At 31.6% G+C, this 132,307-nt stretch overlaps 12 protein-coding genes and 1 non-coding gene across 19 annotated transcripts; 7 read left to right on the forward strand and 6 right to left on the reverse strand.

Annotated features, from left to right (window-relative positions):
- The first annotated feature begins 21,001 nt into the window (after window positions 1-21,001).
- On the forward strand, window positions 21,002-27,947 carry LOC129916596 (6-pyruvoyl tetrahydrobiopterin synthase). The gene is made up of 5 exons (XM_055996624.1): window positions 21,002-21,133; window positions 21,325-21,415; window positions 21,474-21,553; window positions 27,182-27,327; window positions 27,391-27,947. The coding sequence occupies exons 2-5, from the start codon at window positions 21,351-21,353 to the stop codon at window positions 27,598-27,600; spliced, it is 501 nt and encodes a 166-aa protein (XP_055852599.1). The 5' UTR covers window positions 21,002-21,133; window positions 21,325-21,350; the 3' UTR covers window positions 27,601-27,947.
- A 2,706-nt stretch (window positions 27,948-30,653) lies between these two features.
- Window positions 30,654-54,381, reverse strand: LOC129916592 (alkaline ceramidase). The gene is made up of 4 exons (XM_055996620.1): window positions 53,445-54,381; window positions 41,792-42,048; window positions 40,232-40,369; window positions 30,654-31,370 (listed from the first exon to the last, which is right to left on the reverse strand). The coding sequence occupies exons 1-4, from the start codon at window positions 53,538-53,540 to the stop codon at window positions 31,052-31,054; spliced, it is 810 nt and encodes a 269-aa protein (XP_055852595.1). The 5' UTR covers window positions 53,541-54,381; the 3' UTR covers window positions 30,654-31,051.
- Window positions 54,382-57,163: 2,782 nt separating this feature from the next.
- On the forward strand, window positions 57,164-57,236 carry Trnav-cac (transfer RNA valine (anticodon CAC)). The gene has a single exon. It is a non-coding gene; the product is annotated as a tRNA-Val (tRNA).
- Window positions 57,237-57,779: 543 nt separating this feature from the next.
- On the reverse strand, window positions 57,780-62,155 carry LOC129916590 (inhibitor of growth protein 5). 7 transcript variants are annotated; one of them, XM_055996618.1, is made up of 7 exons: window positions 62,037-62,155; window positions 61,942-61,956; window positions 61,456-61,815; window positions 58,758-58,918; window positions 58,532-58,549; window positions 58,030-58,182; window positions 57,780-57,959 (listed from the first exon to the last, which is right to left on the reverse strand). In XM_055996618.1, the coding sequence occupies exons 3-7, from the start codon at window positions 61,769-61,771 to the stop codon at window positions 57,858-57,860; spliced, it is 750 nt and encodes a 249-aa protein (XP_055852593.1). In that variant the 5' UTR covers window positions 61,772-61,815; window positions 61,942-61,956; window positions 62,037-62,155; the 3' UTR covers window positions 57,780-57,857. The 7 variants fall into 7 exon arrangements, with proteins under 7 accessions (XP_055852593.1, XP_055852594.1, XP_055852588.1 ...); XM_055996619.1 differs by lacking the exon at window positions 61,942-61,956 and having other exon boundaries at window positions 62,037-62,054; XM_055996613.1 differs by having other exon boundaries at window positions 58,030-58,179; window positions 61,942-62,053.
- A 1,433-nt stretch (window positions 62,156-63,588) lies between these two features.
- LOC129916595 (ankyrin repeat domain-containing protein 49) lies at window positions 63,589-67,360 on the forward strand. Its single transcript, XM_055996623.1, has 3 exons — window positions 63,589-63,833; window positions 63,906-64,032; window positions 66,929-67,360. Exons 1-3 carry the CDS (start codon window positions 63,701-63,703, stop codon window positions 67,311-67,313), a joined length of 645 nt encoding a protein of 214 aa, XP_055852598.1. The 5' UTR covers window positions 63,589-63,700; the 3' UTR covers window positions 67,314-67,360.
- A 1,006-nt stretch (window positions 67,361-68,366) lies between these two features.
- On the reverse strand, window positions 68,367-74,553 carry LOC129916586 (uncharacterized). The gene is made up of 5 exons (XM_055996608.1): window positions 74,316-74,553; window positions 71,036-71,230; window positions 70,810-70,978; window positions 70,147-70,751; window positions 68,367-70,083 (listed from the first exon to the last, which is right to left on the reverse strand). The coding sequence occupies exons 1-5, from the start codon at window positions 74,381-74,383 to the stop codon at window positions 68,433-68,435; spliced, it is 2,688 nt and encodes an 895-aa protein (XP_055852583.1). The 5' UTR covers window positions 74,384-74,553; the 3' UTR covers window positions 68,367-68,432.
- A 2,794-nt stretch (window positions 74,554-77,347) lies between these two features.
- LOC129916585 (guanylate kinase-associated protein mars-like) lies at window positions 77,348-81,648 on the forward strand. The gene is made up of 3 exons (XM_055996607.1): window positions 77,348-77,443; window positions 77,499-78,967; window positions 80,201-81,648. Exons 2-3 carry the CDS (start codon window positions 77,506-77,508, stop codon window positions 81,472-81,474), a joined length of 2,736 nt encoding a protein of 911 aa, XP_055852582.1. The 5' UTR covers window positions 77,348-77,443; window positions 77,499-77,505; the 3' UTR covers window positions 81,475-81,648.
- A 2,951-nt stretch (window positions 81,649-84,599) lies between these two features.
- Window positions 84,600-89,135, reverse strand: LOC129916587 (guanylate kinase-associated protein mars-like). Its single transcript, XM_055996609.1, has 4 exons — window positions 89,061-89,135; window positions 88,194-89,005; window positions 87,537-88,103; window positions 84,600-86,054 (listed from the first exon to the last, which is right to left on the reverse strand). The coding sequence occupies exons 2-4, from the start codon at window positions 88,996-88,998 to the stop codon at window positions 84,781-84,783; spliced, it is 2,646 nt and encodes an 881-aa protein (XP_055852584.1). The 5' UTR covers window positions 88,999-89,005; window positions 89,061-89,135; the 3' UTR covers window positions 84,600-84,780.
- A 3,020-nt stretch (window positions 89,136-92,155) lies between these two features.
- Window positions 92,156-93,145, forward strand: LOC129916594 (exosome complex component RRP41). Its single transcript, XM_055996622.1, has 2 exons — window positions 92,156-92,440; window positions 92,501-93,145. Exons 1-2 carry the CDS (start codon window positions 92,270-92,272, stop codon window positions 93,077-93,079), a joined length of 750 nt encoding a protein of 249 aa, XP_055852597.1. The 5' UTR covers window positions 92,156-92,269; the 3' UTR covers window positions 93,080-93,145.
- On the reverse strand, window positions 93,064-97,466 carry LOC129916589 (peptide chain release factor 1-like, mitochondrial). The gene is made up of 3 exons (XM_055996611.1): window positions 97,029-97,466; window positions 96,747-96,972; window positions 93,064-93,745 (listed from the first exon to the last, which is right to left on the reverse strand). Exons 1-3 carry the CDS (start codon window positions 97,359-97,361, stop codon window positions 93,087-93,089), a joined length of 1,218 nt encoding a protein of 405 aa, XP_055852586.1. The 5' UTR covers window positions 97,362-97,466; the 3' UTR covers window positions 93,064-93,086.
- Window positions 97,467-98,998: 1,532 nt separating this feature from the next.
- Window positions 98,999-105,785, forward strand: LOC129916588 (uncharacterized protein C19orf47 homolog). The gene is made up of 5 exons (XM_055996610.1): window positions 98,999-99,255; window positions 99,315-99,486; window positions 99,559-99,692; window positions 104,396-105,118; window positions 105,192-105,785. Exons 1-5 carry the CDS (start codon window positions 99,237-99,239, stop codon window positions 105,521-105,523), a joined length of 1,380 nt encoding a protein of 459 aa, XP_055852585.1. The 5' UTR covers window positions 98,999-99,236; the 3' UTR covers window positions 105,524-105,785.
- A 3,386-nt stretch (window positions 105,786-109,171) lies between these two features.
- Window positions 109,172-110,030, forward strand: LOC129915214 (uncharacterized). The gene has a single exon (XM_055994694.1). The coding sequence runs from the start codon at window positions 109,194-109,196 to the stop codon at window positions 110,028-110,030; it is 837 nt and encodes a 278-aa protein (XP_055850669.1). The 5' UTR covers window positions 109,172-109,193.
- An 8,886-nt stretch (window positions 110,031-118,916) lies between these two features.
- Window positions 118,917-119,870, reverse strand: LOC129915215 (uncharacterized). Its single transcript, XM_055994695.1, has 2 exons — window positions 119,782-119,870; window positions 118,917-119,722 (listed from the first exon to the last, which is right to left on the reverse strand). The coding sequence occupies exon 2, from the start codon at window positions 119,661-119,663 to the stop codon at window positions 118,917-118,919; it is 747 nt and encodes a 248-aa protein (XP_055850670.1). The 5' UTR covers window positions 119,664-119,722; window positions 119,782-119,870.
- Between the last annotated feature and the right edge of the window lie 12,437 nt (window positions 119,871-132,307).

Raw genomic sequence — 132,307 nt, forward strand, 5'->3', positions numbered from 1 at the left:
AATGAGTGAGCAGACATTATTGTGGGTATGATTGCGCGGTCATTTAATAGTAATTGGCTGAAAAATATATATATCAATAAGTATGACTTCTCGGGACATGTCCGGGACATGACCGGGCCATGTCCGGGACATGACCGGGACATGACCGGGCCATGTCAGGGACATGTCCGGTTGTCGGTTCGTCAATTTTTCTATGAAATACGGTTTGTTGCGTATTTTAAACTAGTGATTCGAACGATATTTGGGAAGACAAGTTTCAGTGAATTTCACAGCAAACAGCTATCATTATCTAGAGCCAACATAAATTGTTCTACTAGTCTAAGATTGCTGAAATTAACGTGAGTTTTCAATTTGCAAATTTAAAAAAAAGGGCGAGCGAAATTTTGACAATGTGGAAGGAAATGTCGACTTGCAATGCAAAATGCTTGCAAAAAAATGCAATTTGGCGCTATTAGATTTTCGGTAAAAAGGATGTTATGCACATGTATAGAATCCCTTCCTAGCATATCTACAATTTCGACATCATCAGATTTGAATCCATATTAATAAGCATTTATATATTTTATGAGATAGCGAGCGTGCAGTTACTTCAACCAGCTTAAAATTATTTTGAAAATCTTTTAAAATTTAATTAAACAGACAAAACCAAATCTTTTCAAAATCTTTTCATTCTTGTTTTCTCAAAAATCTCCTTAAAATCAACATAGGATTAGCATTACAAAAATGGTAATTCCCAAACAGCAATTCTCGACATTATCACATTAAATAAAACAAACAGAAAACATATCCACTAAAAAGTCTCTTCCCTAAGTACAATCTTTCTAATTTTAATGCTAAAAGATGCTTAAAATGTGATTCTTAAATGTCTGTCTGTAGACAGTAGATATAAATAAATCTACCCAAAAAGGATTCTCGTATTTTCCTCAAAATAAAGTAAAGTAGGTACCCCTCTAGTCTCTATAGATACGTATATATATTGTTCATTTCTGAGTCCTGAACCTGAACCATTGTAGGTACCAGTTCCAAGTGGCAGAACGAACCAGATTCGGCAGCAAGAGCACGTCACGTCGTCGTCAACGTCATCGTAGTCGTTGGTATGTAGTAGTCGAGGAGTCGTCCTTATTTCTACATTTTAAGCTTTGCCACAAAGTTGTGTGGTATGTGGCACACTGTTACTACCACACAATGGCAAAGGCAAATTACGATTACCACATTCTATATATTACAACTATACGAGTATATATTATTTAGCTGTGCTGCTGTACCATTTCAATTCAATGGAGAAATGGCAGTGGCAATGAAACTCCTGCCTGCGTGCAATCGAATCGTTCCATAGAATTGAAAGAGAGAGAGAGTATCCTTTAGTAGAGCAAAGCGTTTTACTGTGGCTCTTGGCTTAGGACTTAGTTTGCATTTGAATTAGATAAAAACCAATGAAACTTACGAAGTCACTCAACTAAAAAGTAAAAGAATAAAAAAAAGAGAAGAATTAAAATTGTTTTTTTTTTGTGGAAAATCGACAGAGATAGAGATGTAAAGGACAAATGAAATCTTTGGAATGCCAATGCCAAAGTGTAGTTACAGAAAAGCGAGTTACCTAATGCAGTACTCAATCAATAGTCTCAGTTTGAATTTTAAATTCAGGACATTAACTTTGTGAAGGGAATTGAAACTTAGAGATTCCTTTTATGCTTTTTCGAATCACTGTTCGAATAGAATTGGAGGTGAATAGAAAAAGAAGCAAAGAGGAATCTTTTGTTGCTTTTCTCATCCATAAACCACAAAAAAATTCAATTCTTCTTTTGATTGTGTTTTTTTTTTTTTTTTTTTTGGAAAACTTTGACACTTGAAAGAAATACTCATCAGTTTTTTTTTTGGAATTTTAAAAACAGTTTAAAAAAAAAAAACCAATGCAAATTAAATATTTAGAATCATTGTTGAATGTAAATACATTTGTTTTAACGGTCAGAAAATATACATAATTGGTTTAAGAGTCAAAAATCGCTAATTTAGACTTAAGAAAGGATGTACACGAACAGTACAAGTCCCCAATAACTAATTTTGTTTCTGTAAGGCCTTAAAGAAGCTACAATACTATCGTTAAGGCTTTAAGGCTTGACCACACTGGAGGGTATGCGGTAGCGGTACGGGTAGCGAAGAGGGTACTTGTATGAAAAAAATTTCAAACTGACACATCAACGTTCAGGTGTGGAATTTTTTTAGTACAAATATCGTTACCGCCAGTGCCGGATTAGCCTCAAGGCAAACTAGGCAGCTGCCTAGGGGCCCCACTTCAGCTAGGGGCCCCTCGCCCCGACTACGAACAAACAAAATTTCTTGGAGTTGTACCTTCAATAAAAAACAGCATTACATTTGTATTTGTAAAAATAAGAAAAAAGAAGAATAAAAAAACGTTTGCAAAACATTAAACATTAGCCCCGTTCCATTGGAGGTGGTAGTTTACTCATGAGTTGATCTAGTACTATAATTACCACATGATCTTCTACTTCTACCACTGATCTTCTATTTTTTTTTTTTTTTTTTTTTGAAGTTATACTTCTTATGGGAGGGTGGGTATGAAAATTTACTTTTTGACAAGAATGTCAAAGGGATTATGACGCGATCACCCTGGGTAGCAGGGCTGTCGTTTCACCTTTAGAGTAGGCAGTACTTTAGTATTTAAAAATGTAGTACGCCGCAGTACGGCAAACATAAAACACACAACACGTTGCAAGTTACATGTTTCATGTGGCAAGTTGCATGTGGCAATTCGTATGTGGCAAGTTGTATGTGGCAAGTTGCGTGTAGCAAGTTGCATGTGGCAAGTTGCGTGTGGCAAGTTACATGTGGCAAGTTGCATGTGGCAAGTTGCATGTGGTAATTTCCATGTGGCAAGTTGCCAGGGTTGCAAAAAGCTCACATTTCAGCTCAGCTCACAGCTCAGCTCAAATTTGAGCTAGGTACCATAGCTTAGCTCATTTGAGCTGAGCTGAAAGTGAGCGCCCCAACTTCCAACGCCTATATCTCGGAATTTTGAAAAAAATGAAAAAAAATTTTTTGATGCCAAAAGGTAGCGGGGACTCTAACCTACATTTGGGTACAACTTCCATCCCTGTAGGTACACGCGTTCTCAAACCAGGAGAACTTAAAGGTAAAAAAAAAAATACTCACGATTCTGAAAAAATAGGCATGATGTGGCGGTTTAACATGGAAGGCGATTTTTTAAAAATCTGATAATGTGCAAAGCGTAGGCCCATGACACAAGCTATCATTTGGCATCACTCCCAAAAATTGCTCTAAAGCAGTTTAGCTTCCAGGAGCGTTTAAAGATTCGGGGATTTTTCGAAAAAAAAATGTACCCCAACTTTCAAACGCGATTTTCTCGGAATTTTGAAAAAAATCGAAAAACCGGATTATACCACTATCGGCTAGCTGAGAATATAAGCTTTCATATGGCACCACTCCCCTGTCTCTAGATCAAAGCGTTCCAACGACTATATCGCGGAATTTTGAAGAAAATGAAAATAAAATTTTTTGATGCCAAAAGGTAGCGGGGACTTTAACCTACATTTGGGTACAATTCCCATCCCTGTAGGTCCAGGCGTTCTCAAACCGGGAGAACTTAAAAGTAAAAAAAATAGGCGCGATTCTGAAAAAAAAGGCATGGTGTGGTGGTTTAACATGGAAGGCGATTTTTTAAAAATCTGATAATGTGCAAAGCGTAGGCCCATGACACAAGCTATCATTTGGCATCACTCCCAAAAATTGCTCTAAAGCGGTTTAGCTTCCAGGAGCGTTTAAAGATTCGGGGATTTTTCGAAAAAAAAATGTACCCCAACTTTCAAAACCGATTTTCTCGGAATTTTGAAAAAAGTCGTTAAGCGTATACCGTACGTTCTGAACCGCACAACATGTGTAAATTTCACAGAATAAATTGAAAACTACATGGACGCAATTAGGATGAAAGAATTAATTTATTGTTCACTTGATAAAAATGTAAAAAAAATAAGTGGGGATTAATTACTTAATAATAGAAATTAAAAATATCAAATGAAATTCATTTACATAAAACTGAATGAGAAGTATAACTTCAGTCGCGTGTACATGTGTACACACACTCTTTTTTTTTTATAATGAGCGCGCACTAAAGGGGTTTTGGGTACCCTTAATATACATGTGTTTATAATGAATTATGACTCCCATCCCATCCTGAAGGGCCCAACCCAGCGATGCCAGATTGAGGGATTTTTTCCTGTTTTTTTCCGGTATTTTTGATTAGGGAAAAATGGAAAATCAACCCAGAACAGTCAGCTCAAAATATATCACGTTTTAATACCAAGACAAATACTGGTCTATTCGAATATTGTTCCAACGACATCGAACCAGAGTTTAGTAACGAGATGGTGCCATTAAAGCTCTTCATGTTGCAATCAGATAATATGTCAGAAAAATCTGAGATTGCGCATGCAGAGAAGTTAGAAGTTAATATAGGCACCGTTACAAATTTATTCATAATGAATTACCCCAAATAAAAACATAACTTCGAAAACAGCCAAAATGACGTTTTTTGGCATTTTCTAACGGTAATATTTCAAAAACGGATGCCAATAAAATTTTGACTTCAGATTCGAGTTCAACACATCCAACACTACTAGGAAAGTATATTTTGGTTCTTGTGGCAAAAACCTTGTTGACCAGTGTTATCAATTAAAAAAAAAACTAAACCACCCACAAACGTTTTGGATGCGTTTTGGACGCGTTTCGGACGCGTTTCAGATGTGTTTTCCCAGCAAACGCAGAACTACAGAAAAAACCGGTGAAATATGTACGTAAAAGAAGTACTTCTTTTCCACTGAAAAAAGATAGGAGCTCGGGAAAAAACTCAGTTATATACTTTCTGTATATAAGAATACGTGAAGCAGCTATCTCTTTCTTGCATGCAAGATGAAATAAATTTCCCCTCCATTAATAGTACAGACAAATGTACTTCAAAAGTGCATCAGCGAAGCACTTCTGGAAGTGGTTCTGATGTACATTTTCCAGTACTTTTTTAACCTACAGAAAAAGCACTGAAACTTGTACTTTTAAAGTACTTATTTGGAGCACTTTCATGGGTTTATATCCGTACTGCTAAAATCCATATTTTAATTTCATCTGAAAATAAAAAAATCTTCAAAACAAACAAACAATTCTTTTAAACTATTATTTAATATTTTATTGGAAAAACACAAAATAGTTTTTTTTTTTGAAAACAAAATACATAAAAAAAGATCATTGGCCTGGCCAGTTGAAAAAAATGAAAAAGAAAAAAATACTCTGCGTCTACAGTCTGCACTTTGGTGGTAGTTTTTGTATCTTGTTTTGATTTTTTTTTTCTAAATGCTCAAGGCTGAAGCTGCTGTAAACTCAGTCAACGATGTCTGGAATTGATCGCCACTAAAAGACAGAAAAATCAACAACTTTATAATTCATCAATTTTATAATCAGCATACCTTTATTTTCCAAATCAATTGGTGGTTGTTTTTGTATCATTTTTGTATTACTTTTTTTTCTAAATGCACAAGGCTGAGGCTGTGCATTTTGATGGTGGAAATAAATTTTTGTGGCGTGCCGAAGAATTTGTGTGGTAGATATTGTTTAGAGAGAATAGTTTTCACAAATAACAAATAGCGTTTCGGACGCGTTTCGGACGCGTTTCAGATGTGTTTTGCAAGCGTTTCGGACGAGTTTCAGACGCGTTTTGGACGCGTTTCGGACGCGTTTTATACGCGTTTCAGACGCGTTTTGGACGCGTTTCGGACGCGTTTCAGACGCGTTTTGGACGCGTTTCGGACCCGTTTCAGACGCGTTTTGGAAGCGTTTCAGTTGCGTTTTGGACGCGTTTCAGATGCGTTTTGGGCGCGTTTCAGATGCGTTTTGGACGCGTTTCAGGCGCATTTTGGACGCGTTTCGGATGCGTTTCAGACGCGTTTTGGACGCGTTTTGGACGCGTTTCAGACCCGTTTCAGATGCGTTTTGGAGGCGTTTCAGATGCGTTTTCGACGCGTTTCAGATGCGTTTTGGACGCGTTTCGGACCCGTTTCAGACGCGTTTTGGACGCGTTTCAGTTGCGTTTTGGACGCGTTTCAGATGCGTTTTGGGCGCGCTTTGGATGCGTTTTGGACGCGTTTCAGACGCGTTTTGGACGCGTTTGAGACGTGTTTCAGACGCGTTTCAAACGCGATTTGGACGCGTTTTGGACGCGTTTCAGACGCGTTTTGGACGCGTTTCAGACGCGTTTTGGACGCGTTTCAGACGCGTTTTAGACGCGTTTCGGACGCGATTCACACGCGTTTTGGACGCGTTTTGGGCGCGTTTAAGATGCGTTTCAGACGCGTTTCGGACGCGTTTCAGACGCGTTTCGTACGCGTTTCAGATGCGTTTCGGACGCGTTTTGAATGCGTTTCAGACGCGTTTTGGATGCGTTTATGACGCGTTTTGGACGCGTTTTAGACGCGTTTCAGACGCGTTTCGGACGCGTTTCAGACGCGTTTCAGATGCGTTTCGGACGCGTTTCAAACGCGTTTCAGATGCGTTTCGGACGCGTTTCAGACGCGTTTTGGACGCGTTTTGAATGCGTTTCAGACGCGTTTTGGACGCGTTTCAGACGCGTTTCAGACGCGTTTCGGACGCGTTTCGGACGCGTTTCAGATGCGTTTCGGACGCGTTTCAGACGCGTTTTGGACGCGTTTCAGACGCGTTTTGGACGCGTTTCGGACGCGTTTTGGACGCGTTTCGGACGCGTTTCAGATGCGTTTCGAACGCGTTTTGGACGCGTTTCAGACGCGTTTCGGACGCGTTTCAGACGCGTTTCAGATGCGTTTCGGACGCGTTTCAAACGCGTTTTGGACGCGTTTTGAATGCGTTTCAGACGCGTTTTGGACGCGTTTTGGACGCGTTTCAGACGCGTTTCGGACGCGTTTCAGATGCGTTTCAGACGCGTTTTGGACGCGTTTCGGACGCGTTTCAGACGCGTTTTGGACGCGTTTTGAATGCGTTTCAGACGCGTTTCAGACGCGTTTTGGACGTGTTTCAGATGCGTTTTTGACGTGTTTTGGACGCGTTTTGGACGCGTTTCAGACGCTTTTGGAAGCGTTTCAGATGCGTTTTGGACGCGTTTCAGACACGTTTTGGACGCGTTTCAGACACGTTTTGGACGCGTTTCAGACACGTTTTGGACGCGTTTTTGGCGCGTTTCAGATGCGTTTTGGGCGCGTTTCAGACGCGTTTTGGGCTCATTTCAGACGCGTTTTGGACGATTTTCGGACGCGTTTCGGACGCGTTTCAGATGCGTTTCAGACACGTTTTGGACGCGTTTCAGACACGTTTTGGACGCGTTTCAGACACGTTTTGGACGCGTTTTGGGCGCGTTTCTGATACGTTTTGGACGCGTTTCAGACGCGTTTTGGACGCGTTTCAGACGCGTTTCAGATGCGTTTTGAATGCGTTTCAGACGCGTTTTGGACGCGTTTTGGACGCGTTTCGGACGCGTTTCAGACGCGTTTCAGACGCGTTTCGGACGCGTTTTGGACGCGTTTATGACGCGTTTCAGACGCGTTTCGGACGCGTTTCAGATGCGTTTCGGACGCGTTTTGAATGCGTTTATGACGCGTTTTGGACGCGTTTTAGACGCGTTTCAGACGCGTTTCGGACGCGTTTCAGACGCGTTTCAGATGCGTTTCGGACGCGTTTCAGATGCGTTTCGGACGCGTTTTGGACGCGTTTATGACGCGTTTCAGACGCGTTTCGGACGCGTTTCAGATGCGTTTCGGACGCGTTTTGAATGCGTTTATGACGCGTTTTGGACGCGTTTTAGACGCGTTTCAGACGCGTTTCGGACGCGTTTCGGACGCGTTTCAGATGCGTTTCAGACGCGTTTTGGACGCGTTTCAGACGCGTTTCAGACGCGTTTTGGACGCGTTTTGAATGCGTTTCAGACGCGTTTTGGACGCGTTTCAGACGCGTTTTGGACGTGTTTCAGATGCGTTTTTGACGCGTTTTGGACGCGTTTTGGACGCGTTTTGGACGCGTTTCAGACGCTTTTGGAAGCGTTTCAGATGCGTTTCAGATGCGTTTTGGACGCGTTTCAGACACGTTTTGGACGCGTTTCAGACACGTTTTGGACGCGTTTTTGGCGCGTTTCAGATGCGTTTTGGGCTCATTTCAGACGCGTTTTGGACGATTTTCGGACGCGTTTCAGACGCGTTGTGGACGCGTTTTGGACGCGTTGTTAACGCGTTTCAGACGAGTTTCGGACGCGTTTTGGACAAGTTTCAGACGCGTGTTGGACGCGGACGCGATTCACACGCGTTTTGGACGCGTTTTGGGCGCGTTTCTGATACGTTTTGGACGCGTTTCAGACGCGTTTTGGACGCGTTTCAGACGCGTTTCAGATGCGTTTTGGACGCGTTTCAGACGCGTTTTGGACGCGTTGCAGATGCGTTATGGACGCGTTTCAGATGCGTTTTGGAAGCGTTTCAGATGCGTTTTGGACGCGTTTCAGACGCGCTTTTGGCTCGTTTCAGGCTTGTTTTAGGCTTGTTTCAAATGCGTTTTGGAAGCGTCACACTGGGGAAATTTGTATGGGGGTGCGGAAAAAATTAAATAAAAACTGAACCACTGAATAGATTTGGATGAAATTTTCAGGGATGACAGTTTTCGTCGTAAGAAATTATTATTATTCATTTCCGCCCACTGCCACGCCCTTTTAAAAAAATTTGTGAGAGTAATAAAGAATTCCGATTCTCAATTTACTTGTACTTAGGTATAGCATTTTTTTTTTAATTTTTTTGTTTTATTGGAACCACCTCACCGATTTTAAATACATTAAATGGAAAAGAATAACTCATAGTAGGTACTGTTGTCGAGGTCCACGTCCACGCAAAATAAAAAACCCAAACTATAGTTAAAAATTATTAAAAAAAAACACTTTCTTCATTTTTTATACAAATTTTTCAAAAGTTTATTCTTTTAAGAGAGCCATTTTTTCCTCAATTAAATGACTCTGATTCTTCTTAATAAAGGAATGGGTCAGATGATCTGTATTTTTCAATAATAATTTCAATTTAAATCTTGAGACATTCCATTAGATTTCTGCTTAGATCTTCGCATGAAATGCTTAAAATTCCCATTATTAATAAAATGTATAATAATAAGACGCATAATCCCTTTTCACTGGTTTTTAATTTGAATAGTTTTCAATATATTATGTACATACATTTCAGTTACATATAACGAAAATTAATTTTTCTGAGCCAAGTTCAAAAAATCAAATGTAATTTTATTGTAGTAGATTTGTAAAAAAATGTGTTACGAATTAATTTTATTTTCTCTATTTGTCTTTTCGGATAAGAATTTCAAGCTTGCAGCCAAAAAAACAAAAATCTGACAAAAAGGAGATTTTTTACTTTTCAATTTTCTCCAAAACTAGAAGGCATAGAAACATATGGTTTTCAGTGTTTGGTAAGGAATTAATTAAGGCAGTGTTCTTCATTATTCAAATTGAATTCAAATTACCAGCCTTGTCAAAAATAGTATTGGATATGTTTTTTTAAATTTTTTTTTCAAAATTTTGACTTTGAAATCGATTATTTCAAAAACAATTCTCTTAAAGAACTTAATTTAAAAGCTCAAATTAAGCCTAATATTTTGGCTTTTAAAAAATATGTCATTTATAACTGTAAGTGTTACCATTGATTTTTAATATTTTTTTGTTATTTTAAGTAATTTTTAAGAAAATGATTTTTGCGACCAAATTAAGTTTTCAATTACCAATAAAAAACGCAGTGGCACCTGGTGGCACCCAAATTTGGCCTTCATCGAAAGGGAATTTCATAAGGAAAAAGTTTTTAATAGTCTCTAACTGTAGGCAAGTGTAGCTAAAATTATATATACAAAAATATGAAAAAATCAAGCCATTTTTTTCTCTTTTCTTTAAATAATTATATAAAATAATTAACATCTTTAAAATTAATAATTTCTTCGATTTACAATAGGCAAACGATGGCTTCTTTACGGAAAAATAAAAATGTATGAGTCGGCTCAAGCTAAACAAAATTACACAGCTTTAATTTGAGTGTATTTTCACTTCGTTTTTTATACTTTCAACAACTTGTCCCTTTACCAAGCTCTAAAAAGTAAACTACAAGTCCGATTTTAGTAATTCTTTCTGATTTTGATTCAGATTTTATTCTAGAATCTAGAAATACTATTGAAATATTCTCCGAGGAACTTTAAATTTTGGACTTTTTTCCGCAAAATCCCCAGTGTGCGCGTTTAGACGCGTTTCAAACGCGTTTCGGACGCGTTTCAGACGCGTTTTGGACGCGTTTCAGACGCGTTTCAGACTAGTGATGGATAGTTCCGGAGCCAAATAGTTCCTGGAACTAGTTCCTCACTCGGAACTCGTTCCACTAGTTCCCCAAAATTAATTTAAACAGTTCCATCGTTCAGACACAGCCACACACAAAAGAAAGAAAGAAAGAAGAAGAGGAACAAGAAACAAAACGAATGCGAATATATCTCTGTCTCTGTTTGAAATACACAATACACACACGCATGTCATAGAATTCTCATCCAAAGCCAACACACATGGATGCGAACGAGTTGAGCGCGTTTTGAATGCGTTTATGACGCGTTTTGGACGCGTTTTAGACGCGTTTCAGACGCGTTTCGGACGCGTTTCAGACGCGTTTCAGATGCGTTTCGGACGCGTTTCAGATGCGTTTCGGACGCGTTTTGGACGCGTTTATGACGCGTTTCAGACGCGTTTCGGACGCGTTTCAGATGCGTTTCGGACGCGTTTTGAATGCGTTTATGACGCGTTTTGGACGCGTTTTAGACGCGTTTCAGACGCGTTTCGGACGCGTTTCGGACGCGTTTCAGATGCGTTTCAGACGCGTTTTGGACGCGTTTCAGACGCGTTTCAGACGCGTTTTGGACGCGTTTTGAATGCGTTTCAGACGCGTTTTGGACGCGTTTCAGACGCGTTTTGGACGTGTTTCAGATGCGTTTTTGACGCGTTTTGGACGCGTTTTGGACGCGTTTTGGACGCGTTTTGGACGCGTTTCAGACGCTTTTGGAAGCGTTTCAGATGCGTTTCAGATGCGTTTTGGACGCGTTTCAGACACGTTTTGGACGCGTTTCAAACGCGTTTCGGACGCGTTTCAGACGCGTTTTGGACGCGTTTCAGACGCGTTTCAGACTAGTGATGGATAGTTCCGGAGCCAAATAGTTCCTGGAACTAGTTCCTCACTCGGAACTCGTTCCACTAGTTCCCCAAAATTAATTTAAACAGTTCCATCGTTCAGACACAGCCACACACAAAAGAAAGAAAGAAAGAAGAAGAGGAACAAGAAACAAAACGAATGCGAATATATCTCTGTCTCTGTTTGAAATACACAATACACACACGCATGTCATAGAATTCTCATCCAAAGCCAACACACATGGATGCGAACGAGTTGAGCGCGTTTTGAATGCGTTTATGACGCGTTTTGGACGCGTTTTAGACGCGTTTCAGACGCGTTTCGGACGCGTTTCAGACGCGTTTCAGATGCGTTTCGGACGCGTTTCAGATGCGTTTCGGACGCGTTTTGGACGCGTTTATGACGCGTTTCAGACGCGTTTCGGACGCGTTTCAGATGCGTTTCGGACGCGTTTTGAATGCGTTTATGACGCGTTTTGGACGCGTTTTAGACGCGTTTCAGACGCGTTTCGGACGCGTTTCGGACGCGTTTCAGATGCGTTTCAGACGCGTTTTGGACGCGTTTCAGACGCGTTTCAGACGCGTTTTGGACGCGTTTTGAATGCGTTTCAGACGCGTTTTGGACGCGTTTCAGACGCGTTTTGGACGTGTTTCAGATGCGTTTTTGACGCGTTTTGGACGCGTTTTGGACGCGTTTTGGACGCGTTTTGGACGCGTTTCAGACGCTTTTGGAAGCGTTTCAGATGCGTTTCAGATGCGTTTTGGACGCGTTTCAGACACGTTTTGGACGCGTTTCAGACACGTTTTGGACGCGTTTCAGACACGTTTTGGACGCGTTTTTGGCGCGTTTCAGATGCGTTTTGGGCTCATTTCAGACGCGTTTTGGACGATTTTCGGACGCGTTTCAGACGCGTTGTGGACGCGTTTTGGACGCGTTGTTAACGCGTTTCAGACGAGTTTCGGACGCGTTTTGGACAAGTTTCAGACGCGTGTTGGACGCGGACGCGATTCACACGCGTTTTGGACGCGTTTTGGGCGCGTTTCTGATACGTTTTGGACGCGTTTCAGGCGCGTTTTGGACGCGTTTCAGACGCGTTTCAGATGCGTTTTGGACGCGTTTCAGACGCGTTTTGGACGCGTTTCAGATGCGTTATGGACGCGTTTCAGATGCGTTTTGGAAGCGTTTCAGATGCGTTTTGGACGCGTTTCAGACGCGCTTTTGGCTCGTTTCAGGCTTGTTTTAGGCTTGTTTCAAATGCGTTTTGGAAGCGTCACACTGGGGAAATTTGTATGGGGGTGCGGAAAAAATTAAATAAAAACTGAACCACTGAATAGATTTGGATGAAATTTTCAGGGATGACAGTTTTCGTCGTAAGAAATTATTATTATTCATTTCCGCCCACTGCCACGCCCTTTTAAAAAAATTTGTGAGAGTAATAAAGAATTCCGATTCTCAATTTACTTGTACTTAGGTATAGCATTTTTTTTTTAATTTTTTTGTTTTATTGGAACCACCTCACCGATTTTAAATACATTAAATGGAAAAGAATAACTCATAGTAGGTACTGTTGTCGAGGTCCACGTCCACGCAAAATAAAAAACCCAAACTATAGTTAAAAATTATTAAAAAAAAACACTTTCTTCATTTTTTATACAAATTTTTCAAAAGTTTATTCTTTTAAGAGAGCCATTTTTTCCTCAATTAAATGACTCTGATTCTTCTTAATAAAGGAATGGGTCAGATGATCTGTATTTTTCAATAATAATTTCAATTTAAATCTTGAGACATTCCATTAGATTTCTGCTTAGATCTTCGCATGAAATGCTTAAAATTCCCATTATTAATAAAATGTATAATAATAAGACGCATAATCCCTTTTCACTGGTTTTTAATTTGAATAGTTTTCAATATATTATGTACATACATTTCAGTTACATATAACGAAAATTAATTTTTCTGAGCCAAGTTCAAAAAATCAAATGTAATTTTATTGTAGTAGATTTGTGAAAAAATGTGTTACGAATTAATTTTATTTTCTCTATTTGTCTTTTCGGATAAGAATTTCAAGCTTGCAGCCAAAAAAACAAAAATCTGACAAAAAGGAGATTTTTTACTTTTCAATTTTCTCCAAAACTAGAAGGCATAGAAACATATGGTTTTCAGTGTTTGGTAAGGAATTAATTAAGGCAGTGTTCTTCATTATTCAAATTGAATTCAAATTACCAGCCTTGTCAAAAATAGTATTGGATATGTTTTTTTAAATTTTTTTTTCAAAATTTTGACTTTGAAATCGATTATTTCAAAAACAATTCTCTTAAAGAACTTAATTTAAAAGCTCAAATTAAGCCTAATATTTTGGCTTTTAAAAAATATGTCATTTATAACTGTAAGTGTTACCATTGATTTTTAATATTTTTTTGTTATTTTAAGTAATTTTTAAGAAAATGATTTTTGCGACCAAATTAAGTTTTCAATTACCAATAAAAAACGCAGTGGCACCTGGTGGCACCCAAATTTGGCCTTCATCGAAAGGGAATTTCATAAGGAAAAAGTTTTTAATAGTCTCTAACTGTAGGCAAGTGTAGCTAAAATTATATATACAAAAATATGAAAAAATCAAGCCATTTTTTTCTCTTTTCTTTAAATAATTATATAAAATAATTAACATCTTTAAAATTAATAATTTCTTCGATTTACAATAGGCAAACGATGGCTTCTTTACGGAAAAATAAAAATGTATGAGTCGGCTCAAGCTAAACAAAATTACACAGCTTTAATTTGAGTGTATTTTCACTTCGTTTTTTATACTTTCAACAACTTGTCCCTTTACCAAGCTCTAAAAAGTAAACTACAAGTCCGATTTTAGTAATTCTTTCTGATTTTGATTCAGATTTTATTCTAGAATCTAGAAATACTATTGAAATATTCTCCGAGGAACTTTAAATTTTGGACTTTTTTCCGCAAAATCCCCAGTGTGCGCGTTTAGACGCGTTTCAAACGCGTTTCGGACGCGTTTCAGACGCGTTTTGGACGCGTTTCAGACGCGTTTCAGACTAGTGATGGATAGTTCCGGAGCCAAATAGTTCCTGGAACTAGTTCCTCACTCGGAACTCGTTCCACTAGTTCCCCAAAATTAATTTAAACAGTTCCATCGTTCAGACACAGCCACACACAAAAGAAAGAAAGAAAGAAGAAGAGGAACAAGAAACAAAACGAATGCGAATATATCTCTGTCTCTGTTTGAAATACACAATACACACACGCATGTCATAGAATTCTCATCCAAAGCCAACACACATGGATGCGAACGAGTTGAGCGCCAAAAATTCACAAACCAAAACCACAACTACTTTCTTATGAATCATGCTCACGGACATGGAACTACATTAATAGTTCCAGTTCCAGGATCAGGAAAAAATATTAAAATTCATACTATTTCTTATTTTGATGCATTTTATTGAAAAAAAAAACTTAAATTCTAGATAGTTCCGCGGAACTAGTTCCAGGAACTTGTTCCGACCGAAAAAAGAACCGTTCCATGTTCGTTCCGGCTTTGGAACTGTTTTGCGGATCTCTGTTTTGAGTAATTTGCCTTGTCTAAAATAATAATAAAATCAAAATTGAAACTTTTTCGTATGATTTCTCTTTCCAGTTTTATAATGAAACCGTAATGCCGACTTATAACGAGTCGATTTTCGCCGTGCGGCGAAGCTTTTGGGCGTAAAGTGACAATCCCCATACAAGAGTCCTAGTCGACTTAAGCCGTGAGACATATCATGTGGTTAAAATCGACTCGTGAAAAGTCGGGATAGGTATACCTACTTATACCTTTTGAATCTAATATATTTTCTAATAACTTATCGTTAATAAAAATTATCTGTGAACCATCAAGTTGCTTAAATTTTTTTGTTGAGATATCACTACAATTCTTATTATAGTTATTTCAAAACTTTTAGTTTACATTTATAAAATGACATGATAGGACACCAGATTATATCCGATTAGTCTCTAGTAAGTTACCTGCACAAATTTCTAACCTAACTTAAAAATAGCTTATGATATTGAAAAAGCATCGGAAAAGGGCCCAAGAATTATTTTGCCTAGAGGTCCATGACATGGTTAATCCGGCACTGTTGCTGTTGTCAAATTAACTGTCAAATTTTTACTCGTTTAAATGGGGCATTAATATTTACGTACGATTGATAGTTATCCAAAGTGACAAGAAAACTGTCAAATTTATGTATACACCGCTTTGCACAGCCAAAGTAAAAAATTTCACCTGTCAAATACTAATCAGATGGTTATTTTAAACCACTGGCGCCATCTACATGATTTATCCGCATTTAGCATCAATAGATTATAATCAATAATAATTATTACTGATCGCAATTTTTTCGCTGTTAAAACAAACTTTTAATCTGTCAGTCAAGTTTTATTTACGAATACCTGTTCCTCTTTAGCCGGCGCGACGGCATCTATTCCATGCGTCATAGTAAAACTTTGTCCCATGAAATTTCCTTCTTTCTTTTTACAAAACCACTTTTTTAACGAATAAAGTTTTTCTGCGACACTAATTAAATGGAAACACCTTAACATCCTTAATGCCAGAATTGTGTTTGTCTAAAGGTAGCTATTATAATCAACCCAGTATAGCAATTATGTGGATGGTAAATTCACTTTCACATCTTCTATTTGCCGTCACAACTACCGTACCGCACCGCCTACAACGTTACTGTCACGAAGGTTTCAATTAATGCCATCCGGAAGATCTTGAAGGAAATTGCCAACTAATAAAAGGGATAAGCCCTTTTTGGTTTTGAAATTATCTAGTCTCTAGTCTATATCAACTTATAAAACCTATGCTAAAGTTGTCTAGAGGATGTTATAAGGACACCCAAGTTGTTAACTACCTATGCTTTCTTTAGGGTACGTTTATAGGAGTATAAGAATTAATTTTGAAACTTAAATGAAGGGTTATCATCTCTCTGTGTGTTTATTTAAGTGGGCGGTTAGTGCAATTTTAGAAACTTATACGATGATTGAAGTCAACTTTGTTTGTTGGTTTGGATTTGTTTGTGAGAAAGTTACAAGCTACATGGACGATTGTATGAATGTGTAATGTGTCATTTGAATATTTTGTAGGTTAAGTTGAATTTATGTACAGAATATAAATTTTTTGAGAGATGGAATTTTTAGGATAAATGTCGTTTTTTTAAAGAATTGTATTTTTTTTTTTTTTGGAATCTCAAACCTGTAAAAAACTATGTGTCAAACACACATTGTCATAATTTGAAATGGTTATCTCTTACTGGCTTTTAAAAGTTAGCCACAAGTAGTTTCATTTCGTCAACTTATGGTTACTATACTTTTGACCAAAATTTGTTTTTGATGCCGTGAGCCATCAACGTATTTAACATTTTGCATTTTAACGTTTAGAGGTAAATAGCAATATTTTTGAAGCTATTGGTACCTTCTTTTTTTGGCGCTTTTTATACTAGTAGGGGCCAAACCCAAGGGCGTAGCTAACGCTGAATCAGCTGTATCCACGAAACAAGGACCCGGAATATAGGGGCCTCCAAAGATACAGGATTCGAGTTCGGTTTTCCTTCGGTCGCTGGCTACGGTTAACCACACCATTCACTTAAATATTGACTTTGGTAACCTTTCCATTAAAAACGATTATTTTAGACACATCACCATAACATGTTTTTTATGGCCCAACAAATAGATATATAAAAGGAACTCTTTTGTAAAGTTTCATAAATACTATTCCGGTATGTTGACAGGCAGAATGTATAAAATTTGTTTCTCTATATCTAGATACAAAACATGAATAGAAAGTATGTCCATTTTTCCCATTTCTATTTTGTTAGCAATCAGTTATATTGGTGATGATAGCAGTGACAAACATTAGAATTTGGTGCATCAGGTCTCGATAAAAAACCTTTGCATGTTTCAAACCATCACATTTATCCTTCTTCCCAAAAAAAACATGCACCCAATAAATCATATTTTACTAAGCCAAAAGAGGATATTTCAGCGAAATATTCTGCCAACAAAAATGTATTAGAAAAATAAAAATAAAATTAAAAAAAAAAAACTTTATAAATTGCTTTTGTTTTTTATATACCTTTTCTATCCTGAATGTTATAAGCATTCAACTGTAAAATACAACGAAGTTTTTCTATATTTTGTTCCAATGTCGATAGCTTACTGGTGCGCATACCTACATACCCCTTCAAAAAAAGGATTCACTTTTATCACCAAAAATGTTTTAGTCAAAAGACTTTTTGTGAGTTTCAATTGTTTTTATGTTACACAATTTCAAAAGGAGATTATATGCAATGCACACCACTTTGTTTATGAAACAGTATTTAAAAAAAATATCGTAAGAGAGGATTATTATAGGTAGTCGATTCGCAGCTTTGAGATAGTCCGCAGAGATATGGGCTATAGTCAACTATTCTGAAAGAGCTTTGTCGATTTGTCAAAACCTAAACAAAGGACTAAAATCCATCAAGAAAAAATGAATAAAATAAAACTGGGAAGGATATTTTTCGGATAATACAGAAAAATTGATACAAAATCTGGCTTAGGTATGCCCAGTAAAAGTAATTGAGTTCATGTTTCATGAGAAATGTTGAATGGTACACAGACACACAACAACACAAAATGCCTCAAGGAAGAATGTCTTATGGAACATGGTTCGACAATTTAACGGTATTTATGCCACGCGGCTGACTGTAAGATCAGCCGCGAAAAAAGGAAGTGTGGCATTTCACATGGGACATTTCTTAATAGTTTTATGACTCCATTTGGGGGATATTCATGAAACGGTGTAAACTCTGGGTAAACATGGTGAAGGTGGTAAAACTGTCAAAATTGTGTATGGATTTGACAGTTCACTTACCACATTTACCATTTTACCACGTTCACCCAGAGTTTAGACCGTTTCATGAATACACCTCTATTACCTTAGCTGCGTTCTTTTTCTAACATTAGTCAACTACCTATGTTTGTTATGTCAAAAAATATTGTTGATGTGTCATTGTTAGAAATTGTTAGGTTCTTTACAAATCATTTAGGAACGATTTATTTTTAGATATTGTTAAACTGTCAAACCATACAAAAAATTTTTTTTTGAGAATACTTTTATTTGCATAATTGTAACAAAAAATCATGTTTTTTTAATCAAAATAAATTCTCTCACATCATAAAATTATCATAAAAATCTCTTTTTATTTTCATTTTTTCCGCTCATTTCAAAAGAAAAAAAATCTTTGTGTTCGTTTTGTAAACAAAACATCCACTTTGACACATCAACAATCGCATGAATGTTCAATTCATATCTCGGAGGTGAGTTGGAAATAGTTACGATTTGTAACTATTTGACACTTCAAAACGAGTTTAGGAACGATGTTCATCTGTCAAATAGTTACAAATCGTAGCTATTTTGTAGTTTAGGAACGATAAAAGTTAACGATAGTTAACAATAGTTAACTGTTGTTAGAAAAAGAACGCACCTCTTGTCTCTTTACCCTGGGCATCCACTAGAAATTAATGATTGCAAGAAATATGTCATGTACCAAATAATTCTTGTGGAGTCCCCTTATGTCTAGATTTTTTTTATTTTCAGACATAAATTTCTGTATTTATTTATGTCTTCTGAGAAGAGAAAAATACAGAAATAAATTTTTATGTTTCATGACACCCCCTCAAGACTTCGAGGTTGTATACTAAGAAGTACATTTTTATGTTACAATTTCATTAATAAACTACCATTTCCAAAGGAACGGGGCTTCAGTCTTCGAATACTAATTCATAGTTCACAGAGCTGTAAACAAAATAGAAATATAAAAAATTAAAAACAAACAACCAATTCTTACATTTTCAATTTTTCAAGATGAATAATAATTTTAGGAAGTACCTACTTTTTATTAATACTTTTAAATGTCTTAAAATAAAAATAATAATAAATAACGTTTCTTGCTTGATCTTTCTGTCTTGAGTAACGTCAAATATTAACCACTAATGTCAAATTTCAGCCTGCTCCGCTGCTGGATAAATTTGAACCCATTTTATTCACCGCGCTAGTGTCAAAATTTAACCAAGCGTCAAATTTTAACCAACATTTTAACGCAATTCGCACACTGCCTTATAGCCGGTTTTTACTAGAGCCCAAATGAGATAATTACGCAAATTATCTCATTTCGAATATCAAATTCTATATATAAAAAAAAATTGAATTTGAAACCTGAACTGACATCATTTGCGAAATTATCTCATTTTTGGGCTCTAGTTAGTAAAAGCCCTGTTCCTTTGGGAGGTGACAAAGTACTACTAGTAGTTTACTAGCGATTTTCAATGGAATGCACTTTCAACGAATTCAATACAAATCGTATCTACTCTGGAAGAAGAGCATGAGTAGATATGATAGTACTAGATTAACCAAAACATCTACTATTAGTAGACCACCACTACCACCTCCAATGGAACTATGGGCTATTATTGACATCCATTAAAATAGTTTTAAGTTCAAATGGGAGCAATTTTAAGTGAATTAATTAATTCTTCCAGCTCATATCTTCGAATAAAAAATATCAACGGTCGAATCAATATTTGACAGCTGCGATCCAACTAACATTTCAGCTTCGGTTAAGGTATTACAAAAGCTACATTTCAGCTTCTTTTAAACTTTAGTAAGGTTGTTGGTCATGGAAAAAGGAGAACGTTGTACAAGTTTGACCCTCTATAAGGATCTTAAACGAAACTTTACCGAAGCTCTACCGAAGCTTTGAGATTTGACAGATAGCTTCGGAAGAGCTTGTATAGCTCTTTATTACATGTCTCATCGAAATTAAAAAAAAAAAAAACTATAAAAACAAAAAAGAATTCTTTTTTAACTAGTTTTAAATCATGAATTTTATCTTTTGATCTGATATTATATATAAGAATATAACATTCCATTAGTTTTTAGTATATCTATTAATAATAATTTTAAAAGTATATAATTTTTTTACCACACCCAGGAATCGAACTTCGTAGCTGCTCTTGGTGGTAGTCCACCACTCTACCAACTCGGCCATCCTAGTATATTTATTAATGAAATCAAAAACTTAATCAGTTCAAATAGCAAAAAAATGTCCGAGCTAAATTATTATTCAATGTCAAAACCAAAAAGTGTCCGAGCTAGATTATTTTATATCAAAACCAAAAATCGTATAGAAAACTTGGTAATTTCTGTAAAGATTCTATAAACTCTTTAAACTAGCTTATAAGAAAAACAAGCTTTCTTCGTTTAAGTTTCTTTAATAGTATTTAAACAACTTTTTAGAAGTTGTAAAACACTCCGAACTTCTATAAGCACTTAAATTCTGAAGCAAGTTCAATACAAGCTGTATAAAAAGTAGAACCTGCGGGATTTCAATTTACAGAAGCTGTTGTGCTAGTTGGGTCGATCGATCTTTCTGGTTCACAAACACAAATACACACCAATACCAATGTAGCAAATAAAAATCAATCTGAAAATCCGTCGTGTAAGTCCGGCATTATGCCGGATTCGTAACGATACAAATTACAAATCAATTTATTGATCAAAATATAAATTTATCAAACGAAAAACCCAAAAAAAAATGAAACACCCTTTTTAAAAAGCTGTTTCATCATACAGCTTTCTTCTTGCTCTCATTAGCGCCATCTACATCTTAATTCTACAAAACAAATGTCAAAGTTTCATATATATATACGTCAAAATTGAACTTAAAAAATCCGAAAAGAAAAACAAATAAAATCAACAAGCTCTCTCCACTCGTCGCCACATTAAATTGAAATTTACATTAATTAAATTCGACAGCATTTTTTTTAATAATAATTATTTCCAATTTAAGGTAAATATCTTTCTTAAAATTCAATAAAAAAAACATCAATCTTAATTGTGAATCTCAAATAGATTCATTTTGTTTATTTCCTTCTTCTCTTTTTTTTGGAATTAATAAATTTTAATCCAAAAATATCTCAGATTAGAGTGTGTATAGAATTTATGTATATTTAATTTATGTTTAATTTTTATTATTCGCAGCATCACTTCAAATCAAACACATCATCATGTCTCAACCGGTTGCATTTTTAACTCGCAAAGAAATTTTCAGTGCTTGTCATCGTTTGAACAGGTACAAATTCCCCAAAATCTTTATGATTTATATTTTTATTATTTTTTTGTTTCGATAGTAATCAACTTACTACTGCAGAAAATCTAGAAATCTATGGAAAATGCAATAATCCCAATGGCCATGGCCACAATTACATTGGTAAGTGATGATAATTTCCTTGATTTTCTTGAGTCTAAAGTTTCATCTTAGTTTGAGTTGAGGTCATCCACACACGCCACAAATCTCTACTTTAATTACTTTAAAAGACCGCAGGCAGTTTGTATTCTCTCAATAACATAAGATTAATTGCAATTGTATTAATATACAATTGCGATAGTTTTTTTTTTTTTTTAATTGTTTTAGCAATTATTCGAGTAGAGCGTATGGCTTAAGTGATAAGGTCTTTTTCTTGAGTGTTCTTGATTATACTGTGGTTAGTTATGGTAGACAGCGAGATAAAGAAGTCTGGTTTTAATACTTTCCTTTTTCGGTGATAAGATGAATCTTAAAACCATTGAGAGTCAGAGAACTAGTTGACTATCAGTTTTTTATGCAATTAAGCATTTGTGAACAATTCTAGTGGCAATTCCTAACTCTTTCTTCTTTTGTAGTTAATTTTTTTAATCAAAAACACATGTCTTTTTCTTTCACTCCAATGAGAGTACCTTTTTAGTACTTATTTTTGCACTTTTGAAGGTTTTGTGGTCTTTGACGCCACAAAAGTGTAAAAAAAAAAATTACTCCGGAGTAATTTTAGTACTACGGAGTACCCCGGATTTACTCCAATTTTTAGTCAGATTTACACCGATTTGCACACACACTTATGAATTTGAAGTTTGACATTTTAAAATTTTGTTTGAAAAGTGAAAAATGCGAAAAGTTTTTTTTTTTCAAACTCTTTTGTTATTAACAAAACCAACCATTATGAATATATTTTCTATTGTATTCTATTCCGCCAGATATATTTCTTTCATTTTTTTCGTTAATTCTTCACTTTTTCCAAAATGAAATTGAAAACCGAATAAAAAAAATTTTCAGCCAGTGTTCTTCATCAATAACAAAAAAAATCCTGTGCCATATAACAAAAAAATCCCATTTTTTTCTGCGTTGATGGGATATTTTTATTTTACAATTATCAAACTAAAGGTGTGTGCCAATTAGGCTGAAAAACCCGATCAGAAGCGTAATGAAAAATATACCAAAAGTAAAACTAAGCCCGCTTCTACACGAAGACGCACATAAGAGCAAGGGAGAAATAAAGTTCGAAAAAAAGGGAAGGAAGATTTTCTACCGTGAGTCCCCGGTAAGTCTGCTTTTACATGAAGACGCAAGGCGCAGAAATTATCTTCGAATTTCCTTTTGATTTTCCCTTTGGTGCGTCGCGCGCTTCTACACGTAGTAATTTTTTAAGACGCAAATTTGACAGCTATTTTTTTATTTTATCTTGTTCTTGTTTTCGTATCTATTTTTATTTAAAAAAAAAAAGCACCAAAATATACAAAAAACAACATCAGGGGGCTCTATGTGCAACGAAAACATTTAAATAAATTAACAAAAGTTAGTATACACCCAAATAATATACATACGACGAAGCGAACTCTGCCACTGACGAAATCAATTAAAGCAAAACAGCCAAAAAAAGAACAAGATCAAAGAGAGACGTCAAAATGAGTCTCAAAATTTTCGACCGGGGACTCACAGGGTAAAAAATCTTCCATCCCTCTTTTTCGAACTTTCTTTCTCCCTTACTCTTCATTGAATCTTGACTCTTGCGTCTTCATGTAAAAGCAGACTAAAAAATTTTGTGACTCTTTTTGACGTTTCTCTTTGGTCTTGTTCTTTTTTTTGCTGTTCTGCTTTATTTTATTTCGTCGGTCGCGCAGTCTTCTTCGTCGGTTGTGTATCATTTGCGTGTACAGTAACGTTTTTAATTTATTCAAAGTTTTCGTTGCACATTGACCCCACTGGAGTTGTTTTTTTTTTGTACATTTTGGTGTTTTTTTTTTTAGAATTAAAATACATAGTCTGCTTCTACACGAAGACGTAGACGCACAAGATGCACATAAGAGCAAAGGAGAGATCGATCTTTCTCCCTTGTTCTTATGTGCATCTTGTGCGTCTACGTCTTCCTGTAGAAGTCATCATAAGAAAACAAGAACAAAATATAACCAAAGAAAATAGCTGCCAAATTTGCGTCTTCAAAAAAATACTACGTGTAGAAGCGCGCGACGCACCGAAACGAAAATCAAAAGGAAATTTAAAGATAATTTCTGCGCCTTGCGTCTTCATGTAGAAGCAGACTTCTCAACGAACGCTTATTATGCTTCATATGTTATTAATTTTAATTTTTTTTTTTTCAATTCATAAAATTTTTCCTTAGGCCCGTTATCACTATTTTGTTCATGGAAATTATGCATTTTTGCCTTGTCAATTGTCAATTACAAAAAAAAAAAATTACTCTCATTATGTTCTTTCACTCCAGAAAAAGGAGTAAAAAATTAAGCCTCAGTAGAGGCAAAAAACAAAGTGAAATGTATGAGAATCCATACAAATGATCTGGTTTTGATTAAGCGAAGCTCTGAAAATATCGATGTTAAGCAAACAGGGTCTTTTCTATTACATCCGGATTTTTTTCAACAAGATAATTGTATCATTAGTCCAAAATCGCCTTTTTCTGGGTTACGAGGTATTAGAACTACAGCGACGAACAAACAATATTGCAAAAACTATAAGAAATTATAGTTTTCCATAACATTTACATTCGATGAGTATGAAGGCTAGTCCAGTGAACTTTCGTCTTGATCCAATATGCATCAGTTTTATTTCTATTGCGATGTGATTTCGGGCATTTACCTTATGGAATGCTCATGACGTTTGTTTACCATAAATGTTCACCATAACGAAAGCTTCCACTGTTATTTGTTTGTTAAAGTTTGCGATTATTTTCGAACCATGTAACTAAAAGTTAATTGTTGTATATTATAAAAAAAATGATTGTTTCCTATTGCACTAAGAAATAGAACTAATATCGTTCTGGAACATTTTAAATGGTTTGTTTTCCATCCAAAAACCACTCACCAACCCATTTTTGTTTTCTGCAAATGAACTTTATATTTTACCTTATTTGACCATAATAGTGGTCTTATTCTGCATTTCAGTTAATGGACAAAACATCACATTAACATCAAATAAACACCACATTTCGTTTGATTTTAGTGCCAACGTTTATGAAACGTGCAGGCTAGTTTTGGAATTATTTTTCTCTTGGCTCTTTGTCTAGGTGCCCCATTTTTTACTTTTACATTAAATCACTAGTTTACGTTAATTTCAAAATTCTCATACAAATTTAGCGTATTTACCAACACCATTTACGACTGTGCACAGTAGAAGTGCAATTTTAATGTTAACTTCTATTTTTGCATTTTCTGTGGTACCTAATGGTAGCTCTTAGCGCAGATTTTGTTAAAATACACAAATTATTAAAACTAATATTGTCCACGCTTTTTCATCATTTTTACAAGATTTTAAAGCCTGCCTTTATTCTAGTGACGCAAAAAAAAAAAACAGAGTGTTTTGTGACGACATGCGAAAAAACGCAACTAGTAGCCAAACGGTTTCTTGTTTTGGTTTTTTTGTTTTTACAATATTGTTTGTAATAAGTTACTCTTTGAAAATCCAAAACCGAAAATCTGTCAAGTTACCAAACCACAGCACTTTTATCACTTTTATCTTTTGTAATATTAGTGCCTTTATTCAAGTGAACCGCAGTGTATGAATGTCGAATAATCGGTGAATTGATGATTATTTCAAAACTGGGTGGTTTTCGACACGAAGATCTGTTGGTAGAGGAACACATACAAAAATACAAAATACCACACGTTGATTAAGGATGTTCCACTAAGTTTCGTCAGTTCCTTGGTAAGAATAGTTAATTAAATTGCTGAAAATATAACATACTTACCTTATTTTTAAAACCTTTCTGCTTGTCTTGTCAGGCTCTAAATTTAAAGCTGTTTTCATACCCAACACGTTTCTGTTTTTTTTTTTTTTTCGGGGCAGAATTTTGGAAGGACCTACTTTTGCGGTCATAAAGACTGAATTTTAAGTTTCGCAAACTGAAGTTCGTTTTAGTTCCTTGTAGCTTCCATATAAAAAATAGTCCTGTGCTACTTCAATATTTGGCTCGTTTTTATTCCGAATGTCGATAAAAATATTTATTATCAGGTCTGCTGAAGAGGAAGTGACCAATTTGCCTTCAAACTTGCTTCTTATTTTCGAGAAGTAATTAATATCTTCCTACCATGGAATAAGCCTAGATGTCTCGAATTACACTAGGAACCTAAGAGCTTAGCGATCGCGGAACTTTTTTTTCCAGAGGGGCCAGCCATAGATGACTACGTGATTAATATCGATTTGATACGAGGAGGGTGGATCAAAAAGTTTGCGGAATGAAGGGGTTAGAGAAGCCATGGAGGAAATTTTCCCTCATATTGTTTGGGCATTCATTAGAGAGAATTATACCAAGTTTGGTTTCTGAGCTTTCGTTGATTTAGCAAATGAATCCGAGGGACAAAATGAACGTATGTTTTAAAGCCATGTAAATTGCTAATCCAGAGAGTCAATTGAAAATGATTCTCTCCGAAAAAAATATTGGCTTCAAGTTTTTGTAATACGGAATAAATTTGGCAAATCGATTAAAAAGAGTGTCAAAATAAGAGGTAGATACTACACAAACATTGCTGCATAAAAAGGAGAATGTGGATGAAAGGGGATTTGCTTTTGCAAGACAAAGTTTAAATTCTCAAGTGCTTCAATCCAAAGGATTGCTTTTTTTTAAACCGGGCATACAGTATTGGACTTCCATTTGTTTAAAGCACGATCACGTTAATACATAGAATTTATAAATGACTGTGTTAAAGCATTCTTTAAATAAACGAAAAGAAGCATATTATAAAATAATTAAAGTGTAGAAGGTGTAACAAGTGTGTAATGTAATGCTTACGAAAATTTTTACATATAAATGCAATCAAGTTTTGTTAACGATTTTTAAAAGCCTTAATTGAAACAGAACCTAAAATGACTTGGTGTGCATAATTTGGGATAGCTAACTGGAGACAAGATGACTGCCTAAGCTTTTTAATTATAGTTCATTACACCTAGACTATTATCCGTGAGTGCCACTTGCACGAACAAAAATCACCTCCTATGAGACAAAGTTCACCATTCGAGCGTGGCATGAGAGTATCTGGAAATACTTTATTGCTAAATCAGGTTCCAAAGCAAATTTTCTAACAGTGGGGTGTAAGGGACGATATGGGAGATTCTTTCTCTCGATAAGTGATAATATTTTAGACTTTTTCAATTACTTGGACACTCAAACTTGGGTCTCACGTTATTCGAACTCGCATCTGGTCTTACGGTACTGAATGGAAACTAGCAGCTTGTTGCTTGGACGGCCGTAGATTGATCACAGTTTTTGTTTTCCTTAGCCAGAACCACACTTAACAATTCCGCAAACAATTAAACATGGCTCATTTTCAGTATGTAGGATCTGATCATTTGTTACAACTTAATTTTTTAACTCATGTTTCGTGTGACTGTCCCTTATCAGTAAGTTTTAAAATAACATCATCAAAACATTAAAAAAAATTACATAAATTTCAAATCATCTGTTCATATCTAATCTAAAAACTCAAGATTATCCAAACGGTAATGTTCATATCCTTATTATTTAATACAACAAAAATCTCTTTTATGTGTTTTTTTTTTTTTTCTTTTCTTTTGTAGTTGAAGTTACTGTTCGTGGACCAATTGATGCTCGCACTGGAATGGTTATGAATATCACTGATCTGAAACTAGCAATGGATGCTGTAATTTTTAAAAACTTGGATCATAAAAATCTCGATAAGGATGTTGAATTCTTTGAACAAATTGTAACTTTTTCAATAACCATTATATTTTGCATTTAATTATCTTTATTTTTTTTATTTATTAAGCCTAGTACAACAGAAAATGTCGCCGTCTACATTTGGGATAATCTACGCCAGAAACTAAAGAAACCAGAACTTTTGTATGAAGTTAAAATTTATGAAACTGACAAGAATTCTGTTATCTATCGTGGACCATATTTCCAAAATTATATATTCGCTAATGGAAAACAAAGCGAAAAAGATTCCTGTGCTAATATCTCTTCTGATTCGGATTAAATAAATCAATACATCTTTAGTTTAATAACTGAAGATTATAACATTCCTCCTAACGATTTATTTGAAAAACCAAACAGAAACAAAACAAAAAAAATGTTTAAGATACTGACCAACCCAACGAATTTGATGGAAAATTATAGTGACTGAAATTAATTTAATCTAGCTGACAATTGATAATTTCTGCATTCATCTTTTATGAAAAAATGAAGAAACTCATTTGTCAGTGAATGTTAATTCATCATAATGGACCAATGCGATGACAATACTATATTATCAAGAATTTTCAGATTTTTTATTATTATGTTAACCTCTTTAATAAAATCATACAACATTTACTGTGAAAACAATTTTTTTTTTTAATTAAACTTTTTTGAATTTTTTTGTAGAGCACCATAAAGTTATGTATGTATGTATAATGTTTATTCAATTTTATATTTTGATAAATTAGTTGTTACTAAATAAAAAACCTCTTAAATCTAAATTTAATTTTTTCTCCATTTTTTGTTTTTGCTCGTTCAAAATAGTTGAAATTGAATTCGATTTTTTCCATACATCTGCTTCAGTTACAGTTTTAGTCTTGTTTCGCAATAAAATAGTCATTGCAAATTTAAAAGTTTTTCGGAAATTGAAAGTAGCCATTAACGTTATTTGATTTTTATCTCTTAAAAGACGTAATTAAAAAAAACTATATAGCATCCAACATTGGCTGGTCGTTTTTTTGCATTCAATTCTCATACCTCTTCCATAAATTGTTGGATTTGTCTGTCACTTGTCTTTCAAAAATTAGTATTTTATTCCTTGGTAAAAAATTTCCGTAAACGAGTTACGTACTACGAAAAATCCACGTTCGAAAGTAGTAGATATCATCATTTTCTGTACAAAATACCTGCAGAATATGCCTCGGCTGCAGTGCAAGGTTGAATGAATCAGATAATAGCACATCTTCTTGTCTATTACCTATCTTTGTACTAAATTGCACTTCATGTTTCTTTTTGTCATACGCGACAGAATTCGTTTTTCTTATTTTTGACAAGGCCACACGATTTTGTTCTTAAATTTAAAAATAATTAAAACAGTTGAGTTTTTTAATTAGAAATTTGTTCAATTTTTGATTTTCAATACAATAATAGGCGTGTTTTTTCTAATACTCAGTAGCTACTCATTTTTGAGTTTATTCGCAAAACAATAAAAAAAATTACACAAGTAAGTATTTGTTTTTATTGTTTTTCGATAAAATAACAAAATGAGTAGCTACTGAGTTGTAGAAAAAACACGCCTCATATAATCTGTTTAGGAATTTGTCACTGTGGTGTATGCGTAACCTTTCCAAATAATAAAGAAGAAAATAATATCAACAGGAAAAATAAACATTTTACTTCTCGTAATGATGACGAGAGTTCAGATCAAATATTACGAAATCGCTAAGAGTTTAGATGCGTAAAAAAGATAAACGCAAAATATCCTGCTGTAGTCTGGGTTATTATTTTAAGTGATAGACAATTTTAGAGGCCAGAGCTTTTAGTAGGAAGAGGGTATGAAGGTCTCCTTTTTCGTATTTTGTTAATATTTTTAAAACCAAGCGAATAGGAACAAATCATGTTCCACAAACTTAAAATTTGGTAAATTAAATTTTAAGTCTTTAAATGAACTTATCACAGAACCGAAATTGTCCCCCTGTGGCTACTGTTATTGAGCTATACTTTTTTTTTTGGGGAGATCCCGGTCCATTCGAAAAAAACGGACCCACTTTGGGTTATGTATTATTTTTCGATGCGCTGGCGCTGAACCCAAATCCGACGACCTTGTACCTTAGATGATCAAGTTACACTCTACTTTTTTGTGCCCCGATGTACTTTTAAAAAAAATAAATTTTAAACTTGAAGAGAAAAGAAAAAACAAACAAATATTTCGATTCTTTTGGCTTTGTTTATATATTTTTGTTTCAGTGTTAACATTTCACCTAATTACTAATAACTATTTTCTTACATAACACAACTTTACCAACCTTTTCCTTAAAATACACAAAATTAAAAACTACAATAAGAATAGTTGATTTTCTTTTCATTGCGCTTACATATTCCCTGAAAGAACAAATGTTTTAATATAACTTTTTTTTATTGAAGTTGGTTAAAATTTTATTTATTTTTTTTTTTTTTTCAATATAACCTTTACAATTAAAAATAAGATCAAAAATATACAAATAAATCTTTATATAATTAAAAAAAATACAGTCGTAAAAATGATAATAATTAACAAATTTACACATAATTATGATAATTATGGAAAAAAATGTGGAGTCTTGGCTTAAAAATTCTTATCAATAAATATTTTTTTTTTAATTTATCACGAGCACTACAAATGGCAGGTTTTATTAAATAAACAATTGAATATATAATGTTCCTACGCCTACATACTTAAATTCATATACAAAAAAATATATGGGTTAGTTTCCTACTTAATGGCAGACCATATTTTTTTTTTTTACAACTCCTGTGTTATTTCACATTCTTTGTATGTGTATTAGACGAGTTTATACTAATTGTATAAAAATATATAAATTAAATACCTAGACCTTGTTGCTTGTTTGACAGTTACGAAAAAAAAAAACAAAGAAACATTATTTTAAATAAAAATACCATAGAAAATTTGCTTAAATTATACCAATCACAGCAGTGTCCGATTGGTATAATTCAAAACGTATTGATCTTAAAGTGAAATAAATATTTAAAAAAATAATTAATTACTTTGTGTGCACAATCTGACACATTACATACATATATGTATACTATTATTCACCCACCCGCTAAATGGTATAAACTGGTCTAACACACATATCAAATATCGCTAAAAAGCTTCTAAATGAAATTGTATGAAACTAAAAACGAAATTTCTATTATATGTATAGGATATGTTTATGAATATAAATTAATAACAATTTAATTTAGACCAGTTATTTTGTTATTTTTTTTTTTTGTAAATTTTCATTGGTCTTATAATTTCGCATCAATAAAGCATTTTTCTCTACTTTTTTTTGTTGTTTGTGTTTGGAAGCATTTTTATAATTTTTCTTTCTCTTTTTTTTTTTTGTATAATATTAAATAACTTTTTATATATATTTTGTTTTTAACTTAAAACTAATATATTTTTTTGTTTTTACTTAATTTTAATCTTAAGCGCTCAAAAGAGTGTCTTTTTTCGTTATTCGACTGAGTTAAATGTGTGTAAGTGTGCACGTTTAGTTTTGAGGTGTTTGACATTTTGCTTTAAAATTAAAAATTCTCACTCAATAAATAAACAATACTCGTAAATATAGATGTTTTTTTTTTTCAATTTCAAAACTTTTAATTTTAAATCATTTTTTATATACTTTGGTATTTAATTCTTTTCTTTTTTAAGTTACTGTATGTATTTTGGTCTATATAACAAGTATTTAATTTTGAGCTTTATTTTTTTATATGGCACTCTTGTGAACTGGATTAAGATTTTTAAATGATATAAATGGTATACCAAGTTCAAATTCATTTTTAGGCCAATATCTTAATACTGGCTGTCGTTGTGGTAACTCTGTATCAACATAGAAATATGCGTACAAAACTAATACGGTATAGGAGGCAATAAATATAAAAACATGCCAAAGTCCATGAAGGTAAGGGAAATTTATGGCTGACCAAGCATCACAGAACATTCGATCGTTGACCCAACAGAAGACTGCTATTAACCAAACGGCACATGAACGAAGACCAAGCCGATAAACTCGTTGATCACGGACTCTAAAATGAAAATAAAATAAATTACAATATTAAAAAAAATAAAAATGTTCACATAATTTTCACATTTATGTGTTAGGTTTGACAAAGAGCTGAAAACCCTTTGCAATATTTTTTTATAACTTAAAGTTTACTCTTCGAAATTTAAATAAATTGTAAAATTAAGTATTTTTTCGAATTCATTAAATTTCGATAATAGTCATTAGTTTTGTTTTGTTTTGTTTAATAGTTTTGTGTGCAAATTTACGATTTTACAAGTTAAGACTGAAATATAAAGGAATTACCATTAAGTAAGCTACCGCTATTATTTCTACTAGCCGACCCCGCACTCAAAATTCGAGTGCCAATTGTAATTTTTATTTATGCTCAAATAAGCACACTATTTAAATCACTTTATTTACTACTAAGAATATGCAACACTTAATTTTATTCGAAATTCGAGAATGTCTTCGAAGGTTCTCGTCTTTGCTTATAGAAGATTCCACTTCCAGAAGGGAGAGGGCGTGGTTCAGCACATTTGGTTTTGTTTTTTTTCCTCAATTTTAATTTATTGTTTTTATCTATTTCGGTAAAAAAAAATAAATAAAGTATACATTCTGCACATCTAGATAAAATTTCCTATCGTTCGGTATATAATTTATGCCCCTTCGGTTTTTGTGGGCCACGTATTTTGTACCACAAAATAAGTGTTTGCCGTTTTATTATATGATTTAGTCAAAACTAAGTACAAAATTCTTTTTTATAACAATTAAAAATTAAATGCACGACTGGGTCGCAAGAACTTGCTCTTAGGGTTCAAACTGCTGGAATTTTTATATAGAAATTTAGTAAATGTAATTATTGTAGTATTGTAAACAAATAAAATTGAAAAAAAAAACATCAAAATATTTTTTTCAAAAGAGTAAAACAACATCTGAAATCAAATTGCCCTTCAAAACAAGTAGGTATGCATTTTGTTTTATTAAGATGCATTTTTTGAAAAAATAATTTCAAAATCGTTTGAGCCGTTTTTTTTTTAAACTATTTTTTTATAAATAATTTTTTGGAAAAAAAGGTTTATAATAAAATTGGTATGCCATTTTGTAGAAATTACTAATCAACATTGTATTTAAAACCAAAATTTCAAGAAAATTCAATTTCCGGTTTTTGCAAATTTAATTTTTCAAAAATAATTTTCAATTTTTTTGTTTAAATCCAAAAATTATTTTTTTCAAAATTTTATTTTCGGCTTATATACAAATTATATAGATAAATGTTTTTTTTTTTTTTACAAAAATTTTCGTTGAAATCGAATTAGTAGTTTCGAAGAAAATCGGATTTAAAAAAAAAAACGTAGGGGGAAGTGGTCACCCTTCGTACACGGTCACCCTTCGTACAGTGAGCTTAAAACAAAAACTAAACGGTATTCAAACACGTGCTTACTAGTGTGCATAGACATAGTAGGCGCCGAGCTGCTAGATAAATTTTGAATCCTAAGTGCAACGGATTCGGTCGCCACAAGACTTTTAGTGTTTTTTAGTGCTCTGAGTAATTTTTTTATGTACATTTGATGTCATGTTGTGTTTAAGTTAACTATGTTTTTGGCTAAACAGTAATGAAGAATTGTTGTTCAAAGTGTTAAATTTGTGTTTTAATTATAAATATTGCAAAATCTCAGTACATTTTTTCAAAAATCGATTTTTCTGCATTATGTACAGCTTGGGGAGCATTCGTACAGTCAAACATGGGGCACATTCGTACGCATACGTATGCCCGCCAGTAAATTTTCTTGAGCAGATAACAATCAAAACACGGAGTTACAGTTTTATTGAAATGAAATTTAAACCTCTATAATAAGTTTTTCGCATTCTATAGTAAATTAAGGTTGGTATTTTTATATATGTAAATAATAATTTGTTTCAGAATCGTCGAATCGTGAAAAATTGAGTTTTTTATTTGTTTTTGTTTTTTTCTGAGTCAAGTTCAATTAATTAATAAATTAATAAGTAATTAAATGTTTTAAAACTCAAATTTGGCATTTGACAAACCAAAAGTTAGTCAAATTAACGTTTTAAATATCCTGTACGAATGTACCCCATGTGCTGTACGAAGGTACCCCACTGGTGGGGAGGATTCGTACAAAAATCTAATCCCAGTAAAATGGCTATAACTATTTAAGCCTTTGACTTAGAAGTGTCAAATTTTTTTGTAAAGTGTAATAATATACATATTACAAATGAAGTCCATTTTCTCGAAGCTGGAGTGAGTAAATAAATAACTAAAAATAAATAAGTAAAAACTGTACGAAGGGTGACCACTTCCCCCTAATAATGATTTTTCAAAAAAAGTTTTTTTTTTCATTAAATCTTTTGTCTTAAAACTTACATTTGAATTTTTTTAACAAAATCGTTAGAGCCATTTTTGAGAAATTTCAACTTTACTAAAATCAGTATATGACAATTAGGTACCTACCGTTATTTTTGGTCCAAAAAAATTAATTCCAAAAACCCCTCGCCAAATAACGCTAACATACCAAGTTTTACATTAATCGGTCCATCCGTTTAGGCTGTAGCTTCGTTTACAGAGAGACAGACTGACAGACGGACTTCCGGGACCCACTTTTTTGGCATTCTCTATCATCATTATGTCATGTCTGATTGTTATCTCAACTTTTTTTTCGTACGAATGCATAACTTGATAAATAGTTGCAAGTAAAAATTAGTTGACAAACAGAACCCAAAAACAAGTGCCCACAATTAGCCCCGTTCCATTGGAGGTGGTAGTTTACTCATGAGTAGATCTAGTACTAGAATTAACACATGATCTTCTACTCCAGGAGATTGGGCTTTTAAGCCAAACGTCAGTGTCGAAGAAAAAAAAAAAAGAAAACAGAAAAAAAACTTTTGACATTTCAATTCTGAGGAAAAGAGTGGCATATGTTTTCCTCAGTATGCGTTTGTTTTCCTCAGAATTGATTTGATTTGATTGGTAGGTTTTTTCTTGTACTTCTTTAATAAACAGTTATGATAGAAAGGAAAGGAAGACAAAGACAAATTGCTTAAAAGCCCAATAGGAATGTGTAGTTGGACTCAGCTCCGCCTGAGGCGGAGCGGGTTCGGACCGAGGTCGGACTCGTTTGCTTGAAGGGTCATTTTTACATTTCTGTCGATATCTTTTTTGTATGAAAAAATTCCAAACCGAAACATCGACGTTCAGGTGTGGAATTTTTTTCTACAAAAAGAGTATCGTCAGCGTCTTTTGTCGGCGCTCGTCGTCATCGGTGTGAGACAGAGAAAGTTAACGAGGCTGATTAGAACGTCGATTATGATTAGTGAGCTATAAGACTGAATGTTGGCTCCATCGACAAACTATACCAAGACTGGAAACTTTCGTACGTCTTACCCCCCAAAACCCTTTTGTGTACAGTGTTGTCTGTGAATATATGTGAAAGCCACCACGTTGTTGGTAAATGACTTTAACACGTACACATTTATTGATTCACGACATTCACCACACAACACAACCAACACGAACACAACGATAGATTGACGACATTCACCACACCTCGCAGCTTGTAGGCGAACGTCATTCGACGTGTTTATTATAGTTGGGCCTTAAAGCAGGTATAGGTTCTAAAATTTAGCTAAGGACTAAAAACAAGTTAAATTTTGGATCATTTTGGATATCAACATTCAACACAAGCCTTTAGAACTTGTCTATAGTTTACAGGCTCAAAATTTAGAATACGTTTGGGAATCTTTTTTTTAATTTAAAATTTAATTTTTTGACTCCCACAGTGTATAATAATAATCCTAATTTCTTAAATGCTTTATTAATTTGTTTATTTACCTTGTTCATCGCAGCAGAAAAGACGAATTTTCTATAGAATGGAAGATTTTTATTATTTTCCAGAAACTAAGCTAAAATGTATTTACCCTTAAAAAAAAAAATAAACTTACCATAAGAAAGCTTATACGATATTGAATTACTTAAATAAATGTTTATTACTAAGCTATAAAATAAACATACGTAACTATTATTTGCCATTCAAAATATTTTGCTCTTGCTAAATTAGCTTCAATTTATAAATACTTGTACACGTTCCAATAGCACTTATTTTTATATGAGTCTGAACAATGTCAAAGGTCTAAAGTTAATTTAGTTCTCGTTTGTCGTTGCAATAGTTTTTATTATAAAAAAATAATCAATAATTCATGGCCAAGGGTAAATTTCAGTATCATTGAATTCATAAACTTGCAATAGTTTATTTAAGTACTTGGATTTATTTTAAGAACAAAAAAAAAAAGGTTCAGTGTCTTCAATATATTATTTTTATATCAATAAAAAATTATTTTGAAAATAAATAATCTTAAATCCAAAAACCAACTTAAGCTGCATTATTTATTACATAATCAATTATAATTATTGTTTAACGATAAGCTGAGTTTCATAACAAATAATAAAATAATAGTTTATTATAAATCCAAACAACAACAAAAAAAAAGATAATCATAAAATCGAATTCGCAAAACAATCTAATTTAATCCATGGGCAAACGTTATCACTTGTGAAACTAAATTTTTGAAGCACAGTTTCGTTCAAATAAACAAGATGATAAATCAAAACGTAGACATTTAATTTCCTATAGCAGACAAAACAGAATTAATATCATAGCGAAATAAATAACCAAAATGCTCTTATGGTTAAAGTTGCTTTAAATGTTGAAGCTTTTTATAACAAAAAAATTATAATGACTTTAGTTTTTTTTATTAATCTTAAATGAAATGTAAAGAAGTGTTAAAAGTTGTTTTTTAAAAGAATGAAAACAACTGTGAAAGTGGTATAAGTCCACTTTTTGAAAAAATTAGTTAATGATCAATTTAGAAAGATATTTGCATCCTCTTATTTTGTAATTATTCACAAGCTAAAAAAAAAGCTTTATTATTAATTTTTTTTAACGAAGTCTAATTTTATTCTATTAACTAAATAGAAAAAAATAAATCAGTTCTTAATAAACTTGATTTAGTCATACAAATAAGTTGTTTTTAAATTGTACTGGTTTAATTTATTTCTACTTTTAACAATTGGAAAAACCAATCAAGTAAAATAATTTTTATAAAAAATTGGACTTTTACTTATACTTAAGTTTTAATTTTGTATTATTAATGAAAGGTATAAGTCCATTTGGGGGTAAAAAAAAAAACCGTTAATATTCTTTGAAGATTTTGATAAATTTAATTGCATTTTAAATTTTGACATTTTCTCTAACATTTACCTACAGATATTTTTAAAAATTTAAAAACGCAAACCCTTAAATATAATAATTCACTACCTATATAAGATAAAAGTTTCAAGAAAATTCAGTAGCCTATTTTGAAAATATTGATTTTCAAAATTTGAATTGAAAATATTGATTTAAAAAAAAAATTAATATTTTCTTAAAAAATAAAAATATATCATATTTTTTATTTTATTTTTTAATTAAAATTACTAAAACGCTTTCGTACAATAAAAAATTCGTTGAATTCAGTTTTAGTCGTTTTCGATAAAATCAGAAATTAGAAAAACGGTTCTATGCCAGGTACCGTTAGTAACATAAATACAAATACATTTTATTAAAAAAAAAAAAATGAAATCGTATGAGCCGTTTTCGAGAAAAAAAAAACTTTTTTAATTTGGTCTATAGCAAGATATCTCTGATCCAAGTCACTTAAAATTAAAAAAAAAACCAAAAGATTCATTTTCAAGATAGACGAATGCAGGTAATGAACGAAGAATTAGTCAAAATTTTGATTTTTGACAAAATGGCGGCTTCCCAAAGAAAAAAAATCGTTTTTTTCACGAAAATTTACCCTTTAAGGGGGGAAATCCCTCTGGAATTTTTTATTTTTGCATTACTTTTTTTTTTGCGTAATAAATTTATTTATCAACCGAAGAAACTATTTTCAGTGGTCTTAGCCTTAAATGAAGCCTCAAAAGTGCCTAGATAGTCCCGAAACCAATGCGCTCCGAACCTACCATAGTACGAAAACAAAAACTTTAAACGCATTTTTTTCGAAACTAGTTTTTTTCCGCGCCGTGCAATGTAACTCCAAAACTAATGAAGCTATCGACTTGAAATTTGAAGCAAATTACTCCTTAACTTATTGGCCACAACATGAACCTAAAAGTTGAATACAATTTGTACAGTAAATATTTTTTTTAACTACTTCTTTGTAAAAAAAACATGGTTTTTTTCGTTTTTTTGATTTCTAATTTTTATTTTTCATTAAAAAAAAATAAATTTAGGTTCATGCAATGCGTACTAATATCATCTAACGGAAAAAAATTTCTTTTTTGATTTAAGATGATTTCCTGGACCTGTGCATTGCACGGCGTAAACTAGAGGCGTCAACTTTGAAAGGCTCCACAGCCGCCATTTTGTTATTTTTTTCATTTCCAAAAAATTTTTTTCAATACTTAATAATGTCAGTAATATCTTGTCTTTTTCCAAATTTCAATTAGTGCTTTCAGTTTTTCATAAAAAAATATTGAAAAAGGTGTCGTCCAGAGGGATTTCCCCCCTTAAAGTGGCTTAAAAAATCGAATTATTGTTAAAAACCTTTTTCCTTCGTTTATTACCTGACAAAAGTATCTACATAAGAAAATTGTGTCAAAATTTCAAGCCGATTACTCCAGCCGTTTCGGAGAAATTTTGCTCACCGCTAGACACCTTTTTTTTTAGGTCTACTACAAAAATAACGGAACCCAATATTTTTTTTTTACACAGCGAATTCTTTTAGTAAATTAATTTTGCTATATGGATATGTATTTTTTATGTTTATATAATTAAATGCCTCTTCACAAAATACTATTCTTCAGAATATCTATTAATTAAGATTTAAATTCTTAAGGATTAATAAAATCAACCTTTTTGTGGGTTTAACCAAAAATATTCAAAATGGACTTATCATGTTTAAAAAAAAAAATAAACTCTTCAATTGTTATCTCAAGTGCGATTTTTTTACGAATCCTAAACTTGCCCTGTGGGTGGATATATTTGCCTCCGTTTAGGAAAGGGAAAATTTACTTAAATATTGCCTTCAAATGATAATACAAAACATAAAACACAACGGCAACACTTACAACACTGTTTTTACTTTTTTTAAGCCAGTATTTTATTTCTTAATTTTCTTACTAAATAAAGTTAGTTTTAAATAAATAGGTAGGTACCTAGTTTTTTTAAAAATTAATTTTTATTGATTTTTAATTAATTTTAAGTGATAAAGGTCATGTCACCAATTTCTTTATTCTACCTCAATAATCATAAAGATTTTATGCCATATTTTTAAAAATAAACTAATATAAATTTAAAGAAAAAACAATATAGTCATATTATTGTTCTGTAATATCGAGGCATTTATGTCAAATAAAAATAAACCACACAACTAAAATGTCAAATTATAAAATAACAAGAACAACCTTCCACAACATGTTCTAAAACATTTATACATTGTATGTATGTCAAATGTATTTTGTGCAAAGCAAAGAAGTCACGAATGATATATTGTGACTTAGAAACCTAATTACCGACCTTTAGCTTTTCGTGTTCGTGTTTAGTTCGGTATGTTCAGTTTTTCATTTATCTATAATATGTAGGCCTAGTTATATATAGTTTCCTTCCGTTTTTCTTTGGTCTGACACTGTATATACAATTTTGTTGGCATTTGAATTTGAAATCAATATGATACCCGTATTATATTGGTGGTTAAAAAAAAATTAAATTTTCAGAGCTCTAAATGATGAACGAGTGTACAATATAAATTTGCCATAACCACATCGTAGGAAGGAATAAGCAATTTGATATAAAAATGGGAATCAATGTAGTCATGTACTGGAAATCATTGTATTAAACATTAATGCAATTTTTTTAATAATAAATATACGTTAATTTGACATGTAAAAAGCTTTTATGACAGATATTTGTAATTTCGATTACACAGATAAAATTGTTTAATAGCTGCGTCAATTTACTGGTGTTACGGTGACGCTGCGTCAATTTACCGCTCGTTCTCTCGTTTTTTTTTCCCGCAGCGTCACCGCAAAAGCAATAAATTGACGCAGCGTCACCGCACACCGCTTTGTGTATGATTCTTATGGAATCAAATAGCGTAAAAAAAAAAAAAATGCATGTGTGCACCGGCCTTAAGAGTTTTGGGTCATTCTCTAAAGGAAATTAACGGTACTTGCCCAAATTGACAAAAAAAATCATATTTTCTCAAAAACGACTCTAACGGTTTCGATTGCAAATATATGTGCACTAACTAACACATTTGACTGTCATGAATCTGTTCGGTCACATTTTCTGACTCAGAAACTAAAACAAAAAAAAAAGAAACTCATTGAACAACAAAAGATTGTTATTTTCTATTTGGAACAGTTCAGAGCAACGTCATTGAACACACTTCCAGAGCCAAATCGTGTTAGTTTGATTTTTGGTTCTGTTTGTTCACTTTATTAACAGAACTAATACCGAGTAAAAAGAAATATTTTTTTCGAAATCTTGCATTTTTCCTTGGATTGTAATACAACCACTGAAATTACTAGAATAGAATACTACTGAAATTACTGTAATAGAATACACAACGGTAATCATATTATCTTATTCAAGCCAATCAAATTAACAGATTCCATAATTTTTTTATTTATATATATAGCTTTAAATTTTCTTCAACGTATCTTCCTGAATATCATTTCTTTATCTTAATTTCAGATCAAACAATAAATTCAAATAAAAGCTAATCATCCAAATATGTAATCGTTTTAATTTGTAGAGGTTCTAATAGGTAGACTTAAGTGTATATAAAAATGTTATCTTAATTATTATTATTGTTCTCTATACTCACCGTTGTAATTCGCTATATAACATGACCATAGTAGGCACCGATAAGGCCATCAGCACAAAGGCATTAATGAATGGTTTCCATAATGATAGACCAGTCGCCAGTAAGGCTGAGTAGAACATAAACTTGCTGAATGTTTTTCTGAAAACAGAGAAAAAAAAACAATAAACAAAAAAACAAAAGAGAGATAAACAAACAAAAAAAAACAAAGGAAAGTGAATTTAAGTTTGTTTATATCATTAACACGCGGCTACGTGTTCAATGATTATTTTTTATCAAATTGCTTTACTCGTTTGTTGCGGTGGGAGGTGGTTTTATCTTTTAATTGCCAAAGGAAACGATTCTTAGAAATCAAAACAAAAGAGAACAGATGGTTGTTGTTTTGAAAATTTGTCGCAAAATGATAAAGGAGACTGATTGTATGAAAAAATTGGTTAAATTTGAGTTTTCGATTAATTTTTTTAACACATAAGCAGAAGTTGAAAAAAAATATCTAAGGTAGGTACATATAACGAATTCACCAAAGATCATATTGAAAACATTTAAAATGCCAATTTTTTTAACGAGGCTTTCTTTAATATTTAATTAATTAAAACCCGGGTAAAAACTGATCAGTTAATTGACGTTCAAAATATGTATGAAAAAGCATTTTTTTTGACAGATATAGATCAAAAAACAAACTGATTTTTTTACCAATGAAACTCAAAAAAATACAAATAAGTACTCGGCAACCCTACTCAAATGCTAAAAAAAAAAATCTCTCACTCACAGAAATTCACTTAGCAGGTTCATACCATTGTATATACATATATATATACAATGTTCATACCATAACAAAACTGTTTTACAATTATGAGCACTAGGTGGTGCTACTTGTTAATCCTTTTGACATTTCTTTTCAAAAAGTAAATTTTCAGTATGAACGTATTACCTATATTCTAGATTCTTCTTAATGTGAAATCATTTTTCAATCAATAAATGTTCAATGTTCAATGTATATTTGGACTGCTAGAGTTACATCATAAAATGGTTCCACCAAATACAAAACGACTCTAGCTCCATGTTCCCACCTATCGGGAACTACAGAAAACATTTTTGACGTTTCTTTCGGGGAAATTTTGTCAAATAGTGTTCAGGGGATAATTTTCAAAAATTTCCAATATAGAAACGAAAATTTCCTTTTTGTTTTTGTTTAAACTAATTAAGAATTTCTAGAATCTATTTAATACGTCCATGATTTTCATACCCCAACGCCGCAAAAGAAGTATAATTTTGTGTGTTTTTTGTTTAGCATTTCACTAGGGTTGCCAGGTACTTGAAAATGAAATGAAACATTTGTCAACTTTTTCTTTAAAATATGGTTGCCATATAGAAGTTTTCTTTTTAAAAATGGCAACCTTTTTTCTTTTTCAGTAGCAACAAAACTTTCCTTTGACAATAATTATTTTAATGGTCGTCTCTCCGACACATCATATACCTACTCGGTAGACTAGCCAAATAATTTTTTTGATTTAAAACTTAACTTATGTTTTTTTTTTAATGTTTATTATAATTATGACTTACCTATCATTATGACAAAATCTCGGATAATGTCGCTTTGGGAAGAACAAAGAATATGCTGCCATAAATACCCATAAAATTGCCAACTCATCTAGCAGTTGTCCAATTAAGCTAAGGGTTGCATGAAAATACATAGAACTTAAGCCGACAACAATTAAAAGCACCCATAATATGTGTATTCCAGGTGTAACAAATCTTCCATATTCTTTGAATAGGTAAATTAACATTGGCGGGAACAATAAGAATAAGAAATTGCTTATCTGAAAATGAATACAAAAAGAAACAGAAAAAAGAAAATATATATAAAACATTTTATTTGCAAACAATGTAGCAGTAGAATTAAAAAAATTAATGTTTAACATGCACGTTAGAGTCATCCATATACAAATATTTATACTAAGCCAAAGTGTAGACAGAATAAATAACAATTTAAAGAGGGTGTTAGAGACATAAGGAGCTTACGTCGGTCTTCACCGTTAGTGGTGATGACGGTGACGGATATGTGGAAAAATGAGATTTTTAAAGAGTAGAGTGTTAAAGTACTTATGGTAGATTGTTGTACCGTACCCTGTGACATGTTTTGAATTGGTTGGCTTTTTTTTATGTGTATGAATTTGTAAGGCATTGATTTAAAAAAAAAAAAATATTTTGCCTGGTGCAAATTAGAAATTCCTATGTCTTAAAAAAAATGCGATTGAAGTTATGTATGTACCACTTTTCACTTTCAGAAATTCATTTTTATGAAAACTTTTTTTGTTCTCGTGTCAACATGCCTTTTAAAATGTAGTTGGCTAACACCATAATAATTCGATATAATCGCTGCGTTAGTTAAATTAGTTAAGGTACATAAATGTCATTTTGACATTTTTGTCGAAAAGTAATTTCGATTCCCAAGACGGTGTTCACATTGGCCTCACGTCGGTCGCCGACTCATTTTGACAGCTATATGTGAGTCCGAAGATTTTAAATGAGTTTTAAATTTCCTGCCTCTTTTTGACATCTCTTTCTCACCATGAAGTGCAAGTGAGAAAGCAACACGTATACGTCAAAATGAGACGGCGCGGCGGAGTGAGGCCAAAACATAGTCCAAAATTTAAAAATTGTCACTCCTAGCTATGTAATCACTCCCAAAAGCAAACGTCAAATCACTCCACTTGTCAAATTAGTCTTGAAAAAATTCCAAAATTTCACAAAAAAATTTCACTCATGAAGTGCACTTGAGAAATCAACAAGGAAATGTAGAAATAAATCGGTGGACTGTGTCCAATGTGATTGAACACTGCCATAGTCGCGTTCAGTTGTCACAAGATCCCGTGTTCCCTCATTATTACTCAACTACTTATCATCATCTGACAAATGAGGTATCGTTGGAAGCATCTTGCTTGTCCGCTGTTCATAGGATATGAATAGTTTTCTACCATATTGGTTGATTTCGCAGTAGTTGAGCTCAGGGGGCCTATTACATTTATTACGAAACGAACGGCAAAACAACGATAGCCACAACAAACGATAGTCGCGACAAAGTCCGACTACGGTTCAAGCGCAAGTAACTTCACTCCTATTTGTGACACAAAAAAACCAAAACGAAAGCCAAACGACAGCAAAATGTCAGTCGTATTGAAAAAAAAACGAGTATCGTTCAGCCTTAAACGATTATCGTTTTACGCAGTCGCGTGTCATCGTTTGCATACGATAATCGTTTTACGGAGTCGCTTTTCAACGATAACGATCCGATTTAAACGATAATCGTTTTACGTAAAAGGCCCCCAGATTTGTTTTGCGCATTACAGTTTTGGCGTCTGCTTTTATTTAAAAACAAGTATGTATTTTTTTAACTACTTAGCCCCATTTTATTCTGACTCCATTAAATTTGAAGTCGACATTTAAAATAAGAAGTTTTAAAATTAATATGCGATTTGACAGTTGTTTTCTTATTTTTAATAGGATCTTTAAATATAACGGAAAGTACATAAATTGTTCAAATAATAAAATAATTTCGAATCCAAAAGCAAATATACCTAATTTCATTAAATTTTTGACATTTTATTCTTGGCGAAATCACTATAACAAGTCAATCATTTCCGTTCATTATAATTAATGATATACTCGTACGAATATTTGAGTAGATAAATGCATTTATTGCAAAATACCGCTATTCGAGTTAAAATCTACCTTTCAACGAATTAATTTTATTTAAGTGAAGCAAACAGAAACAGTCAATACAATTAGCAAATTGTGTAGAAACAGCTGATTTCAACGTAAATCTGCATTCAATTTATTTATTTTTAGCTCTCATCTTGAAATACCAAACGTATAAGGTACCTATGTATATGAATTGATTTTAATTTTAATTTAATTTATTTATTTATTTATTTATTTAATATCAATTAGAGTTTACAATCTCAAATAGACTAACGAAATTTTTAAAATTATACATAGAATCATTATAAAATTAAAGCTACCCAAAAAAATAAAATTATATATTTACATTATTTAATTAGTTAAAAAATACAAATTTAACATATTTTTGAATGAGTTTCTACTCAAATGGAAATTAAAATCTATATTATTTGACACATTATTAATCTCCCTAACACTGCGAGTCATAGGTTCATTAAACGCATAATTTACTCTATGAACGTTTTCGCGGAATAAGGTTCGAATTCTTAGTTCTCTAGAAGGAGCGTAAAGATCTATCAGCGATAACAAATAAGGACAATCAATATGATATGATAAAATATCACTGACAAAATTTATAGCAAACATCTTACGGCGGTTTTCTAATGTCTGTATACCAATAAGCTGACATCTAACGTTATACGAAGGCATTTCAATGTTCCAGCCTAGTTTGTGTACTACAAATCTTGTAAATTTTTTTTGGATATTTTCTATTCTTGTAATATGAACATTGTAATGAGGATTCCACACTACGCAGCAATATTCCAGGACCGATCTAACATACGAAACATAAAGGGCTTTTAGAGTGTATGGGTCCCTAAGACCAAACGAATTACGAAAAATAAAACCCAACATAGAGTTGGCTTTGTTCACCATGTATTCTGTGTGATGTACAAAGTTTAGCTTGTAATCAAAAATTACTCCAAGGTCTTTTTTAATAGAAACTCTTTCAAGGACATGATTATGCATATTGTAATCGTAAACGATAGGTAACAAACGACGAGTAAACGAAAAACATTGACATTTGGATATGTTTAGGGCTAATTGGTTTATATTGCACCAGTTGATAAGATTTTTAACATCGTTTTGGAGAAGCGTACAGTCTGTTAAATTTTTTACACGTCTAAAAAATTTTAAATCGTCCGCAAACATAAGACACGTTGAGTTAGTAAGGACATCAGGAAGGTCATTTATAAAAATAAGGAACAGCATTGGACCTAAATGACTCCCTTGTGGAACGCCGGAAGTTACAGAAAAGGGATGAGAGGTAATCGAATCAATTGAAACCATCTGGCTGCGTCCTGTAAGATAAGCTGTCAGCCATTGAAGCATGTTGGAATGAAAACCTATGTTCTCTAATTTTTGCAATAAAATTTTATGATGCACCCTATCAAACGCCTTTGCAAAATCGGTGTAGATAACGTCCACTTGGTAACCCTTTTCTAATGAATTGAGAATACAATTCGTGAAAATGGTTAGGTTAGTGGAAGTTGATCTACCGGATACAAAGCCGTGTTGGTACGGGGATATGGTTTCTTTCAATATAAAATTCAATTTATCGCAAACAATTTTCTCAAATAATTTAGGAATTGAGGACAATTTACTTATGGGTCTGTAGTTTGTGATTTCCTGTTTTGGACCACATTTGTGAATAGGAGTAACGAAGGACGTTTTCCATTCTGGCAAAAATACACCATACTTTAACGAACTATTAAAGACAAAACACAAAACTCTAGATAGAGCGACGGAACATTTTTTCAAAACAATAGGTGGAATTTCATCCGGACCAGAATTAATGTCTTCAGTTAGACCACATAGAGCTAATTCCACATCCGATATGGTAACACTTAAATTACCTATGTTTAGACTATTTAGGGACTGGCAGAAAGAGGTGTTTGTGACATTACTAGAATCGATATAATTTGACTTAAAAAACTTAGCAAAGGCATCGCAAATTGATGGTAGACTTGTTAAAGTCGAACCTAAATATTGCATACTTTTAGGGAATCCATTTGATTTTTTTTTATTTTTAATGAAACTCCAAAAACATTTACTATTGACTTTTAACTTGGATTCCATAGAGTAAATATAGTTTTTATATAAAAATTTATTTAGAACATTGAAATTCTTTTCTAATTCATCATAAATACTGCGCAAATTGGCATCAGAAGAACACTTTCGTAAACATTTGTATGCTTTATTCTTTTTATTATTTAAATTAATTAATCGACCGTTATACCAAGGAGGCTTAGAAGCATTTTTCAATTTAGTTTTAGGAACGAATAGATCGATAGCCGTCTTAAGAGAACTAAGAAAATTGTTGTAAAAATTTGATAATTCACAAGATTGAATAAAAGTTGAAGGCAGTGCTAGATTATTATTTATATAACTCGCAATGTTACTGAAATTAGCTTTGGAAAAATTATATCTATATTGAAAAGGCATTTTTGGTTTGAAAAAGTTTAGTATTTTAAATTCAAAAATCAAAAATTTAATTATAATTCATTATGAACTGAATCCCAGACCCAATTAAAAAGCGAAGTACAATGACCACTTCAACGTGGCTTAATGAAACGCCACCATATGCAAGACACTAAGTATCTCTGGATTGGGGATATTTTTGTTTTTTAATTAGTAAATATCTAGAAAGTGAAACAAAATGACATTACTATCGCCCTCTTAAGGATGAGAGAAATGTTTTTTTAGATGTAGATGTTTTTTTAGCTTTTGAACTTATTTTTATTAAAATAATTATTTTAGGGTTATATTCCTGTGATAAAGTATTTGCATATTTTCTGCACATACAAAAAAATATTTTATGACTTATATAGCCTATGATCAGCGAACAAGCAAGACGCTTCCAACGATACCTCATATAAATAATTGTTAGGAGTAATTTAGAACCTATGATGGAATAAGTGAACCTGTAACCCAGAGGTGCGTTCTTTTTCTAACAATAGTGAACGATCGTTGTTATGTCAAAAATTATTGTTGAAGTGTCATTGTTAGAAATCGTTGGATTATTTACAAATCATTTAGGAACGATTTATTGTTAGAGATTGTTAGACTGTCAAACCACCAGCTAAATTTCTTTTGAGAATACTTTTATTTCCATTATTATAACAAAAAAATTTGTTTTTTATTTAAAATAAATTATCTTTCATCAAAAAATTACAAAACTCTCTTTTTATTTTCATTTTTTCCGCTTATTTCCAAAAGAAAAAACATCTTTGAGTTTGTTTTGTAAACAAAACATCCACTTTGACACATCAACAATCTCATGAATGTTTAACTCATATCATGGAGGTGAGTTGGAAATAGTTACGATTTGTAACTTCAAAACGAGTTTAGGAACGATGTTCATCTGTCAAATAGTTACAAATCGTAACTATTTTGTAGTTTAGGAACGATAAAAGTTAACGATAGTTAACAATAGTTAACTATTGTTAGAAAAAGAACGCACCTCAGTAAAAATTGAAAGTTTCCAAGCTGTCAGCTGCATCCCTTTAATGCATTTCTCTATTTTTATAGATTTCTGTCATTTATTTATTTCGTTAAATAAGGGGGGTTCACATTGACTAACTTACCGGACAGACCAGCCGCCGTTTGGTCTGATCTGATGCTGTTTTGATAGTGTGAACACCTGTCCGGTTTGCCGGATGGTTTTCAAAAAATTTTGATTTTTTGGTGGTCGGACGGACATGTTTGTCAATTGAACGACATGTCTGTCCGGCAGATAGTGATAATCCATTCTCTTTAATTTGAGAGCAGAATAGGTGAAAGATACATTAAAAATAAGATGAAAAATGGGTTTTGATGAAAATTGTCTGATGAGTGTGAACGAAAAATATAATTCAGCCATCAGGCCAAATGACAATCGGTCTGTCCGGTAAGTTGGTCAATGTGAACCCCCCTATACTAACGTCATAATAATGACCAATTTGACAATTTAACAAATCACGTTTCAAATGAGCGTGTTCAGCACAAATGGGAAGTTGCAATTTTGATTAGAATAATTTTTATTAGAATAAAAATGTGACTCGCATTTTAGCCATATTACATATTTAGACTTTTTTATAAGGTTAATGTATGTTGTTTAAATTTTATATTTACAATTTACTTCTTACGGCCATATTATTCACTAGTTTAAAAAATACAACTGGATGTAAAGAAATTGAAATGTCAAAAATAAATCCAAATCTATGATATTCACTATCACACAGAGAAAAAAATAGTCATTTTTAACTATTGTTTAACTATTTTCATAGTTTAAATCGGGATAACTATTTTGGATTTGGATTTATTTTTGACATTTGACACTAGTGAATAATATGGCCGTTAGTAACTAATTAATTGATCCGGAGTGTATTTCTCAGTGCAATACTCATATCGTATTTATTTATTATTCATCAAACTTGAACAAACAAATACACCATCCAAAGTTGCCTGCAAATGACGATGATGATGACTAAGTGGTGGAGTATTATATACGCATTTCATCAGTTCTTTGTCGGAATCCGAGTAAAAGTACCCATAGATTTGGTTTTCTTTGTGTCTGACTATATGTTTTGCAGAACCGTGCCATATTTTAGAATTTGCTTTGTTTGTTATTTAATGGAGAGAATTTTCAATTGTTTATATGTATTATGTACCTTGATGCTTGATGACACATACACACAGTGGGACTGGGGGTTTTATTTGTTTTCGAAATCTATGGCGCCTTTAGCAATAAAATCGGAATTAGATAAATGCAAACACACACTAATCGAAATTGCTCTTTGGATAGAAATTCTAGTGAAAATATTTTTTTTATAGCTTTTAAGTTTGTTTATTTGTTTGTGATTTAAATCGATACTTTAAACAGGGTAATTTTTTTTTTCCTGATTTGCAATAAAATTAAGTATCATTATGAGTTTAAAGTCTAATTAATTAAGTTTGTATAGACATCTGGTTCAAAGTACTATAAATAAGGTCAAAGTCTTTCTTGAAATTATTGAACTTGATAAAATAAAAACACTGTAAAAAGTTTCAAAAACTTTGACAGAAACAAATGCATATTTCCATTCGTATTCCATTTATAAGTTATTTCCATTTTTTTGATCACATGTCTTATTTAGAATGAAAGCGTAAATACGTCATATTTGAAGGTTTCTTTGGGATCATTAACTTACTGTTGGCAGTAAGTTAAGGAGCCCAAAGGAACGCACCCATTATTGCCAATTACAAATTAAACAACAACAAAAAATAAAATGATATATTTTTTTTTGACAAATGAGAGCTGTCAAAATGAAAAAAAATAAGACAAACAAAAGACATTAGATAAGTTAAGAAACATTAAAGACGGTATTCATTTACATTGGCGCACGCGCACAGACTTTGTGTTTTTTTTTAACACCCACGTAAAATTATGAACATCGTAATTCGTCGAACAGTGCTGACATTAGACTCATTCCATTTTGACGTCTTAATGATGAAAACGAGGTTTTTAAAACTTTGTAAAAATCTATGCACTCTTATTGAAATTTTGCTGTTTTAACATTTGGTATTGCCTATACTCGAGCGAGAAAAATATAAAGATTATGAAAATTGTTTTCTTCACGTACTGCGTACTCAAAAAAACATCGGTTGAGTGATTTTAATGTGAACATCGTCTTCGACCCGGTTTAGATTGGAATGCTTGAGTGCGGCGTGTGAAGTGAGGAAATGTATAACCCCTTACTTTTCTTACATACAAACCGCCTTTAGCCCGGTTCAATCATCCTAATCTAAACTGGGTCTTAGAGACTAAAAAGCTTTTCAAATTTCGATCCTCCGATTGCTTATAGGCTGTTTTCACGAGAGCCCAAATGAGGTAATTACGCAAATTATCTCATTTCGAATGTCAAATCGTATAAAAAAAAAAATTGAATTTGAAATCTGAACAGACCTAATTTGCGAAATTGGGTCAAACAGTTAACTTAAAGGCTTGGCCACACTGGAGGGTATGCGGTAGCGGTACGGGTAGCGGTGAGGGTACTTGTATGAAAAAAATTCCAAACTGACACATCAACGTTCAGGTGTGGAATTTTTTTAGTACAAATATCGTTACCGCTATACCGCATACCCTCCGGTGTGGCCAAGCCTTAAAGCTATCGGATAGCTTTATTTTCTTTTTGCAAAGAAACGAAACATTTTCTGTCAAAAAATAATCTGAAGGTATCTGAGAATTTTTGTGTATATTTCAGGTATCCGCGTGATCAGCTGATAAACATTTTTGGCTATTTTTTATTTTGATTTCTATTCAAGCGATTATTCAGCGATTCACGCGATTATTCAGCTTGAAAATAAAATAAATTTGCAAAAGTTAAAGTTAAATCCATTGTGCAAGAACTATGCAACAATAAAAAAAAAAAAGAATTTGCTCAAAAAAACAATTTCCTCTTTTCAATATTTACATATTTGTTTTTAGCTGCTTTGGCAAGCTATCTGGATAGCTTTTCATTCAAAGAGATATTCTAGATCCGGGTATCCCAGATAGCCTATCCGATAGGTGTTTGAACGTGCCCATTATCTCATTTGGGCTGTATTGAAAACAGGCTATTAGCTGTCAAATGGAAATTGACTTAGCAAGAAATCACATATAGTTTCAAAATGGCCGCTGAAGTGTAAATTTTACTCTTGTGCATTACTCGCCAAAAGAAATATACATGCCTATTACAGAAGACGCAGGGATTCAATCCCCGGGACTCTACTAGATCCGCAACTGAATGAAATTTCAATCCATGAACTCCCCGGCATAAACTGTATTATAGATCCACGAAAACACACTAAACTTCTTACCGACATACGTCATTGTTGACACTTATATAGCCAAATGTCATTCTATCACTTCCGCACCGGCGGGTTCGGTAATAGGAAATCTGACGAAAGTGACTCTCACTCCCCTTTGTATATAAAATCTATAGTACTATCATGAAAAAAAAACAGCGCCACCAAAATAGCAGGCTAACGAACGAACTAAAAAATATGTCAAATTTCAAACAGAAAAGTATATCTCATCTCCTTACTCCCATTATTGAATCGATCTAAGCGCCCTCGCGACCACTCAGGTAGCGAACAAACTAAAAAATTTCACTTCATGGTAGTACTATAGATTTTATATACAAAGCTCCCGCAGCAGTGAATCTGCGTCTTTGGAAATAGGCATGATAACCTCTAAAATTTTGACAAGTTAAAAGAAAGTTTGACATATGTCAAAAATTTGTTATTGAAATGTTTGTTGCTTTACATTGAAAAATATAGCGAAGGTATAAGAAAAAGACATTGGAGACCTACCTAAATAAATTGAGAATTGACAAATATTTATGAATTATGCAATTATAATAATTTTGGGCTTCGTCAAAATTGATATTTTTTTTTTTCGAATAACCGCTGAAATGAAATGAATGAAATATATTTGCAATTAACAAACTTTCCTATTTTTATCTGCATTTTTGCAATATTTTCTCAATCAACAAAAAAAAAAAAAACACATTTTTCTTCAAAACACACAAAAGCATGATGGCCAATTTATAATGATATCCATCATACACCCACTTAAATTAATATTTTACCACATCATTGATATGCGCTGTTTACAGTTTTCAATTTATATTTTCCACCGACACCGAAAGTTTGTTTCTAACGCCTACACACTAAACTCAGTGATGTTTTCTCTTGACATTTTCTCTAAAGAAATTTATGTCTGTAAGGTCAAGTTTCCCACATAAAAATAATAAATTAATTTCAACTCAAATAAGGAAGACGCAAAACAATTATTAAAAAATATTTATGTCTATTTAAATGACGAAAATACTCAACGACCCACTTAATTCAAACAATCTCTATCCGGATAATTATTATTATTATTGTGTGTAAAATGGCGCCCAACATGTGATAATATAAATATATAAGAGTATTTTTCCTCTATGTTTTCTACAAAAAAAAAAAAACAACAAAACAAAAAAAAATACCAAACTCAAGTTCTATCTTTGTTACAGCTGTTTAAGTTTTTAATGCGAAAATGACATACAGACATGATACTTTACAATACAACCATGTAGGTACTATGTACTTGGACATAGATACAAAACATGATTACCAAAGTACGAAATGTTCCCTTTTCCCCCTTTTATTGTTGTTTTGCATTTTCCATTATACCAAGTTGTCCTCGCCTTCATAGAAAACTGGGAAACAAAACAAAATCAAACCCCTTAAACAACGAAGAACTTACAAATAATAAAAGAATAGTAGATACTTTATACTCAGGTGAAAAAAAAACATCGTTGGTAAAGTAAAAACAAACAAAGCTTATATCTAGTCCATTCGAAAAGCTAAGTTTGTTGCCAAGTTTTACATTGCCTAGGTACATGTAACAAAATTTCAGGCTGTCAAAAATGAAAGTAACAAAATTGTTTTTAAAACCAATAGTTAACCGGAAAAAAACCGACGTTTGATTCGGTAAGTCAATTCGCCAAACATTTGCAAATTTTGCATTCGTAACAAACTGTCGGACTTTTTAAGAGAAATATTTTTTTCCACATACATAAATTTAAAGACTTGTTTATTCAATCAATTTGACAAATAAAAGTTTTTAAATTGTAAAATAGGTCCGTTCCACACTCAGTCTGAGACTGCCGAATTTAGTAATATTTTGTTATTTTTGGTACCGAGCCTTTTCCCAACTGACAAATTTAGTCCCAAGAATTTCCTTGGGCAGAAATATGACTTCTGTCAAATGAAAAGTTGACGTACATATGTCAAACAAATTAAAAAATAATAAAACAAATCTGGTTGTGGTGATTTTTAAACTGAATCGCATTTACGTGTTTTTGTTTATCGAATCAAACGTAAAATATAAAATTGAGATTGTTTAATGGTGTTCAACTTGTAACAAACTTTTTTGCAGTCCGTATTGGTTTAATTTCCTTTTCGGAGTTGAGAGAGAATTCTCTCCACCTTTTTTGACAGACTTCCTAATTTAGTGCACAAAAAGTGTGGAACAGACCTATTTTCAATAAGTCCGTTTGTGTACTTCCTGGGCGAAAATATGGGAACTGTCAAATTTTTACAGTGGGGATGAGATATTCCCAAAAAACTACACAAACTGAAAAAAAAAAAATACTGGAATGCGAAAACAAACAATTCCGGAAAATTTGTTTATTTTAAGGCTTACCCAAACGGAACTAATGTCAGTCATGAATTCGTAATTTTATTTTTTTTTTTTTTTCACATCCTACTTGAAGTATGTAGTTTGATTTGCACTTGAGTATAGCTAATATACAGGTTTTATTTTCAAGTTCACGCAATGCGCAACAATGGAAATAGAGTAAATGAAACTTGACACACATTTGGAATCATTGGGAATTGATGCCCAGCAATATTATATATTATAACGTCTTGTTTTTAGCTCCCCTCATTCCCTTTCCACCTTAATGATCAATCATTTAACTAAACTTACCGTATTAACAAACTCAGCTATATTTGATGATATTAAATAATTTCCCTCACACCAATCGACAGGCGAACTGCCCGGCTTCAGGTGCTCCCAAGCCATCTGATAGAAGTCAAAACTGTCACTTCCGGCGAAACTCAGATTTGTGGTTGCAATTGTTCACTTTCCTTGCAGACAAAAACCCCTTTGTCAAGGGGGTGGTAGTTTGAAGAGCGGTGATAGGGCTTTTTAGATGAGTGGACTTGAATTCACGTGAGAAGGTTATTGCTTTCTGTTTACACACACACAACAACCCGTACAAATTTGCGGCGATTAATTACTCAGAGAAATGAGAGAAAGAGTGCACGTTTCTGTCAAACGTCAATTCACACACACGAGAGAGCACGTCTTTGACAGATGCGGCAGCAATAAAATGACAAGTGCACTGCAACCACAAAAATTTACAAAAAAAAAAAAATATTTAACAAGGTGGAAACAAGATTTTCTGCAAAGGGTGGTGGGTGGTGTTGGAAGAACAGAGCAATAAGATTTTTTTAATAAACCAACAATTTTAGCCAGGTTCTTTATAAGAGGAATTTTTATTATGTAAGTCGCAATTTATCACACACGCCTTTGTTCTAAAAAAAATTGGATCAAAAATCGTAAACACTTTTCAACAACTTGAGCAATAATTTTTACACACGGAAATGCGATAGCGGATATCCTTTGAATGAAATCGCATTTGAAAGTGAATTTCCGATAGTTTATTCGGCAAATTGACAGTGACTAGGTTGGACGCCAATGGTTACGAACTAGTTTTTCATTTAACTTTTTTTATTTATTTATATACAACAGAAAATACATAACATAATAGCAAAATTAGAACATTCTAATAGATACATAGCGCACAACCGTTACGAAGTAGGGTCTGTGTTCGACTAGCTTTCGCTTGTCTGATGAAAAATTGATTCAGGGGGCTGCTATAAGAAAAGGACCATGTATGAAACGAACACAATCACGACGAAGACCAACAACAAAAAAGCAAAAACAAAGTACACTCTCACTCACTCGCTCGCTCTTTCTACCAACGTAAGTCATCCACCAGTCAGTGAGTCTGGTTTTCGTTTTGATGCAGTTGTTTTGTCTTGAAATGTCATCATTAATTTTATTTGGGTTTGTGCGGGCTGAAGAGAACGGGAGGAGGTTGTTTTTTTGCTAAATTGAATGTTGTCAACATAACAGCTGTTTTTGGCATTTTCGTATTCACATGACATTCGTTCAGTTTTTGTTTTGTTTACTTCATTGAGTATTTGCTTAAGTAAAACAAATGTTGATGACGATAGGGTGAAACTGGTTTGATCTTTGTTGATTTTAAATATTGGTTGGTTACTCATACGCCACAGTGTACACTCTGTTTAAGTTCTTATTTCTATTAGAGCTGTTTAGTGAAGGAATAATTGCAGAAGTGTCTACTTATAAAATTAATAAATATTAAAAATAAAACATAATGAGAACAATAACATAAAATAAAAAAGTAACATAACTTCATAAAAAATCTTTATTGGAAATATTATACCTACCCATTCAAACAAAAATTTGTCGGGAGTGATAAATAATATAAAGAGCCAGTTTATTGACTTTTTGTTTCTTTTGCAGAACAAGAGTATATTTATATTAGTAAACAAAAATGGAGCTTTTGCACCCTTATCAAAAGCAAAAGCCTCCTTTTTGTTTTTTTTTTTTCAAAATATATATCGTAAAAAAAACAAAATTTTGATATATTGATTTTAAAACTTCTTGTAGAGAGTTAAATTTTCTATCAGACTTACGAGTATATGTTTTTTAAAAATTGATACAAAAAATTCTATACCAAAATAGTCAACACAAAGGCTATGTGGAGTTGGCACCACCAAATGCTAGTTTTTTTTTTTTTTTCAAACCTGTCTGCTTCGATTGTCCAAGGTTAGCCCAAGATTTTTTTTTCGCTAGCCCAACCTTAGTTCTAAAATTATAACTGAATTATTTTTTTTTTCACCTCAAAAATCACAAAAAATTATTTTTTTTTTTTATTTAGTGTAAAAATTGTTGGTTTTGCACTGTGGTTCGTTTGCCCAGGATAGCCCTTTTTTTTTTCTTTATTCCAATATTTTTTCAAAAGATACAACAAAAAACTATCAGAAACCGAAAAAATTGTGATTTTTTTTTCCTTTGAAAAAAACGTTAGTTTAAAACCGTGGTTTGTTTGACCAAGGTTAGTCCAACTTTTATTTTCGCTATACTACGCTTAGTTCAAAAATTATAGAAGAATTAGTTTTTATTCACCATACAAAAAAAAAGTGCGCATACACCACAGTGACCTTTTAAATTTATAATTTAGAAAAATTAAATCCACTGGTACGGGCATGGGCAATCCTCCTCAAATGTTATTTATTTGACTTAGAATTTTTACTTGATTGAATGTAGTCCATATAACATTTATGTTAAGAAGCTTAAAGGTTTGGCCACACCAAAGGGTATGAAGTAGAGGTACGGGCAGCGGTAAAGATATTTGTATTTAAAAAATTCCACATCTGAACGTTGTTGTTGTTGTGTCAGTTTGGAATTTTTTCATACAAGATTTGTTTCATTTCACCTTAAAAACAACATACAAATATTTTTTCAAGTGTGAAATTCATTGATTTTTTTAAGCACCTAGAAAAGCTACATGCATAGTAAAATCTATCCGAACATTTTTCAAAAGTAACAACAAATATAAAATGGTGTGAAGTGATTTCTTTTTCAGTACCTACACGAATAGAACTTGTTAGACCTTTCTAGGTATCCTTAGTAATTCCAACAAAATTGTCCTTTTTTCACTTGTTCTCACAAAAAACAGTGTTTTTGGAAGTTCAAAATTCGATATCTCAAAAACTTTGAATGTTAGAGCCATTCTAATAATAGATTCAAATTAAGAAGGTCAAAGAAAAGTAGAATTTGGTTTCTATGGAAAAATAATATTTCTAGCCAATATTACTGTCATTTACGAAAAACCCGATCTTAAAAATCATTTTGTTTTTTTTTTAATTTTGCTCAATATTTTCTAAAACAAAAGTATAGTTTTTCTACATTATCATAAATAAAAGGTTTTAATCTAAATAACTGCATTCTAAACTTTTCAAAAAAATTAAAAATTTTTGATTGACAAATATGCTATTTTTTCAAATTAAATTTCTCAAGAATCCATTTTGAGGTTTGTACCTATAAAAAAATGGTTTGAGTAAAAGTTGTAGACGTTTTTACTATCTACAACTTTTGTGTTTAACTTTTTTCGATAGGATATCTGCTTTTGACAGATTTTTGACACCCACCCACTTTTTCTCCCACCCACCCCTTTCCCCCAATTTGTTTGTAGGCAATTTATTTGAACCCTTTCATATATGTACCTACCATTTATCCTAAATTTTCCCACCACTCATACCTATGCTGCTAATATTTTTGTTTCTAAAAATTATTGGCACTGGTCTATTTATGCTGCTTATAATTTTTTCAACTTTTACCCTTTGAAAACCGAATCGGTACTGGTCTGCTCTTACTCAACAACAGGCCAAAGAAAACGTTTTCAAAATAGGTATGTATTTTTATTCCATAATCCATTAATTGAACAAATTTCAAACTATAAAAACAACCCCAATAACATACTCAAAATTCAATAGGCCAGCATGTTCTCATAGCAGTTAAATATAATATTAGCTACCCAGCCCTCAACAGTTTCCGTAGTGTAGTGGTTATCACGTGTGCTTCACACGCACAAGGTCCCCGGTTCGAACCCGGGCGGAAACAGTCAAGTTAAATGTTTTTTTTTTTATTTTTACAGAGTTGAAAGTGGATTTCTGTTTTTTTTTTTCAAACACCGCAATTGATCCAGATAAAAAAAAATGCAGTCAGTAGTTAGGGTTAGTTACTCCATTTTGTTATTTTTACATACAAATCCGTTGAATTGTTGTTTTTGATTGAATAAATTGATACCTTATTAAAAGAATGCAAAATGTGACTTATTGCACTTTCAAATATAACGATTCATATAGTATTTATAGCTACATATGTATATCTTTACATCAAAGTCAAAAGTTTGGCAACTTTAATTTGAAGCTTTTAATTGTTTCCGAGGATTTAAATAACGTAAGTTTTCCAATTAATGTGAGTGGGTTAAATCGAGCTCATTTTCCCAGTTTTTTTTTGCATATTTTATTCAAAGCTGGGAACTTAAAGATAAAGTGCAAGAGGTCAAGGGTCGGTCTTAAAATATTTCAATTCAATTTTTTTTTTAATACTTTTATTTAAATAGTTACTTTTTGTTATCTTACTTATACGTTACATAATATAATATTTATATAAAATTCTTACTTAAACAAAAACAAAAAAAAAAACTTTGTGAAACAAAACAATGCACAATGTTTTTTTTTATTTCTTCTTTCGATCCTGTGTACATTTTGGACAAAACCATTTGCCCTTTGGCTTTGTTGTGAGTCCAACGCAGGCAAAGTGAAACCATTCGATTGGGCACTATAATAAAAAATTTTTTTTTTAAGCTTTAGATATCTTATTACAATATTAAAATTAGTATTAAACCTACATCTGGATTATCACATCCAATCATTTCGCCATAGGACACTTGATGACACAAACAATAAGTAGGTTCATTTGGATCAACTGGCATATCCAATACATCACTGGGATGTGTTGCAGGTCCAGATTCCTTTTCAGATTCTTCAACTTCTGCATTCTTCTATTTTATTTTTTTTTTTTTTTTTATGTGGAATAACCACCACATTGGAAAAAAGACCATAATTAATTCATTTGTCAACTATCAAATCAATTATAAAATATTGAAGGATTTGGTGTCATAAAAGTAAACAAATTCAAATAGATAACGATTTAGGTACATAACGATAATAATAAATGGAGTGATGAACAAAATGGGAAAAATGAAATAAATCCAAAAATAAGTAAAAACAATAGGAAATAAATAATAAAAAAAACATGCACAGCTAAAACAAAATAAAAATACATACATAAATTGGAATAAAAAAAAAGACAAAAAAAAACTTTTTTTTTTGAAAATAGCGGTAAATTACCTGTGTCAAGCAACTCAACTAAAATAGAAACAATGTGGTTGAAATTTCGATTTTGAAATAAGAGAACAATAAAAACACATTTCGTTTTTTTTTTTTTTGATATTTTGAGAGAAAACGGAAAAAGCGAGAAGTAAAAAAAAAAATAAAGTAAATTTTTGAAAAAAATTCATATCATAAAATTTTTAAGATGAGTGTTTGTTTTGTTAATGAACGAGATGATGATTACCTTTTGACCCTTGCGATTCTCTTTTTCTTGATTTACCTTCTGCTTTTTCTTTTTGCTAACTTGTGCCGCAGTACCACCACCGCCTCGAGCTTCGTCTTCCGAGGATGGTGATTGTTTCTTTTTGCCAGTTGTTTTGGCATCCTTTGTTTTCTTTCGTCCTTCTATATGATTTATTTATGGTCTATTAGATTGTGACTATTAGGATAGGAGAATGGGCAAATTTGAATGGAACGTGGATGTTACGCGGCCATTAATGAATTTGTCATTTTATGATGTAATTAGCCCTTACATTATGTTGTGCAGAAGTTTTATCCTTGTGCCGTGATTCAGAAACAGATAAAATGCATTTTTGCATTTAACATTTTATGTATGTACATACATAGATTTTCTCGATGTTGAATCTTTAATATGTATTTTAAGTGCAAAATATTATGCTCTGTCATTTTCCCTACACCTGAAAACCTTTATCTTGAGCATCCAAGCAATAGAAACCAGATTAACAGCTTTTTAAAACAACAATACGAGTCAATTTTGAGAGTTTTATTATTCAATTTTTTGTAAGTTTGAATCGTTGCAAAACTCTAACAGCCAAATTATTGACTCTATAAAAAACTTGTCTTGAGTCAAAACAAGTTCTATAAAGTTTCAATTTTCAAAATCAGTATTATTCACAAGCATTAAATGTGAACTAACAAATTCAAATTCTTAAATCATGTTTTGAATTAAACAAGATTTTCATAAGACAGGAAAAAAGTTTGCTTCGTGAATAGCAAAACAAGTTTTGCGACTTTTTCATATAATTGATTTGTCATTAATTCAAATAACAATAGGTACATAATTCATATTAAATCATAAACTAATGGCATGCATGTAATGCAGTATCGCTTGAATAGGATTTCAAAAATATGAATGCAACTAAGCTTGAAACTAAAAAAAATATATTTATTTAAAATTTTTTGCATTAAATAAAATAATGTCATAATTTGAGCATTTTTTACATTTAATGCAGATCGAAATTTGTTTTTGCATTAAAAATGTTCAATCACTTTTACATTTGCGTCCCTTCCGCAAATTTGAAATTCTTAGATTTTGTTGAACAGGGGACTTTTAAAAAGTACTACAAAATCCAATCTTTATAAAAATTTGATTTTTGTAATTTTTAAGATTAGTGGAGTACAGAAAATTATTAGGAAACCCAGCCGAACAACTCTGATTTCGATGATCTTTTTTTTTGAAATGTCGATAGTTAAAACACCAATATTTAAAAACACATTTTGTAAAAGACAGAAGAATGCTCCTATCTATAAAATTTAAATCCAGAGTTTTTGAAAAAATGGTCCTCAAACTCAGAATTTTGAAAATAAAACTGTTATTAAAAAAATATTTTTTAAACTTGAATTTATTTTTAAAAACTGTTTGGCTATAGATATTATTATCTAGAAGAGGAAATGGTAATATATATAAATTACAGTTTTGAAACAAAAATTACTTCAATTTCAATGGATTTTTTTTGTTAAAAACTGAATTTTTTGTATCGAAATAATTGATTTTCTCCTACAACAATAAGGGCTGTTGAAAGAAGAAAAAATAACTTTATATTTAAACGTTGAACTTGGAAAAAAAAATAAGTTATTTTTTTTTTTCAAAAACTTCTATTAAAAAAAGTTCTTCGAAAATGAAATACTTTTTAATTTTTTTCATAAACTGTAATACATATTCATATTTCCTTTTATGAATTCAAATAAAAAATGAATAAGGCCAAAAAATTTTTAAAAATAAATGCATATTTTATTACGAACAAGTTTTAAAGAAGACATGTTAAAATTTGTTTAATCAATTTTTTTTTTTTTTTTTTTCAAAATTCCGAGTTTGAGGGCCAATTTTTCAAAAACGCTGCATTCAATTAACTTAATTTTATATTTACAAATTGCTAGCTTTTTAAAAATATGTAAATGTTTAAATATTGTAGTTGTTGCCGTTGTGTTCAAATAATTCAATTTGTGAGAAAATGTTCATTCTATCGCTTAAACGATGGAAGATTGTCCCTTACTCCCATATTTTTTGTCCATTTAATTTTCAATCAATTAATTTATGAAAGTTAAGCAAATTTTTTCAAAACAAAAAATTGTTGTTTCCATAAATCTGCAATTTAATTTAAAAAATCAATACGGCAATAGCGGCAATTATTAACCTATAGAGATTATAGTAATTTTAATTACTGATGATTGAAATTGTTTAGTTTTCCAGAACACGAAACTCTTTTGAAAACGTAATCTTGTTTTGTTGTTAAAAGTGAATAATATGAAATTATTGTCTAAAAATGTTTTGATAAATTTCTTAAATAAAACAAGTTTTAACTTAAACTTGTTTTGATTCGTGTTTTAAGAAATGTTAATAATATGGTCGTAACTAAATTTCGAAGTTCTTGGCTTAAAAATCTTATATTATGAGTTCTATTGGTCGGAAATTCAAGATTAATATCTTAAGACTTAGGGAAAATGACAAAGCTTAAAATAAATATATACAATTTAATTTAGCCTTCACATATTAATATTGCAATGTCTCACATTCTTAATGCAATAGAGCCAAACCGCCAAAGCGAAAGTTTTTCTTAAGTTATACCTAGTTCTTTAATTTGATACCAATTTCATTAATGACCGCCCAAAATGCCCATTCTCCTTTGTGTATTCAAACTTACTCTTGACAACAGCTTCCTCTGATTTGCTTCGTGTCGACGATGCTTTCTCCTGAATCTCACCCTCGAATCTAGCCAAATCATTGTCCAATCTTCGTATTTGCTTGTCGACTAATTCATACGTTTGTATTGCAAGTTGCACCTTATCATCACTGTACTCCTTGGCTTTGCCAAATAAAACTTGGATTTCATGCAGTCGCTTCTTGCGTTCCTCCTCGGTCATTGAATCCTTATTGGTCACCAGATTTTTCATATATTCTTTGGCATGGGTGTCGATGCTTTTCATTGCCGTCTGTGCCCGATCGTCGAGCTTTCGCATAAGCTTGAAATTCCTTTCCAGCTCTGTGGGTAGCGATTCGAGACCTAGAGACGGCAATGAATCCATATTGTTTTGCTAGTTTTTTTTTTTTTTGTGCTCTGTTTCTTGTTTTATGTGTGTGTAATGTCTATTGTTTTTTTTTTTTTGTGCAGTTTTGTTTTTTTACTTACTATCGAGGTAGTTTTCTAGATAAAGTGCAGATGTCATGGTTTTAATTAAAATAATAAATTAAAGTAAATAAAAAATATAAAAATAATAAACTAACTTTATTAATAATGGATAAAGAAATAAATAATAATTTGTTGATTTTTCCTTCTAGGCTGGTTTCCTTTTCGCCAACTGATAACGCGTCCAATTTTTTGTGTTGAGAGTTTTCCAATTTGCATTTTTTTGACAGAAAAAAAGAAATATCGCTGTCGGATCGGAAGTAAATGTCAACATAAAGTGGAATTTAAAAAAAAAATCTACTACAATTAAAAAAAAGGGGTTTTTTTAAGGGTTACGTTACATTCAGTCTAGAAAATTAATTTAATTTTTAGGCCGTGTGCGAATTGCGTTAAAATGTTGGTTAAAATTTGACGTTTGGTTAAATTTTGACACTAGCGTGGTGAATGAAATGGGTTAAAATTTACCCAGCTGCGGAGCAGAATAAAGTTTGACACAAGTGGTTAAAATTTGACGTTTCTCAAGATAGAAAGATCAAGATAGATTTGAAATTATTTTTGTTATACCTAATAGCCCTGTTCCTTTGGAAGGTGGCAAAGTACTACTAGTAGTTTACTACTAAAATTAAAAACTGACATCAACGTTCAGATGTGGAATTTGTTTTTAATACAAGTACCGTAACCGCATACCTTCCGGTGTGGTCAAGCCTTTACCCGTACCGGTGTGGTCTGGTCAAGCCCTTAAGTCTTTGCCACACCGAAGGATACATGCGGTAGCGGTACGGGTGTATGAAAAAATTCTACATCTGAACGTTGATGTCAGTTTGGAATTTTTTTTCATACAAGCACCCGTGTACCGCTACCACATGTACCCTTAGGTTAGGCCTAGCCTTTAAGGCTTGGCCACACTGGAGGGTACGCGGTAGAGGTACAGGTAACGGTACGGGTATTTGTATGGAAAAAATTCCAAACTGACACATCAACGTTCGGGTGTGGAATTTTTTTAATACAAATATCGTTGCCGCTACCCGTACCGCTACCGCGTACCCTCCGGTGTGGCCAAGCCTTTATGCTATCAGATAAGTAACAAAATTCATAATTTTTTCATTAAAGCCTTTAAGGCTTGGCCACACCGGAGGGTATGCGGTATAGCGGTAACGATATTTGTACTAAAAAAATTCCACACCTGAACGTTGATGTGTCAGTTTGGAATTTTTTTCATACAAGTACCCTCACCGCTACCCGTACCGCTACCGCATACCCTCCAGTGTGGCCAAGCCTTTATACAGTTCTTTTTGATAAAAAAATAAGTGGTGAAGAAAAAAATTTTTTCTTGAGAAAAAAAATATCTGTGGTAAACAGATGACAGTTGTAAGTTATTTTCCGCAAAAACAATGGGCTGCACATTGTTTTGCGAGAAAAAAAAATCGTGGTGAATTTAATTTTTTTTTTTTTCGATTTTGGTTTACAGCTGTGGTGAGTTGAAAAATATTTTTTTCGGAAAAAATCTAAACAAATCTCTACCATAAGAAATGCATTGGTTTTTTTTTTTTTTTGCTAGAAGAACTGTATACTTAGCTTAAGAAAAAAAACTATTTGTAGTGTGCCTAAACCCTTAGTCGACTTACTTTTCTTCTATCTTCTTATTCTCGTTTGACAGTTCTTAAAATTTGCCTTTCTCAACAAAAGACAACACAAACATTTTGGATTTTGTTTTCTAATTATTATAAAATAACTTTATTTTATTTAAAATAAAATAACAAAAATGACTGACTACGATTCAGACGAGGAAAAATCCCAAATGGAAAAACTCCAATATGCAGATGTTAAGCCGGGAATGTTTGTTAGCGGTTGGGATGATGAAAATGACTTGATTGAAGAGGATAAAAATCCTCAAGGTTAATTTTTTTTTTATATACCACATTCAAAATAAATCATTAAATTGATACACAAAATATACCTTCTTTCAGCTAGTTTAGAAAGATTGATACTATGGGCAGTAAATGAAGGTCAAATCGACAAAGTACGTGAAATTCTTGAACTTAATCCAAATACAGTGAATGCTGTTGATGAGGATGGTTACACTCCGTTGCACAGGTAAGACCATCATTGACAACTTCACTGTCCAAAGAATCATATTTGATTCATGAATTCTATTTTAAGCAGTGTTTGCAGCGTTCATGAATCACATGTGATTCAAAATAATCACTAAACGAAAATTATTCTACTTCCCCATCCCCATAATAATTTGATAAGAAAAGATCAGTATCACGTCCTATGAATCATATTGAACCCATATTTTTTTTTTTTTTTTTGTACAATGTTTACAGCGTCTATAAATCATATATGATTCATAAATTGTAGTTCTTAAAAACATGTTTGTTATACGCAAAAATGGGTCAGAGTAATAATTTTAATAAAAATAAAAATAAGCCATAATATAACTGCAGTAAAAAAATGCAAAAATGTCTAAGAAAACTCATTATTTTTATGAACTAGTTTAATAATTTAAAAAGAAGAAGAATGTACATATAACAATCCTTTTCTCATCAAAAAAAACTACCGGCAAAATGTTTTCGGGAGAAAGGATCCCAACTGAAAAGTTGCCCCAATTTCATTCTCTTTTAGCTAGAAAGCAAAAAGTAAACGAAATTTTCAGCATTTTTGCGATTCTGAGCCCTTCTCCCGAAACCATTTTCCCTGTATCTAATTTTCGTTTAGAATAGGCCTGAATAGTTCAATCAAAAAAGGATTCAACCTGAATGTTTAGACTAAAAGTTTTGTAAATATCTTTTTTTTTTTTAATACTTATCGCTCATTTACTTGCATACTATCATAACTAAAAAAAAATGGTTTTTCAGAAAACGTATCGTATCGATCTGTTTTGTATGTAAAAAGTTAGTTTCTAAAACAAAACTAATGCTCCTTCTCCGTCAAATTTTAAAGTTAAGAAATGACTTTTTGCAGGATTAGAGATTATTTCAATAATTTCTGCATTAATAACTCAAAACTTGTGATTTTTGAGTTATGACAGTATTCAAGTAAATGAGCGTTATGGCCTACTCTTGAAGTCTAGAAAAATCTATTGTCCAAAAGTCGCGTACAACCGGGAGATGCAGGTTCATACAAAATATTTTGACGTGTCTCAAAACCAGGGGTGGAATCGTGTAAGATGATTTTTGATAGTTGACTGTCAAATTCAAGAAAATTCGTCTGTGTAAGATGATAGTCAAAAATGACTATCATATTTTTTTGACTTTTTCAGCTGACACCTATTTAGGTGTCAATTTGATACAATTTAACATTTGTAGCATATTTTTTTCATGGTTTTCGTGGTGCTTTTACTTTGTTTGGGAAAAATGAATATTTTTGTGCCTGTGCAATTATTTTAAGACTACAAAATTAAAATAAATTAACTGAATATGAAATAGAAAATAGAAGAGTCAGACTTGAGGAACAAATTAAATTATATTTTACATCCCCGACTCAAAAAAATGTGCAATCACACCTTTGTACACAAAAAAAAAATAATTTGAAATAATATTTAGTGCTTTTTATAGAATAACATAAGATACTTTTTATGAGTATAATACACATTTTGGATCTGCCATCAATTCAAAGTTTATACAATATTTTGTGGGATTCTTTGTAAGCGATCCTTTTCGAGTTGTGTTTGCTGGATAGATATTAAAGTTATAAATTATTATTTTAAGCGTTTTAAAAAATATTAACTTACGTTTTTAATAATTGTCTTCTCAATTATTGTAGCTATGGAAGTGAAAAACTGAAACTCTGCATTGTTTTTTTTTTTTAATTTATGGCGTTTTTAATTGGCAATCTGGAAGCAAAAAAAAGCAATCTGAATGCGTTCAATTGGGCAAAACTGACAGTTCTGATTCTGAAAAAAAAGAGATTTTCTCTTCAGTATCAGAGTTCCACACGTTTCTTACTGACGACTTATATCCATCATCGGATAAGATGACCTGCATTTTCTCACTAAATAAATTTACTTAGATGTACGATTTTTTTTTTTCTTAAAATACACAAATGTGCAGTATAAGAGCATTAACATATCAAGTATTTTAACAATAGTATTTAACTTCGAAAAAAATCCTTGCCAAAGATATAAATGCACAATTTATTTTTGTAAGAATAGCTTTATGTTCTGTATGGAGGGTTATATTAATACAGTCATGTTTGTATACAAATTCGAGCTAGTTAAGTATTTATGTACACAAGAATCATGGAAACCGTTTTCAATATCGACGGCCAAAATGACATGACATTGGACCATCTAAATTGACATGCTATCATCGGTATGTAGCGCAAAATAAAGCAATTGAAGGCTCTGTAACTTTTCCAGTTACATCAGCGACACTAAAGTATTTTTATCAGAAAAACTTTTCACTTTTCTGTCATTTTGGCATAGGTACTTAATTGTGCCCTTAATTATGAAAGTGGACTAAGTCACTCCTAAAAATGGCCTCAAATCTAGCCTTAAAATAATTATTATTTAACGGGTAAAGTTAATTTGAAAGCGAAATTGCAGTAAATAAACTTCTTTATTGCTCCTCTAGTGATTTCATAAAAGAAATATAGTTAAATCGTTATAAGAAAATTATTATGTAAGTTTTTCTTTAAACAATGCAAAAAGTGACTTAGTCCACTTTCATAATCATGGGCACAATTATACATTATACAACACAAATTTAAATTCATTTTTCTCCAAAGTTGGAAAACGATTTTACTTTAAATCTGAGTCAATAAAAAAAAAAAAAACTGAACGTAGAAACGATTCTCAATCAATTTGTATAGGGACGTAGAACATTTTTTGAATTTGATTCAAAGACGCTGAAAACACGGTAGAAAAAAGTTTTATGTATTAAATATTATTTATGGGACGTAAGGGTAATGTCTTTTCTTCTAATTTGAAATTATGAAGTATGGGGACAATGAATTGAAAGTCATTTATACCTACAAATTCTCTTTCTAGAGCTTGTTACAATAATTTCGTGGACATTGCTCAACTTCTACTCCAGTACAATGCCAATTTGAATGCTCAAACTGAATTGAAATGGACTCCATTGCATTCGGCATGTAAATGGAGTAATGCTGAATGTGCTGCATTGCTACTTCAGCATGGTGCCGATGTCAATGCAAAGTCAGATGGTCTACAGACTCCTCTTCATGTTGCTGCTACAGTTTCGAATTGTCGAAATACAGCAATGACACTATTGTTGGACAGAAATATCGATGCCCAAGCTAAGAACAACTCGGAGGAGACAGCGGCAGTTATTGCTCGACGAACAGGAATGACGTATCCAGTTTTTGAAATTGGTCATCCAGCATTTCAAGTTGAAACTGGATTAATTGATTAAAAATATGTATATTTATTTTGAGATTAAGGAAATATAAAAGAAATTAAGGGCCAATTTTTCAATACTCAGATAAACCTCAGTTAGAGCTTATTCCTAGGAATAAAAGTTTTTTTTATATTGACATTTGGTATTTTTTGTTCTTCTGATAGTCTAACTGAAGATTGAAAAATCAGGGCTAAAAAGAACAAAAATAATGAGTTTTGTTTTACAAAAGAAACTATTTTGAAATTCCTGAAATATTACGTTTATTCTACCTATAAAAGTCGACTTAATGGTTTTTTTTTTACATTGACTTATACCACTTTCAAATATAACAACTCATATGTACTTTATCTAATGTTGTGAAATTCCTCAGGCGACATATCGCTTTGAGAATCCAGTGCCCATGTTCAGTAACTTTTATCACTAGCGATAAAATAATTGAATGACTTGAAAATCCATTTTATCTCATGGAAATAAAAGAATAGGTGATTATCAAAATTCCATTTTGTTTTCTAATTTGAATATACTGTGATGGACAAAATAATAAGACCACTTTTTCTTACTTTAAAAACAAATTATAAAACACAAATATGTATTTGTATTTGTTTTTAAAAGAAAAGAACTTAAATGAATTCATTATTTAACAAGATTTTTTTGGTTTAAATAAAAAAATAAGGAAATACGAAAATAAATTTATTTCTAAAGCCCTCAAAACAAGTAAAAAAATGGAAATTATTTCATATTTAATTCTTTTTAAGGTCAAAATGAATATATTGTCGAAAAGCTCTTATTTGCCACCACCGCACATATTACCATTGTTTCGAATATTTTGCGACAAGTTTTTCTCGGAATTGCCACAACTCATCCCTATTTCCCCATCATTTTTCAGAGAACGACATTTATCACCCCTATTGCGATTGTAAACTATGAATTGATAGTTGATAAAATTAGCATTCTGCTCTCGTGTTTAATTTTAAAACAAGTTAAAAAAAGAGATTATGTGAAAAATTAATAACATATTTATGTAGCTCAAATCAAATTAAAACAACTTTTGTTTGATTTTTAGTTTTATTTTAATTTTGAAAAAATATATATGTACATGGTAGATATTTCAATAAACAAACTTAAAAAGGTTAATTACAACGACACATTGTTGGTAACAGGAATAAATGTATTATTCCTTCTCGATGTTATATAATAATTTCTTGTTTTCAAATAAAATTCAATAATTATTTTGGCCATAGCTACAAAATGACCTGAATTTCTAACATGTCCATCAAAAATTGTCTTTCCTATTAATTCGTTTAAAGAATTGATAACTATTCGATTATAAATATTTTGTGTGGAAATTTGTTCTTGTTTATGAAAAATCCTTGATTGAATTCTCAATTGTGTTTCAGCTATAGAACAAATGCATATCACGTCTCTTGATGGTAACTTTCGGTACCCCTTCTTCGCGTAGGCATTAAATGTATTAAAGGATTTAATAGTAAACAAATATTTTTTGCATCTGGTACAACTTAATAATTTTTCAAGTTTGAAAATTACAAACCTGGCAATATTTTCGACAACATGGCAGGTAAATTCATTTAAAATATCGGCTTCCATAAAATAATCATGATCATTTAGAAAAGTTTCATTTTCTTCTTGACTTGTATCGACTATATAATGCAACATATTTTGATGAGAACCTTCAAATTTTTTAGATTCAAAAGGGTTTGAAAAACTTAAATTAAGAAACTGAACGTTATCCAATGAAAAACTATCTCCAATGCTAGCTTGTCTAATCTTGCATCTTAAGATGTGTTTTTTATAAACCAATTTGAATTGTCTTACAGTTGGGTTATAGCAACCAACTTGAGAACGTATTGAGTCAAAAAATTGCTCAATTTGGTCTTTATTTAGTTTATAAAATACTAAACTATCCAAAAGCTTATTTTTGATAAATCTTTCATAGATAACTTTGATGTTTTTCAAGCAATTTATTAGTCCGATAAAGCCAAAACTGTTTGTTTGTTTAATAATTCGTATACCATCGATGGAAATGAGTTTACTCAAATAATCAATTTGATCAGTTGCGTATTTTAATACATTTTCAGTATTTTCATTGGAAGAAGCTTTTCCAAAGCTTTCACTTTTGCCATTTAGAAAATCAAGAATATTATATAAATTGTTTATAAAATAAGCTGTTGCCTCACTGTCACAAAATTGTGCCAACAACAAAACATCACGACAAAAATCAATTGCCTTTGCAACAGATTTACTCAAAACACAATCATCTAATTTAGTATTATCCAATATTTTAGCAAGCTCTTCATTATTATTTCTTTTTTGTATTTTTCTAAGCTCATCAATATAATGCCAGCTTATGAGTTGTCTATTTATGTCTTTGAATGAACCGCGTTTCGCAAAAGAAATCGTTATCAGTTGAATCATGAAACAAGGATCTGGTATAATACAGACTCTGTTCTCAGATGCATCCACTGTAAATGTATTATTATTGTCTGCATTAAGATCCTTCAAATTTGCACCTAGCAATTTAGCAATAAGAACGCTTTCGCCATCACCAAGCAAACTCAATCCCAATATTTCAGCTCCAGTCTTTAAAATACTTTCCATGCAGAGTTTAACCAAATTGGATTGTTGTGTTGCATCCAAGTAACGCATTGGAAAATAACCAATTGGAATTTTCCAATTTTGATTTACACAAACGACGAATAACACAAGAATGCGTGTTGATTCTATAGAGAAATCATCTCTATCATCGTTAAATGTATATCCTGGTGATCTACAAATGAAATAATATTTTATATTTATATAATTTAAAAATATGTATTTAAATCTTTGTTACTTTTCAATGATCATATCATCTAATACAAGATTCAAAATGACTTTTTTCGATTTATATGCTGCTTCTGTAACGGCTATTTTGATGACATCCAAAGCATCTTTAGCAAAACCAGAATTGTAGTCAGAACGTTGATACCATTCTGATATTGTATCGGATTCGGGCAAAAAACAATCAAAATTATCCCTCACGAAATCATATGCTTTTGGTGAGAGATAATTCAAATGGAGAGCACAAGATCTTAAGACTTGCTGGTACTCTTTTTCGAAGGTAGGACTTGCTTTTATTATATTTAACTTTGTTTGAAACAGTATTTTGTTTGTGCCTCTAATAGTTTGCAAAATATCCAAAGTTTCTTCATTTATTAAATTCTCTTTTTTCAAATTCGACATTATCTCATTGAGAGAGGCGATTTTTTTCAGTTTCTTTTTTACTTTTTTATTTTCCACGTTGTTGGTTTGTTCTTTCATTTTGACTCTTTTGGAACTTATTTGTCTTACGGGTATCCCTTGTTTATTCTTCTTAACTAGAGGTACAAGTAAGTTGGAAGAGGAGGGAATGTCGTCATCAGATGAGTGTAGAGGTCTTTTTTGCGGTTTTGTATTATCCTATACAAAAAAACAATCGATTTACAAGATGACATTAAACTGATAATAATAAATTTACAATCCATTCTATCATAGGTGGTTCTTGCATAGGAACTTCTTCTATAACATTTGTTCGTGGAGGTGGTAAAGATACTTCTTCCACTCCTTCTACAAAAACAATTTCATTGAATTGAGGATCATCATCCGTATCATCATCATCAAAACCGTTGCTGGGTATCATCAATTCGCTAGAATTCAAAATAAATTTAATCAAACACAATTAGAAAATGGGGTTTAAGACTTACTCAGGTTTTTCATAATTCTCTAACAAAAATGGCAACGCAGAAGGAAATAGTCTTTTTTTAGGATTTTTTGAACCTTCTATAAAATCACTCTTGTGGAAGTGATTTGAACAAACAACAGAATTAGGCGTAATTTGCTTTCGGTCCAATTTAAGAATATCTATCCATTTTTCTTTCCTCCACAGAGATGTCGGCAGTCTGGAAATTTAATTTATTATATAATTAATTGATCAACAGTTAGAAGTCATGTGCTGGAGCAAAAGAAAAGGAATTATTTTGACGAACCAGTTCTTAAAGTATTTCAATTATCTACGAGAAGAGAACTTCTAATGTGATGAAAGAATAGCCTCGGAGCATGTAAGATAGAGTAGATAGTTTAAAGATGAATGTAGAAGCAGTATCATATCTGTACGCCACGCAACTAGTAGCCAAACGGTTTCTATTTCAGGTTTTTTGTTTTTAAAATATTGTTTCTTAAAAGTACTTTTTTGAAAATGCAAAACCAAAAATCTGCTTAATGACCTGACCAATATCAAAGCGCCAATCGCTTTTTTACTTGCGATATAGGTACTACATAAAAACTTATGCATTCGTAAAAAAAAATGAGGTAACAATTTTCCATGATATTACGATGATAGAGAATGTGAAAAAAGTGGGGCCTCGAAAGTCCGTCTGTCAGGATTTCTGTCGGTCTTTATAAAGAGCTACAACCTTAAACGGATGCGTTGATCCACTTCAAAATTGGTATGTAGCAGCTTTTGGACACTGTATGGACAGGTTTTTGGAATTTTTTTTTTTTGTCCAAAAATAACGGTACATGTCATATATAGCGATTTTAGTAAAGTTAAAATGTCTCGAAAACGACCACAACGAATTTGTTAAAAAAAATTCAAATGTAAGTTTCAAGATATAAAGTTTCAAATGAAAATTTTTTTTTCGAAAATCATTATTAACGGTAATTATAGAACCGTTTTTTCCGAAACTACTTATTTGATTTCAAGGAAATTTTTGTACAAAAAATGTATATGATTTTAATATAAGCCAAAAATAAAATTTTGAAAAAATTGAATTTCGGATTTAAAAAAAAAATTGAAAACTTACATTGAATTTTTTTGAAAATTTGGTTTTATCCCTTCAAGAAAACGAGTCCGACCTCGACTACGAAACGGGTCCCACGGTGCACCGCGCCGCACAGTGGGACGACCCATAGCAATAAATAAAAAAGTCATCTATTTTAGCGGTACTTTTGAGTGATTGGTAGGACATCTTAAATATGTACTTAGTCTATATGCGTTAAAATTATTTGGAATTGTAAACTCGTGCAAAAGTTACAGAGCGGCAAACAGTGACTAGTGGAAATTTTTCGTAGACAGTGTTTTTTTTTTATTATAATTTAAATTTATTGCTAATCTTATTGTGCGCATAACTATAATAATTATGCCACGGATATTAATATTGATAAAGGTATAATAAATCATATTTTGATATTAAAAATTGTGTTTACTTCGTGGTTTATTTAATATGAAGTCTGAAGTGCATGAATTTTTTATTAAATGTGAATTTCGGATTTAAAAATCGCTAAAATTTTCATATTGATATTTTTCTTGTTTTGTGATGCTCTATATATATATTAACTAAATCATGAAAAGAAGTTTTGCGCAAATTTGCTCTTTTTTAATTATTGACGTTTTTGTAGGCTTTACTCCAACAATCAAAAATTGTGATCTTTTAAAAACGTGGATTGAAAGTAAGAAATCCGTAAAAATAATGAGTTTGAAGTTTATTAAGCAATCCAATTTGCAACTAAAATCAAAATAAAGCTTAAGAAACATTTAAAAAAATCAGAAAAATAAAAGTTGAACTCCAAAAAAAAAATTCGCTGCTCAGCTCTTTTATTTCCATAGCAGGTGTGGGGAGAGGGCATTTATAGCGGGTTGCTGCATGTACTTTTGAGTTTATAATAAAGATATTAAATGTAATAAGTGATAACAGGCAACATAATTAGTTTCCAATCATTAAAACAAGAGATATTAATTTCGCCGTTTTTCCCATACACTCGTCCCACTGTGCGCCGTGGCGGCTCAAATTAGTATGGAAATTATAATCACCGCGAAGCCGATTGCATATGGATTGGTATTTTTACCACTATTTCTCCTTCGACTTTGTGTTACACAAAAAGTTGCAAGTGTGTGAGTGCAACCCCCTTTTTCACATTTTGAGGTCGGAGTGTCTTTTCTGAGCTCGGTTTTCTTGCTTGAAGGGTAGGTGTTGAGTAATAATAGCTTCAAAATATCATTACAATTTTATTGTAATTTTTTTTTGAAAAAACTATTAATAAAAAATTAGCTTTTTAAAAAATGGCTCTAACAATCTTGAAAATATTAGGTTTGTTGTGAGCTCTAGGGCACTCTGGGTCGCTTCGAATTCGTCGTCAAGCGTTTTTTGTAGCTCCTTTTTCAACTAAAGTTATTTCCTATGTGTTCGTTGTTTGCTCTGAACGTCATTTAAGAAAAGAGAAATTCATGAATGAAATAAGAAACTAAATAAAGTAAAAAATGTCAAAACAGAAATCAGCTGATGAAACGAAAACTCTGAGGTGTTCGATGTAAAATGAAAACCCGAGAAACTCTGATTTTGTTGACAGTTGATTGACATGACTCAGAGTGCCCTGGAGCGGGGAACAACGAACAGACCTATTTCTTCTAAAAATGCGCCTTAATAAAAGAAGTGAAATTGCTTACTTGTGTTGGAATAATTTCTACTTCGTGACCTTTTTTTTAAATATTAGATCTAAAGCGCGCTTAGGATTAATACTCAATTCGATTTAGGATGTTGTTTTATTTCCTTTCTAAATTTTGTATTCTTAAGCAAAATTGGTGTTTCCATTCGAGAAACAAGTAGCTTACAAGAAAAAATTCAGATAGAGAAAGATAATTGCTTTTTTTATACCACATCAAATCAAAGCATATGGCTTGCTACGTTTATAAAATACAAATAAAATACAAAAACCCAGTTTATTATTTTAAGCTTATTAAAAATCAACACCAAACACAATGGGCCCCAAAATGTTGCAGCCGCCTTACCATCACCAAACAAGAACTAGTCCACCCCTGCAAATATCGAATCTCAAATTTGACAGCTAGACATCTATACAATCAAATGTCTGAAGAAAAGAATACTTTTTTTCTTTTGGGAAATTTAAATATTCGTTTTACCATTGTATAAATAATACATAAAATATTATAAAAAGTACATTTGCTGTAAATAAACAGTAACTAATCACCTGTGAAATGTAAGAATGTCAGAATGACCATAATATGAACTTTTGCATGAATTTACGCAGCAATACATTTCTATTAGTTTTTATTGTTTTTATTATCAAGTTTATTTTAATTTTCCAGTTATTAAAGTTTGTTTTATTTTCGTATTGTTTCTTTAATTTGTTTCCAATAAGTTTTTAAATTTTGTTTATCAACTTTTCACTTGGTAATTTTGACGGCTCAATATCTAATTTTGAATGTCCATAAAATAAAATAAAAGATGCCGCACTACCATATACTATAAATTTGAGATTAATTAGATTTGTTCAAAAAGAAAAAAAGTTGAACAGAACCAGAACTGAACAACCACGATGTATGTTCGTAATAATCATGGTAGTGGTTGTCAAGTCAGTAAAGAGAACTGTCAGATGAAAGATGACACCATTTTGCAAAATTTGCACCGATACCGCTCCAATTATGTAGTTGTAAAAATTTTGATTTTGTCGCTCACTGTTTTTATCATAAAACTTTATGTTTTAATACACTGCCGCTCATCTGAATTGGTTCAATTTTTACATCCCTATTCTGAAAACATGTGGAGTAGCCATAATGAACATACGCGCCCATAGCCTTCTGTCACAATTTACATATTTATTTTCCATAATTTTTGTAAAAAAAATGCGTTGAATAAAGCCTTAACTTCAATGACCTAAAAAGTGAGAAAGTGGAAAATTTACAAAAGTAAAAATTTGTTTTTGGAAAAAACTACAAAAATTATTTTTTAAACGGAAAAATAAACTTTCTGCTGTTAAAGAAACTTAAACGAAAAAAGCTTGTTTTCGGAAAAGCCTGCTTAATGAATTTATAGAAGCTTTACAGAAATTACCAAGTTTAGTATTTGATTTTTGGTTTTGATATTGAATAATCTAGCTGGGACACTTTTTGGTTTTGACATTGAATTATTTAGCTCGGACATTTTTTGTTTTGACATTTCTGCTATTTGAACTGATTAAGGTTTGACTTCATTGGGCTTTTAAGCAATCTGTCTTTGTCTTTTTCCTTTCTATCATAACTGTTTATTAAAGAAGTACAAGAAAAAACCAACCAATCAAATCATATCAATTCTGAGGAAAACATACGCCACTCTTTTCCTCAGAATTGAAATGTCAAAAGTTTTTTTTCTGTTTTTTTTTTTTTCTTCGACATCGACGTTTGGCTTAAAAGCCCAATTAATGCCTGTGCCCATGTTCTGTAACTTGTATCACTGGCGATAAAATATTTGAATGACTTGAAAATCCATTTTATTTCATCGAAATAAAAGAAATTTCGTTCAAAATCATAATTTCTTAATTCATAAACTCTGAATTTGAAAGAAATTTTGCTTTAAGCCTGGTACGCTGCTCGCGCTAAATTTTAGCTCCCATACAAATTATCGAAAATTTTTAGCCGAGATAAAATGGATCCCATACAAGTTATCGATAACTTGTATGGGAATTTTATCTCAGCTAAAATTTAGCGCGAGCAGCGTACCAGGCTTTATGTCAGAAAATGGATTTTAGAGACGTTGAAACACACTTATATCGCCAGTGATAAAGTTACAGAACAGGGGTCCTGCTGGGCTACACAGTGTTGTGCCCAATCACGTTCCAATTCACATTTTATAGGAACAAACGTCAAAAAGAGGAAAATCCTCACCCCTCTTGCCAACAACCTGACTGGTTAGGCGATTGAAAAATCACCGTGTAGGCCGGCCGAATCTCAAAGCTTCATTAAAGCTTCGTTTAAGCTTCTTATAGAGGGTCAAACTTACATAACGTTCTCCTTTTTCCATGGCCAACAAACTTACTAAAGTTTAAAGGAAGCTGAAATGTAGCTTTTTTAATACCTTAATCGAAGCTGAAATGTTGGGATATGCTTAACCAAAGTTAACGAAGCGCGCATCCCAACTAACATTTCAGCTTCGGTTAAGGTATTAAAAAAGCTACATTTCAGCTTCTTTTAGACTTTAGTAAGGTTGTTGGACATGGAAAAAGGAGAACGTTATACAAGTTTGACCCTCTATAAGAAGTTTAAACGAAGCTTTACCGAAGCTCTACCGAAGCTTTGAGATTTGACATATAGCTTCGGAAGAGCTTGTATAGCTCTTTAATACATGTCTTATCGAAATTAAAAAAACAACTACAAAAACAAAAAAGAATTCTTTTTTAACTGGTTTTTATTTTATTTTAAATCATGAATTTTATCTTTTGACCTGAAATTATATATATTATTCCATTAGTTTTAAGTATATCTATTGATAATAATTTTAAAAGTATATAATTTTTTTTACCGCACCCAGGAATCGAACTTCGTACCTACTTGGTGGCAGTCCGCCACTCAACTCACTCGGCCATCCTAGTATATTCATTAATGAAATCAAAAACTTAATCAGTTCAAATAGCAGAAATGTCAAAAAAATGTCTCAGCTAAATTATTCAATGTCAAAACCAAAAAGTGTCCGAGCTAGATTATTCAATATCAAAACCAAAAATCAAATACTAAACTTGGTAATTTCTGTTAAGCTCCTATAAACTCACTAAACAGGCTTTTCCGAAAACAAACTTTTTTCGTTTAAGTTTCTTTAACAGTATTTAAACAACTTATTAAAAGTTGTTAAACAAGTTCGAACTTCTATAAGCAATTAAATTCTGAAGCAAGCTGAATACAAGCTGTATAAAAAGTAGTACCTGTGAAATCTCAATTTATAGAAGCTGTTGTGCTAGTTGGGATATGCGCATTATGGCTATCCCTTAAGAATTGTGTATGTTCGACAACTCACTCATGCCATTTTGACATAAGCCCATATGCGCGCATATGCCTATTATAGTTGGGCCTTTATTTGGGCTCTAGTGAAAACAGGCAACATGACTCAAATTACCAAGCTTCAAAATTTCAATTTTATTTTATGAAAAAACGCTGAATGCATTCATTTGCCATGTGTTCCACCTCAAAATCCCACCATAAATTCATTTATAGAAAAAGAAATATATACTTATCTCTTTCTTGCAAAGGTATACACACATTCCTATACATTCACAAGCATCATTTCAAATTTAAAAATTTCAAACAAACATCAAACAGGCTCAAGAATTTTATTTTATTTTAATTTTCTGTAAGAAATTTGTTTTAATTTTTTCTTTTTTTAATTAAAAGTATTTTTAATCTAGCTACATTATGGATCATCTTCGTGCCTTGTATAAAAATAATACATTTTTGAGTCCAAAAGACTCAAAACGTAAAGAAGCTCATCAAATTCGTGCCTTCAAACGAAGTGAATTGTACACTTCAACACGAAATATTTCACCCAGCCCAAATTCCAGTCATAAATTAGATCAACCATCAACACAAACCGCCTCTCAAAATATTAATAATAATTCTCCACGTTCACAGACGCCACAGACAACAGATCCAAAACAAACTCGCCGAAAGGCCCATTTAACAAGATATCTCGCTTGGAAAGCTGAAAAAGCTGCTAAGACACAATCCAAAGAAAATTCCCAACGACCTCCATTTATAACAAATCCAAGAAATGGCGCTACTACTACGCTTGCCATAAAAAAGCCTACTTTTGGTTCAACAAACCACATCTTTCGACCACCAGCTACAATTCAAAATCTAGAATTCAAAGAAATTAATTCGAATAGTGTGCGTTTGGTAAATGGAAACCGGGAGGAAATTTACAATTTTGTTGCAACACCAAAAAAGAAAATCAACAAACCGCCTTTGAGTAAGCTGACAACTAAAAATAATGGTCCTTTATTACATCCAACCGCAAAGCCTTCTTTCCCATCCCTTCCTCATCCAAGCACAAAGCCTTTAGTAACAAAAGTGGCAACCAGCTCTTTAAAAGGATCATCCAATCCTCCTCCAATGCAACCAACCCCAAAGCCTACAAAAGTTCTAACTGGGACTTTAAAAGCATCATCCTTTCCTCCTCCATTAGATCCAATCAAAAAGCCTTTAGTAAGAAAAGTTCCAACTGGCTCATTAAAGGAATCAACCCAAACAAAGACTCCTTTAAACAAAGTGACAACTGGAGGAAATGTCCAAGTTGGTCCCCCAACTAAACTTAAATCGACTCCAGCTACAAGAGTCGTTGCTAGTTCCTCTTCCAAACTATCAAACCAACCGCCTTTAATTAAAACCGCTTCTAAATCTGATGAACAAGTTGGTGGTCCTTCAAAAACTACCAAATCCGGTGTTGCCTTGCACTCAAATACAAAAAACAATTTAAAGTCTCAAAATGCAACTAAAAAAGAAGTAGCTGCTTTTGCCAAGCCAAAAACAATTGTGCCTGGAGTTAAGCGGCCAACTTTCAAAGCCCCTAAAAAGAACACAACCATTTCGAATGCTTTCAAGGCTGTCAATGGCGGTAAAAGAATTTTGAAAGAGAGCAATGTTTTAGAAACACCAACAGATCCGAATGCAAAGCATTCCTTCCTCAACATGGTTACATCGACAAAGAGAAAGTCATTCTCATCCAAGGAACCGAGTGCCAATTCGATTCTTGTTGAAATGGAAAACTTGGTCAGTCCAATAGACGATTCAACAACAACAACAAATCCAGCAGATGATAAGAAATTTAATTTCATTCGTTATTCATTCGTTCAATCGGAGGATGCAGCTAAATCTGAAGGTATAATTACATATTTAAGTTTTTATTTTTTTTTATTCTTTTCAACACATCCACGAATCTTAATTTAACATAGATAAATTAAAAAAAAAAAACTTATCATTTTTGCTACTACATGTTGTCTGCTAAAAAGTCAGGGAACACTATTGAATAGCCAGTTGTAAGAACAGAATAAGTCCGAAATTAACATTCTAAGTTGGAAAAAAACAAAACAAAATTATTTTGGTTGTCGAAGTTATAGGGGTTGAAAAATTTTATAAGTTTGAAGAAAAGAATAAATCCAGAATTTCAGGCCATTGAATATGTCTTAACTAAGACGTTCACGGGTTTTGATTGCAGAAACCGTTGAATGGGTTATAAGAGAAGATAAAACCGCAGAGTGCTATTAAATGAAAGGCTGGAAAAGTCCCCTTTTTGTTTGGTTTTTTGTTTTTTTTTTTCAATATATCTCGTAAACAAAGCATAATTTTGATAGGTATATTGATTTTAAAACTTGTTGCAGAGAATCAAATTTAATATCTGAAAAATGTTTTTTTTTTTTATTAAAAAATAAATCCATATCAAAACAGTTAAAAAAAACATCAAAAAAAAAGTCAAGAAAAACGATTTTTTGAGTTTTTTTTTGCTTTTTTAACTGAATCGTTTTTTTCGGGCTGAGATAGTTATATGCATTGCTCTTAATAAAAAAAAAATATAATTTAACCTTCAAAATGCTGGGCTGAAAAAGTTTTTTCATTGAAAATTAACCGAAGAATGACCATTCGAACCTATCTTTATTTTCCCATTTTTTGATTTACTCAAGTAAAATACAAACCGCAATGTTTTACTATTTTCGTATGTGGTCTAGCCTATAATGTACAACGTCTGTTGGCTTCACAGTCTATGACAATTAGCAAAGATTTAGTTGCTGCATCCTACTCAGATTCGAACTATCGACCATGGGAGACCCTCCTACGAAAACAAGTTATGCGATCGCATAGCTCTAAACTTTATAGTAGTAGTCAACGTAAGACCTTACGCCAAGTCAGAGCTTACGCACATAAAAAAGGTTCTAGGCCCATAACCCTGAACCCTGTTACATGGGTTTTCTTATGAAAAATAGGTAATTTGCTTATTATTTAGAGAAGTTTCTTTTTAAACATGACACAATTTTGCCCAAATAATTACATATTTAAAAAAAAAAATGAGCCTGCTGTATAATTAGTTTAATACAATTCTTTCTATTCTACTCAACAGAAGAAAAGCCTGATGAAGTAGTCCATGTAACTCCGGACAAATCTGCACAGCCACAACCGCCAACAACATATCTAAGTCCATATGTTTCAGTGTCAAGAGGAAAGGTTGGAATGAAAATTGAAAAAGAAAAACGAAACAGTCTATACATGCCGTTGGAAAAGTCTGTGACAGAGTCTGTTGCAGACGACACAACATCAACAACAGCGCGTCATACTCTGGCCACCGTTCATTACTATCGCAAGCAGTTGGCAGATGAAATTGCCCGTTTGAATGGCCAATGCGACACATGGCATCTATATAAAGAAGCCAATGCCCATCTTGTCGAAGATAGTGGATCAGATATGATCAATGTGACCATTGGTCAAACCAAATTACTAATAACAAAAAAGCTCAAACAGTTTGGTGACCTTATCGATCGTTGCGAACGTGGTGTTATGGGAAAGGTTGCATTGGGTAAAGGAGATGGAGCCAAACCAATTTTAACCGAAGATCTGGAAGGATTTTGGTCAATGGTAGGCCTGCAGATTGAAAATGTAGACAAACGCTTTGCAAATCTTCAACGGTGGAAAGAAAACGACTGGAAAGACCCCGATGAAGTACTTCCAAAATCATCATCATCAACAAACAAGAATGTCGGCAATGTGAAGAAAATAAAGAAACGTAAACCAACAACCACTGTTGCGCCAAATAGGGATTTGCAGAAAATTCTCAGAAATGCACAAGCCGCTTTCTTGCGCAAGAAAACAGCAAATGGTGGTGGCTGTGATGAAGATGTGATTCTAACGCCATCTAAAAGCCGTCAGGTATTGATTAGGGATCGTAGATCGCGATCAGCAGCGGCCACCGTTATAACAATTAATACACCAAAAGTAATTCGCAAGTCATCTGATTTAGATGAAACAACAACAACACCAACTGGAGTCATTTCAGATACAAAGATTTTGCCACATGTTAGTGGTTTTCGAAAAAGCATGAATCTTTTTAAGAGTGCTCTTCTCCAACAAACGGACAAAAAATCTCCTTTAAATTGTGTTTCTCCATTGCCCAGTGTTTCAAGAAAATCCATCTTAAAGACTCCCGGTTCTGCTGTACGTCGTCGGCCTAAGAGTGTCATATTTAATAGCCCAACATTTAAATTTACCGTAGAAGATAAAGCATCCCCAATAGAAGAGCAAAGTACATTCAATACACAAGAAGAAAATGAACGTATGTATTCATTGAGAAATAGGAAAATTAAATTAAGAAAATCGTCGGAAATTATTATCCCCAAATAAAAAAAAAATGGGTTAATTTTAATTATTTGAGCTTAAAAGCGTTTTTTGTTATTTATTTTAATTTGTATATACATACATGTTTGTTTTAGTCGTAGAAATCATTTTTATACTTAATACTTTCGTATTTAATATTTTAAATTTGGATTCATAATGTTGTAGTAAATAATAAATAAACAAAATAAATAAAACTGTTTGATTTGAACAAAAAAAGTTCATATTTTTAATTTTGATGGGAGTAGCACCCCCATTTATTTGGCTACAATTACTTAATTTAACTTAAAAATAACTAATGAGTATTTGGTTATTATATTATTGAGATATGCCTTCTGTATACTTTTATGTGATTATAAAGCCAAATGAATAGGTTATTCCTTCCTCAAAGCAAGATGATAGAGTGAATTGAGTAGAGGAGATGAAAGAGAATTTAAAAGCCTTTTTCATAACTGAAAACCAACTGTTTCTTTGAGGTCAAGTTGCTGAGTTATATGCATCCAAACATTTTTTTCTTATTTTCGGAAAGAGAGGGTGCTTTCATAATTGCATGGTTGCTTTGTTTACATGCGGTCATTTACGATCAGACTAATGTCAGAAAAACTATTTGCGCATGTATTTTACTTTGAATTTATGAACACTTTTTCTGATTTGCGTCATTTTGTCAAAATTTTTAAGTTGCAATTCAGTCTCTTCTCCAAAATTAACAATATATTATCTTAATTCCATCCTTTAAGAAAAAAAAACTTTTTTTTTTAAACATTTCTGTCAATATTTACAAATTTATTATATCCAAGAAATTCGCGGCTATTCTTGTTATTTTGACTTGAACTTTGAATTTCCAATTAATATTTTGACAGAATTGAGAAACAAAGAAAAGCTGTATCATCTTTTACGTCATGTTCCTTCTTTCTTTAAGTTTAAATTCATTGCGCATGAGAATTTTTCATTTGCACATTTGCGCTGCAAATATTTGCGTTTTACATTTATGAACAACTGACTTTTGTCATTTGCATTAATGAAAGCTTTGCATTCGTCAGACTTGCGCAACCATGCATTTATGAAAGCGCCCGATATTACTGGATCAAAGTCTCGAAACAGGTTTGGGTTTTCAGATATGAGTTCACAATAAACAGGCCTATCTATTTATGTAAAAAAAATACAAATTTAATTTTTTGGGATTAAATCAAGGTCAAAAAATCAAGTCAAAAAAAGGTCTCTTTGAGCTCTATTCTTTGGTGAAAACCAAAAGTTTCTCCGAGATCTGGTTGCTGAATTATTTGGATTTTTTGCAATGGAAATATTTTTTTTTTTACTTTCGAAAGCAGATACACAAGCCCAAAAAATTAAAGGAACAAAAAAAAAATCGTGATTTTTTAGTGGTTTTCTTTAGGCTGTATCTCAGGACAAAATGATGGTTCTTCTAATTTTGGGATTTTATGCTTGAATATTTTATTTCTAATGGTAAAATAGCTAAATCGTTGGAACTGTTCAAAAACCAAATTTTTCCAAATTTTTTTTTTTTGTTTTTGCTTGTCTCCTAAGAAAGTGGGAACATGTTTTCTGATGAAATGATTATTATTTATTTGGCTTCGAGATTCTTTTTGTTTCAAACCCCTACGGTTTTTTTTTAGACTACAATATCAGTCATTATACCAAAAACCATACTTTTGAATTTGACTATCAATATTTCAACAACGGATCACTTTACAGAAAATTCAACTACACATTTAAAAACTTCATTCAATTCTCTAAAAAAAAATGTTTTCTTATTTTTTAGATCAATTTAGAAAAGCTATCAAAATAGGCATTTTTACGGTTTTTTAAAAAATATACCGCTATTAAACTTGTAATTTTTGTACATAAATTGATTGCCTTGCTCATTGTGAACCAATAGCTCTAAACCAAAACTTGTTTCGAGACTGATCTGAAATATCTGCTTCCGATAGTAAAAGAAAAATATTTCCATTGCAGAAAGTGCAAATAATTCAGCAACCAGATCTCGGAGAAACTTTTGGTTTTCAGCAATGAAAAGAGCTCAAAGAGACCTTTCTTTTGATGTCTTACTCGATGGATTTGTGGAACATTTTTGAAAATGTAATTTTTTAGGCAAGGGATTAACCTTGATTTTTTCTCAATTTAATCCCAAAAAATTAAATTTGTAATTTTTTTACATAAATAGATAGGCCTGTTTATTGTGAACTCATATCTGAAAACCCAAACCTGTTTCGAGACTTTGATCCAGTAATATCGGGGGCTTTCATAAATGCATGGTTGCGCAAGTCTGACAAATGCAAAGCTTTCATTAATGCAAATGACAAAAGTCAGTTGTTCATAAATGTAAAACGCAAATATTTGCAGCGCAAATGTGCAAATGAAAAATTCTCATGCGCAATGAATTTAAACTTAAAGAAAGAAGGAACATGACGTAAAAGATGATACAGCTTTTCTTTGTTTCTCAATTCTGTCAAAATATTAATTGGAAATTCAAAGTTCAAGTCAAAATAACAAGAATAGCCGCGAATTTCTTGGATATAATAAATTTGTAAATATTGACAGAAATGTTTAAAAAAAAGTTTTTTTTTTCTTAAAGGATGGAATTAAGATAATATATTGTTAATTTTGGAGAAGAGACTGAATTGCAACTTAAAAATTTTGACAAAATGACGCAAATCAGAAAAAGTGTTCATAAATTCAAAGTAAAATACATGCGCAAATAGTTTTTCTGACATTAGTCTGATCGTAAATGACCGCATGTAAACAAAGCAACCATGCAATTATGAAAGCACCCTCTCTTTCCGAAAATAAGAAAAAAAATGTTTGGATGCATATAACTCAGCAACTTGACCTCAAAGAAACAGTTGGTTTTCAGTTATGAAAAAGGCTTTTAAATTCTCTTTCATCTCCTCTACTCAATTCACTCTATCATCTTGCTTTGAGGAAGGAATAACCTATTCATTTGGCTTTATAATCACATAAAAGTATACAGAAGGCATATCTCAATAATATAATAACCAAATACTCATTAGTTATTTTTAAGTTAAATTAAGTAATTGTAGCCAAATAAATGGGGGTGCTACTCCCATCAAAATTAAAAATATGAACTTTTTTTGTTCAAATCAAACAGTTTTATTTATTTTGTTTATTTATTATTTACTACAACATTATGAATCCAAATTTAAAATATTAAATACGAAAGTATTAAGTATAAAAATGATTTCTACGACTAAAACAAACATGTATGTATATACAAATTAAAATAAATAACAAAAAACGCTTTTAAGCTCAAATAATTAAAATTAACCCATTTTTTTTTTATTTGGGGATAATAATTTCCGACGATTTTCTTAATTTAATTTTCCTATTTCTCAATGAATACATACGTTCATTTTCTTCTTGTGTATTGAATGTACTTTGCTCTTCTATTGGGGATGCTTTATCTTCTACGGTAAATTTAAATGTTGGGCTATTAAATATGACACTCTTAGGCCGACGACGTACAGCAGAACCGGGAGTCTTTAAGATGGATTTTCTTGAAACACTGGGCAATGGAGAAACACAATTTAAAGGAGATTTTTTGTCCGTTTGTTGGAGAAGAGCACTCTTAAAAAGATTCATGCTTTTTCGAAAACCACTAACATGTGGCAAAATCTTTGTATCTGAAATGACTCCAGTTGGTGTTGTGGTTGTTTCATCTAAATCAGATGACTTGCGAATTACTTTTGGTGTATTAATTGTTATAACGGTGGCAGCTGCTGATCGCGATCTACGATCCCTAATCAATACCTGACGGCTTTTAGATGGCGTTAGAATCACATCTTCATCACATCCACCACCATTTGCAGTTTTCTTGCGCAAGAAAGCAGCTTGTGCATTTCTGAGAATTTTCTGCAAATCCCTATTTGGCGCAACAGTGGTTGTTGGTTTACGTTTCTTTATTTTCTTTACATTGCCGACATTCTTGTTTGTTGATGATGATGATTTTGGAAGTACTTCATCGGGGTCTTTCCAGTCGTTTTCTTTCCACCGTTGAAGATTTGCAAAGCGTTTGTCTACATTTTCAATCTGCAGGCCTACCATTGACCAAAATCCTTCCAGATCTTCGGTTAAAATTGGTTTGGCTCCATCTCCTTTACCCAATGCAACCTTTCCCATAACACCACGTTCGCAACGATCGATAAGGTCACCAAACTGTTTGAGCTTTTTTGTTATTAGTAATTTGGTTTGACCAATGGTCACATTGATCATATCTGATCCACTATCTTCGACAAGATGGGCATTGGCTTCTTTATATAGATGCCATGTGTCGCATTGGCCATTCAAACGGGCAATTTCATCTGCCAACTGCTTGCGATAGTAATGAACGGTGGCCAGAGTATGACGTGCTGTTGTTGATGTTGCGTCGTCTGCAACAGACTCTGTCACAGACTTGTCCAACGGCATGTAAAGACTGTTTCGTTTTTCTTTTTCAATTTTCATTCCAACCTTTCCTCTTGACACTGAAACATATGGACTTAGATATGTTGTTGGCGGTTGTGGCTGTGCAGATTTGTCCGGAGTTACATGGACTACTTCATCAGGCTTTTCTTCTGTTGAGTAGAATAGAAAGAATTGTATTAAACTAATTATACAGCAGGCTCATTTTTTTTTTAAATATGTAATTATTTGGGCAAAATTGTGTCATGTTTAAAAAGAAACTTCTCTAAATAATAAGCAAATTACCTATTTTTGATAAGAAAACCCATGTAACAGGGTTCAGGGTTATGGGCCTAGAACCTTCTTTATGTGCGTAAGCTCTGACTTGGCGTAAGGTCTTACGTTGACTACTACTATAAAGTTTAGAGCTATGCGATCGCAAAACTTGTTTTCGTAGAAGGGTCTCCCATGGTCGATAGTTCGAGTCTGAGTAGGATGCAGCAACTTAATCTTTGATTATTGTCATAGACTGTGAAGCCAACAGACGTTATACATACTGCCCATAATTTCGTTAAGACCCTAACTACATTTTACTTACTTCTGAGTTATAGAGGGAAACACAAAATCTAATATCGCAATTTGCATATAAAAATGAAAAAAAATCTAAAGTACATTTTGAATTTTCTGACTGATTTGAAGACCTTGGCTAAAAATATAAATGAGAATAAATCAGAGACAATGCCCTAACCCCTAATATGCAAAAAAAATCAAAAATTTTGTAGATAGGGCCTTTACGAGATTATGGGCAGCATAGGCTAGACCACATACGGAAATAGTAAAACATTGCGGTTTGTATTTTACTTGAGTAAATCAAAAAATGGGAAAATAAAGATAGGTTCGAATGGTCATTCTTCGGTAAATTTTCAATGAAAAAACTTTCATCTTTTTTTTTTTATTAAGAGCAATGCATATAACTATCTCAGCCTGAAAAAACGATTCCGTTAAAAAAGCAAAAAAACTCAAAAAATCGTTTTTCTTGACTTTTTTCATGGTTTTTTTAACTGTTTTGGTATGGAATTTTTTTTTAATTAAAAAAAAAAAAACATTTTTCAGATATTAAATTATTTAATTCTCTGCAACAAGTTTTAAAATCAATATGTTAAAATTATGCTTTGTTTACGAGATATATTGAAAAAAAAAAAAAACAAAAAACCAAACAAAAAGGGGACTTTTTTCCACCCTTTCATTTAATAACACTCTGTGGTTTTATCTTCTCTTATAACCCATTCAACGTTTTCTGCAATCAAAACCCGTGAACGTCTTAGTTAAGACATATTCAATGGCCTGAAATTCTGGATTTATTCTTTTCTTAAAACTTATACATTTTTTCAACCCCTATAACTTCGACAACCAAAATAATTTTGTTTTGTTTTTTCCAACTTAGAATGTTAATTTCTGACTTATTCTGTTCTTACAACTGACTATTCAATTGTGTTCCCTGACTTTCCAGTTTAGCAGACAACATGTAGTAGCAAAACTGATAAGTTTTTTTTTTTTTTCAATTTATCTATGTTAAATTAAGATTCGGGGATGTGTTGAAAAGAATAAAAAAAATATTAAAAACTGTTTATGTATACTTAAATATGTAATTATACCTTCAGATTTAGCTGCATCCTCCGATTGAACGAATGAATAACGAATGAAATTAAATTTCTTATCATCTGCTGGATTTGTTGTTGTTGTTGAATCGTCTATTGGACTGACCAAGTTTTCCATTTCAACAAGAATCGAATTGGCACTGGGTTCCTTGGATGAGAACGACTTTCTCTTTGTCGATGTAACCATGTTGAGGAAGGAATGCTTTGCATTTGGATCTGTTGGTGTTTCTAAAACATTGCTCTCTTTCAAAATCCTTTTACCGCCATTGACAGCCTTGAAAGCATTCGAAATGGTTGTGTTCTTTTTAGGGGCTTTGAAAGTTGGCCGCTTAACTCCAGGCACAATTGTTTTTGGCTTGGCAAAAGCAGCTACTTCTTTTTTAGTTGCATTTTGAGACTTTAAATTGTTTTTTGTATTTGAGTGCAATGCAACACCGGATCTGGTAGTTTTTGAAGGACCACCAACTTGTTCATCAGATTTAGAAGCGGTTTTAATTAAAGGCGGTTGGTTTGATAGTTTGGAAGAGGAACTAGGAACGACTCTTGTAACTGGAGTCGATTTAAGTTTAGTTGGGGGACCAACTTGAACATTTCCTCCAGTTGCCACCTTGTTTAAAGGAGTCTTTGTTTGGGTTGATTCCTTTAATGAGCCAGTTGGCACTTTTCTTACTAAAGGCTTTTTGATTGGATCTAATGGAGGAGGAAAGGATGATGCTTTTAAAGTCCCAGTTAGAACTTTTGTAGGCTTTGGGGTTGGTTGCATTGGAGGAGGATTGGATGATCCTTTTAAAGAGCTGGTTGCCACTTTTGTTACTAAAGGCTTTGTGCTTGGATGAGGAAGGGATGGGAAAGAAGGCTTTGCGGTTGGATGTAATAAAGGACCATTATTTTTAGTTGTCAGCTTACTCAAAGGCGGTTTGTTGATTTTCTTTTTTGGTGTTGCAACAAAATTGTAAATTTCCTCCCGGTTTCCATTTACCAAACGCACACTATTCGAATTAATTTCTTTGAATTCTAGATTTTGAATTGTAGCTGGTGGTCGAAAAATGTGGTTTGTTGAACCAAAAGTAGGCTTTTTTATGGCAAGCGTAGTAGTAGCGCCATTTCTTGGATTTGTTATAAATGGAGGTCGTTGGGAATTTTCTTTGGATTGTGTCTTAGCAGCTTTTTCAGCTTTCCAAGCGAGATATCTTGTTAAATGGGCCTTTCGGCGAGTTTGTTTTGGATCTGTTGTGTGTGGCGTCTGTGAACGTGGAGAATTATTATTAATATTTTCAGAGGCGGTTTGTGTTGATGGTTGATCTAATTTATGACTGGAATTTGGGCTGGGTGAAATATTTCGTGTTGAAGTGTACAATTCACTTCGTTTGAAGGCACGAATTTGATGAGCTTCTTTACGTTTTGAGTCTTTTGGACTCAAAAATGTATTATTTTTATACAAGGCACGAAGATGATCCATAATGTAGCTAGATTAAAAATACTTTTAATTAAAAAAAGAAAAAATTAAAACAAATTTCTTACAGAAAATTAAAATAAGATAAAATTCTTGAGCCTGTTTGATTTGATGTTTGTTTGAAATTTTTAAATTTGAAATGATGCTTGTGAATGTATAGGAATGTGTGTATACCTTTGCAAGAAAGAGATAAGTATATTACCCCGTTTGTATGACCGATTTAAAGATCGAATTGAATCTTAATTGAAATTTCGATCCAGGTATATGACTATACCAGATCGAGGAATCGAATTGAAATAGAATCGAAAACACAATTTTTCTTTTAAATATATTTACAGTAAAATAGAAAAATCTAACCAAAAACAACGTGCAAGTAAAACTAGATATCATAATACATACATACAGTGAATTTGCAAATAAGAAGATCACACACGATTTCCACCATAAATTATATCTCGAGCATTCAATTCGTTAGGTATATATGCATATTTTCGATTCGATTCAGCTCCCCGAGTCGGATCGGATCGACAAATCCGGATTCAATTCGATCCAGGTATTTATAGACCTAAATCCTGATTCAATTCGGATTCAAATCGCCATACAAACGGGGTATATATTTCTTTTCCTATAAATGAACTATGGTGGGATTTTGAGGTGGAACACATGGCAAATGAATGCATTCAGCGTTTTTTTATAAATAGAAATTTTTAAGCTTGGTAATTATTGGGGTCATGTTAAAAAGTGCAATAGTGTTACATTTTCTTCAATTGAAATAACCAAATATACAGACTATAATTTTTTACACTTTTGCAATACCCTAACCCTATTGCAAAAAAAAAAAAAAAAAAAATACAACGGTGCAAAATTTGTCTTTTGTAGTTGTAGTAGTAGAAAAAAAAAACATTTAGCAATTTTACACCTCTTTGTTGCACCGGATAGTGAATATCCCTAATATTTTGAAATATACGCAATGCACTTTTCAGATAAAAAGCTTAAGCCTGGAACGCTGTTCGCGCTAAATTTTAAGGCTTGGCCACACCGGAAGTATGCGGTAGCGGTACGGGTAGAGGTAACGGTACTTGTATGAAAAAAATTCCAAACTGACATATCAACGTTCAGATGTGGAATTTTTTTCATACAAATATCGTTACCGCTACCCGTACCTCTACCGCATACCCTCCGGTGTGGCCAAGCCTTTAGCCGAGATAAAATTCAAATACAAGTTATCGATAATTTATATGATACTCATTTTAGCTCTTCTAAAATGTTTCGATAATTTGTATCGGAGCTAAAATTTAGCGCGAGTTGCGTACCAGGCTTTAAATGAAATCTGATAAGATTGTTGAAGGAATATATTTAAATATAAAATTACCCAAAGTTTTCTCGAAAAATAAAAAGATTTCCACGTTTGATTAAAAAAAAAATCAATATGGCTGCCTTCAAAAACTTATAATATAGGAACACCGCAACTAATGTTAATGGCTTGATTTTTTGTTTTTTTGTGAAAAAATATTTTTGCATCCATCATGGATGTAATGGCCAACCACTACGGAGTTAAAATAAAAAAAAAACGAAAGCAACATTTTTGACAGACAGCTGCCAAAGTGTATGTACAGTGGTACGATTTGACATTCAAAATGACGTAATTTGCGAAATTATATCATTTGGCCTTTAGTGAAAACAGGCTATAAACTGATATACGAAATTAGATATTTTTTTTTTTCATTTTGAAAAAAACTACATAAATTGTTTTTAAACCAACAAATAAAGGCTTAACTACATACACCACTTTTTGAAAAAGTACAAAAGTGAAAATATTTTTTTTTCTGGTTAGCGCAATTTTTTTGTGAAAAAGAGTATACAAATTGTTTTTAAGACCAAAAAATAAGCTTTCTGCATCATTTGTTTTAATTTTCCAGTCCAAAAAACTATTAAAAAATGCGTTTGAAAATTTTCACTTTTGTACTTTTTCACTTTTTGAGCCAATGTAGTTAAGCCTTAAGTTTTCTGCATCACTTTTTTTTTTTTAAATTATGTTGTTGAAAAAACTGTCACAAAATGAGTTTGAAAATATTCACGTTTTTGACTTTCTGCAAAAAGTGGCCTGTTTTCACTAGAACCCAAATGAAATTATTTTCGCAAATTATCTCATTTCGAATGTCAAATCGTATAGAAAAAACATTTAATTTGAAATATATGCGAAATTATCTTATTTTGAGCTGTAGTGTAGGCTTTATATACAAAATGGCAAATTGGGGTTGGGTTCGATATCCCGCTTTTTATATTCCCGTTTTTTAAAATCCCGCTTTTAAAATCCCGTTTTTCATTATCCCGCTTTTTATAATCGCGCGATTTTTTAAAATAAAACAACTAGTTTTGCTTGCAAAATCGGGATACTAAAACAAATTAAAAAATGAGACATTGTTCTAAACGCATTTAATTAAAAGCTTTAACAAAAAATATAATATGTAAAAAAATAAGAAAAAGTAAGGAATGTGATACTAAAAAGAAATCAATTAACAAACTAATATTTACTTTAAAGTTTTAGAAGAACAATCAAATCGTGATAATCCCATAGATTAATAATAACATAAAATGATCACAACACCTTAAATTAAGTACACACTACATAATCAAAAGAAATTTCATTTAAATATATTTCAACATATATTTGGATGCATTTCAACAATTTTGATATTTAAATAAATGAAATTTCTTTTACTTGTGAACTCAATTTAAGCCTTTAATCATTTTATATTTTTATAAAAGAAATACCGTTTTCATTATGTGTTGAAGGTACATATTGTGTGGGCAAAAAATCAGTTTTACTAATTTTTTGTCTATTTCTCATGATTTTTTTATTTGTGAATTAAGCATGTATTTTGTAAAAAAATCGGGATTTTCGGGATTTGACGGGATTTTAAAATGCGGGATTTCAGAAAACGGGATTTAAAAAAGCGGTATTTTAGAAAACGGGATTTTGAAACTTTTTTTTCGGGATTTTCGAAAAACGGGATTTTAAAAAGCGGGATTCCGATACGCTCCCGGCAAATTGTCACTCATAAAAATGGGGCATTATTCAAATTTTCGTCATATCTGAATGATTTCATTTTTAGTAACAATTCTCGCCACTGCATGGTGCAATGCTCGTCAAAGAGCAAAAACAAATCATCTGTCAGTTGTCATTTCATTCAACAAATCAAACCTACAAAATGTGCATGATTTCTTGAATCTTTTCAAAGAAAACATCAAGAATTCCCCAAAAACTCCCTTAAAAATGTCTGGATTTAATCTTCTCAGTGAACAAGGTCTCCGTCTAGATGGTCGTCGACCCCATGAACTACGCCGAATCAAATGTAAACTTGGTGTATTCTCTCAACCAGATGGAAGTGCCTACATCGAACAAGGTAACACAAAAGTTCTAGCCGCTGTCTATGGTCCACATCAGGTAAATAATTAAAAATGAAAACAAAAATAAAGTAGAATATAAACTATTCCTTTTTTCTAGGCCTCATCAAAAAGAAGCAATCACGAAGAAGTCAGTGTTAATTGCCAATACAGCATGGCGACATTTTCAACAGCCGAACGAAAGAATCGTCCTCGTGGCGATCGCAAATCCCAAGAAATAACCCTTCACCTCCAACAAGCACTTAAAGCTGCCATCAAGACTGAATTATATCCACGATCACAAATCGATGTCTACATCGAAGTGCTGCAATCCGATGGCGCCAATTATGCCGTATCGGTAAATGCAGCTACTTTGGCTTTAGTCGATGCGGGAATTTGTCTCAAAGAGTACGTTTGTGCATGCACAGCTTCACTCAGCAAAGACAATATCCCTCTAACAGACGTTTCGAATGTTGAAGAACTCTCTGGAGGTCCAACTCTGTCTGTAGCCTCACTTCCCAGTTCTAATAAAATTGCCTTCATGGATATGTCGCAACGATTCCATTTGGACAATTTGCCAATTGTCATCGAACAAGCTCTCGGCGGTTGTCGAGAGATTCAGGCAATTCTAGAAAAAGAAGTTAGGAAGCATTTAACTCAAATAGGATCAGCTGGCGATTGGAGTAATGTTGCCAAATGAATTTTGTTTATTTCTTTTTATTTTCTGCTTCTTCTAATAAATCTTTGGCTACCACATTGGAAATCATTTCTAGGAGTTTAATCTTTCTGTTTTCTCTGGCTAGTCGTTCAATAAGCGACTCCAAATGTTGATTCCCTTTAAAATATTCATCTAAATTATGTACAGTTCCTCCTAGAATTCGATGGTCGGTGATTCGATCTTGGGCAAAATTATAAGTTCGAATCTTTTCATTGCGATTCAGAGATCCCACTTGGGATTTTCGAGTTGCACTCTTATTGGCATCGCTTTCTTCGAGTTTCTTTTGCAGCAATTTGGCTTGCAGTCTTGCAATGGCAATCTCTCGATTCTTAAGCTGTGATCGCTGGCTTTGGGCTTCCACAGCAATTCCTGTTGGAAGATGAACTATCCGGACAGCTGAATCGGTTGTATTTACATGTTGTCCACCGGCTCCACTGGCACGCTTTGTTTCTATTTTTAGATCTTTTTCATTAATGGTACAATCGATGTCGTCAGGACGGGGAATGACTGCAATCGAGATAGTACTTGTGTGGACTCTGCCGGCTTTCTCTGTGGCTGGAATGCGTTGGACACGATGCACACCAGCTTCGTATTTGAGATAGTCGTAGGCGTCTTCACCGTGGACAATCAGATTTGCATGACGTAGACCTGCAAATCAAATCCATTAATAAAGTAAGGAAATTAATTAATTAGATTAGTTAATAAAAGTGCTGCTAAATGAGCTATCATGAGATTTGCCAAATAAGGAAATGGGGCCGGATCGTCCGAAGAAAACTTCCTTGACTTTCCAAGAGATGACATAGTCACAAACTAAAACTTTGTGAAAAAACTACAACTCAGTAGTAAAAAAGATTGGGTAGGTGAATCTGTCAACTATGTACTCATTTGAAGAAAATGGAGCAAAATTTTAAACGATTTAGTTAAAATGTTAAAGCCATTTTAGTAAGTTACTAAGATAAAAGGAAGAATTTGCTAATTTAAAATGATTTTAACAAGTTACTTTCTCTTAACATTTTGTTAAAGTTAAAATCAGAAAATGGCTGATTTTACTTTTAGTTTTTTTTTTTATAATGAGCGCGCATTAAAGGGATTAGTCTAACCTTAATATGGTGAACACAGTACGAACATTAGAAAATAAAATGCACGACTGGGTCCCACGAACTTGCTCTTAGAGTTAAAGTTGCTTAAATTTTTAAGACTTTTTATATAGAAATTTGTAAAAAAAAAACAAAATTCGTTTTTTTAAAAAATAAAATAAAATCTGAAATTAAATTGCCCTCCAAAACAAGTATGCAGTTTTGATTGATATATTAACATGCATTTTTAGAAAAAAAATTTTCAAAATCGTTAGAGCCGTTTTTTAAAAAACTAATTTTTTATAAATATTTTTTTGGAAAAAAAGTTTTAAAATAAAATTGGTATGTCATTTGGTAGAAATCACTAATCAACATCTAAAAACAAAATTTCAAAAAAGTTCAATGTCCCGTTTTCGAAAATTTGATTTTTCAAAAAAAAATTTTCAAAATTTTTTTAAAAATCCAAAAATTATTTTTTTTTCAAAATTTTATTTTTGGCTTATATTTAAATTATATAAATGCTTCTCCACAAAAAGTTTCGTTGAAATCGAATAAGCAGTTTCGGAGATAATCGGATTTGAAAAAAACGGTTCTATGGCAGGTACCGTTAATAATGATTTTCAAAAAAAAAATTTTTCATTGAAAGATAGACCTTAGCTTAAAACTAACATTTGAATTTTTTAAACAAAATCGTTAGAGCCGTTTTCGAGATATTTCAATTTTACTTAAATCGGTATATGACAAGTACCGTTATTTTTGGTCCAAAAAAATTAATTCCAAAAACCCCTCTGGAGAGTCGCCAAATAACGCTACATACCAAGTTTGACATTAATCGGTCCATCCGTTTAGGCTGTAGCTCCTTATACAGACAGACTGACAGACAGACAGACGGACTTCCGGGACCCACTTTTTTGGCATTGTCTACCATCGTAATGTCATGGAAAAATGTTATCTCAACTTTTTTTTTTTGTACGAATGCATAACTTGATATATAGTACCTATATCGCAAGTAAAAAGGGAGAAATTTGCCCATGAACATTAGTTTTAAAGTTCTGAGTTTTCAAATGGGATGGAAAAACAGAGGCGTGTAACGCGTTCCACATTCGTGTAGTGCGGCTCAAGAAAGAATATCTGTATATGACGGTACGTCCGAAATTTGACTTTAGGGTAAACTGATGAGCATTCTTTGGAGTGCGAATATAACAGTTGAATTGTTTAAAGGGAGGAATGCAACTAACTATTTCTTCTGAACATTGCTTATAAAAATAACGATAGAGCAACGTGAGACATAAGACGTTACGACGGTGCTCGAGAGACGTAAATGTATCAGTTATTGACCTATCACCTATCATTTTTATAGCTCTATTTTCTATTTTATCCAAGAAACTCAACGACGTTATTGGAGCACCTACCCAGTGTGGCAGTTATACTCGAGCTTTGGACGAATATATGCCTTATAAATAATTGCTAGATCAGATGGGGAACAGAATTTCTTGCATCTTCGGAGAAAACAGTTACTTGCTAAATTCATATGAAATCTGTCATTTTCTTTGAAAAAAAAAAAAATTCTATCAAAATTGATAATTTCGGCGTTAGTAATTTACTAGTTAGTAAAACAATAAAAAAGGATTACAATTAAAAAAAAAATTAAAGTAATAAATATTTAGCAAATTTTTAACTAGTAATATGCTAAGCCTAAACAATAGCTACAAATGGTATACAGTCGGGTCGAGAACAGCGGAAGGTACAGGCGTACACAGGTGCTGGCTTCTTTGGGCCTAGTACCAAACTCTCCGTACCAATAGGTCAATCCCCAATAATTGTGAAATGTGTAGAAATATACCTCGAATTAAATCACCGAAACAAAAACATTGCCATTATGTCTGGATAGTCAACTTTCCCTAAAAGCACTTAAATCTTATGAAATCAACTCCAAGATAATATTGGAGTGTATAGGAAAACTTAACGAACTTGGCAAAATAAACAAAGTCACTCTCCACGAGGTAACTGGGCACGTTGGTGTCCAGGGGAAGGAGGAGGCGGACTCTTTAGAAAAAAAATGTGAGCAAGTTCCTCTTTAATGGGAAACTAACCGTATTGCGGAGTAGGAGAAAATGTTATTAAAAATAAAATAAAACTAGACGAGGAGACTAAGTGAGCATAAAACTGGGCAGAACTACCAAAACTGAGACATGCGAAAATGCTTCTTGGGAACCACAACCGAGAAGTCTAAGTTGGAACAATCTCAGATTAATCACTGATCTCCTCACGGGCCACTGTAAGTTAAGAAGGCACCTAAACATTTTGGGCCTAACAAATAGTGGAACATGTAGATTCTGTAACGAAAAATAAGAAACACCAGATCACATTCTGGGTAGTTGCAATGCACTAATACACCAAAGATTCAAAAACCTGAGTTGCTACCAAGTCGAAGAGGAAAATTTACACTCTATGAAAAACCAGAAATACTTAATTTCCTGAAAGGAATAAACTTAGAGAAGGAGCTATAAAATGAGGAACTAACTCAACTAGCTTAAAAGGAAATCAAGGAAATTGCTTTGCTCCAAACATACCTCCTATATCAGTTCGATCTTCATCTAGAGGCTCGACTTCCCATCCCTTGTATTGCATAAAATTCCAATAAGTATCGAAAAGCTCTCCAGCAAAGAGCATTGCTTCTTGTCCGCCAGCACCGGCATTCACTTCAAAGATAAGAGACGAATAACTTTCGTCATCGGCTAAAGTGAGCATTTGTTGGAATAGTTGATCTTCTGTTTTGCTCAGGAGATCTGCATAGACCTAGACAAAATATCATTTAACTTGTAACATCTTCCCCCAACCATGGATTCTCTCACCTGGTTCTCTTCTTTAATCAACTGTCTCATGTCTTCATCTTTTTCATTTTTCATATCATCTAAAGATGTTATATTGCCAAGTAGGACATTGCGTTGTTCGATGGAACGCACTACTTCCGAGAGTTTATTGATTCTTTGATAATCTTCATTGTTCACTCGCAAGTCGTAGAATTCTTTGCGAAGATTTTCCAAAAATGTTTTTACTTTTTCATCTTGAAATGAAATTGAGTTGGAGTATTTTCGATGTGTGACGGTGATAGAGCGTTTGTCAAGTCTGAAATTTGATCGCAGAAGAAATGGACAATGGTTGGTAATTATTTTACGCAGAAACATTTTTTTAGTTTTAATTAGTTTTTGTCTTAAATTAATTAAATTTATAAAAATTATAAAGTTAAATAGTTTTGCAACATATATGAAGTTTTGACATTTAACTTTAGGCGTGTTCGTATTTTTAAAGAATAAAAAATAGTTCTGTTCAATGAGAATTAACATTAATTGTTCGGAATAGAAAAGTTTTACTTTTTTGCTGCTGTTCAATGAGGTAAAAATTTGTTTGTCAAATTTTATAAAATCATAAGGGGTATTCACGATCCGATGCAACTGGTCTAGTATCATTGCAAAAGTGCAAAAGTGTAAAATCTTACAACACTACAACAACAAAATATATGGATTGAAATTTTACAATGGTCTTGCACTTTTGCTATACCCTAACCCTATTGCAAAATAAAAATACAATAGAGTAAAATTATTTTTGACAGATGTCAGCTCACCGTCGTCGCATCGCCCATGATAAACAGTTTGTCTTTTTTATTCTGTTTATAATGGTTGTCGCTACTCATGTCCCGTAATTTAGTTTCTTTTGATGTAAAATAATTAGTATAAATTAATTAACCCGAACAAAACAAAGAATTAAATTATAAAATATGGAAAAAAACGAAGAAGCAACGGTGGAGGAAAAAAAAAACATCATTCATGCTTCAATATTTACTATAGATAAGAAGAGGGGTGTTCACGATCTATTGTAAAAAAATAAAATTGTACATTTTTACTAGGCCTGTTGCACCAGATCGTGAATACCCCTATAGACATTGTCAAAGTGACAATTTCTGTATTTTGAATTTTTTCACTTTTAAATTAACGACGAAAAACGCACAAAAACCGGATAAACCACGCACACAACTAATTTCTTTAACAATAGAGGAATTCAAGCAACGGTGTAAACTCGTGGAAAATCTGGTGAAATGGTAAATTTAGGAAACAAACAGGTTCCATTTAAAATTTTGACACATTTACCACTTTGCCAGGTTTACCAACGTTTCATGAAAACGAATTACCCCTAATATTTGACCCTTTAGGCTTAACTACATACAACACTTTTTGAAAAAGTACAAAAGTGAAAATATTTTTTTTCTGGCTAGCGCAATTTTGTTGTGATAAAGAGTATAAAAATTGATTTTTAGGCCAAAAAATAAGCTTCCTGCATCATTTGTTTTAATTTCCGACTCCGAAAAACTATTCAAAATTGCGTTTGAAAATTTTCACTTTTGTACTTTTTCAGTTTTTGAGCCAATGTAGTTAAGGCTTTTTAAGACAAGTGAAGCACAAAGAAAATTTTTACAGCCCTATTCTGGCAAACCTCACAAGTCACAAGAATCTAACAAGGTGAGCTGAATTTGATTTTGACCTGTTTTATAGCATTAACTGATTTATTGTTCATAGCTGAACACAAAATCTTGTCCCTAGATTAAATTTTGTTGCAAAAGTGATAAAATAAAAAAAATACACTACACTTGAAAAAAAAGTTCCCTTCCTAATTACTTTTTATTTTCATAATAATATCTTACTGAACTCACTAATTACTTTTTCAATTATGGCTGAACGCATGTATAATATAATCCCACTTAATTACCTTTGAACACACTCACAATAAAAGCCCCATTCAACTCAACAACAACCCACACTACACACAAACGACTGCAAAGCAAAACAACTGTCAAAATATTTTTTTTTTGTTGGAATAAGAACAAATGGCGGATGTTTGTTTTTAAAGCCTTGACCGCGTTCAATTTTTTCATCCGATCCATCAAAATAATTTTCATTCGCATTAAATTTAATAAAAAAAATTAACTAGTAAATCAATTTATATTAATTAATTAAAAACATTTGTTTTATAAGAATTTTTTATAACATCACAAAAAAACAAAAAATATGTCGAGAACTACAGCTGGTACATTTGATTAAAATCCACCCACGAAGTATTTTTTTCTATATTTTTTCATATTTCAGGGCAATGGGTAAAATTTTTCAATGCAGCTGGTGTTCCATCGCCAATGGCAGCCATGTATGCACATATATTTGTTGAAAATCGCATCCAAATCGATATGCTGATGGATTTAAATAAGGAATATCTTCGTGAAATGGGAGTGACGTTAATGGGTGATATTATAGCTATTTTAAGGTAAGTCTTACAGATTTTTAAATGCCCATAAATGGATAGTATTTGATATGTTTTGTGTGTTGTTTTTTGTAGGCATTCAAAACGTGTAAATGAGCAAACAGCTAGAGAAAAGATTCTCTCGGCAGAACATCAGCCATTGCCAGTGGCGGCTGTTGTCGCAAATCCCGTTGCACCTGAGCGAAAATCTACAAAAATTTCTATAAGCAGTAAGTTAACACTTAAATCTCTAATCTCTCTAAAATCTCTATAAGCAGTAAGTCCACTTAAATTTCCTCTTCTTTCAAAAGAAATGAATCAATCAATTATTATTTATTTACGAATTTAAGCGAACAACACTCCTAAGTTATGCTATCCACCTAGAGTCAGGCTTACTTCAAATTTTCTTAAAAAAAAAAACTTAAAAGCTAAAGCCAATTTTTTGTAATAGTCTTATTAGTTTAAAAAACTATTATTTATCTTTAGAAAATAGATTACAAAAGACTGTTTTTTAACAAAAATTAGTTTTAGATTTAAGATGCGTTCCTTTGGAAATATTTATCTAGCGCTTAGTACTTAAAGCTGCTTTGAACTACTTTTTAAAAGTACTTCAAAGTAGTTTTAAGTACTAAACAGTAGATAAATGTTACCAAAGGAATGCAGCTTTAAACAAATTCAAGTTAGTTAAATTTTTGACTTACATTTAACCAGTAGCATATCTGCTATCGGAGTATATGGTACCTATACTTATCGCATTTTAAAATAATTCTCATCCATCTATTTTGTAGGACTTGCTGCTTTGTTTGTTTTTCAATTTTATTCATAAATACAGGGTGTCCGGTAGAAAATGGATAAGCCTAAAATGGCTGATAGGTGCACTTTCAGCAAATATTTTTTTTTTCTACTTTGCATTAAAAAAAAAAGTTAAATTATTTTTTGTATAGCCATTGTTCAACGGTTATAACGCTTTTTTAGTAGAAGAATTATTGTAAAATATGACTGATTAAAAAAACTGATGGAATCCATGCATTTGTGGCAGCAATGTGAAAAACTTAAGATTTTAACATTAAAATAATTTATTAAATTACTAGGCTTTTTTTTCACTTTGCTACCAATAACTTACTAGTAACTCTAGATTTGATAAAAACTTTTACCATTCTGCAATCCCCTTTGGACGCGCATATTTTTAAAAAAGTTGGCCACCTACGTTCCTATGGATTTTTTTTATACCACAGGTGTTTGAAAATTTCATAAAATATTTTTTTTACATTTTGCATCGAAAAACTAATTTCAAATTTTTTTTAAAGAAAAGATGCAACAGTTATAAAAACTTTTAACTTCTTATGTAGTAAGCCAATTACTGTAGAAAATTATAAAAATAAGAAATTTATAAAATTCATTCATTCGTGGTTGTGGTTAAAGAAAACGTAAGATGATGAGATTTAAAGTACACTGAACGAAAAAAAGCTAATATTTTCTAAACTGGTTGCGATAGAAACTTTTTCAGAACAGTCAAAAGTGCACATATCAGCCATTTAAGGCTTATCCATTTTCTACCGGACACCCTGTATTTATGAATAAAATTGAAGAACAAACAAAGCAGCAAGTCCTACAAAATAGATGGATGAGAATTATTTTAAAATGCGATAAGTATAGGTACCATATACTCCGATAGCAGATATGCTACCGTTATTAAAATGAGGCATCAAAGTTGTATTGTAAATTGTTACCGCGCACATCTGATTCTTCTAAGAAAACCTAACTTTTTTGAAATTTTGGAACAGAGTTTATTTAAATGGAAGTCAAAGTTTATTTTATTGTGAATGTAGACACCAAGATATTTTATTTTCTTAACACATTCAATGAGATTTTCATCTATCGATATACATTAATATTTGCATCATTACCATTGATGTACATACTTTTCGTTTTTGATGTATTTATTTTTAATTTATTTTGCACAGCTGGGTTTCAAGAGCATGAATATACATTGTACAAAATTCTGATTTTAAAAAACTCGGTAATCTATAAACTAGAAGTATTTTAACCATAGTTTATTGATCTCCAACATTTATTTCTAGGCAATCCGATCCCACATTGTTTTTGACTTCGTTAATAAGCTGTGTTTTATTTTCCTCGTGATCTGCATCAGATCATTGATTTATTTGCGAAACAATAACAAAACAAAATCCTGCTTTTGTTGTAAAGCTAATAAAAACAATGATCTGATCCGGATCACGAAGAAAATAAAACACAGCTATAATTTCAAAATTTTGCTCTTTTTTTACATAAATTAATACACCGCCAGTATAGGAAGACACACTTTTAATTTGAGCTAAGTTGTAATCATTCAACATTAATTCAGAATCGTTTATATTATCCGTTACATGTGTTTCACTTTAGCATATTAAGTGTGGTTTTTCATTACTATCCAACAACTCAATATCATCAAAATTATTAACAAGGCCTTAAACATTAAAATACACACACTTCATTATACTTAGCTGCTAATATTTAATTTTTTCCCTCTCAATCTTCAGTTTTCTTTGCAAAACTGGACAATTGGCATCCCTGGAATCATGATTCACATCTATATTGTTTTCAATGTTGTTAAGCCTCTCTTTCATTAAAATACAGTTTATAAAACGAAGACATTCACTCTTACATTCCTTTGTTTTGGCCATTTTCACTTGTTCTTCTTTTAATTGTTCTCTCATTCCATGAATCAATAATTTAGGAATTCTCAAATCACTCACTTTAACATCATAATTGTCATTTAATTTTTCCATTATTTCTTTTGATATAATGCTTCTCTCTTTTTCATTTTCACATTGAATTGTAACCGCTCCATCTTTTTTATTCGTAAATTCGTTTACTTTTACCGATAATTTTGATGGATTAATTTTGTCCTTAACTTCTTTTATTGTCTGTTCAATTTCTTGTTGCTTTGTTGGTTTTATGTAAATAGGCGCTCTTAGCATTGATGCGTATGATTTTTCTTGTTTTTTTGCTCTCACTCTCATTTTTAACCTCACTAACAGCTTCTTTCACACACTTTTTTAAATTATTAACGTAATTTTTATTTATGATTTCACTAACACTTTTTTCCAGTTTTTCTACACTTTGCTCGAAAATTTGCTTAAATAAATCTTTTGTAGAATTAATTTATGCTAATATTGTGGAATAATTTTCTTTTAACACAGCCATAGATCCAATGCCACCGCACCGCACAAGTGTCTCATTTCGAGTCCCATTTTGTTTAACACTCTTTTAATAGTATTTAATATTTTTTTTATTTAATTTTAACTTTTTCTTATCAGACACAAGTAAAAACACAACCGTCCTCTCTGATCTCTCTCTCTCTCTCTCTCTCTCTTATACCACTGACATAGATGAGGGTGCCATCAGAAAATAAGCATATCTAGCAAGGTGATAAGGTCTCTCCACAATCGTTTATGTAGAGTTTTTAACCTTCTGTAATGGGATAACATCAGAATTTTTCAGATCTCAGGAAAATGCCTTCAGTTAAAGATTGGTTTATAATTTTAAGCAAAGTTCAAGTCCGATCTGACTTCAATACCATTTATAATTTTAACATTGCCAAAATCACTCTTTTCCACATTCATAACTTGTCTTTTTAAAGTCTTCCAGAGACACTTTTGGTCACCAGCCTTTTTATTTAGTTTTGCTTCAATAAAGCTATTTTTAGTTTTGGTGCACTCATTTTTGATAAATTCCTACACGTTTTGTATCTGTCCCAGTAGTTTATAGTATTCGTAAAGGTAGCATTTTAATAAATAAGTCTCAATTTTCGTTATACCGCTCTGCACATTTTCAATTTATAAGAATTGTTTGTTTTTTACGGCCAAAAACTGGTATTATCTTGCCTTAACACATAACTTTTAAATGTCATTGACAGTGGACAATGTGGAAGCATTAAAAAATTTATTATATGAATGTATCTCTTCTGTCATATCGTCGCCCTAGTATTGTAGTGCCGTATACGCTAAATTGCATTTTTTGAACTAGGTATGCAGTCGTATGTTTTCGAAGTTACTCTTTTCAAATCTGCTATCCGTTTTTTTCTCTCTTTTTTCGTTGCCGAGATATTCACTATTGTTTTGACAAAAACAAGAAATTTTGGCATTTACGTCAAATTTTTCATGCAATGCAAGAAAACTTTGAGAATTGTTTTGACGCACGTTATGTTTTTTTTTTTTTTGACGTACGTGTATATGAATAAAAGAAACTTCTGATTTTCATGGTGTATACGGCAAACTCATTTTGGACAAAAATTTAAATATTTTGACAACTAAACGAATTGCAGATGTCCAATAACATGTATATAAAAGACACATTTTAATTATAGTATATCATACTAAAATATCAAAAAATACCAGCGGTTAGTTCTTTCGCAATTATCTTCCGAACATATAAATGCGATTTCCCAAAAATGTAAAAATGGCGTATACGGCACTTCAATACTAGGGCGACGATATGTAGATGACTCGATGTATAGGATTTGTGTTGCAACATCTCAACATCTTAAAATATTTACAATCACTTTAATCTGAATCTTGGTGAAGGAAACTATATAAGAGAAGAGTTTACAGGTTTTTAAATGAGCTTGATTTTAAAGTTCCAAGTTATAAACCACAATCAACAGACTTAAACCCTGTATGTTCCCTTTGCAACCTTGGTCAAAACGAAGATGTTTTACATTATTTAACACTTTGTCCAAGATTATAGGAAATTCGAAAACTCTCTTAACTATGACACTCTTATTTTGTGAATTATTCTCTCCTTTTACTCAAATATTGTTTTTTTTTTTTTTTTTTAATTTAATTAGATTTTTTTTTCGGCAGACGGCTTTTATAAAGCCATGCTTTACTATATCTTATATTAATAAATATTGTAATTTTTTTTCTTGTAGATAAATTCACACCATCAATCAACTCGGAAGTTGTACCACTTCCCAAAACTCCTCGCCGAGTTCTGCCCGAACACGAAGGCAAGTATACAGTCAAACTGCCATCTGGCACAACCGAACGCAGTAAGGAAATTCTAGCCAAAAAAGCCATGCTCTATGCAGACAAAGAAGCTTCTGGTAAGCCAAAAATCTTTGATCGTCTCTCGCGAAGCATGAACATCGATTTCGAAGATCTAACTATGCCGAGCAAGATAAAAAAATCATCAACATCAGTGCACACCGATCAGAAAGTTAGAATCACTGGAATCGGTAGCAAACCATTAACCTCGACGTCATCCTCGTCCATCTTTTCTCGATTGGGTGGCAAATCAGAGCCTGATTATGAAGAAACATCATCTTCAGAGCATCATCATCACATTAAGCCAATTTTAAAGAAATCATCAAAAGCTAGTAGTTCCTCTGGATCGATGTCAGCCATATCGAAAGCAAAATCACAAAAAGTCCTGCTAGTTAAAAAAGTTCCAATTAAATTAGATTCGGATTACTCGTATGACTCGGATGATGATGATGATGATGTTCGAATGGACACAAGCGGCGATAAAATTGTCAAGTTTGCATCCGAAGCTGAAGTTCGAGAGATTGCTCCTCGTGTTGTCTCTATTAAGCCTAAAAATCGTCTAACTACTTGTTCTAATATGAAATCTCGAATGGGATCTGGGATGCATGGTAAGTGTGTTGTTGATTTTTTTCTCTTTTCCTCCTTATTCTTTCTATAATCTTGTCTCTTTTTTTCACACAGCTGATAGAATTCATCGAACAGCAAAGCCAGTTAAACTAAAATACTCGCCGCCACAAATGAAAATTAGTCCTAATAAAGCTCAAGCGATTCGTATGAAATCTGATGAGCTATTAAGAACAGAGAAACCAGTTTATAGTCGATTAGGAATATCATCGCCTGTGCGGAGTGGTCTATCGAAACTTACAAATCGAATTGGTCGAGTTAGTTTGGCCAGCAATTCGAAATCACAAACTTCGACGAGTTCATCATCATTATCATCATCATCGTCGAGGAAAAAGACTCCTAGCAATAAAAGTGGAAGCGTTTTCGAGAGATTAGGATTTTCTCGTTAGAGACAAATGCGAACAGCTAAACTCTAAGCTCCAGAAGTTCTATTTTTTTTTTTCAACAACGAAAGGAAAGAACTATTACTTGTAGGATAGCTGGAGTAGAGCAGTTGATTGATTTTTGGGCGCAAGTTCATTAGTTGAAAACCAACCAGTTTGTATGTGTGTTTGACTTAAATATGCTCTTTTTTGTGACTACAAAGTAGTGTGACCGTAAATAAATAAGTAAAAAAAAATAAATATTTTAATTCAGTAATAACAGTAAAAATTTTGTTTTTATTTGAACAACAGAAAAATTGAGATAAGAAGACCTTTCTTTTGATGTCTCGTTTGATGGATTTGGAAGAAATTTTTAAAAATGTGTTATTTTTCGACAAGAGGATTTCCAGAATTTTTTACGAAAATCTTCAAAATAATGGATTTGGATACAGAAATGAAAAGAACTATTCACTACAAACTCATAACTGTCAACCAAAAATTGTTTGGAGCTTTGGATCCGGAGATATCTGCTTCCGAACATTCTGTGTAGTCATTCGGTTAAAAATGGACCAAAATATATTTTTATTGCAAAATTTCGGCAACCAGACGTCTAATGAAATTGTGGTTTTCACATATTAATAGAGTTTAAAGAGACCTTTCTTTTGATGTTTGGTTTGATGGATTTGGAAGAAATTTTTAAAAATGCATTATTTTTCGACAAGGGTATAGTCCAGGATTTTTTTCCGAAAATTTTGAAAAAAATGGATTTGGTTGTTTTTACAGAAATGAAAAGGCCTATTTACGACAAACTCATAACTGTGAACCAAAAATTGTTTGGAGCTTTGGATCCGGAGATATCTGCTTCCGAACATTCTGTGTAGTCATTCGGTTAAAAATGGACCAAAATATATTTTTATTGGAAAATTTCGGCAACCAGTCGTCTAATAAAATTGTGGTTTTCACATATTAATAGAGTTTAAAGAGACCTTTCTTTTGATGTTTGGTTTGATGGATTTGGAAGAAATTTTTAAAAATGCATTATTTTTCGACAAGGGTATAGTCCAGGTTTTTTTCGAAAATCTTAAAAAAAATGGATTTGGATTTTTTTACAGAAATGAAAAGCGGTATTCACTACAAACTTATAACTGCTACCCAAAAATTGTTGAGAGCTTTGGATCGGGAGATATCTGGTTCCGAACATTCTGTGTAGTCATTCGGTTAAAAATGGACCAAAATATATTTTTATTGCAAAATTTCGGCAACCAGACGTCTAATGAAATTGTGGTTTTCACATATTAATAGAGTTTAAAAAGACCTTTCTTTTGATGTTTGGTTTGATGGAATTTTAAGAAATTTTTAAAAATGCATTATTTTTCGACAAGGGTATAGTCCAGGATTTTTTCCGAAAATTTTGAATAAAATGGATTTGGTTGTTTTTACAGAAATGAAAAGGCCTATTTACGACAAACTCATAACTGTCAACCAAAAATTGTTTGGAGCTTTGGATCCGGAGATATCTCTGCTTCCGAACATTCTGTGTAGTCATTCGGTTAAAAATGGACCAAAATATATTTTTATTGCAAAATTTCGGCAACCAGACGTCTAATGAAATTGTGGTTTTCACATATTAATAGAGTTTAAAGAGACCTTTCTTTTGATGTTTGGTTTGATGGAATTTTAAGAAATTTTTAAAAATGCATTATTTTTCGACAAGGGTATAGTCCAGGATTTTTTCCGAAAATTTTGAAAAAAATGGATTTGTTTTTTTTACAGAAATGAAAAGGACTATTCACTACAAACTCATAACTGTCAACTAAAAATTGTTTGGAGCTTTGGATCCAGAGATATCTGCTTCCGAACATTCTGTGTAGTCATTCGGTTAAAAATGGACCAAAATATATTTTTATTGCAAAATTTCGGCAACCAGACGTCTAATGAAATAGTGGTTTTCACATATTAATAGAGTTTAAAGAGACCTTTCTTTTGATGTTTGGTTTGATGGATTTGGAAGAAATTTTTAAAAATGCATTATTTTTCGACAAGGGTATAGTCCAGGATTTTTTCCGAAAATCTTGAAAAAAATGGATTTGTTTTTTTTTACAGAAATGAAAAGGACTATTCACTACAAACTCATAACTGTCAACTAAAAATTGTTTGGAGCTTTGGATCCGGAGATATCTGCTTCCGAACATTCTGTGTAGTCATTCGGTTAAAAATGGACCAAAATATATTTTTATTGCAAAATTTCGGCAACCAGACGTCTTTGGAAATTGTGGTTTTCACATATTAATAGAGTTTAAAGAGACCTTTCTTTTGATGTTTGGTTTGATGGATTTGGAACAAATTTTTAAAAATGCATTATTTTTCGACAAGGGTATAGTCCAGGATTTTTTCCGAAAATCTCGAAAAAAAAATGGATTTTGATTTTTTTACAGAAATGAAAAGGGCTTTTCACTACAAACTCATAACTGTCAACCAAAAATTGTTTGGAGCTTTGGATCCGGAGATATCTGCTTCCGAACATTCTGTGTAGTCATTCGGTTAAAAATGGACCAAAATATATTTTTATTGGAAAATTTCGGCAACCAGTCGTCTAATAAAATTGTGGTTTTCACATATTAATAGAGTTTAAAGAGACCTTTCTTTTGATGTTTGGTTTGATGGATTTGGAAGAAATTTTTAAAAATGCATTATTTTTCGACAAGGGTATAGTCCAGGTTTTTTTCGAAAATCTTAAAAAAAATGGATTTGGATTTTTTTACAGAAATGAAAAGCGGTATTCACTACAAACTTATAACTGCTACCCAAAAATTGTTGAGAGCTTTGGATCGGGAGATATCTGGTTCCGAACATTCTGTGTAGTCATTCGGTTAAAAATGGACCAAAATATATTTTTATTGCAAAATTTCGGCAACCAGACGTCTAATAAAATTGTGGTTTTCACATATTAATAGAGTTTAAAGAGACCTTTCTTTTGATGTTTCGTTTGATGGATTTGGAAGAAATTTTTAAAAATGCATTATTTTTCGACAAGGGTATAGTGCAGGATTTTTTCCGAAAATCTTGAAAAAAATGGATTTGCAATTTTTTAACAAACCTATGTTTTTTTTTTGATTTTCGCAAGAATCCAAGTGGTACCTTACCTACCCCTTGCCAAAAAAAAAAAAATACATTTTCAAAAATCCTCCAAATCCATCGACTGAGACATCAAAAGAGAAAATTGATTATTTCGAATTTTTACTCTAGTATTTCTAATGATCTTGTTATTGCAAAAGATTAGTTCACAATATCATCGCAAACAAATATCTTTGTCCTAAAGATGCGTCATCAAATCTAGGTATATCCTAATGTCGCATGCCAAACAAATAAAATTTTGTTTACAAAACAACCCGATTATCAATCTTCCGATTTTACTTTAAAACTTTCACCCAGGTATCATCATCATGATCTGCAATAAAACATACAAAAAAACACATGTTTCAATTTGTGTGTTATTTTATGGTCTTGTTATTGTCAAAAATGGGATTAGGTAGCTCAAAAACAATGAATACCCTATTCAGATCTTTAAACATTTTTCAATTTCGATGTTGGTATAAATTTACAAGGAAATTTTCAAAAATTATCAGAATCGCAATACCATTCAACGAGTGAAGTCAAAATCCTTAAACAGTTATCAATATTCTTAAAAAACGTAAATATGTCTAGTGAAACAATTTTTGAATACCGACATAAAAAATTTGACCAACGGAAGCGAAGTCGGGAAGATGATTCTTTTTCATCGGAAAATGGAACCAATTCATCCATTTTAGATCTAAGTGATTCATCCAAAGCTTCAATTTCATCAACATCAGTCATATCAAAACCAATCAAACAAAGAAGAGTGGTTAAAACTTTCAAACAAGTGCCTCAAACCCAATCTCCTCATCCTTTCGAACAATCTGACAGTGAGCTTCGACAAAGGATGCAATTGATTAATCTTCATCAGTACATTCCACCAAATCCAACTGTTCCGATAGTGAATGGAATTCTTCCCACAACAAAAAGTTTTGAAGATAGAATTTTATTTAAAACAGAAATTATCGAACCCAACGATTCGGTGAACTATGAATCTTCACTTCCAAAACAAAAAAGAAGAAGAACTCAATCTGAACAATCAATCAAAATTGAACCACAATCAACATCTTCAGACTTGAAGATCAAACAAGAACTCATCGAACTCAATACACATTTACCGGCAATTCCTAGAGAAGCTTACGAGGATATTTGTAAGTTTAGGAGCAATATGGTTCGAAAATTTCCAAAAAAAGAACGCAGTATCAAGGAACAAGAACGGCGCGATAAAAATACTTATGCATGTCGGAAAAGCCGTCGAGTTAAGAAAATCGAACAAGTTGCAGTGGAAGAAGAATATAAGAATTACAAAAATGCAAATCTACGAATGGCGGAATATGCAATTAGAGCGGCAGCTTATTTTAAAGAACTGACGAAAATGACCGCTGAGGCAGCAGCTTCGGAAGTTATTGTAGTAGATTAAAATTTATATAAATTTATTTATTTCGTATAGTTTTTAAGTTTTTAATTAAAGTACAAATTTAAATTTAAGATAATTTTTAAGGAAATTTAATTAATAATTTTAAGGAAATTTAAATAAAATAATTTTATAATTTTATAATTAAATCTTTTATAACACTACACAAGCTCCCCAAAAAATACCGAAACTAAACAAAAAATATCGAATATATAAAAAAATAAAAAATTCATCACATAAAGATTTTAAAAGATCTAAGAAAAAAAATTATTTTTGAATTTTAGGTAACTAAAAAAATATATTTTTTTCAAAACCAATTTTTTGTGTTTTTATGTGTCAATAAATAATTATTTTTATAAGCATGCCATTTTTATTTTGAATTTTTAATAAAAAAAAAACTACTTATTAAAAATGGACCCCACAATCTAAAAATTCTTTGTTCAAGAAATTAAATTGCATACTCGAAACATTTCGCAAGATGTTTCTGTAATTATAAAAACAAATTTAATATTATTTATTTTGTATGTTTTTGATAAAACTATTTTTTTACATTAAAAATTCCTCCAAACCCGTCGAGTGATGCATCAAAAGAAAGGTCTCTTTAAGCTTTAATAGTAAGACGTATTTTATTGGTACTCAGTATTTAACTGAGTTAACATTTTATGCTGTTCACAACAACAAACGATTAAATTTATTTATTTTTAATAATCCTTTATTGATGAAGGTTAAAAAATATACAAGTTTAGAAAAAAATTTCTCTTTAAATCATCAAATAAAAAACTTTTGGCTATCCATAGCAATAATTACAGTGCAAAATTTTACTGAGCTAAGTACTGAGTTACCAAAAAAAAACACGGCTTTAGTTGAAAACAAAAAGTTTTCTGAAGGTCTGGTTGCTGAGTTATAATTTTGTTTTGTATAAACAGCTTTCTTCATACACAGCATAATTTCTCGAGTGAGCCTGGATCCATTGGGGAGCCCCGAGGTACTGCCTAAGATTGTCAAAATTAAGTAAAATTTGAAACAATAGCTTAATTCCACACATCAAACAGAAAAGTGGGTTTTGCAATAACTTGAATTTTTAGACCCCCATTCAACATCCAAAGACAATTTCATTAGTAATGAACTCCAAAAGTTGACGGATTCGAATGTGGTGCAGACGTGGTGCGGCGCACATAGGAGTATTGTCATCAAAAACCTGGCCATAATTATTTTGTGTGGTTTTTGTTATTATTTCTGTTTAAAATGAGTATTCCTACAAGAAAATGCAATATAAACCTAGTTTTTGTTATTTTTATTTTTTTTTACCAAAAACTAAAAAAATTGATTAATGGCCTGTACTCCGCCTGTTGACATTATTTTTCTCAAATTTTTTTCCTCATCCCAAATACCCAATTCTCAGTTTCTTTTCTCCCTTCCCCAACCTTAATTAAGATCACCCAAGATAAAATACACTAATAACATCAGTAAATTTAATTTAAAAATAAAAAACGTTGCATAAAGTAAGGAGTATTTTCTATCAGAAAGTCAAAAACTAATTGACCCCCGATTCTCTAAAGAGCACCTAAGAGCACCCAATTTTTGTTGCATTGTGTTAAAGAATATATAAACTAACTCATAAGTTTCAATTCATCGCAGAATACTGGGGTATACTAAAACAAAATCATTAAAGTTCAAATAATAACTTACCAAAAATATCAAGTTTTTAGATACTAGTTCTAAGCCCGAATTAAAATAGAAAAAACCATCTAACATTTTCAAAACTTTATTAATATCGTTAATAAATAACTGAAGAAGAATTCTCCATTTAAATTTTTTTAGATTTCTATCGCAACACTTCGATATCGCATATAGAATAACACTTACCAAAATACTTCGCATTCAAATAAAAATGAGGTGGATGTAACAGTTAACTTTGAACTCATTTTTTAACAAGACACGATCGAAAAACAAAAAAATGAGTGCAGCATATTGACACATGCCAAACTTTTTGGTGTCAATTTTGATTTTCAGAAAATCGACTTATGACCAGGTTTTTACTGCAAATACTCCTATGTGCGGCGGTCAAGATTTTTTAAAATTTTTTTTTTCTTAAAAAATTCAATTTCTATTTTAACTCGGGCTGCTATAGATAATAACCATAACAACACATGTATTAATTTTTCTAAATTAAAGCTGTTCTAAAGAATAAGATATGAAAAATTTGGAAACCTTTTATTTTCGTTTTCAGTATCATTATCATTCATTTCAAACTTATTTTAAAGCTAAGTATGTCGTTTGGACTGTACCGATACAACGAATAATAAATAAAAAAAAAAAACAAGCTAAAAAAGGATATTTAACATCTGAAATTTTTTTTTACCAAAAAAATTGATCCTTTTTATTTGATTTTCCAACAAAATTGAATGTTCTCAAAATTTTCATCACAGATTAATAATAAATTCATAAATTTACATGATCTGTGCTTTCATCTTACATACGAATATGTTATCTACCTAAAATAATGCTCAATTAAACAATAACTTTCTTTTCCGGTGATAACAAATTTTAAGTAAGAATTATGTCAACCTACCTGTCCACATAATTACCTTTGTCATACATTTTACTATCCTGTTGTTTATGGCAATTGCAAAGCTCCTGGATTGCTATTATTTCCGGTGGGTGTTGACAAATGATCCCTAATGGGAAAAAATCCTTAATACTTCAGGTAGATTAGTATTATTCTCATTGTATAAAATGCTCTATGATACTGTTATTGGTTATCAGTTACGCAATAGCTTTCTCTGAGGATACATTGATAATATTTCTTGAAAAAAATGGATACAGGAATAATATATGAATATGAACACAAGAAGTTCGACTTGATGAGGAAACGAAGCCGAGATGACAAATCTATTTCAACAAAAAATTCTACTTCATCAATAACTGAATTTTCAATAGAATCAATTTTAAACCACAATCCATCAAAACGAAGAAAAGTTAATCAACCATTAAAACAAGAATTACCCACACCAGTTTTTGTACCACGATCAGGATCATCCACGCAATCTTATTCAACAAAAATGCTGCTTCCATTGAATGGAATAATATTTACCGCTGATAACAGAATAACCATTAAATCGGAACCACTTGATTATTCAGTCAATTCTCAACTAGAATCATCGATTAAAACCGAACCTCAACCAACAATAAGTGAAATCAAGAATGAGCAGCTATCGATAGAAGAAGAACTCATGGAACTTCAGCAAACCTTAACAATACCATCACAAACCTACGAGAATATTTGTAAATATCGAAGCAATATGGCACGGAAATATCCAAACAAAGAAAGAAGCTGCAAGGAACAATCACGATTGGAGAAAAACAATTATTCAGTTCGAAAAAATCGAAGAATTCAAAAAATCCAACACGTTGCTACCGAAGAGGAATACAAGTTATACAAGAAGACGAGTTTACAAATGGAAGAATATGCAATTAGAGCAGCAGCTTATTTTAAGGAATTAATGAAACTAACGGAAAAAATTAATTCAGATGTTATTGTAATAGATTAATTATTGTGTTTTGTAAATATATTTAGTTTTATTTTAGTTATTTTATTAAAAAGAAATTATAAAAAATTTATATATTTTAATCTTATATTTTTCTGGCATTTGAAACTCAAAATGAATATCGAAAAAATGTTTTCAACATAAAAGACGCGAAATTAAATTTTCTTCATTTTTGTATAATCAACTTTTAACTGGGATGAATAAGAAGTCGAGGTATTTAATAAAAACTAAAATCCAAGATGGCGACCCATAGTTGTATTTCACGAGTGCGAAAAATCAAAAAATTTGGAGGTGGTACTAACTGCTTGAGAAATTGCTTACTAAGTTTTACGATTTTTCATTTTGTCTCTATTTTACACATGGACCTAAATTTTGTTTGTTAATTTTTCTTCAAAAGTAAGGAACTTGGAATATCCATTTACCTAATAGTGGACCCTAAATGATTTTAAAGGCATTCGATATTCGAATAAAACCCAGAAAATGTCACTTTTTATTTGCCTTCCTTATTGAAATTGTAGGTTACGATTACCACTTACCAATCACTTTTTCCCGTGTTCATAAATGCATTATCATTTTCCCATGAAAAAAAAGTGAAAATCTTTAGAAAATTATGGTAATTGAGAAGAAGACCTCGTGCACATGGTTAAAATCTGCAAAAATATCTAAAAAAAATATTATGTTGAATTATAGTATTATGTAATAGACTCTATTGTTATGATTTATTATGATGGCTCTGTATAAAATCATTGAATAAGCTTCTTCACCATCTTAATGCCTTTGGCTACATGCATATTATTTATATACATGAACCGGCAACATGACTTGTATCATTTTCATCGGTCCAATGGCTTGAAAAGCAAACTTTGATATCGGTTTAAAATCAACGAGGGCAGTAATCTGTGCATCAAGGCGATCCAGTTTTTTACTGCTGCAAAATGCATCTATGATTTCATGTTTTTGTTGTTGTTTTTGTGTTTCATTCAATGCGGGTTTATTGACTGATTGAGCTTGACTATAGATATTACAATCCAACTGGAAAGAGACTTAGACTTAGGTACGACAAAAAAAAAAAAAACAGACTGTTGGTTGGAAAACGTTCCAAAGTTTAATCAACAATAACAATATTTAAGTCATCATACTAGGTAGCTAGCTAACTCGACTTAACAAGTGCAGCTTACTAAGTTGGGCATATTTACTCGCATGATATGGCAATGCAGGTTACGCAAAAAAAAAAAAAAAAAAAAAAAAAGAGTCAACGGAAAGTGAAAATAGTATGTCATGGTAGTTAAGCCCGTATTTCTGTAAATGGAGCTTTAATTAAATTATAGTCTAGTATTAACTTGGAGTAATCAGTTGATAAAAAGAATATGGACAGACTTCCGATGTTATAAGCAATATCCGATTACAAGTTTCACATGCCGAGAATTATGACATCGATCGTTGTCGTACAGGGGGGTTTTTGGAATTAGTTTTTTTTTTTACAAAAATTAACGGTACATGTCATTATACCAATTTTGAAAAAGTAAATTTAACTCAAAAACTGCTCCTACGATTTTGATAAAAAAAAATTCAAGTAGGCACATATAAGTTTTTAGACAAGGTCTAATTCTTATAAAATCAGTTTGTTTTCAAAAATTGTTATTAAAGCTACTTTCCATGCAACCATTTTTTTATTTTTAATCTGATTTTGTCCCAAAAAGTTTCAACAATTTTTAAGCAAATGCACTTACATACGTACATATATTGAAAAAAAAGAAACAAAATTTGTTTGAAAAAAGTTTGAAAATTTTATTTTTGAAAAATCAAATTTTCGAAAACGGACAAATTCAATTTTTCTGAAATTTTGATTAACAATAACTTAATTGTATTTACGTAATTAATTACTTCATTGTTGAAAGTAAGCATACCTAACTTTATTTTAAAACTTTTTTTTTTTTCAAAAAATAATTTATGAAAAATTAGTTTTTTATAAAATGCATACTTTTTTGGAGCTCAATTTTATTTAAATACTAGTGTTTTTTATTTTTTTTTTTTTATAGCGTAACAGATAGAATTCATTTTTTTTTTTTCACTTTGAATTGCGGAATATACTCTCGCATTTAAAGAGTTAGGAATATGTTTTATATGTCAAATTAAAGTTTAAAGAATTTCTGACTTGAATGTTATAAGAAAAAAATGTTTAAAAAACAAAGACTATTTTTAAAATATAAAAATAGGAAAAGCTACCCAAAAGGTACAATCATTGGCACCCAGGTACAATTGTTGGCACCCGAGGGCACCCCCAAAATTGAAAGAAATACAAGTGTTTTCCATGATAGTTTTTATCAAAGTTTAGTTAAAAACATTTTAATATAACAAAAAATCTTTATTTATAAAATGTAGGACCGGGTCGTACGTACTGGATCATGTCATTTCAAATTACATACGTTTATCTTAGATAACACAAGGGTTTTGTTGCCGAAATAAAAATATACTTTTCTGAAGGTTTTCGGTGTGCTGAACTCGAATCCGAAGTCAGAAACAACTAATCAGCTCCCGTTTTTGAGATATTACCGTTAGAACATGCAATAAAACGTTTTTTTGAGTTCTTCGGACCTTATTCTTTTGTATAAGGAAAATTGTTTGAGCATATTTAGCAACGGTTTCTATAAGAACTGTTTTCCATCTTTCGATACCTTTTGTATTGCCAATATATATATTTACAATATCTTTTGTATTGCCCGAGATATCTTATAATGAAGTTTGTGTGTTTGGCTTTCATATACATATCATAGAGGAGATAATGACGTTTTTAAATTTATAAAAATACCAAACAACTGAGGATATCTCGGGCAGTAAAAAAGATATCGGAAAGATTTAAACAGATTTAAAAAGGTGGAAAATAGTTCTTATAAAAACCGTAACTAAATATGCTCAAATAATTTTACTTATATAAATTAATAAGGTCCGAAGTACTGCATTTTCTAACGGTAATATTTCAAAAACGGGAGCTGATGAATTTTTTTTTGACTTCGGATTCGAGTTCAGCACACCGAAAACCTTCAGAAAAGTATATTTTTGTTCCGGAAACAAAAAAAAAGTTTTATTTTGTTAACCAGTGTAATTTTTGGAAATTAAATCTTTTTTACTTGCGATATAGGTACTATAGGGCAAGTTTAGGATTCGTAAAAAAAATCGAACTCGAGATAACAATTTTACATGACATTACGATGATGGAGAATGCCAAAAAAGTGGGTCCGGCAATTCTGTCTGTCTGTCTGTCTGTCTGTCTGTCTGTCTGTCTGTAAGTACCTCGAGCTACAGCCTAAACTACTGAAGCGATTTTCTTCAAACTTGGTAGTTAACAGTTTTTGGTGATTCCCTAGAGGAGAAATTGAATTTTTTTTTTTAGGACCAAAACTAACGGTACCTGTCATATAACGGAAACAGAAAAGTTGATTTATTTCAAAAACGGCTCAACGGATTTTGATTAAAATTTTTTTGCTTACTGTTACAGATAAGAGCCTCCTTTGATAATAAAAAAAATATTTTTTGTACCGTTATTAACGGTACCTGCCATAGAACGGTTTTTTGGATTTATGAATTTCTCAAAAACGACTAAACAGATTTCGACCAAACTTTTTATTACAGAAACGTTTAAACAATCATTATTTAAAAAAATTTTTAATTTTTCAAAAAACACATTTTTGAATTTTTAAAAAATATTTCAAAATTTTTTTTTGAAAAATCAATTTTTTGGAAACGAGTTGGTGAAAAATTTTGAAATTTTGTTTTTATGTGTAAATTAATTATTTATGCAAAATTGCATATCAACTTTTTTTTTGAAAAATGTTAGAAAATTTTTATATAGAAAAAATTATTTTTTTAAAAAACGGCTCAAACGATTTTCGAAAATTTTTTTCTAAAAATTCCTTTTTATACTAGAAATAAAATGGCATACTTAGTTTTTTGTAAAAGATCATTTAAAACGGCATTTAATTATTTATAAAAACAGATTCTATTTTTTTTGCACCACTAACGAAATTCCGTGAAAATATCAAATTTTAAATCTTCCCTTATTTTGTTCAATGAAAAACTTTAACATTAGAGTAACTTTTACCATAAGAGCAAGTACGTGCGACCCCAGTCGTGCAATTTATTAAGTTTAAATTTAACTAAAAATTATGTCATTTTCGCAAAAAAGTCATATTTCTGCTGTACCTACAATTTTTTTGAGAAAAACTAAACACGCTTTTTTGTTAGAATCTTTTAGAATATTGCGTTCGCCAAATTTAATCGAAATTGTTGGAGCCGTTTTCGAGAAAATTGCAATATCTCGAAAACTTTATAGGAGATATCCGTTAAAAACGAGATATTAAAATAAAATAAAAACGGGTCCTGGAAATCACGTACAAATCGTATTTAACGAGTTTTTGGCATATCTATCAATCATTTTTAGCTCTTTTTTCCCCCATTTTTTCAAACATAAACTTATAACGGATACATGGTATAATTATTGGCAGTCTTAAAGGTACAATTTATTTTTGGCAGTGCCAACGATTGATGTCCCAAATCACGCATTATTGGCACCACCCTGCCAATAATAAAACCACTACTTTATATGGGACCAGTTATTGACACCCCTTTTTAATTAATTTGAACATATTTTTATGTAAAAAAAAAAAAAAACAATTAAAAACATTTAGCCCTGATTTTTCAATCGTCAGTTAGACTATCAGAAGAATAAATGTCGATATAAAAAAAAAACTTTTATTCGTAGGAATAAGCTCTATCTGAGGTTTATCTGACTATTGAAAAATTGGCCCTTAATGTATTATATTGTTAAGCTAAAAAAAATAAATCTTCATCCAAAAACTCAAAAAATAATCAAAAACGGTAAGTTTCCAAATTCAGTGTCCTTAGCGGGAACACTGTACCTATTTATTGCACTTTTTTCATGAACTTACAATGGCTTTGCTTTTTTACTAATTAAAAGGAACTGAGAATGAAATAAACCTAAATAAAAATGCAGAATTGTAGCGAATTATTACAGTTTATGAAAAAAACATGATTTTTGTTCCTGTTCATAGTAGTTTTTGTGAAATGCTTTATTGCATGAAGGGTGCCAATAATTGGTACCAAAATTGGGGGTGCCAACCATTGTACCCCTAACGCTATTATGTTTTTTTTAAATTTTTTTATTTCCAATATATTTACCATAAAAAAGTCTTATCATTTTAGAACTTTGAATTCTAAGAGCAAGAGCAAAAAAATTCGGTTAAATTAAATAAAATATTTTTTTTTATTATTTAATAATATATTTAAGTATGTACATAAAACAAAATATTTACAAAAAAACAATGAATTAATCTATTACAATAACATCTGAATTAATTTTGTCCGTTAGTTTCATTAATTCCTTAAAATAAGCTGCTGCTCTAATTGCATATTCTTCCATTTGTAAACTCGTCTTCTTGTATAACTTGTATTCCTCTTCGGTAGCAACGTGTTGGATTTTTTGAATTCTTCGATTTTTTCGAACTGAATAATTGTTTTTCTCCAATCGTGATTGTTCCTTGCAGCTTCTTTGTTTGTTTGGGAATTTTCGTGCCATATTGCCTCGATATTTACAAATAGTCTCGTAGGTTTGTGATGGTATTGTTAAGGTTTGCTGAAGTTCCATGAGTTCTTCTTCTATCGATAGCTGCTCATTCTTGATTTCACTTAATGTTGGTTGAGGTTCGGTTTTAATCGAAGATTCTTGATGAGTATTGACTGAATAATCAAGTGGTTCCGATTTAATGGTAATTCTGTTACCAGCGGTGAATATTATTCCATTCAATGGAAGCAGCATTTTTGTTGAATAAAATGGGATGGATGAAAAGACAGATTTTGATCCTGGTACAAAAACTGGTGTTGGTAATAATTGTAGTTGTAATGGTTGATTAACTTTTCTTCGTTTTGGCGGATTGTGGTTTAAAATTGATTCTATTGAAAATTCAGTTATTGATGAAGTAGAATTTGTTGTTGAAATACATTTGTCTTCCCGACTTCGTTTCCTCATCAAGTCGAACTTCTTGTGTTGGTATTCATATATTATTCCGGTGTCCATTTTTTATTTAATCCTTTAGAAATATTATCAAAGTATACTCAGTGAAAGCTATTGCGTAACTGATAACCAATTACAATATCATAGAGCATTTTATACAATGAGAATAATACTAATCTACCTGAAGGATTAAGGATATTTTCCTAATAAGGATCATTAGTCAACACCGGAAACAAGTAATCCGTTGATTCGCAAATTAAACAACGACAGGGTAATAAAATTGTGGATTAAGAAAATTAAATTCAGCTTAAACGTAACCTTCATTGAAATTGTGATTTTGTCGGATAATATTTCATTAAGTAATATTTTAGAGTTATTCAACTTTGAAAAATAATAGTGATGCTAAGCTTCGATAACTGAATTGTTATTTTTGAGAATAGATGATTTAGTTTTAGATTTGATGCAACTGTAGCAATTTAAGCTATAGAACTTGAACAAAAAATAGACTTAAGAACTTTAACCCAATTAAAATATTTATCAATCTTAAAAAAAAGTAGGCATATACCCGTTTTACAAAACCAAATAAATCAACAAATCTTTATTAAATTTGATTTGGAAAATAACACGAGCTTTTAACTTGCAACAAAGATGCTAATTGTTTCTATAATAAATTAATAACATCAAAACTAATCAAGTAGGTGTTACAGTCATTCTTGTTTTCTTATTCGAATTAATAGTTAAATATTTGTACTTATTAAGAAATTACCAATTTTACAACTTAATTTAATAGTAGCCTAGTAATTAAAAAATATGACTATGACCAACGCTACTCGTATTGTAAATGTAATTTACCTTAGCTATTAAGCTACCCCTATCTCATAAGTTTATTGCTCGAATTCTGGTTTTCTTTTGTTCAAACTTGATTTTTTTTATACTTATTGCACTAGCAATGCAAAAATAAGTACCCGTAATAAAAAGGGTTATTCTGTTTACAGGGTAACTATTTATTAGGATCAATTAAACTTAAGGCATCTAAGCAAAATTAGTTCAATAAACACAAAAAGAGCAGAGGTATTTCCAACAAAATATTAAATGAAATATTTTGGACCAATTCAAGGAAATATGGTGATGAGTAGGTACATTAGGGTGGGTCAAAAAAAAATCGAAATTTTTTTTTTTTTGATTTGGTACTCCGAAAAATCGATTTCTAGACACCTCTAGAATATACACACCAAATATGAGCTCTTAATATTAATGGCAAGGTCCTCCGCTTCGCAATTTTCCATTTTTACATCAAGCTTCTACCTACTAAAAAAAATCGTTTTTTTTTAAATCGATTTTTTAGCAAATTTTCTTACATATTCTTGTATAGGAAATTGAACACTCTACAAAAAAGGCCTTGTACACTTTTTTTTTAATCTAACCGTTTAATAGATATTTGAGGTCCAAAAATCGAGAAAATCTTTAAAAATTCGTTTTTTGTTCTTAATTTTGTAACAACTTGAAAAAAAGAAAGGAAAAAGATTGTTCCACAAAAAAGGTCTTATTAACTTTTTTCATTAATCTGTCTCTTCGAAAAAAACACCCTTTCACCAACATTTTTTTCATAAAAACTTTGTCCCAAAATCAATGTTTTTACCAAATTTCATTAGGGTGACCCATCATTTTTGTTTTCACTCAAAAAAACACCCTTTTAACCATGATATTTTTATAGACACTTTAGATTCTTGTTTCTTATTTTAAAAGTAACATAATTGCTAAATTTCAATAGGGTACCACTTATATTACTCTAGTATTACACACTTTTCAAATATACCCATATTTTCTTTACTTCTAAAAAAAAAACACCCTTTCACATAAAAAAAATTTATAGACTTACATTATTCGTAATTTCCATTGGAAAGAGAACATATTATTTAATGAATTTCGTAAGGGTACCATTTATACCATTGATTTTATCGGACTTATCGCGGATTTTTTCCCTATTTCCCAAAAAAATACCCTTTAACTTAAAATATTTGTATAGACTTTTTGGGTTCTTGGTTTATGTTATAAATGAAACATTTTTACCAAATTTCATTGGTGTAACAATTTTTTCCTAGTTTTTGTGGTACTAATTCCGAATTTCATCATTTCTTAAAAAAAAAAACACCCTTTCACTCATTTTGTTTACTTTTTAGATTCCTAGTTCTTATACCAACCAAAACATTTACACCAAGTTTTAAAAATTAATAAAATTTAAGTCAGCTGTTATGATACCTTCCTCACACATAAATTAACCAATAAAAAAAAAACACCCTTTCACCAAAAATAATTTTAAGAACTTTATGAATCCTTTGTCCCTGCTTTATTTAAAACCTTCATCCCGAATTTCATTAGTGTAGCATGTTTTTCCCATGGGTTTCGTTTATATTTTACCTGTTGAAGTCAAAAAACAAGCACCCTTGTTTTCAATCGGCTATAACTTTTTTTAGATCAATCGTATTGAATTTATTTTTATGTCATTAGAATCAGCATCAAAAAATATCTCGAAAACATGTGTCATATGATGATATTCGACAAACAATTTTTTCAGTATATTTTTGACCTTCACCCCCTCCCTCTTGTCCGCGAAAAAACACCCTTCCACCCAACTTTTTTCTATAGACTTTTTTTGTACTGGGTTCTTGATTTTATGTACTATTTTACCTGTACTAATAATACATATTTGTAAATCAATATTTCGGTCTTAAACTTTTAGAGAGCTTTTTGAGAACAAAAATTGAGCAAAAAGCTGTAAAAAAAGCACGGATGTTGAATCAATGATAAATTTAAAGTAAACAATTATAAATTTATCTACTTCCTGGTCTAAAATATGAAAAGTATCAAATATTTAGATTGTAAATGAAATTCTCCAAAAAACTACACACACACACACTAAAAATTATTGAACGCAAGAAGCGAACATTTCCGACAGTGCAATTTTTATTTTTATTTCTAAACAAACCACTTTTTGATCACATTTCTGTTTTTTTATTAATTTGCAACTCATATTTTAGACGCAAGAAATTCTTTGGGTTAATATTTCTCATAAAGGGGAAATAAAATTTTTCTCTCATTAGAGCTTTCATTAGCGATTTTTCTAAACTTTTTAAATTTGTTAAAAATTGAAGACGTACAAATAATTTTAAGCTTAAATTCATCAGTTTTTCTAGTGTCGTAAACAAAACATTAAATGGCAAGACCGTTTTTGTGCTATGTTGTATGAAAAAAAAATTAAAATTGACAACACTTCTAATATAAAATAAGTATCTTCTGGTATGATAGATAATGTCTGTAAGTATGAGCAAATTCGATTGAATTTTGGGTTAAAAAAATATAGAAGAATGATTAATACAAAATTACACTGGTCAAAAGAATTGCAAAGAAAAACAACCTATTTTTGTCTGTTTTTGAGGTTATGTCAGGTAATTTATATCAATTTAATTTGTAATGGTGTCTATAAGAACTGTTTTTCTTCCTCCAAAACTTATATAGCAGTCTTTAAAGACACCGTTAGCGTCTTTGAATCCTTAAATAAGAAAAATCATTTTTTTTTTTTGGTATATTAAATGTATAAAGTTTTTATTTTATTTTATCAAAATCACAACAAAAGTTCATAGTATATAAAATTCAAAAAATATATGTATAAATCTAAATCTGCTTCAATGTCAAGTCACCGTTACTTTTTGGTGTTTGTCCATGGTTTTCTAAGAGGAAAACCTCCCAAAGGTGGATTCGCCGCTTTATATTTCTTCCATTCCTCTTGTACATCTGGTTCTTCGTCCTTCTCACCTTCTTTTTTATTATCACTTGCAGTTTTCGTCGCACTCTTAGCATGCTTTTTCAGTTCAATTGCTTGATCCTTCTTATTTTGAGAATAGACCATTCCATTTTTAGAACTCTTTTGTGGAATCATCGGTTTTTGTTGGTGATAATTTTCTGTTGATGTTTTTGAATTTTGGCTTGTAAATAGTGACTTTACAATTTCGTCAACTGTTTTTACTGTCGCTGGTTTGATAACTGCTGGAAATGGTATTTGAATTTTTGGTTGATTTTCTGGTTTTCTATAATTTACTGCCGTCTGTATTCTATGAGAAAATTGATTTTGATGTTTTCGGTTAAAAGTTTGACTGTTATTGTAGAACTTTTTCTTTGAAGGATTTGAAAAGTTAGAATATCCATCGTCGTCACGAGTTCGTTTCTTTTGATTGTAATTTTTATAACGATTATCGTAATATACTTGTGCAGCTGCCATTTTATTTAAAGATTATGTAATTTTTTTTTTATATATTGTCAAGTTACCACTAGGACGATTTATGTTCTTCTGATATTGTTTTCAAAAATCCTTATGAATTTATAGTCAAAACTTTAATCTACCTGGCGTGAGATTAGATGCTTATTTATCACAGGTATGATATTAAATTCAAGATATATAGATTTGTTGATCCGTAAAAGGATCAGGACTTGGTTAATGGTTAGGATTTACCTACTGAAATGTGATTATGCCAGAAAAAGATTCTCATTAGCTCAGGTGTGTTGTATAATGTGTTGGTCCTTTAACGATGACCTAATATTAAATTCGCATAAAATAAGTAGGTACCTAGCAAATTCTAACTATATTATAGTGAGTAATCATCTTCGTTCTCTCGGTATCGCCGACTTAGTCCCATAAATATTTTGTTAATAATTCTTAAAACTGCTGTATTTGTGTTTTTTTTTTTTGTTTTATCAAAAATACTTAAATTCAAAAATACTTAAAATTTCATAACCTTCAAGGAATTGAAGGAATTATATTTTAATCTAAGGTAAGAAATCTGAAAATCCGATTATGTCGGTAATATAGTTTTATATATATCAACTCTTATTTGCGATAATCATGGGATCAATAGGCATGGCTTGAACAACATTTTCATAACATTTTTGTTTTTGAATCTAAGTTAAACTACTTCACGAAAAATTGTATACAATACAGCATTAAAGTTACTATTCCTCCCTTTTAGACGGTAGGGACAATTTTCTAAAAATTTGTGGTTGATGTTCTACTTTTGAAAAATGTATTTTTAAACTAAACATTTTGAAAATAAAAATTTTTAAACAAAAATTTCGAATTTTTTTTTTTTTCAAATCTTTAGGTAGGTATGTAATTAAGTAGTATCTTCATTTTCAAAACTCAAGATTCTCATCAGTTTTTAGTCAAAATGTCTGTCGTTTTCAGTAAATTAAATTAAATTATTAAATTAAAATGAAAAACAAAAAATTCTTTTTTCTTTCTTTTATATTAATATTTTTTTTATTGATAACGCCTGAAAACTGACCAATTTAGGAAAGGTTTCATTTTTTCGAAAACGTCTCCTACGATTTTGTTAATAAAATTGTAGTGTTGTTTTTAAAATAAAATATGTTTTTTGGTGAATTCCATTACAATTTAACGGTTTTTTTTTTTACTCTGAATTTCTTTCAAGCGACTAGTTCATTTTCAAAGATTTTTCTTAAACACAAGCATTTCAAATATCGTTCTAAAATAAATCAAAATAATTTTTAAAATTTGATTAAAGGCGGGAATTAATAATTGCTACAAAATGGGATACAAAATTTATTTTTTAGCTTTTTTTTGAAGAAGTAGGAAAATCTCTTGATAAAAGATTAAGGAAATCAAATTGCATATTTTTTTTGGAAAATTTTAATTTCCTCAAAAACGACTCGAACGATTTTGTTAAAAAAATTCATATGTTATTTTTAATACATTTGCTATCTTTAAATGAATTTTTTTTTCGAAAATCAGTATTAACGATACCTGCCATAGAACGGTTTTTTCTTTTAAATCTGATTTTCTCCTAAACAAATATTCAATTTAAACAATTTTTTTTATGCTAAAGCACTTATACTATTTACATATAAATTTAAAATAAAATTTTGAAAAATCAAATTTTAGAAAATGGGACATTGGATTTTTTGAATATTTTGGTTTTAGATGTTGATTAGAGATTTCTACAAAATGGTATACCAATTCTATTTTAAAACTTTTTTCCAAAAAAAAAAAAATAATTATGAAAGATTAGTTTTTTAAAAAACGGCTCTAACGATTTTGAATTTTTTTTTTCTAAAATGCATCTTAATGATACTTGATTTGGAGTTCGATTTGAATTCAGATGTTGTTTTATTCCTTTGAAAACCGATTTTTATTTGTTTTTATATTTGTTTTTTATTTAGTGAGGTAAATAATAAAAACTACGTAATTTCTGTTAGTTAAATAAAACAAAGGTTTCAAACGTTAGTCAAAATTTTGACTTTGAGATGGAAGTATCGCCTTTTTGAAAATTATAGATCCTAAACGTTGAATTTGGATTAAATAACTTTTATTTAAATGCCGAATTCAAAATAGTTTACAGTTTTGTTCTATCACGTCTAGTTTTTGTGCTATACTGAACACTATTTTCACTATAAAATCTCAAAAACTATTCTTCAATGAAGTCCTTTTTTATGTTTAACCTTCTGAAGGCACACCTCTTTTTTGAGACGTGATAGTCACACGGGTGCGAATTTGGCTTCTCCTTTTTTCTGGCGCTAAAACTTTTTACATATTTTACAGAGAAAACGTATATGAAATTGATGTAGAATTTTCGGAGAAATTCGAATTTTGCAATCACAATTCCAAAAAAAATGTATTTACACCATTATAAACAGCCTTTTGGCACCCATTTTTTTGAAAAATTGTTATTTTTTTTAATATTGTCGTGCTAAATTCGCACTCTTGTGCCGACAGAGGGTTAATCAAAAAAATAATTTTTTTCTTAATATGTGGCTTTTTAAAATCCAAATCAGATGTCGCAAACGGGAATTTCGAATTCATTATGATTTATGTACAAAATCATGAGATATCATACATTTCTTTTTCCACTATCTTTGAGAAAAAAATTAGTTTTGAAAAAAAATGTAAATATATTTAAGGACGATAAAGTATTGCGTTTTGAGATTGCATAAGAAGATTTGCAAAAAAAAATATTTTATGCGTTTTTGACCTGCTAATGTTCATGCATTTCAAAAACGTGACGTTCCAGTGAAATTTCGACTTCGGACTCAGCACACAAAATCTTTTAGAAAAGTATGGTTTGGTTCAAGTTCTATTTTCGTTGCCGACAAGTGTTATTAGCAAATACTTATATACAACTTTTTCAAATTCAAATATTTGTTTCTCTTAGACCCAATTTAGTAGAGTAACTAAAGCAAATTATTAGGGAGCCCGGCCGAACAGCTCTGATTTTGACGATTTTTTTTTTCAAACGTAGGTAATTAAAAATACTTTAAAGTCTATAGATTAAAAATTGCCGATGTTGCCGTATTGTTCTTTAGAATTAACATTAAAATTTTTTTGAACAAAACCATTTTTTTTGCTTAAATTTCAAAAAACAAATGATAGCAAAAGATTCTCTAGGTAATTTAAGGAAAAAAAATATAAGCCAGTAGAGAACAATCTTCCATCGTTTAAGCGATAAATGCAATTTTCTCACAATCTGACTTCAAACACAAAAAAAATATTTTGAAAACAACGGCAACACCTACAATATTTTAAAATACATTTTTAAAAAGCCAGAAGCTCATACTTAATTAACTAAATTTAATTAAGAGTTTTTGAAAAAATGGTCCTCAAACTCAGAATAAAAAAAAATAATGTTATTAAAAAAATTTAAAACTGACTTTTTTCCAAACTTTTTCTAATAAAATATGAATTTATTTTACAAACATTTTTGGCCATAAATATTATCAGTTTAATTCCGAAGCAGAAAAGGTAATATATATCACATTTTTGAAAATAAAATTTAAAAATTACTTCAATTTCAATGGTTTTTTTTTTTATTAAAACTGAATTTTTGCATCGAAATAATTAATTTTCTCAAAGACTTTGGTAAATAAGAACTTTAAATTTTTGCTATTTAACTTTCAACAGTAAGGGTTATTAAATGAATAAAAAATAATTTTATGTTTAGATGTTGAACTTTGAAAAAAAAATAAGATAATTTTTTTTTTTCAAAACTTTTATTAAAAAAAGTTCTTCGAAAATGAAATACTTTTAAATTTTTTTCATAAACCGTAATACATATTGACATTTCATTTTATAATTTCAAATCATAATAAATGCGGCCAAAAAAATTTTAAAATAAATGCATTTTTTATTACGAAATAGTTTAAAAAACGACATCTTAAAATTTTTTCAATAATTTTTTTTTTCAAAAATCTGAGTTCAGATACCATTCATTTAAAAGCCCTTAATTCAATTAACTTAATTTTAATTTTACAAATATGACTAGGCTTCTAGCTTTTTAAAAATGTATATTTAAATATTGTAGGTGTTGCCGTTGTGTTCAAATATTTTTTTTTGTGTTTGAAGTCAATTAATAAGAAAATTGCATCTATCGCTTGAACGATGGAAGATTGTCCCTCACTCCCATATATTTTTTTTCCTTGAATTTCATAGACAATCTTTTGGCATCAATTAATTTATGAAATTTAAGCAAAATTTTTGAAAAAAATTTATTTTGTTCACAAAAATCTTTAATTAAATTAAAAAAAATCAAAACGGCAACACCGGCAATTTTTAATCTATAGACTTTAAAGTATTTTTAATTACCTACGTTTGAAAAAAAAAATCATGAAAATCTAAGCTGTTCGGCCGGGTTCCCTAATATTGCCAATTTTTGAGCTTTAGTTACTCCACTAATTGATTCACACTCTATTTAAATTTAGATTTGTATGCGATTTTAAACTTTTCTACATTCCAAAACTTTTGCTGGTGAAGGGACTTAAATGGACCGACTGAAATAAATAAGAATGAAGTAATTAATCAAGGCGATTGCAATGATGAACTATGCGTACAAAAGAGTCCATCCTTCTTTATTGCTTTGACAACTCCTTACTTCTTTAGAAACTTGTATTAAACAAGAAAAAAATAACAGAATAATTTTCTTTAAATGAACATTTTATTTATTCAAATCACAAAACTGTTTCAAAATCTTAACCTAATACAATTTTTTTATAAAAAAAAATCACTCAATTTATAAGTTTACTTTCCAAAGGATGTTCTTCTAGCAAACTCGCTCAAACTTAAATTAGCAGATTTATAGTTTTTCCATTCATCTTCAATACTAACTTCTTTGATTGTCTTATTTCGTCCCATTTTTTTCGATGAAAATTTTATCTTCTTTTCTGGTTCTGGTTTTGCTGGTGTCGATGTTCTAGTATTGGCAAGTTGAGTGAATCCTCCAAATGATATTGGTTTTGGTTCTTGAGAAGGTTCTTTTCCTGACATCATGTTTCCAATATTAGCAATTCGAGCAAATCCTCCAAAAGCCATTAATTTCGGTTCTTTTGGTGGAGAGCTCTGAGGAAATCCACCAAATGTCACTCGCCTTATTGCTGGCGGTGTTGGTCCCGATGGAAGTGGAATATCAAGAAGTTTTTGATTAACTTCATCATCCGATAAAGATTCTTCTTTGGCTTTTTTATTTGTAGCAGGAGCGACAGCAGCTTCAGTTCTTCCTCGTTTAGCAAATAATTGCTTGATAATATTTCCATTTGTATCAGTTGATGAAATTGGTCTTCTCCAGTTACTACTCGAAGATGTTGCTTGTTCATATTTCGTTAGATCAATAGTTTTACTGTGATTCATGCTTCCAAATGTCAATGGAATACTGGAAGATGTTTCTCGTTGTGTTCTGTTAAGATCAATAGTTGCTGATGGATAACTATTATTCATTCTTCCATACATTGTTTTGTTGTAGGGTGTTGTTGGTATATTAATCGCTTCTGATGGCTCACTGGCATTCAAATCAATCTTTTGAATTCTTAGACGAAGTTCGTTAATAGCTTTTTCGGTTTTGAACTTTTGTTTGGGCGTTAGTTTGCTGATTTTTCTCTGTTTTGGCAAGTTTGAAGTTTCTTGGTCCGATGATGAATCGCTGTCTGTGGAGAGAGTGTTGTTGTTGATACCTTCTCCATCATCGTCACGGCTTCGTTTTCTTTGGATGAATTTTTTATGCTGATAATTGAACTGTGTAGTAGCCATTTTGTTTTTGTTGACAAAATTTATTTTGAGATGTTTACTGGAAAAGTAGCTCTCTGTTTCTGATGTCCTTTCTCAAATATCCTATATTATTTATAGGCAAAACTACAATCTACCTGAGATATTGTTCTATAATTCATAAAGGATTAAGGGATACATGAGGAAAAAAAAAGTGGTTTTGTGACTTATTGGTCGTAAAAGGATTAACTTCGCTAATTTGTGGAAAGGTTATTCTTACAGGTAGATTTACTTATCAGGAAGAAGCTTGTGGTAGGGCTGTGGTAATTAGTGATTTTTCTAAGAACATTTTATTGGTTTCTATAGATAAAATAATATTTAATACATATTTTGGGTTAAGGTTCCGTAATAAAATATTGATCTTCCTAATTCGTGACGTTAATTACTGAAAATCCTTGGGTATTTTTATTCAAAAAGATATAATTTGCAAGGAAAGGGTGACTTGCATTTAAAAAAATGAATATCAATTGAGTACCTACTCATTTCAAGAAAAATAATTTTATTCGAAAAATGTACATTACACATTTTTATCTACATTTTCTATAATTTTTTTGTTGATTTTTTTTTCTAAGATTGACATATGCTAAATAATATTTTAACATCCTATTACTGAAGATCTTATTAGTTATTCCAAACAGGTTAAACAAAATCCAGTAATTCCTCTCAAGTAGTTATCAAAACCCTCAAAGAAAATCTATCAAGGCTAATTTATACTGGTAATGAGAAGATTTACATTATATCAGATGAGATCACATTTAAGATATTCAAATGCAATAAAGTGACAAGCACACAACTTGTAAGATATTCAAGTTGAAAAGATATCACAAGTGTAAAGTACAAGCAAAAAAGTAGAAAATTTAATGACTTGTGAAAAGGGCATTCAGGTACTTTACTTACAATGATGATAAATTGACTATTAAATTAATATTGTATATACAGATAAGATTAAATAGTTGAAAAGTTTAAGAAAGTATTATTAATAATTATATTGGAAACATGATAGAAATTATTATAATTTGAATATAATTTTATTATTTAAATGAAAAAACCAATGGAAAAATATACTAAATTATACCTAGATTGCTTAAGAAATTGCAAAATCATGGATTATAATAGCTTGATCTCTGTTGTGTTTTTTATTCTTATTATAAATAGAAATCAAAGTGTAAAAAGCTGTTTTTCCATGAAGACCAAGGCCATTTTCATAAAATTGGTTCATAGAACCATTCTTTGCCTTTTTGCCATTGTACATCTGGTCAAAAAATATGATGTTTTTTTTGACGTATATTGGCCATAGCCAAAGAAACAGAGCAGTCTGGTTAAATGGATATTAGAGGATATCAAATTTGGGTATTGATTGGGTTAAATTTAAATTTTGACATTCATTTAGGCGCACAAAAAATTTGGAATCATATGTCTTTTGCGAATGTTTTTCTGAATTTTGGCGCATACTATTTTATGCATCAGAAGTTAGTAATGTCATAAATTGAAAGTAAATTTTCATTTCTCAATTTGAATTTTGAACATTACAACAAATATGTAAGGAACTGGATAAAATCGAAGATCCACAAAATTATTCCACAAGAGGACTTGCAACACTATTGCGTCCCTTACATACTTTGGCGGATTATTTGAGGAGGAATCAAAGAAAAATTAATCTCCGAAATTGTAGCTAGTTAAATGCAAATTTGTAGTGGTACAAAATATAATTTTGTAGATCCATATGGTAATTTTGTATTTCAATTTTGAATTTAAAAAATGCATTTCCGGTTTGCTCGGAAAAGAGAAAAAATTTGAAAAAATACTGTTTTTATTTTATTTATTTTTTTATTCTGTCAGCAATTGTAGTTTTTTTTTTTTTAGTGTAAACCCTAGACACATCCAAAACGCCTTTGAGCCGCGTCCTAAACGCAATCGAAAAGCGTCCAAAACGCGTTCAAAACCCATCCACGACGCATGCAAAACGCATCTGAAACGCGTCCGAAACGTGTCCAAAACGCGTCCGAAACGCTTGCAAAACGCGTCAGAAACGCGTCCGAAACGCGTCCAAAACGCGTCAGAAACGCTTCCGAAACGCGTCCAAAACGCGTCTGAAACGCGTCTGAAACGCGTGCAAAACGCGCCCGAATCACGTCCGAAACGCGTCCAAAACGCGTCCAAAACGCGTCCAAAACGCGCCCGAAACACTTCCGAAACATGCGTCTAAAATGCGTCCCAAACGCTTCCGAAACGCGTCCAAAATGCATCCAAAAACGCGTTCAAGACGCTTCCGAAACGCATCCGTGACGTCTAGGAGATGGACCCCCAACAAAATTGGATATAATATATTTTGAAAAAAAATTTGAAAATAATTCTGAAAACTTAGGTTACATAAATTTAGTACCTAACTGATACAAAATGGGTTCATAACGTATAACTTATCAAAAAATTGTATTTGTTCAATGATTAATTATTTCTTATTGACCTATTGAACACACACCTCTAACACTAAAATTCACAAACATTTTAATAATAACAAAATTACAATACAAATTATGTAATCCGAAACGAGTAAATTATGTATGTTCTTTTTTTTTTTTGATAAAAAAAAGGCACATTAATTTATTAATTG

The sequence above is a fragment of the Episyrphus balteatus genome, chromosome 3, assembly GCF_945859705.1.
Source record: "Episyrphus balteatus chromosome 3, idEpiBalt1.1, whole genome shotgun sequence".
In the NCBI taxonomy this organism is placed as follows: domain Eukaryota; kingdom Metazoa; phylum Arthropoda; class Insecta; order Diptera; family Syrphidae; genus Episyrphus; species Episyrphus balteatus.

Coding starts and splice junctions, on each gene's coding strand:
- LOC129916596 (XM_055996624.1), top strand. CDS start 21,351: ATGTCTCAACCGGTTGCATTTTTAACTCGCAAAGAAATTTTCAGTGCT. Junction 21,416..21,473: donor GCTTGTCATCGTTTGAACAG/GTACAAATTCCC, acceptor TTGTTTCGATAG/TAATCAACTTACTACTGCAG. Junction 27,328..27,390: donor TTGAATTCTTTGAACAAATT/GTAACTTTTTCA, acceptor TTATTTATTAAG/CCTAGTACAACAGAAAATGT.
- LOC129916592 (XM_055996620.1), bottom strand. CDS start 53,540: ATGGCTTGGGAGCACCTGAAGCCGGGCAGTTCGCCTGTCGATTGGTGT. Junction 40,370..41,791: donor AGATTTTGTCATAATGATAG/GTAAGTCATAAT, acceptor CTCTGTTTTCAG/AAAAACATTCAGCAAGTTTA. Junction 31,371..40,231: donor TTATATAGCGAATTACAACG/GTGAGTATAGAG, acceptor TTTTCATTTTAG/AGTCCGTGATCAACGAGTTT.
- LOC129916590 (XM_055996612.1), bottom strand. CDS start 61,978: ATGACATCTGCACTTTATCTAGAAAACTACCTCGATA. Junction 61,816..61,941: donor TCTAGAAAACTACCTCGATA/GTAAGTAAAAAA, acceptor TGCCGTCTCTAG/GTCTCGAATCGCTACCCACA. Junction 57,960..58,029: donor TTGGATGTGATAATCCAGAT/GTAGGTTTAATA, acceptor TTTTTATTATAG/TGCCCAATCGAATGGTTTCA.
- LOC129916595 (XM_055996623.1), top strand. CDS start 63,701: ATGACTGACTACGATTCAGACGAGGAAAAATCCCAAATGGAAAAACTC. Junction 63,834..63,905: donor AGAGGATAAAAATCCTCAAG/GTTAATTTTTTT, acceptor ACCTTCTTTCAG/CTAGTTTAGAAAGATTGATA. Junction 64,033..66,928: donor GGTTACACTCCGTTGCACAG/GTAAGACCATCA, acceptor TTCTCTTTCTAG/AGCTTGTTACAATAATTTCG.
- LOC129916586 (XM_055996608.1), bottom strand. CDS start 74,383: ATGTATTGCTGCGTAAATTCATGCAAAAGTTCATATTATGGTCATTCT. Junction 71,231..74,315: donor GACATTCTTACATTTCACAG/GTGATTAGTTAC, acceptor TTAAATTTCCAG/ACTGCCGACATCTCTGTGGA. Junction 70,979..71,035: donor GAGAATTATGAAAAACCTGA/GTAAGTCTTAAA, acceptor TTTGAATTCTAG/CGAATTGATGATACCCAGCA.
- LOC129916585 (XM_055996607.1), top strand. CDS start 77,506: ATGGATCATCTTCGTGCCTTGTATAAAAATAATACATTTTTGAGTCCA. Junction 78,968..80,200: donor GGATGCAGCTAAATCTGAAG/GTATAATTACAT, acceptor TCTACTCAACAG/AAGAAAAGCCTGATGAAGTA.
- LOC129916587 (XM_055996609.1), bottom strand. CDS start 88,998: ATGGATCATCTTCGTGCCTTGTATAAAAATAATACATTTTTGAGTCCA. Junction 88,104..88,193: donor TTTAGTAAGAAAAGTGCCAA/CTGGCTCATTAA, acceptor CCCCAACTAAAC/TTAAATCGACTCCAGTTACA. Junction 86,055..87,536: donor GGATGCAGCTAAATCTGAAG/GTATAATTACAT, acceptor TCTACTCAACAG/AAGAAAAGCCTGATGAAGTA.
- LOC129916594 (XM_055996622.1), top strand. CDS start 92,270: ATGTCTGGATTTAATCTTCTCAGTGAACAAGGTCTCCGTCTAGATGGT. Junction 92,441..92,500: donor CTGTCTATGGTCCACATCAG/GTAAATAATTAA, acceptor CCTTTTTTCTAG/GCCTCATCAAAAAGAAGCAA.
- LOC129916589 (XM_055996611.1), bottom strand. CDS start 97,361: ATGTTTCTGCGTAAAATAATTACCAACCATTGTCCATTTCTTCTGCGA. Junction 96,973..97,028: donor TGATTAAAGAAGAGAACCAG/GTGAGAGAATCC, acceptor TATTTTGTCTAG/GTCTATGCAGATCTCCTGAG. Junction 93,746..96,746: donor AGATCGAACTGATATAGGAG/GTATGTTTGGAG, acceptor TTTGATTTGCAG/GTCTACGTCATGCAAATCTG.
- LOC129916588 (XM_055996610.1), top strand. Junction 99,487..99,558: donor GATATTATAGCTATTTTAAG/GTAAGTCTTACA, acceptor TGTTTTTTGTAG/GCATTCAAAACGTGTAAATG. Junction 105,119..105,191: donor AATGGGATCTGGGATGCATG/GTAAGTGTGTTG, acceptor TTTTTCACACAG/CTGATAGAATTCATCGAACA.
- LOC129915214 (XM_055994694.1), top strand. CDS start 109,194: ATGTCTAGTGAAACAATTTTTGAATACCGACATAAAAAATTTGACCAA.
- LOC129915215 (XM_055994695.1), bottom strand. CDS start 119,663: ATGGACACCGGAATAATATATGAATACCAACACAAGAAGTTCGACTTG.